This window comes from Bufo gargarizans, chromosome 9 (assembly GCF_014858855.1).
Source record: "Bufo gargarizans isolate SCDJY-AF-19 chromosome 9, ASM1485885v1, whole genome shotgun sequence".
In the NCBI taxonomy this organism is placed as follows: domain Eukaryota; kingdom Metazoa; phylum Chordata; class Amphibia; order Anura; family Bufonidae; genus Bufo; species Bufo gargarizans.
This window is the reverse complement of record NC_058088.1, coordinates 38,181,807-38,325,985: the sequence shown is the minus strand read 5'-3', so window position 1 is coordinate 38,325,985 and position 144,179 is coordinate 38,181,807.

Here is a 144,179-nt window from a genome sequence, read left to right as displayed (position 1 = left end):
CAGAGACATGGCCAAGGTAAGAAAGGCTGAAAGACGACCACCACTGAACAAGACACACAAGCTGAAACGTCAAGACTGGGCCAAGAAATATCTCAAGACTGATTTTTCTAAGGTTTTATGGACTGATGAAATGAGAGTGAGTCTTGATGGGCCAGATGGATGGGCCCGTGGCTGGATTGGTAAAGGGCAGAGAGCTCCAGTCCGACTCAGACGCCAGCAAGGTGGAGGTGGAGTACTGGTTTGGGCTGGTATCATCAAAAATGAGCTTGTGGGGCCTTTTCGGGTTGAAGATGGAGTCAAGCTCAACTCCCAGTCCTACTGCCAGTTTCTGGAAGACACCTTCTTCAAGCAGTGGTACAGGAAGAAGTCTGCATCCTTCAAGAAAAACATGATTTTCATGCAGGACAATGCTCCATCACACGCGTCCAAGTACTCCACAGCGTGGCTGGCAAGAAAGGGTATAAAAGAAGAAAATCTAATGACATGGCCTCCTTGTTCACCTGATCTGAACCCCATTGAGAACCTGTGGTCCATCATCAAATGTGAGATTTACAAGGAGGGAACACAGTACACCTCTCTGAACAGTGTCTGGGAGGCTGTGGTTGCTGCTGCACGCAATGTTGATGGTGAACAGATCAAAACACTGACAGAATCCATGGATGGCAGGCTTTTGAGTGTCATTGCAAAGAAAGGTGGCTATATCGGTCACTGATTTGTTTTTGTTTTGTTTTTGAATGTCAGAAATGTATATTTGTGAATGTTGAGATGTTATATTGGTTTCACTGGTAAAAATAAATAATTGAAATGGGTATATTTTTGTTTTTTGTTAAGTTGCCTAATAATTTTAGAACAGACACGGAGGCTTCGTATTGCTTTTCTCTTTCTTTACTAAAATTATAGCAGCAAAACACAGGAAGAGAAAAAAGTGCCCCTGTAACCTAGGCAACCAGCCACTCCCCCGGACTAGCCGGTATAAGAGTCAGCTCCAACCCACAGTCCTCCTCTTTCTTGCTGCTCACAGGAAGATGAGTATCTGCTATATGTGTGTTGTGTTGGATTGTTATATGTATATGTTTTTCACAGGTATTGCGTTTTAAACCTTGCCTTTTTTCTAGGTCTCGTCCCCTGTGCGTTGTTTCGCCAGGGGGGATCTTTTCTTTCATTACCTGTGGCCCCTGTCTTTATCGGCTCCCTCTGCGGCCGTCTCCCTGCCCATCTTGGTCTCGCCGACGCTCCGGCGCTTGCGCCTGAAGTATCGCGAGAATTCGCGCGGGCGCAAAAATTCGCGCGCGCGCAAATCTTTGCCCCGTCCTCTTGTGTGACTTCGGCGGCCATTTTAGCTAGTCGCCTGCGACCTGCGGTACCCTGAGAGCCTCGGATCCGGCTGCTAAAGGTTTTTTCTCACCGTATTAGAACCTTTCATTATGTTCTGCCGAGCGATTAACCCCCCCTCTCCTGGGGACTCTGCCCCTCCACCGGCTCCGATCATGCCCCCTCCTGTGCCTGCCGCATCTCCCCATCATGTGGATCCGGCCCCTGATGCCGCATCCTTGCTCCAAAAGGCAGTGGCAGAGGCCATTGCCTCTGCTATGGACTCCATGTCGGCCACCATTTCGCACACCTTGTCACAGGCGCTCCGGAATCAATCCGGTGACGCACCAGTCGCACAGCATGTGACAAACCCTGATCCCTCCCCATCCACCTCCATGGGCGAAGCCCATCTAGATACTCAGGCCTCCAGAACCCCTTTGACTGGTGACTCTGTTCACCCACAGGATAGCGTGCCATTGACACGCAAAAGAGCCTTACCATGCCAGGCGGAACGCCGACTCAGAAATCGGGTCTAGAGGGGAGGCTGAGGATGAGTACGTGTTTGAATCTGGGGACGCTACAGACACGGAGGGCCCGGGTCCGTCGGATCCCTCGCCCCTGGCTGCACGACCTTCTGGCGCATCATGCACCCTTCCGGTTGCTCAGGATGGTGCGCTTCTAGACCCTTATGGGGACCCACTTTTTGATCCTGACGCATTACACCATCCCAGGTCGGCGGAATGGCTCCCCGCTGAGCATGTTTCAAGTTACCTTGAAAATTGGGTCCGTCGCCCGCTTAGCAAAGCGGCGCGGAATAAACTTAAGGCTGAGTGTCCCAGGCCTATCATCCCTAATAAGGTGTGTGACACCCCCACAGTTGACCCCAAGATGACGCAATTTCTTGCAAAACTTGGTTGGAACCCGCGAAAAGGTCTGGAGTCGGCATTGAAAGCTTGCCAAGACAAGCTACTTGATATCTTTGGGCCCCTGGCTAAGTTGTTCGACTTGGCGGAGTCCGCTCGGGCCGAGAATAGGCAGGTGGACCCGGAAGATCTCCGAGGTTGGGTGCAGCGGGCGATATGTATTGCGGGTAGCGTCAATACCTCGCTCTCCATAGAAAGGCGCAAGGCCATACTCTTTAAAATTGAGCCTAAATTGGCGAACCTCGCACTTACTGAACCAGGCAAAGACGCCCAGGGCCTCTTGTTCGGGGACTCTTTTATTAAGGACCTGGGGCGTTACGTAGGTGCCTTCACGGCCTTGGACAAGGCGCAGTCCTCTATGAGGAAGGTGTTCCAGGGATGGGTCTCTTCCAGGGCAGTGTCAGGGGCCGCCTGTCCGGCCGTTCATCCTATCAGGCCCGTACTGGGGGCCGAGGCCCCTTCTCCCAGCCAACGGGTTACCAGGGTACCTCCTACCAGGATTCGCGCCAGCCAACCCCGTTCTTCCCTTCCCGTGGAAGACCTTTGCGCTCCAGAAGCTTCCGAGGCACTCCCGGATCAAGACGGCCGTATGGTAAGTTTGCCACTTCCTCTTGTTTCTTTCAACCCACCTGTAGGGGGCAGACTCCATCATTTTTTCCCTGCTTGGCAGGCCATTACATCGGACAGCTGGGTCCTGTCAACGGTTCTGGGTTTCCAGATAGAATTGGTCTCCTCACCGGACCGCATCCCGCGCCCCCACCCGCTAAGTCTAGTCGCGACGGACCGCGCCTTGGTCCAGGAGGAGCTCTCTACCCTTTATAGGAAAGGAGCCGTGGAACCTGCGCTCGCCTCCTCCCCGGGAGTGATAAGCAATATTTTTCTAGTCGAGAAAAAGGGAGGTCAGATGCGTCCGGTTATCAACCTCCGAGCCCTGAACACCCTGGTGCGCTACAGACATTTCAAAATGGAGGGTATCCACCTCCTGAGGGATCTTCTTCTGCCGGGGGATTGGATGGTCAAACTGGACCTCCAGGATGCGTACCTTACGGTCCCAGTCGCGCCTCTCTCCCGGGACCTGCTCAGGTTTCTCTGGAACGGGGAGACCTGGCGCTTTACTTGTCTGCCCTTTGGTCTCTCCTCCGCCCCTTGGGGTTTTACCAAACTCCTGCGGCCGGTTGTGGCCTGGCTTCGGGCCAGGGGTGTCCGTCTCATTGTCTATTTAGACGACATCCTGCTAATGGCCCGGGGCAGGGACCTGCTCCTGTCCCACCTTCGTTTGGCGACAGATCTCCTGTCTCTGTTGGGTTTCCTGATCAATTGGGAGAAGTCTTGCCTGTTACCGTCCAGACGCATGGAGTTCCTGGGTTTCCTGGTAGATTCGGAGGCCGAATCTCTCAGCCTCCCTTTACAGAAGGTGCGCGCCATTCGCAAGGAGTTGCAACGAACTCTGCGGCGCCCACAGGTTTCCCTGCGACAGTTGGCCCGCATAATTGGTCTCCTTGCGGCATCCATACAGGCGGTTTTTCCCGCACCCCTTCACTATCGGGCTCTTCAGCGCTTGAAAATCGCCCATCTTCGGGGGGGTGCCTCTTATGCGGATGTCATCTCGTTGGATGTCGAGACTCGGGACGAGCTCTCCTGGTGGATCCACAACCTGTCGGCCTGGAACGGCAGGGCCATTTTCGGTTCTCGTCCGGAGTTCACGGTGGATTCCGATGCCAGCCTTCTCGGTTGGGCCGCCCACTGCGAGGGGGTGTCCACGGGGGGTCTTTGGTCCCTGGAGGAATCCAGCCTCCATATCAATGCCCTGGAGTTGCTGGCAGGGTCCTTTGCGATCCGGAGTTTCACGTGCGACAAGGTGAATGTTTGCATTCGCCTCCGTATGGACAACGTGTCCGCCGTGCGGTACGTCAATCATCTGGGTGGCACTCGTTCCGCTCTGCTGGCGCGATTGGCGAAATATTTTTGGAACTATTGTTTCTCCAAGAATCTGGTGGTCCAGGCGGACTACCTTCCGGGCCTCCACAACACAGAGGCGGATTGGAGCTCGCGTCATTGGGCGGACTCCAGCGATTGGAAGCTCAACGTGGAGGTCTTCTGCGGTATCTGTTCTCTCTGGGGTTCCCCGTCAGTCGACCTTTTTGCGTCTCGGCTCAATGCCCAGCTCCCGCGTTTCTTCAGCTGGAGACCGGATCCCGCGGCGGAGGCCGTGGATGCGTTTCTCCAGGACTGGTCCAGCGAGTTCCTATACGCTTTTCCCCCCTTCGCTCTCATTCCCAGGGTGCTCCTTCAGGTCAGGCGCCAGTCGGCCGAACTGGTGTTGGTGACCCCGCTGTGGAGATCTCAGGCGTGGTTCCCTCAGCTCCTAGAGCTGACGGTGGATGTCCCCAGGTTGTTGCCAGCCCTTCCGGACCTGGTACTGGGGCCCCTCGATCAGCTTCACCCACTTCTGACTGAGGGCTCTCTGTCTCTAATGGCCTGGAGGATCTCGGGATCTCCGGTAAACTCCAGGGTCTTCCGGGCTCGACTAGACGCCTACTGGCCAACGCTTGGGCCCCTGGTACTAGACGTGCATACCGTTCCGCCTGGAAGTCTTGGGCTGGTTGGTGCGTGGGAAGGGACTTGGATCCCGTATCAGCACCTGTTTCAGCCGTCCTGAATTTCTTGACGTCCTTGTTTGGGCAGGGCCGGGCTTACCGGACCATCAATGTGTATCGGTCTGCCATTTCTTCTTCCCACCAGGGAGTTGGGGGTCGCCCGGTTGGGCAGCATCCTCTTGTGTGCCACCTGTTGAAGGGCGCGCGCCTGTCCCGTCCCCCTAAGCCGAGGTATTCTTCTACCTGGGACGTGTCGTTAGTTCTGTCACTTTTCTCGTCCTGGCCTTCGAATTCGGAGTTGTCCTTGCGCCACCTTTCGGCCAAGCTGGTCTCCCTGCTGTGTTTAGTTTTGTGCAGGCGGGTTTCTGACGTCCAGGCCCTGGACATTTCGGCTCGGTCGTTTACGCCCGAGGGGGTGTCCTTTTCGATTTCCAGGCGCACCAAATCCTCTTCTCACTCTATCTCTTACCCGGCGTTTGCGGCCCGACCGGATTTGTGTCCGGTCACTTGCCTTCGCAAATATGAGGTCAGAACTAGGGCTCACCGCTCTCCTGCCTGTCCGAATCTTTTTCTAGCCTGTCGCGCTCCCTTTGCCCCGGTTTCTTCCACCACGTTGGCTCGTTGGGTCATATGGGTGCTTTCGCTTGCGGGGGTAGACACCTCCACTTTCTCGGCTCATTCCACGAGCAGCGCTTCTGCCACCGCTATGTTGACCTCTGGGGCTAGGTTGCAAGATATCCTTAGGGCGGCTGATTGGTCGCGGGAGTCTACGTTCCGGGATTTCTATTTCCGCCCGTCTCCTCATGCGTTTTCTGCAGTAGTCATGCAGCTTTGAACTTGCAATACGAAGCCTCCGTGTCTGTTCTAAAATTGTGGGATTTTACTAGTCATACGACGTAAAGTCATGATTTTAGTAAGACACGGAGGCGAGTATTGCCCTCCCTATATGTTCTGTTCCCGCCCTTGTTGGGTCTTGGGTATGGTAAGTACTTCTCTGCATGAGATATATGATTATTGATGTCATTGTCTGTATACCAATTGCATGCGTGATGTTTTTTTCTTCCATAGTAGGACGTTGAGGTTGTTCTTTGTTTACCGGTTGCATGCCTCAGACATTCCTTCCTTGGTGGGATAGTGTCGAGTCACCGTGTTTCGTGTCTTTTGCCTTAGGTTGATTCACCAGGACTTTGCAGTTCCAGAGGTACCTCCAGGATTCGCAGCTCCAGTTGTTCCGTGTGGTTTCGCTGTCTGGCGGTCGGTTTTTCTTCATTGACATGAGGTTCCAGGACTGTTCGTGTTCCGGTTGATGCGGTTCCGTGACTGGCACGATGAGTGGCATTCCGAGGTTCCAGTTCGTTTGGTTCTTCCTGTTCGCTATGAGGAGTTACAAGAAAGAGGAGGACTGTGGGTTGGAGCTGACTCTTATACCGGCTAGTCCGGGGGAGTGGCTGGTTGCCTAGGTTACAGGGGCACTTTTTTCTCTTCCTGTGTTTTGCTGCTATAATTTTAGTAAAGAAAGAGAAAAGCAATACTCGCCTCCGTGTCTTACTAAAATCATTACTTTACGTCGTATTTCTAGTAAAATCCCACAATTATGCACAGTAATAGTCACCTGCACACACAGATATCCCCCTAAAATAGCTAAAACTAAAAACTACTTCCAAAAATATTCAGCTTTGATATTAATGAGTTTTTTGGGTTCATTGAGAACATGGTTGTTGTTCAATAATAAAATTAATCCTCAAAAATACAACTTGCCTAATAATTCTGCACTCCCTGTATATATATATATTTTTTTTATGTGTGTTTTTAATTGCAATCTAAAATGATAGGTTATATAATATATTCATAAACGCATAATTTATGTGGCAGGATATAGCTGAACATGTAAAGGCGTATAAAAAATGCAAATAGCAAAGTAAACAGCAAAAGCACATTGGGCTAGCCGCTAGTTCAAGACATTGGCGGGACCAGTGCAAAGATTTTACGAGCGCTCCTAACCTCTCCTGAATACAGTTAATTGTCTTATGATATTTACACAATTAAATGAGCTGTCTAGTTGTTTTATTATAGATCTAATCTACCAGAAGCTTGTTAAAATATTTTTTTTTTAAAAGTACCTTACCTTCTGATAAAGGACTACTGCTCCATCCTATTCCCAAGGCTGAGGCCAGTGACTGGCTGCAGCAGTATTCAAGACATCACAGAGTCTCGGCAGGTTATATTTATAATAAGACAGCCAATTTAATAAAATATAACAACTATGCTATTTGTGTTTCATCGCTGGGGTGTCTGACTGAATGGAGTGATGATGACACATGCATCCCACCACTTCATCCTCATGGGTCAGTTTTGCAGAACTTGCAGCACCCCCCCATATTTTCAGGATCACTGAGGGTAAAAGTGTCTGGACCCCAACGATCACACTGTGGGGTCACAGGTGTCATCTTCTCTGATTGAAGTGTTGGCTCTCTCTCCCTTTTCTTCTCTATCTAGCCCAGGCAGACATTATGGCTTTTTCCAGTCATGACTTGATATTGCCCCTGACAACAATGGTGCCGGATAGATAGTGACCCAAACAGTAATATTGGTCCAGACAGTAATAGTGCTGAACATACTAATAGTGCCCCGTTAGGTACTACAAAGGGTCCCCTTTTAGACCTCCATATTAATATTGCTGTCTTTTAAGCCAACACAGTAACACTTCTCCTTTTGTGTCCCACACAGAAATAATGTCCACCTTTGTGTTCCCCATGTTCCAGAGAGAGGACATTGTCCCTGATGCACTGATAATAATGTTACCTGCACAGTAATAATATCCTGATAGCATGACATGTTGGGAGGACTTGTGGACTGGAGTTGACTCTGCTGTAGGCCGTCAGACACCATCCCGTGTGAACGCGGGGCATTTTGTGCTGTGGTTGACAGTGTAGATACCTCAGGGGCAGACTGGCCATGGGGAAACTTCCCGGTGGGCCGATGCCCAGGGGCTGCCTGAGCCCTCCTCATGGCCGCCAGCTATTGTAAGTAATGATCTGTCACTCTCCTCATGAGTTCAAATGTATTGCCATCCTAAGGCAACTGGAGTAGGAGGGCAGAACGTGGCAGCGGGTGCTCTCCTCCACAAGGGACAGTTTTTGCAGAGTCAGTATTTTGTGATTCACTGTGGTATTTGGCAACCCTGAGGTGGTATATTGTGATAGCTCACATTCGTATTTATATTGCTCCCATTCACACCGCTGTATAAACCTGTATACAGTAAGCTCCCTTTAGTGGGAATGGGGTAACCAAAACATTTAACTCTATGTCCATATGAAGGGAAATAATGGGAATAATTCAGAATTTATTAACTAAAACGTGACCCGTGGCAATGGCATGGTCTGATTTTGTGGTACATATGTCACTGGATATACATGTAAATTTAACATATCTTTGTATGATATGCAATATATTCTTATATGATTTGCAAATGCTTTACATTCCTTGCCACAGTCAGTAAAAGTATGTCTTGCTGCATCTGCCACTAGGGGCGCTCACTACATTTGAATTTATATGGCTCCCATTGAGCTCATTGGAATCTTTGTAGATCTGTGCAATAAGCTCCATCTAGTGGAGGCTGTAGGTAACTAGATTTCTTAAATGTATGTGCATATGAAGAAAGATAACCAGAGGAGGCCAGCATTGGGTCCCCTGTCACCTTGTGCCCCATGCTAGCTGTGCCACTCCATAATACAAATATTTGATTAGGGCAGAAGTGTGATATATCTGGATTGTGCCAGTAATATAGGAAATCCACTTTGCGTCCAGGTAACTAGGGAGGTGCTTTGCTCAGCCCTGCCAGATCTGACAAACCCAGCTTCATTGACATGTTGGAGTTCATTTGCAGACATGCCCAGATCCTCATCAATTACCGGATCCATGAAATATCAAATGGCTCTTGACTGATGTGCATACTTTGGCAATAACTCATCAGAGTGTCTGCAGGACTGCACCCATTGAATACCATCTGTGCCGATCCCAGTGAAGTGAAGGAGAGAGGTGAGAAGTGTTCCAAGCACAATATGAACCTGAACCCGCTGAACATTCCCATCCACCCTCGCTTAACCCTCTACACTCCTCCTCCCCTCCATGATCACTGTCACGACTGTCATTCATTCTTAACATTCACTGTAAGTTCACTTTGGTTACTGCTATAGTTTGGGACACTTGTTACATAGTTAATACGGTTGTAAAAAGACAAACGTTCATCAAGTTCAACCAAGGGATAGGTGGGGACTCGATTCCTAGAAGGAAGTGAGACTCAGATTTCTACACGTTTTCATAAGCATTTGTTTTTTACTTTTAAAAATTCATCTTAAACCCTTTTTGAAACTGTCCACTGTTCCTGCTGTGACCACGTCCTGAGGAAGCCTATTCCACATATTCACAGTTCTTACAGTAAAGAAGCTTTGACGCTTCATAGTACATCTGTATACTTGCCCGATTGTATAGCAATATAGAACAGTTCATCTGTATATATCTATACATCAGCACATCTGCATATTTGTATGCATCACCACATCTGTATATTTGTCCATAGTACATCTGTATATGCATATCTGTACGCATCACCACATCTGTATATTTGTCCATAGAACATCTGTATATGCATATCTGTACGCATCACCACATCTGTATATTTGTCCATAGTACATCTGTATATGCATATCTGTACGCATCACCACATCTGTATATTTGTCCATAGTACATCTGTATATGCATATCTGTACGCATCACCACATCTGTATATTTGTCCATAGTAAATCTGTATATTTGCTCTTTGTATAGCAATATAAACACCTGTATATTTAACTTATTTGTACATAATCTGTACATAACTATTCCTACCTTCTACACTACCCTTCTCTGTATATAACATGTTTTTATTGCACTTGCTGCTCTTTGCTCTTCTTATTAGATGCAAACTGCATTTCGTTTACCCTGTATTTATACATGTGTAATGACAATAAATTTGAATCATAGGCATATTTTTCTGTCTGCATCCATCCTGCAATTTTGTGGATAGTATGTGGACCCATGCCGATTCTTGTCCACGAATATGGACACGAATATGACATGTTCTATTATGGAGAAGGATGTTCCGTTCTACAAAATGCCGGTATCTGTGATTTGCGGGCCCCCAATTTGTGTTACCACAAAAACAGATACGGTTGTGTGAATGCGGCCTAAGACAGATTAACCTACTGTTAACACTCCTACCACTCCAGTACCAATGCTTTTTTGGTCCTTTGCCTTTGTTTGTGTGCATGTCCACAGCAGCACATGGTCACTGTAGTCAATCATGGACCACAGCAGAAGTACAACTGGGATGTGGAAACTCCATTCACATGCAAGGAATGTGACTGTATAATGCAAAGCCAAAATTTACTTAAAAGTAGACACTTGAGCATACCCACTTGATAGCCATGAATGGGGAGGTCTGTTGCTTGCACCCTACTATTCACCAAATTAGTAGTTGGATGATAAGGGGCCCATATACTGTTATGAACAAGAGCCTCCTGATGTCAGTGTCCTCCCTTGAGGCTACTTTCTGTATTGGGTTGATGAGTTTCTATGGTATTTGATTTCCCTGCTGTAGCCTCAACAGATTTCGGTTGGAAAGAGTGACAAGGGCTGGGAACTTAGTGTGAGGAGCCATAAGGAAGCCATTGCAAATACCCTTACAGGAGATTAGAGAAATGCAGGTCTGGGAGCAGCAGGTTGTGACGAGGACAAAATGTAGACTGAGCAAGTGGTTGAGGGAGGGAGGAAAGTCCTGGAGACAATAGGTAATTTAGATTAGGAGATATGTGATCTGCATGCCAAATATCCAGATCCCAGGGTGCCGTGGAGGGCATTCGCCGAACCAGCATATAAAGTAATCAGCAGCACACCTGAAGTTTGTTCAATGCTTATTTACTTTTATAATTCAACATCAGTGAACATCATACATCAATTCATATCCAGAGTAAATTTCATATTGTTTAGAACCACAATTAATATCCGAATGTTTTGGTCATTACGTGACCTTTGTCATGGAATCTGTGGTATCCGCATGGGGATATAGCTGGATATAGTTACATAGTTATATAGTTAATACGGTTGAAAAAAGATATACAGTACATACCAAAAGTTTGGACACACCTTCTCATTCAAAGAGTTTTCTTTATTTTCATGACTATGAAAATTGTAGATTCACACTGAAGGCATCAAAACTATGAATTAACACATGTGGAATTATATACATAACAAAAAAGTGTGAAACAACTGAAAATATGTCATATTCTAGGTTCTTCAAAGTAGCCACCTTTTGCTTTAATTACTACTTTGCACACTCTTGGCATTCTCTTGATGAGCTTCAAGAGGTAGTCACCTGAAATGGTCTTCCAACAGTCTTGAAGGAGTTCCCAGAGATGCTTAGCACTTGTTGGCCCTTTTGCCTTCACTCTGCGGTCCAGCTCACCCCAAACTATCTCGATTGGGTTCAGGTCCGGTGACTGTAGAGGCCAGGTCATCTGGCGCATCACCCCATCACTCTCCTTCATGGTCAAATAACCCTTACACAGCCTGGAGGTGTGTTTGGGGTCATTGTCCTGTTGAAAAATAAATGATGGTCCAACTAAACGCAAACCGGATGGAATAGCATGCCACTGCAAGATGCTGTGGTAGCCATGCTGGTTCAGTATGCCTTCAATTTTGAATAAATTCCCAACAGTGTCACCAGCAAAGCACCCCCACACCATCACACCTCCTCCTCCATGCTTCACGGTGGGAACCAGGCATGTAGAGTCCATCCGTTCACCTTTTCTGCGTCGCACAAAGACACGGTGGTTGGAACCAAAGATCTCAAATTTAGACTCGTCAGACAAAAGCACAGATTTCCACTAGTCTAATGTCCATTCCTTGTGTTCTTTAGCCCAAACAAGTCTCTTCTGCTTGTTGACTGTCCTTAGCAGTGGTTTCCTAGTAGATATTCTACCATGAAGGCCTGATTCACACAGTCTCCTCTTAACAGTTGTTCTAGAGATGTGTCTGCTGCTAGACCTGTGTGGCATTGACCTGGTCTCTAATCTGAGCTGCTGTTAACCTGCAATTTCTGAGGCTGGTGACTCGGATGAACTTATCTGTCATGGTCTTACCTTCTTACTGTTCTCCTTCATTTGACATGTGCTGGCGGCCATCTTGGTTTCTGGGTTTCTTGTAGCCTCCCACCCTGCGGCTTCTCCTTCCCACTGGGAGGAGCTGGATGCCTAGCTCATATATATAGGAGGTCTGTGGCTTCAGTTCCTTGCTTGGTCCTCCTGTGTTCACATGCTTCTAAGACTGCTGCTGCTTCTGGTTCCTGATCCTGGCCTCGTCTGACTACCCCGTTGGTTCCTGATCCTGGCTTCGTCTGACTACCCTGTTGGTTCCTGATCCTGGCTTCGTCTGACTACCCTGCTGGTTCCTGATCCAGGCTTCGTCTGACTACCCTTCTGGTTCCTGACCTCTGTCTACGCAAGACCCTGCTTCGGTTTAGCCATCCGTTTGGACTTTTGCTTACAGCTTGATTTTCAATAAAGCCTTCTTATTTCCACTTATCTCTTGTTGTACGTCTGGTTCATGGTTCCATGACATTAGGACCAAGCCATGAATTCTGACGGTACAGGGCCATCCTCGCTACCTACGCTGGTTGCCAGACTTGATCAGCAGGATCACCTGTTGGGTCGGTTCGCTGTGGCGTTGCAAACCCTGCTTGAACGCACGGCTCATTTCGCTTCCGTTGCCGATGGGTCGGTTGTCGCTCCTGGGCCCGCTCCTACTGCCGCTCCGGTTGTTGCGCCAGAGTCTACCCCGACACCTGTTGCTGCGCCTGCGGTGTCTCGGGGTATGACCGGTTCTGCCCCCCTTCCACAGCGCTTTGGGGGAGAGCCAACTCAGTGCCGAGGTTTCCTTAACCAGGTGGGCATTTATTTCGAGTTGCTGCCACATGCTTTTCCTACTGAGAGATCAAAGGTGGGCTTCTTGATCTCGCTGCTCTCGGACAAGGCCTTGGCCTGGGCCAGCCCTTTATGGGAGAACAACAATCCGGTGGTTGCCGAGTTTTCCGGTTTTGTTGCTTCTCTTCGGAAGGTATTCGATGTGCCGGCTCGTGCTGCCTCTGCTGCGAAGCTCCTTATGTCCATCAGACAGGGTTCACGATCCGTAGCTGAATACGCCATTGAGTTTCGTACCCTGGCAGCAGAGGTGGGCTGGAATAATGAGGCTCTGGTCGCTGCTTTCTCTCATGGTCTCTCGGATGCCTTGAAGGATGAGGTTGCAGCTAAGGACCTACCAGTGGAGCTCGAGTCTCTTATTTCTTTCCTGATTTTGATTGACACCAGACTCAGGGAGAGACCTTCCTTTAAGGAGAGCCTGCGGAGGTCTTCTAACAGATTGGCGCCTACGTTTGCTGTCCCACCCGTGCCTCCCTCTCCTCCCACGCCTCCTGGGGATGACTTGTCTGGGGGTGAACCCATGCAGCTGGGGTTTGCTCGCCTGTCCGAGGGGGAGAGGGTACTCCGGAGACGCGAGGGCCGATGCATGTACTGTGGTCTCGGTGGGCATTTTCGGTTGGCATGTCTGAACCGTCCGGGAAACGCTCGCACCTGAGATCCTGTCGGGGGCAGATCTTGGGTGGAGTCTCCTCGTCCCCGGTTTCCCGTGTTGACAAACCACTGATCACTGTTGTCCTCTCCTGGGTCGGGGGCTCGGTGACGATGGACTCTGGGGCTGGTGGTTTGTTCATTGATAGTGTGTTCGCTGCCGCCAATTCCATTCCTCTGCAGCCTCGAGGTTCCCCACTGGCTCTTGAGGCGATAGACGGCAGACCCCTTCTGCCGCCACACGTGACTTATGAGACCCTTCCAGTGGGGATAGCCATTGGTGCCGTTCACAGAGAGTCGGTCTGTCTCCAGGTGATTTCGTCTCCACACTACTCGGTGGTCTTGGGGTACCCCTGGCTCCAGAAGCATAATCCGACTTTCGATTGGAGATCGGCCGAGATCCTCTCGTGGTCACCGCAGTGTGGGGCTAGTTGCATCCATGGGCCTGTCAAGTTGCTGTGTACTTCCTCGGACTCTCTGTTGCCTCCTGAATATGAAGAGTACCGGGATGTATTCGATAAGGTGCGCGCGGTTGCCCTACCTCCGCACCGCCCATACGATTGTGCCATAGAGTTACAATCTGGTGCCGTTCCTCCTCGTGGCAAAGTCTATCCACTGTCGGTAGCGGAGAATGAGGCCATGGAGGAGTACGTGAGGGAGGCGCTTTCACGCGGACACATTCGCAAATCCTCGTCCCCAGCAGGGGCTGGATTTTTCTTTGTGAAAAAGAAGGGCGGTGAGTTGAGGCCTTGCATCGATTACAGGGGTCTCAATCGCATCACGATCAAGAACGCTTACCCGATACCCTTGATTTCCGAGCTGTTCGATCGCCTCAAAGGGGCCACGGTCTTTACCAAACTCGACCTGAGGGCGGCATATAACCTGGTAAGGATCAAGGCGGGCGATGAGTGGAAGACCGCGCTTAACACCAGGACCGGTCATTATGAATCCTTGGTTATGCCCTTTGGGTTGTGCAATGCGCCCGCAGTCTTCCAGGAATTCATCAACGATGTTTTCCGTGACCTGTTGCAGCAGTGTGTGGTGGTCTATTTGGATGACATCTTGGTATATTCTGAATCCATGGAGGCCCACATTATGGATGTCAGACGAGTGTTGCAACGGTTACGAGAGAACAGGCTGTTCGGTAAGCTTGAGAAATGCAAATTTCACCGATCCCAGGTAACCTTCTTAGGTTACATCATTTCCGCTGAGGGGTTCTCCATGGATCCTGAGAAGGTTTCGGCTGTCTTACAGTGGCCCCAGCCCAGTGGTCTCCGTGCCCTGCAGCGCTTTTTGGGCTTCGCCAATTATTATCGGAAGTTCATCAGGGACTTTTCCATGCTAGCCAAGCCTCTCACGGATCTGACCAGGAAGGGCAGTAATTTCCAGGTCTGGCCGCTCGAGGCCATCCGAGCTTTTGAGGCTCTAAAGTCCGCCTTTGTGTCGGCTCCGATTCTGTCGCATCCCAACCCTGGGTTGCCCTTTGTCCTCGAGGTGGACGCGTCTGAGACGGGAGTAGGCGCCCTTCTGTCTCAGCGTAGAACACCAGAGGGTCCTCTGCTTCCTTGTGGGTTTTACTCCCGGAAACTGTCTTCCGCGGAGTGCAACTATCAGATTGGTGACAGGGAGTTATTGGCCATCGTGCAGGCCCTTAAAGAATGGAGGCACTTGCTCGAGGGTTCGGTGGTTCCGGTTCTCATCCTGACGGACCACAAGAATCTGACCTACCTTTCTGAGGCCAAGAGATTGACACCACGTCAGGCCAGATGGGCTCTGTTCTTGTCACGTTTTAATTACGTGGTCTCCTACCTACCCGGTTCCAAGAACATCAGAGCGGATGCCTTATCACGGCAGTACTCCGAGCTGTCCGGGGAGGAGTCGATTCCGACTTCGGTCATACCTCCGAATCAGATCCTGGCCGCCATTCGCACCAGCCTGACCTCTCCCCTGGGTGAGCAGATTTTGGCGGCTCAATCTGGTGCTCCCTCTGGGAGACCCAACGGCAGGTGTTTTGTGCCTGAGGAGTTGCGCACTCGGTTGTTGCGAACCTACCATAACTCCAAGGCCGCGGGGCATCCTGGAAAGAATCAGCTGTCCTGGGCTGTTTCACGTCTGTTCTGGTGGCCTTCTCTACGTTCCGACATCGCCGCATATGTAGCGGCATGCTCCGTTTGTGCCCAGAGTAAGTCCCCTCGGCACCTTCCGTTGGGCCTTTTGCAACCCATAGCCACCGGGGAGCGCCCATGGTCACACCTGGGGACTTATTTCATTGTGGACCTCCCTGCATCCCGAGGCCATACGGTCATTCTCATGATTGTGGATCGGTTTTCCAAAATGTGCCACTGTGTTCCTCTCAAGAAGTTACCCTCTGCACAAGAGTTGGCCACGATTTTCGCCAGGGAGGTCTTCCGGTTGCACGGTTTGCCCAAGGAGATTGTGTCGGATCGGGGGAGTCAGTTTGTGTCCAGGTTCTGGCGCGCCTTTTGCTCCCAGTTGGGGATTCATCTCTCTTTCTCCTCGGCCTACCACCCTCAGTCCAATGGGGCCGCAGAACGATCCAATCAGGCCTTGGAGCAATTCCTTCGTTGCTATGTCTCCGATCACCAAGACAATTGGGTTGACCTCCTGCCTTGGGCTGAGTTTGCCAGGAACACGGCGGTGAACTCTTCCTTTGGGACATCTCCCTTCATGGCCAATTATGGGTTCCAACCTGCCGTGTTACCGGAGGTATTCTCTCCCCAGGATATTCCGGCTGTGGAGGATCACCTTTCCGTCCTACGTGCTTCTTGGGTACAGATCCAGAGGTCCCTTGAGGTCTCTGCGCAGCGCCAGAGACTCCAGGCTGATCGCAGACGAGCGCCCGCTCCTTCCTACCAGGTCGGAGACCGTGTATGGTTGTCCACCCGCAACCTCAACCTTCGAGTGCCCACTCCCAAGCTGGCGCCTCGCTTTGTTGGTCCCTTCCGAGTGCTTCGCAGGGTAAACCCGGTAGCCTATGCCCTTGCGCTTCCTCCTGGCATGCGGATCTCCAACGTGTTTCATGTCTCCCTGTTGAAGCCATTGGTGTGTAATCGTTTCACTTCCTCGGTTCCTCGGCCCCGTCCGGTCCAAGTGGGCAATCGTGAGGAATATGAGGTGAGCAATATCCTGGACTCACGCCTGGTCCGTGGTCGGTTGCAGTTTTTGGTCCATTGGCGTGGTTATGGTCCAGAGGAGCGTTCCTGGGTTCCCTCCGCAGATGTCCATGCTCCTGCTTTGCTCCGAGCCTTCCACGCACGCTTCCCTCAGAAACCGTTCCTTACTCCGCGGAGGAGGGGCCCTTGAGGGGGAGGTACTGTCATGGTCTTACCTTCTTACTGTTCTCCTTCGTTTGACTGGCGGCCATCTTGGTTTCTGGGTTTCTTGTAGCCTCCCACCCTGCGGCTTCTCCTTCCCACTGGGAGGAGCTGGATGCCTAGCTCATATATATAGGAGGTCTGTGGCTTCAGTTCCTTGCTTGGTCCTCCTGTGTTCACATGCTTCTAAGACTGCTGCTGCTTCTGGTTCCTGATCCTGGCCTCGTCTGACTACCCCGTTGGTTCCTGATCCTGGCTTCGTCTGACTACCCTGTTGGTTCCTGATCCTGGCTTCGTCTGACTACCCTGCTGGTTCCTGATCCAGGCTTCGTCTGACTACCCTTCTGGTTCCTGACCTCTGTCTACGCAAGACCCTGCTTCGGTTTAGCCATCCATTTGGACTTTTGCTTACAGCTTGATTTTCAATAAAGCCTTCTTATTTCCACTTATCTCTTGTTGTACGTCTGGTTCATGGTTCCATGACATTATCCTCCGCAGCAGAGGTGACTCTTGGTCTTCCTTTCCTGGGGCGGTCCGCATGTGAGCCAGTTTCTTTGTAGCGCTTGATGGTTTTTGTGACTGCACTTGGGGACACTTTCAAAGTTTTCCCAATTTTTCAGACTGACTGACCTTCATTTCTTAAAGTAATGATGGCCACTAGTTTTTCTTTACTTAGCTGCTTTTTTCTTGCCATAATACAAATTCTAACAGTCTATTCAGTAAGACTATCAGCTGTGTATCCACCTGACTTCTCCACAATGCAAATGATGTTCCCAACCCCATTTATAAGACAAGAAATCCCACTTATTAAACCTGACAGGGCACACCTGTGAAGTAAAAACCATTTCAGGTGACTACCTCTTGAAGCTCATCAAGAGAATGCCAAGAGTGTGCAAAGCAGTAATCAAAGCAAAAGGTGGCTACTTTGAATAACCTAGAATATGACATATTTTCAGTTGTTTCACACTTTTTTGTTATGTATATAATTCCACATGTGTTAATTCATAGTTTTGATGCCTTCAGTGTGAATCTACAATTTTCATAGTCATGAAAATAAAGAAAACTCTTTGAATGAGAAGGTGTGTCCAAACTTTTGGTCTGTACTGTACGTCCATCAAGTTCAACCAAGGGATAGGTGGGGACGCGAATCCCAAAAGGAATTGAGACTCTTATTTCTACACGTTTTCATAATCATTGTTTTTTACTTTTAAGAATTTGTCTAAACCCTTTTTGAAACTGTCCACCGTTCCTGCTGTGACCATGTCTTGAGGAAGTCTATTCCACAGCTTCACAATTCTTACAGTAAAGAAGCTTTGACGCTTCCGGAGACTGAACTTTTTCCTCTCCAATCTGAGGCAGTGCCCCCTTGTCTTTTGAGCGCATTTTACATGGAACAGCTTTTCACTGTATTTTTTGTATGGCCCATTTATATATTTGTATAGGTTAATCATGTCCCCCCTTAGACGTCTCTTCTCAAGACTACCTTCTTCATCTTTCTTCATAACGAAGACCCTCCATTCCCCTTATCAGTTTAGTTGCTCTCCTCTGTACTTTTTCCAGCTGCAGTGCATCCTTTCTATGGACTGGTGCCCAGAACTGAACTGCATATTCCAGATGAGGCCGCACCAACGTTTTGTAAAGTGGTAATATTACATCCCTGCCCTGCGAATCCATGCCTTGTTTAATGCATGGCAATATCCTGGTGGCCTTAGAAGCAGCTGATTGACATTGTATGCTGTAATTTAATCTACCATCCACAAGGACACCCAAATCCTTTTCTATAAGTGACTCTCCCAGTGCTACATCACCTAGAACATATGAAGCACAGAGATTATTACTACCAAGATGCATAACTTTACATTTGTCCACATTGAACCTCATTTGCCAAGTTGATGGCCAATCACTCAGAGTGTTCAAGTCAGAGTGTAGTGTGCGGACATCTTCCATAGACTGTACAGTTCTACACAGCTTAGTGTCATTTGCAAAAATAGATATGGTGCGATTAATCCCCTCTTCAATATCATTAATAAATAAATTAAATAATGAAGGGCCCAGCACTGAACCTTAGGGTACACCACTTATAACCTGGGACCTTTCTGAATAGGAATCATTGACCACAACTCTCTGGACACGGTCCTTCAGCCAGTTTTCAATCCAATCACAAACTATACTTTCCAAGCCTATAGACCTTACTTTACCTATTAAGCATCTATGAGGGACAGTATCAAAAGCCTTTGCAAAATCCAGAAACACTACATCCACAGCCGCTCCTCTGTCCAGGCTACTACTCACCGCCTCATAAAAACAAATCAGGCTAGTTTGACAACTTCTGTCCTTTGTAAACCCATGTTGGTTATCACTTATAATATTTTTTACAGTCACATACTCCTGTATATAGTCCCTTAAGAGTCCTTCAAACATCTTTCCCACAACAGAAGTTAAACTAACTGGTCTATAATTACCTGTGGAGGACCTTGATACTTTTTTTTAATATGGGCACCATGTTTGCCTTGAGCCAATCACTTGGCACTGTACCAGTCCCTAGAGAATCCTTAAAAATTATAAACAGGGGCACAGCAATGACTTAACTGAGCTCTTTAAGCACTCTTGGGTGTAATCCATCTGGACCCGGAGCCTTGTCACGTTTACCCTATTTAACTTCTCTTGGACCATATCTACAGTTAGCCAATTGAGTATATCACTGGATGAACTAACAGCTCCGGCGCCACAGATATCAGCTCCTTTCTCTTCTTTGTATATAGAGAGCTAAAAAAAAAACATTTAGTAACTCTGCCTTTTCCTTATCTTCAGTGACTATTCCCCCCCCCCCTTTTACCATTATTTAGTGGACCTACCTGCTCAGACCTAGGTTTTTTAGCATTTATATATTTAAATAAGTTTTGGGGATATGTTTTGCTTTCTTTTGCTACCTGCTGTTTGTTTTGTATATTTGCAAATTTTATCTCCTTTTTACAGATTTTATTAAGCCCTTTGTAATATTCAAACACTACAGCTGACCCCTCAGATTTGTATTCTTTAAATGCTCTCTTTTTGCCTTTTATTGCCCTTTTTACAGTAGCTGTAAGCCATGGGGGTTTAATTTTAGCCGTTTATACTTGTTACCTAAAGGGATACATTTTTTAGTGCAATTACTCAATGTGGATTTGAAGTTCTCCCATTTATCTTCAGTATTATTTTGTGACAGTAGCTGCTCCCAGTCTATGCTTATAAATGCTGCCCTCAACCCAGGGAAATTAGCCTTTTTGAAATTCAGTGTCTTTGCTCTGCCTGACAGAGTTTGCTTTTTATAGTTTAGCGGGAATATAATTATATTGTGGTCACTATTACCTAGTGTTTCTCGAACAGTAACATTACCAACAAGCTCTGCATCATTAGAAATTACCAGATCCAACAGAGCATCGTCCCTAGTGAGAGCTTCTATAAACTACTGGCCCCTAAAGTAGTCCTGTAGCAAGGTGAGGAATTTTTTCTCCCCTTTGTGGTTGAGGCAGAACCATGACCCCAGTCAATATCTGGGAAGTAAAAATCTCCCATTATGACCACTGTACCAGCCCGTGTGCCGCCAGCTCTTTTTGGTTATACTGTTGCGTTTCTATCTCTTCTGTGGTGTTAGGGGGTCTATAGATTACACCAAGTATTTATTTTTCAGTGTTTATATCCCTTTGAACTTCCACCCATAAGGTTTCCACATCCTCACCATCTGCACCCACAATTGCCTCTTTCACACTTGTGTCCAGATCACTCCTCACATACAGGCACATACCACCACCTTTTCTATTGACCTAGTCTTTCCTAAATAGTGTAAAACCCTCAATATTAACAGCCCAGTCATGCGAAGAATCCAACCATGTCTCAGCCATACCAACTACATCTACAGTTGCAAGAAAAAGTATGTGAACCCTTTGGAATGATATGGATTTCTGCACAAATTGGTCATAAAATGTGATCTGATCTTCATCTAAGTCACAACAATAGACAATCACAGTCTGCTTAAACTAATAACACACAAAGCATTAAATGTTACCATGTTTTTATTGAACATACCATGTAAACATTCACAGTGCAGGTGGAAAAAGTATGTGAACCCTTGGATTTAATAATTGGTTGAACCTCCTTTGGCAGCAATAACTTCAACCAAATGTTTCCTGTAGTTGCAGATCAGACGTGCACAACGGTCAGGAGTAATTCTTGACCATTCCTCTTTACAGAACTATTTCAGTTCAGCAATATTCTTGGGATGTCTGGTGTGAATCGCTTTCTTGAGGTCATGCCACAGCATCTCAATCGGGTTGAGGTCAGGACTCTGACTGGGCCACTCCAGAAGGCGTATTTTCTTCTGTTTAAGCCATTCTGTTGTTGATTTACTTCTATGCTTTGGGTTGTTGTCCTGTTGCAACACCCATCTTCTGTTGAGCTTCAGCTGGTGGACAGATGGCCTTAAGTTCTCCTGAAAAATGTCTTGATAAACTTGGGAATTCATTTTTCTTTCGATGATAGCAATCCGTCCAGGCCCTGACTCAGCAATGCAGCCCCAAACCATGATGCCCCCACCACCATACTTCACAGTTGGGATGAGGTTTTGATGTGGGTGTGCTGTGACTCTTTTTCTCCACACATAGTGTTGTGTGTTTCTTCCAAACAACTCAACTTTAGTTTCATCTGTCCACAGAATATTTTGCCAGTACTGCTGTGGAACATCCAGCTGCTCTTGTGCAGACTGTAAACGTGCAACAATGTTGGACAGCACTGGCTTCCTCTGTGGTATCCTCCCATGAAATCCATTCTTGTTTAGTGTTTTACGTATCGTAGATTAGCTAACAGGGATGTTAGCATATGCCAGAGACTTTTGTAAGTCTTTAGCTGACACTCTAGGATTCTTCTTCACCTCATTGAGCAGTCTGCGCTGTGCTCTTGCAGTCATCTTTACAGGACGGCCACTCCTATGGAGAGTAGCAGCAGTGCTGAACTTTCTCTATTTATAGATAATTTGTCTTACCGTGGACTGATAAACAGCAAGGCTTTTGGAGATACTTTTATAACCCTTTCCAGCTTTATGCAAGTCAACAATTCTTAATCGTAGGTCTTCTGAGAGCTCTTTTGTGCAAGGCATCATTCACATCAGGCAATGCTTCTTGTGAAAAGCAAACCCAGAACTGGTGTGTGCTTTTTATAGGGCAGGGCAGCTGTAACCAACACATCTAATCTCATCTCATTGATTGGACTCCAGTTGGCTGACACCTCACTCCAATTAGCTCTTATAGATGTCATTAGTCTAGGGGTTCACATACTTTTTGCACCTGCACTGTGAATGTTTACATGGTGTGTTCAATAAAAACATGGTAACATTTAATTATTTGTGTGTTATTAGTTTAAGCAGACTGTGATTGTCTATTGTTGTGGGTCAGATCACATTTTATGACCAATTTGTGCAGAAATCCATATCATTCCAAAGGGTTCACATACTTTTTCTTGCAACTGTATGTGTTCTTCTAGTACCATAGCCTTCAGTTCCCCCATTTTTCTAGCTAGACCTCTGGCATTTGTGAAAATACATTTTAAATTACTATTACCTGTAAAGTGAATATCTGGAATTTTTTGTTACCTTGGTTGATTTTTGTATGTAACCGGTTCTTGTTACAAGCAGCTCTGTTTTTCATAAATGTATAGTTATGCCCAGTCTTTTCCCTATTTTCCTCGCTAGCCCCAGCCCCCACTGAATCCCCACTGTCCCCTTCTATAACCAACTCTCTATCTACACAATCTACCCCCTTATTAGTATGACCTCCCCCCCAGATCCTAGTTTAAAAGCTCCTCTAGCTGTCTAACCATTTTTTCCCCCAGAGCAGTTGCACCCTCCCCTACTGTAGAGCCTGTAACCGACCGAGAAGTCGGCCCAGTTCTCCATGAACCCCAACCCTTCCTTCCTGCACCAGCTTCTGAGACACTTATTTAATTCCCTAAGCTCCCGTTGTGTCTCTGGTGACGCTCGTGGCACTGGTAGTATTTCTGAAAATACTACCTTGGAGGTCCTGGACTTGAGCTTCTCACCTAGTTCACTAAAATCGGACCTTACATCTCCCACTGACTTTGTCATATAAGTAATTTAGGTCAGGGGAAGTAATAGCTGTTTGGCTAGAGGTAGTTTGAGAGGGGTCTAGAGTATGAAACAAGAGCTCTGTGGAGTATCTAACATTTTTTGTCCTGGCAAAACCCAGCGCTCAACCAGCCAAATCCCCGATGGATCTCATTATAGTCGATGGGCTCCAGCAGTGCATGGCTAGGCTGGATACAATGAACCAGAACAGCCTGGCGGATAGCTTTAGCACATATCTGAGAGTAACCTAAGGCTACTGGCATAGCCAGATTGCTATTGACTATATTGTGAGGGAGAAGTGAGAGCGCATATAGGGGGGTACCACACAGCGAGTGGATGGGGTGCCCAGAAGTCAGCTACTCACCGGCTAAATTGTGCTTGAGGCACAACTCTCAGCAGACGTGTAATAGGCTGTAAATGCCGCTCTGTGACGCAGCCAGGGACCTGGGCAGGCGAGAAATACAGACGTGGGAGCAAAGAGGAAAAGGAGTGCTTCTGTTGCCATGGAAGAAAGACATGGGTAAGTATAAGAATTCCTTTATTGTTACAATTACTTGTTTCAAGGCCAAAGCGTTCGGTTTTACCTCCGCCAACCCAGTAGTGATGTCGTATTCTGAGAATAGGGCCTTAAATTTTGGAAAGCATATAAAAACCATAAAAAAATTAATCTAACATTAAAGTCATATTAATAATTTTACTCAGTATAAAAAAAAAACTGAGCGAATTATAGATTCTTGTCGGAACAAAGCAAACTATAGTATTAAAGTAGTCAAATTACATCTCCCAAAATCTAATGGCATCAATGCACACAATGTTGGCTCCAATGACACATTTGGCTGGGACTATGAACGCCATTGAGTATCAATGTATCATTGTCTGTGACCAGCATGGCAGGTGGATCGTGTGAAACTATTATTGTGACGTAGTTAATTGTGCAACACACAGCACCTCATCACACCTTTGTGAATACTCTGGCAGTAAATTAATATTAATGCAAAAGAAAAATCCAAAATCTATTTGCTGTGATTCCAAAGGCATTTTCAACAACCTTTCAGGCACAAGAAATTCAATAGTTACGTTAAATAAGTTTCTTCTTCTTTTAAGAACTTTTTGAGGAAATGGAAACCATTTCCTGAAACAATAGATGTTCCTGAAGTGGAAATTCCTCATTGCCTATGAATACAAAATTTAGATGTCCTTTTGTGTCCTCATTTGTTGGTAAGTGCAGATGATTGCGTTGTAACAGCTGGAAAAATATACTTTGGTCAAGGACATCAGTGTCTAACACCCAGCCGTCTTTCCCAGCATCAACCATTTAGAATTTAACGATAGCCATCGGTATCATGTGAAAATATCCTTTATAGTTAAAATAATAAGAGCTAGAATTTGCTGGTTAACAAATCCAAACATTCCTCCCCTCAATGGCGCCAGTTTGGAAATTGCCATTGCTGTTAAAACTGCTCTGCTGGAGCAGACTGGCCATAGACCTTATAGGGAAAATTCCCAGCAGGCTGATGCCCAGTGGACTGCCCAAGTCCTCCTCATGACCATCGGTCGGGTCCATAGCCTTTTGGTGCTCTCAGCATTTATTAATGCTAGTAGTGTCTAAAAAAAAAAATATATAGGTTTGTGGTGAAAATAACCTCGCCACTGGGTTTTGGAGGGGCCTGTTTGCCAGCCTCTTGCCTCAGGATTATGGCCCATATACTAACTTTGAAGGAGAAGATAGACCGGCTGCACAGCCTAAATCTGTGGAGCTGTTTTGGGCAGGAAAGCCATGCTTGCGGTCGGTCAAATATGACTTCCATGGAATTCGGGAACCCCTGCTCGGATCTGGGTGATATTTGGATATGTTGTTCACCCAGATTAGAGCTATCCATGGATGTATAATTTATGGGGATATGTGGAGTTTTGAGGTGTTTTCTGTGTTTTGGGAAAATTTGTGTTTTCTGCCTGTGAGTGATTAAGTTAATTGTGTTTGGTAATTGTGTCACAGACAATGCCCATTGTATTTTGTTGATTGCGTCACTGACAATGCCTATTGTACTTTGTTAATGCAGTGCGCAGCCCTGCAGGGTGAGCAATGGTGAGGTCACAGGGATAGTTACTAACCAAGGGTATTTTTGGTACTCACAGTTTTTATATATACCCTGGGCAGGCGTACAGCAGTGATGGAGAGGCTGGCACAGGGATCCTCTGGGGCATTCTCTATGTATAGTGACCAGGCCGGGTGGTAGGGGAGGTGCCCTGGGTGTTGCAGGTTTAATGTGCCAGTGGCAAGATCCCTTTAAGTTCGTGACGCCAGTGCCGGTAACGGTGGCCCACCGATTTATTGTAGGAATAATTGAGGAACACAAGTTGCAGTGAACCAGAACTTCCTTTTACTGAAACAGTTTAACTATTTACAGTTCTTTAGTTAGTTCCACATGAAAAAGGTTGTAACAGGCAGGCTTTATATAAACGGCAGGCATAAACGACAGATCAGGCTGTATTTTTCTCAGTTCCTGTCTGGCTTTCTCCAAGGCCCGTATGCCCTATTGCTGGCTTTATCCTTGGGTAGGGAAACCTTCCTCTGGTATATGTCTCCTTGCTGTAGAATATCCTTCTGCCCTTCAGCTCTCTGTTTGGCTGGAATAAACTTGGCTCTGCACTGTACTTTTATAGGAACTTGGTTTCTCAGGAAGCAGCTTCTTCCCCTAGATGCAAACTAGGAGCCTGGGCTATCTAGCTGCATGTTGGAACTGAACTTCAGCTCCTCTCTAGCTAAAGTGCTAGCTTCACTCCCCTTGTGGACTGACTGACCCTTTCCTGTCCTGAACCTGACAATATATACTAAGGGGTTCCCTAGCTCCCTCTACGGTCTAGGAGGAGGAACTACCCCTAACAGGCCTGGTACAGGAGATAACAGGAAAAATACACACAAAAACATCATATAAAATACAATTACCCTGTTCCACAAAAGGTGAGGAACAACGTGGCCCAATTGACCCTTGTGTAGTGCCCACATTTACCTAGTGGGACACTACATAAATTGTATCACAGGCAGAGGGGGTTTTGTGTACATTAGCTGGTAGTGTCTAACTGTACAATACTGTGCTGATTGGCTGTTGTGACTGTGTCCTGTGCTCCACAAGGTCCACGTGGGTGGTAACCTTGTGGGGAAAACTGTATATAAAAAATGCCTTTGTGCTCATTAAACAGACCTGCTTTACCCCTTCAAGAAGTCTCGGCTCATGTTTGGGAGATAGGATAACTACACTCTTGGGGATTGCTATATCACAATACTCCCCTGAGTATAAACTCTTGTAAGAGCTGGTTACTGCTCTCTGGATTTAGGAGAGGTTCACCCACTGGAAGCTGAAGCCAGGTCTTGGGTGCAGCGTGGGTGGAGGACGGCAAGACCGCAACCAAGCTGCAGCAGTTTGTGGGGTGTGTGGTGGTTATGGTGTCAAGTGGAGTGCTTGGAGTCCTCGGGAAGCACTAGGAGCATCCATCAACGGAGGTACCCAGTCGGGGTGCCAGGAGATCCATTACAAGTTTGATATTTCTATTGTATAAAACCTCAAAACTACATAATGTGTCAACCTACCAACCCACAAAGATTCACACCTCACCCACCTACCTATTTCCTCTCCACTCCAGCCTACACGATCTGGAGCTGGTGGCCATGTGGCAAGCACCATCTTGGCCCTCCATTTTGTAGATACACGCTATGTTTTGTATGTTTGCTAACACCACAGCACATTCTTTAATGTTTGTACTACTTTTATCAATAATAAATGTCTCGTAACAGCATAAGATACTGCACACTGTAAAACATTTAATGATAGTACATTTTAAAAATTCAAAGATATAAAAAAAATATAACAATGCTAATGGGACATTTAGATATTCATAGATAGTCATCAACATCTGCGGCAAGAAATCTGAGTTTCTGCCAACCGTTGTTTTGCCATGTTGCAGCAGGTGTGACTGTTGTTTTTCCCCAATATATAGTCCAACAGCATCCAATATAACTATAAAATGATCGGACATCCTTAAATAGTTCCTAAAGTCGTCAGGGTTGTTTTCTTTGATCTCGCACAGTACAGTGATCCCTCAAGATACAATGGCCTCAGGATACAATATTTTCAACATACAACTTTTCTGACCTATCGTAAGTTGAAACCAGACTTAACATACAATGCCTCAGACTCAGATCCAATCAATCAAGGTCACTTCTCTGATAAAATAGCCGTATTAGTTGCTAGTTAGCAGCTATTCCTGACTCTGGTATGTAAGGACTTGTTTTATCTGTCTTAGTTATCTGCTTATATTTCTTAAATATTCATTTTCTCTTATCTTGGATGACATTTTGGGGCTTTGGAACCTATTACTCAACTTACAATGGTTTCAACATACAATGGTTGTCCTGGAACCAATTAATACTGTATCTTGAGGGAACACTGTACACCCACTCTCTCTTTGTCTCTGCTGGAGCCAGTGTTTTACGCAAATAAACCTTCTATGCTTTGGTGGCTGATATCCCTCTAGCTTAACAATGTGCACTAATATTTCCCTTGCTAATCTCCGTTTTACCATAGTGGGTGTCTTGGAAGATATATCAGAAACAAGTAGTGCCACCTGCACTCCTCTCTGTTTAAGCAGGGCTAGTAGGTGCCTGGGCATTAATGCACACTTTTTTGACACATTAGAACTTTTTGTCACAACTACTGTCCTTTGTACACAACCCACACGCTAAATTATCTTTGTGTGTAATTTCTGTGTGGGTGAATGAGAACCGATCGCACTAACAATGAAATAGCTAAACTCTATGGCTATCATTCTTATGTGTGTTTGCTAGCTGTTCGCACACATAGAGCCTGTGTAATCCCTTGCTGCTCGCTTAACGGGGTTATGCAGGCAACGCAGTGTAATGAAGAGGAACCAGTGCTTTGATGGAGTGCTGCCTCCTCTTCATACAGCTGATCACGGGGGTGCTTGGTGTTGGACCCGCACCAATCAGATATTGATGACCTAACCTGAGGATAGGTCATCAATATATATTGCCTGCACAACACCTTTAACCCCTTAAGGACACAGCCCTATTTCACCTTAAGGATCAGGCCATTTTTTGCTAATCTGACCAGTGTCACTTTAAGGCCTCATGCACACGACCGTTTTTTTTTAAGGTCCGCAAAAACGGGGTCCGTAGGTCCGTGATCCGTGACCGTTTTTTCGTCCGTGGGTCTTCCTTGATTTTTGGAGGATCCACGGACATGAAAAATGAAAAAAAAAATCTAAGTCAAGTTTGCCATTGAAATGATAGGAAAAAACGGACACGGATCATGGACACGGATCACGGACGCGGATGACAATCTTGTGTGCATCCGTGTTTTTTCACGGACCCATTGACTTGAATGGGTCCGTGAACTGTTGGCCGTGAAAAAAATAGGACAGGTCTTATTTTTTTCACGGCCAGGAAAAACGGATCACGGATGCGGCTGCCAAACGGTGCATTTTCCGATTTTTCCACGGACCCATTGAAAGTCAATGGGTCCGCGAAAGAAAACAGAAAACGGCACAACGGCCACGGATGCACACAACGGTCGTTTGCATGAGGCCTAAGTGCTGATAACTTTAAAACGCTTTGACTTACCCAGGCCGTTCTGAGATTGTTTTTTCGCCACATGTTGTACTTTATGACACTGCTAAATTTGGGTCAAAAAAGTTAATTTTTTTGCATAAAAAAATACCAAATTTACCCAAAATTTAGAAAAACTTGCTAATTTCAAAGTTTCAGTTTCCCCATATGTCTACTTCATGTTTGTATCATTTTGGGAATTATATTTAATTTTTGGGGGATGTTACATAGCTTAGAAGTTTAGAAGCAAATTTTGAAATTTTTCAGAATTTTTCCAAATCCCACTTTTTATGGACCAGTTTGTCTGGTCTGAAGTCACTTTGTGAGGCTTACGTAATAGAAACCATCCAAAAATGACCCCATTTTAGAAACTACACCCCTCAAGGTATTCAAAACTGATTTTATAAACTTTGTTAACCCTTTAGGTCTTCCACAAGACTTCCTGGCAAATGGACATAATATTTAAGAATTTTGATTTTTTGGAAAATTTTCCAAAATAATAAATTTTTTCCAGGAACAAAGCAAGGGTTAACTGCCAAACAAAACTCAATATGGGTTGCCCTGATTCTGTAGTTTTCAGAAACACCCCATATGTGGTTGTAAACTACTGTTTAGCCAAACAGGAGGACATAGAAGGAGGGGAACGCCATATGGTTTTTGCAAGGCAGATTTTGCAGGACTGGTTTTGTTTACGCCATGTCCAATTTCAAGCCCCCCGTTGCACCCCTAGAATAGAAATTTCAAAAAAGTGACTCCATCTAAGAAAGTACACCCCTCAAAACTGGGTTTACAAAGTTTGTTAACCCTTTAGGTGTTCCACAAGAGTTAATGGCAGATGGAGAAACAATTTAGGAATTTCTATTTTTTGGAAAATTTTCAATTTTAACCAATTTTTTCCAGTAATAAAGTAAGGGTTAACTGCCAAACAAAACTCAATATGGGTTGCCCTGATTCTGTAGTTTTCAGAAACACCCCATATGTGGTTGTAAACTACTGTTTAGCCAAACAGGAGGACATAGAAGGAGGGGAACGCCATATGGTTTTTGCAAGGCAGATTTTGCAGGACTGGTTTTGTTTACGCCATGTCCAATTTCAAGCCCCCCGTTGCACCCCTAGAATAGAAATTTCAAAAAAGTGACTCCATCTAAGAAAGTACACCCTTCAAAACTGGGTTTACAAAGTTTGTTAACCCTTTAGGTGTTCCACAAGAGTTAATGGCAGATGGAGAAACAATTTTGGAATTTCAATTTTTGGGAAAATTTTCCATTTTAACCAATTTTTTCCAGTAATAAAGTAAGGGTTAACTGCCAAACAAAACTCAATATAGGTTGCCCTGATTCTGTCATTTTCAGAAATACCCCATATGTGGTCGTAAACTACTATTTAGCTAAACTGCAGGACATGGAAGAAGGGGAACGCCATATGGTTTTTGGAAGGCAGGTTTTGCTGGACTGGTTTATTTACACCATGTACCCTTTCAAGCCCCCTGCTGCACCCCTAGAGTAGAAACTCTATAAAAGTGACCCCATCTAGGAAACTACGGGATAAGGTGGTTGTTGTTTTGGGACTATTTTAGGGTAAATATGATTTTTGGTTGCTCTATATTACACTTTTTTGAGGCAAGGTAACAAAAATGTAAATTCTAAAATTGTTTCTACATTTGCTATTTAGTTTTGTGGAACACCTAAAGGGTTAACAAAGTTTGTAAAGTAACTTTTGAATACCTTGAGGGGTGTAGTTTCTTAGATGGGGTCACTTTTTTGGAGTTTCTAGTCTAGGCTACATCAGGGGGGGCTTCTAATGGGACATGGTGTAAATAAACCAGTCCATCAAAATCTGCCGTCCAGAAACCATATGGAGTTCCCTTCGTTCTATGCCCTGCCGTGTGGCTATATAGCCATTTACGACCACATATGGGGTGTTTATGCAAACTACAGAATCAGGGAAATAAATATTTCGTTTTGTTTGGCTGTTAACCCTTGCTTTATTGACGGAAAAAAAGGATTCAAATGGAAATTTTGAAAAGAAATGGGTGTTTTGGCACCGTTTTTATTTTATATTTTTAACGCTGTTCATCCGAGGGGTTTGGTCAAATGTTATTTCTATAGGGCAGATTTTTACGGACGCAGCGATACCTAATATGTCTACATTTTAAAATGTATTTAGATTTTACACTATATTATCATTTTAGGAACCCCAAAAAATAATTTTAGTATCTCCATAGCCTGGGAGCTACAGTTTTTTTTTTTTTTGGGTGTCTATCTAATGTAGGGGCTCATTTTTGGCGGGATGAGATGGCGGTTTTATTGGCACTAATTAGGGGTGCATATGACATTTTGATCGCTCGCTATTACACTTTTTGTGGTGTTAGGTGACAAAAAATTGCGCTTTTTTTTCACTTTTTTTTTTTTTTAACGCTGTTCATCCGGGGAGGTTGGGTTGGCAAGGGGCAGGGGGGGGTCTAGGGTCTCAAAGCTGAAAAAAAAAAAAAAGTTTAGATAAAGGTGATTTTTTTTTTCGTAACTAACTTTTCCCTTCTATCCCTGCCTAACGGTGCCTCTCCCTCACTGACCCTAACCTACCTGGAGGGTGATGGGTGCAGGAGGGTGATGGGTGCCGATGGGGGGATCTCAGGAGCTTGGTGAGGACGCGATTTAAACCCATGATGTACCGGTACATCATGTGTCCTTAGGGACTCGGGAAACATGCCGTACCGGTACGTCATGTGTCCATAAGGGGTTAAGCCAAGAAAATCTTCACGTCTAAAAGTTTTGGGATTTGCCCACCTTCTGTTTGAGGTTCGGATGTAAATCTGTTATTTGTGAGGACATCCTGCTGCTGCTGTGGAGCGATGGTGGCTCAATAGTGGAGCGGGGAGCGAATAGTTCCCTGCTTCAGTGGCGCACAGTTGTTATGCCCACATTGTGCCTTCTAACAGTAGTTATGCCCTACCTGTGCCCCTTCGCAGTAATAATCCCCATTGTGCCCCTTCACAGTAATAATCCCCATTGTGCTCCCTTCATAGTAGAAATCCCCATTGTGCCCCCTTCACAGTAATAATGCCCACTGTGTCCCCTTCATTGTTGTAATGCCCTCTGGCTCTGTGCCCCTCCTTAGTAGAAATGCCCATTGTGCCCCCTTCACATTAGTAATGCCCTCTGTCCCCCGTCCAGAGTAGAAAAATCCCTCTGTGCCCCCTCCATAGTAATAAAGACCTCTGCACCCCCTCCATAGTAGTACAGTCCTCTGTTCCCCCTCCATAGTAATAAAGTCCTCTGTGATCCCTCTGTATTAAAAACACAGTAACTACTCACCTTGTCCCGTTCCTGAAGCTCACAATCCTCTCTTCCCTGCAGGCACAGAGCGCCCCGCATCACTGTATGGGCGGAACCTATGCACATGAATGGGTTGCAGGCTCCTCCCACACATGCCGACAGCGCAATCCCTGTCTGCAGGCTGAATGGTGGAGCAGGGAGAAATCTTCCTGCTTCACCATTCAGAGTGCAGCTGGCCTCAAGAAGGGGAGGAGCGCGGGGAGCTGAGCAGTGAGTGATAGCAATGATGTCACAACCAGACAGCTGAGAAGCTCTGACAGAAGCCTTTCAGAACCTCCTCCTTGAGTTCTCTTTGTTGTGGTATTCAGTTCCTCATCTCGTTAGCCTCTCTCAGCTGTCATGTAGTTGGACTAATTGCATACCTTTAAATTCCGCCCCATAATGCATTACTGGGCGGCTTATACTTCTTCCTGGAGTGTGTGTGCATGCTTATCCTGTTTTCCTGTCTGCTACAAAGTTAAGTGCTGTAAATTTATCTGTTATTTTCTGTTTGCTGGATCCCAGGTGACCCTGACTCCCTCCGTGTCTGGTGTAGGGAGCCGGTGGTTGTGTCCCCTCACTATTGTAGGGTGTTCAGGGGTTATATAGTCGAGGTACGTGGCTATGTAACCATCCACCTCTGGGATCTTTGCATAGGCTGAGCAGCCAGGGAAAGTGCTAGGTCTTGTGCAGGGGTCTCCCCTTGGTTCCTTAGCTTTGGATCCAGTGAGTCATATATGCATGTTGCATTGTCTTGTTTCCCGTACACCGTCCGTGACATTATAAGCCGCCAAAACCGTCTCAAGCATGGATCCGGCCGGTTTCACTTTTGGCTGAACGCCTTCAGGGTCTTTCATTGGAGGTAGCTGATCTCCGCAGGACTTTTTCTCAGCTTCAAGTGACCGGTTCAGCTGGCGTTCATGGAGTTTGTTCTGAGCCTAAGATCTCGCTCCCGGATACGTTTTCCGGGGGTAGTGAGAATTTTGTGCGTTTTAGAGAGGCTTGCAAACTCCATTTTCGCCTTCTTCCCCATTCCTCTGGTGATGAGGAACGGAGGGTGGGGATCATTATATCGCTGCTCAGGGGTAACACTCAGTCCTGGGCCTTTTCGCTGCCGGAGGGGGCACGGCCCCTCCGTTCAGTGGATTAATTATTTTTAGCCCTGGGTCAGATATATGATGATCCGGATCGTATTGCTCTGGCTGAGTCTAGACTTCGTCTTTTATGCCAGGGTAAACAATCCGCAGAGATATACTGCTCAGAATTTCGGAGATGGGCAGCTGATACTGGTTGGAATGATGCTGCACTCCGAAGTCAATTTTGCCATGGTCTTTCAGAGGGATTGAAAGATGCATTTGCCTTTCATGAAAGATCTATTTCCTTGGACTGTGCTATGTCTCAGGCCGTTCGTATTGACAGGCGTCTTAGAGAGAGAGGAGAGATCTCTCCTTCCTGTCATACTCAGTCCCAGGACAGTGCAGCGGTCCCATTCTGTGCGCAGGGGTCTCAGTCGCTGTCAGCCCCTTCTGAGCAAGAGCCCATGCAGCTGGGGATGATTGCTTCTGACAATAGAAGATTCAGCTCGCATGGGAGGGTTTGTTTTTGTTGTGGAGGTATAAATCATTTGGCAAATATTTGTCCCTCTAGGAGATTCAGGCAGTTCTCTAGGAGTAATAAAGAAACAAACAGGAAAAAATCTTTTAAAAATGTTCCGTCTGTTACTATTGGCAGGGTTGAGGCGGAAATTGAAGGTTTTCCGTTTGCTTGTAGTTCCCGTTTTGTCCTGCCTGCTAGGGTGGCGCTAGAGAGCAAGAGCATTTTTTGTGAGATTTTTGTGGATAGTGGAGCAGCTGTCAATCTCATTGATAATCAATTTGCGATAACTCATGGTTTCCAGGTGCGCACTTTGGGAAAGGATATACCTGTTTTTGCTATTGATTCCGCTCCACTTTCTCAGAAATCATTAAAGGGCATAGTTCACAATATCCGTTTAATTGTGAGTGATGCTCATGTTGAGGATGTGTCATGTTTCGTCCTTAGCGGTTTGCCTACTCCTCTAGTGTTGGGGCTACCCTGGCTCACTAAACATAACCCCACCATTGATTGGCAAGCGAGGCAAATAAATGGTTGGAGTGACTTTTGCAGAGAGAATTGCCTCACGACATCTGTTTCTGAGGTTGCTACTAAGACTGTACCATCTTTTCTCTCTGAATTTTCGGATGTCTTCTCTGAGAGTGGAGTTCAGGATTTGCCTCCGCACAGGGAGTATGATTGCCCTATTAATCTCATCCCTGGCGCCATGCTGCCTAAATCTCGTTTATACAATCTTTCCCAACCTGAAAGGATCGCTATGCGTGCTTATATCTCTGAGAGTCTGAGAAAAGGACACATACGACCCTCGAAGTCACCTGTTGCCGCTGTTTTTTTCTTTGTTAAGAAAAAAGATGGTTCTTTAAGACCTGGTCTGGATTTCAGGGAGCTGAACAGTATCACTATTCGTGACCCTTATCCGCTTCCTCTGATCCCGGACCTGTTTAACCAGGTTGTTGGGGCTAAAGTCTTTTCCAAATTAGATCTAAGAGGGGCATACAACCTGGTCAGGGTCAGAGAAGGAGACGAATGGAAGACGGCCTTCAATACCCCTGAGGGCCATTTTGAAAATTTGGTTATGCCTTTTGGTTTGATGAATGCCCCAGCCGTTTTTCAGCATTTCGTGAACAGCATTTTTTATCATTTGATGGGAAAATTTGTATTAGTGTATTTGGATGACATTTAGATTTTTTCTCCTGATTTCAAAACTCATAAGGAACATTTACGTCAGGACTTGCTCATCCTGCGGGAGAATAAATTATATGCGAAACTGGAAAAATGTGTCTTTGCGGTTCCAGAAATTCAATTTCTGGGGTTTCTTCTCTCCGCTTCTGGTTTTCGCATGGACCCCGAGAAGGTCCGCGCTGTGATTGAGTGGGAGCTTCCTGAGAATCAGAAGGCGCTGATGCGTTTTTGGGCTTTGCCAATTATTACAGGAAGTTTATTTTGAATTATTCCTCTATTGTTAAACCACTTACTGATATGACCAGAAAGGGGGTAGATTTTTCTTCTTGGTCAGTAGAGGCGCGTAAGGCTTTTTCTAATATCAAGGAGAGTTTTGCTTCCGCTCCCATCTTGGTGCAACCTGATATTTCTTTACCCTTCATAGTTGAGGTTGATGCTTCTAAGGTGGGTGTGGGTGCGGTCTTGTCTCAGGGTTCCTCTCCTGCCAAATGGCGACCGTGTGCCTTTTTCTCGAAAAATCTCTCCTCCGCAGAGAGAAATTACGATGTGGGAGATAGGGAATTGTTGGCCATCAAGTTGGCTTTTGAGGAATGGCGCCATTGGCTAGAGGGAGCCAGACACCCTATTACCGTGTTTACTGACCATAAAAATCTGGCCTACTTGGAGTCAGCCAAGCGTCTGAACCCGAGACAGGCCAGATGGTCTTTGTTCTTTTCAAGATTTAATTTTGTTATCACGTTCCGCCCTGGGGTTAAAAATGTGAAGGCAGATGCCCTGTCATGTTGTTTTCCGGGAGGCGGGAATTTTGAAGACCCGGGTCCCATTTTGGCCGAAGGGGTGGTGGTCTCTGCTCTTTTTTCTGAATTGGAGGCAGAGGTGCAGGCAGCCCAGTCAGAGGCTCCTGATCTTTGTCCTCCTGGGAGGTTGTTTGTGCCTCTCGCTTGTGCCTCTTTGCTGGGCACCCGGGGGCAAGAGCCACACTGGATCTCATCGCTCGGAGATTCTGGTGGCCTGCGCTTCGTAAGTCGGTTGAGGGTTTTCTGGCAGCCTGCGAGACTTGCGCTCGTGCCAAAGTCCCTCATTCACGGCCATCAGGTCCTCTCCTTCCCTTACCCATTCCTTCCCGTCCTTGGACACATCTGTCCATGGATTTCATAACGGACCTGCCTCGTTCCTCGGGGAAGACTGTGATTCTGGTGGTGGTGGACCGTTTTAGCAAAATGGTGCATTTCATCCCTTTTCCTGGTTTGCCCAATGCTAAGACGCTGGCGCAGGCATTTATTGATCACATTGTCAAATTGCACGGTATTCCTTCAGACATAGTCTCTGATAGGGGCACGCAGTTTGTTTCCAGATTCTGGAAGGCTTTCTGTTCTCGCTTGGGGGTTCAGTTGTCATTCTCTTCTGCTTTCCACCCGCAGTCGAATGGCCAGACAGAGCGCGTCAATCAGAATCTGGAGACATATCTGCGCTGTTTTGTGGCGGAGAATCAAGAGGATGGTGTTCTTTTTTGTCCCTTGTTGAGTTTGCTTTAAATAACCGTCGTCAGGAGTCTTCTGATAAGTCACCATTTTTTGGTGCATATGGGTTTCATCCGCAGTTTGGGACTTTCTCGGGAGAGGGGTCTTTTGGTTTACCTGATGAGGACAGATTCTCCTCGTCTTTGTCATCTATTTGGCAAAAGATTCAGGATAATCTAAAGAGCATGAGTGAGAGATATAAGCGTGTGGCAGATAAGAGACGTGTGCTTGGTCCGGACCTGAATGTTGGTGATCTGGTGTAGTTGTCTACTAAGAATATCAAATTGAAGGTTCCCTCCTGGAAGTTGGGTCCTAGGTTTATTGGGCCTTGCAAAATCCTGTCTGTCATCAATCCTGTTGCCTACCATCTTGATCTTCCTCAGACTTGGAAGATCCATAATGTTTTTCATAAGTCCTTATTGAAACCTTATGTTCAACCCATTGTACCCTCGCCTTTGCCTCCTCCTCCGATTATGGTTGATGGGAATCTTGAATTTCAGGTCTCTAGGATTGTGGATTCTCGTCTTGTCCGCGGTTCTCTCCAGTACCTTGTTCATTGGGAGGGTTATGGTCCTGAGGAGAGGATGGGGGTCCCAGTGACGGACATTAAGGCCTCTCGTCTCATCAGGGCTTTCCATAGGTCCCATCCTGAGAAGGTGGGCTCTGAGTGTCCGGAGTCCACTCGTAGAGGGAGGGGTACTGTCACAACCAGACAGCTGAGAAGCTCTGACAGAAGCCTTTCAGAACCTCCTCCTTGAGTTCTCTTTGTTGTGGTATTCAGTTCCTCATCTCGTTAGCCTCTCTCAGCTGTCATGTAGTTGGACTAATTGCATCCCTATAAATTCCGCCCCATAATGCATTACTGGGCGGCTTATACTTCTTCCTGGAGTGTGTGTGCATGCTTATCCTGTTTTCCTGTCTGCTACAAATTAAGTGCTGTACATTTATCTGTTTTTTTCTGTTTGCTGGATCCCAGGTGACCCTGACTCCCTCCGTGTCTGGTGTAGGGAGCCGGTGGTCGTGTCCCCTCACTATTGTAGGGTGTTCAGGGGTTATATAGTCGAGGTACGTGGCTATGCAACCATCCACCTCTGGGATCTTTGCATAGGCTGAGCAGCCAGGGAAAGTGCTAGGTCTTGTGCAGGGGTCTCCCCTTGGTTCCTTAGCTTTGGACCCAGTGAGTCATATATGCATGTTGCATTGTCTTGTTTCCCGTACACCGTCCGTGACAAATGATCACTTCCATCTGTATTGATGAAAGTGCTCGTTGCTTCTGGCCTCTAGCAGCTGTGCTGTGGGCCCCAGCAGGTGCTGTGGGCCCCGGCACTTGCCCGAGTATGCCGGGTGCTGACGCTGGCCTTGGACATAGCAGCAGGAAGAGAGAAGCGAGACGGCACGTGCACACTGTGCGCGCCTTCTCCTTATACAGCTGATTGGCGGGGAGGAAAGGTCATCAATATCAAAAGCTTGGAGAGTTTAAAGGGCTTCTGTCAGCAGATTCTTACCTATGACACAGACTGACCTGTTACATGTGCACTTGGCAGCTGAAGGCATCTGTGTTGGTCCCATGTTCATATGTGCCCGCACTGCTGAGAAAAATGGTTTTAATATATGCAAATGAGCCTCTAGGAGCAATGGGGGCTGTGATTTTTTTATTATGCGCTCCTGAACATAGAGGCCCAATGGCTTAAGTAGGTTTAGCGTAGGACCCACTTGACCTGAAACCACCTTGGCGCTGGGTAGGTGGGCACAGATGTGTTTTGATCAAAATATATTGGCTAAGAGTCTCAGATTTTATTACATCAGAGTAAAGGCTTGGTCCATATATAATGCTTCTTTTTTGTTAGTGCATTATTATAATTTTTTTTCTGTGATTACTCCTAGGGGCTCTGCTTCTTTTGCACTGTGATTGACAGGGCCAGGTGTTATATTTTTTACTACCTGGCCTTGTCAAAGTGGAAAGGGTGCGGCAGTTTCATAGAGAATAGAGCCTCTCGTTGCTCTTAGAGGCTCATTTCCATACAGTATATTAAAACATAATTTTTCTCAGCAATGCGGGCACATATGTACATGCAACCAACACAGATGCCTTCAGCTGCCAAGTGCACTTGCAGCTGGTCAGCCAGTGTCATAGGTACAAATCTGCTGAAAGAAGCCCTTTAAACCACATTTGGGCAGATCTGGAAAATACGATCTGTGTGACGGCCGCGGCTTGTCTGACTCGCAACATCATAGGGATTAACGTTGCTGTGAGTTCCTGCTCAACCACGGGTCTACAGCTCCCAATGCATCAGGTGGATCTCACATCATAATTCAGTGAGTTTGGGTCAGAAAAGGCGCAGTCTGTCCAATAAATGCAGTGGTCACTTTCTAACTTTTTATTTTTTTTTATGCTTTTTTTTTCTTGAATTTTTTTTTATGCAGCAAGAGGGTTGAGGGTTGATCATGGTGACTAAAATGAGTCCTTTCTCTCTGCAATTGGTACTACTGTTGCAGATAAATTCTTATTGTTAGTCATATGTAAATTAGGTGCTCCCTTTGGTGCTCTGCTTCACCTTCGCCTTTCCTTGTTGCCACTCCCCCATTAATTGAGATTGACAGGGCCTGGCATCCTCACTGCTCTGATGCCTGGCTCTGAAATCTCTTGCATGTGGATATTGCCGATATCTTGCGGTTGTCCCCACTCTGCCAATAAAAGTGCCGCCGGAACATGCGTGAGATTCAGGGCCAAGCATCCTCACTGCTCTGACAATCTCACTGGGAGAAGGAGTGGTTGTCCGAGGGCTAGGCCAGCCCCTCTGTGCCCTGATCACATAATTTGCATACCAATTTTTTTGGGGGGATGTTAGAAGGTTTTGAATTTTGGAAGCAAAACCGTGTTTTTAAGGGCCAATTCAGTTCTAAAGTGACTTTAAGAGGCTTACATAGTAGAAACTAGGGTTGCAGCGGGTATCGAAATATTGATACCCAATGGATACTTTTGTACCGGTATCAAACGATACAGGTATTTGCCTTTTAGTGCAGCCAAATATCAGAGAACATGGAGCGTGCTGCTCTCAGCGCCCTCCATGTTCCCTCAGCAGCACAGGGGAGAAGGAAGCAGTCCCTCCCCCTGTGCTGCTGCCACCGCCAATGAGAGAGGAGCGAAGGAGGGAAGGGGCTAATGATAATTAACGTTTAATACAGATACAAGAGGCGGGTGCCGGCAGCAGAAACACAAAGCCGGCAACCGACCTCTATGACAGGGAGCTGTGATCAGTGGTAGTTAATCTCTCAGGTGCGGCTCATAGAGGCCGGGTGCCGGCTATGTGATTCTGCCACCGGCACCCGCCTCCTGTATCTCTATTGTAGGTTACTTATCATTGGTGGCACAGTGCACCCCCCAAGATTAAAAACATTGGTGGCGCAGTGCGCCCTCCCCCCGCCCCAGTATTAAAGTCATTGGTGGCGCAGTGCTGCCCCCCAACCCCTCCAATATTAAAATCATTGGTGGCAGTGGCCACAGGGTCCCCTCCGTCCTCTTCATTGGTGGTGCAGTGGCAGTTGTGATCGGAGCCTCAGCAGTGTAATCCTGGGGCTCCGATCGATTACTATGGCAGCCAGGACGCTGCTGAAGCCCTGGCTGCCATGGTCATCTCCCTGCTGCTTTGTGCACAAAGCCCAGGACAGCAGGGAGAGTGTGAAGTCCTATTCACCCGAAAAAGCTATATTAGAGTGAATAGGACAAGAGCTTAAAAGATCCCAGGTTCTAGTCCCTAAGGGGGGGGAAATAGTTATTAAATAAAAAGTAAAAAACAACCAAAACATTATAATCAGAAGTATAAATCACACTCTTTTCCAATTTTACATATAAAATATATAAACAATAAATAAATAAACATATTACATATAAACATATTTAGTCACCTTGTCCCCACAAAAAATAGGATAGGACTGTTCGATTATGGGCTGGACGTTCCAAAAAAAGCAGAATGCCCGCTTTTTTGGGGGGTTTTATTTTTATCGCATGGTATCGAGTATCCCAATACTTTTTTATGGTACCGAATTCAAATCAAAATTTTGGTATTGTGGCAACCCTAGTAGAAACCACCCAAAAATGACTGCATTTTAGAAACGACACCCCTCAAACTCCACCATTTTAAAAACTTGATTAACCCTTTAGGTGTTCCACAGGAATTAAAGCAAAATGGAGGTGGTTTTCGAGAAGTCCGGATATATCTCTATATTATTATCATTGTATTTCACCGTTTGCGCTTCTCTCTTCCACCTAAGGATACTGTCCCGGTCCCTTGAAGAGGTCATTTTAATCACCTCCCGACCGCCGTACGCGTATATGCGTCCGGGAGGTGGTTGTTTTACTCCTCCTGGACGCATATACGCGTCCTCTCGCGAGACGCGAGATTTCCTGTGAACGCGCGCGCACAGGCGCGCGCGCTCACAGGAACAGAAGGTAAGCGAGTGGATCTCCAGCCTGCCAGCGGCTATCGCTCGCTGGCAGGCTGGAGATCCGAATTTTTTAACCCCTAACAGGTATATTAGACGCTGTTTTCATAACAGCGTCTAATATACCTCCTACCTGGTCCTCTGGTGGTCCCTTTTGTTAGGATCGACCACCAGAGGACTCAGGTAGGTCAGTACAGTCCCACCAAACACTACACTACACTACACCCCCCCCCCCCCCGGTCACTTATTAACCCCTTATAAACCCCTGATCACCCCATATAAACTCCCTGATCACCCCCCTGTCATTGATCACCGCCCTGTCATTGATCACCCCCCTGTCAGGCTCCGTTCAGACGTCCGCATGATTTTTACGGATCCGATCCATGTATCCATGGATCCGTAAAAATCATGCGGAAGTCTGAATGGAGCCTTACAGGGGGGTGATCAATGACAGGCGGGTGATCACCCATATACACTCCCTGATCACCCCCTGTCATTGATCACCGCCCTGTCAGGCTCCATTCAGACGTCCGCATGATTTTTACGGATCCGATCCATGTATCCATGGATCCGTAAAAATCATGCGGACGTCTGAATGGAGCCTTACAGGGGGGTGATCAATGACAGGCGGGTGATCACCCATATACACTCCCTGATCACCCCCTGTCATTGATCACCCCCCTGTCATTGATCACCCCCCTGTCATTGATCACCCCCCTGTCAGGCTCCATTCAGACGTCCGCATGATTTTTACGGATCCGATCCATGTATCCATGGATCCGTAAAAATCATGCGGACGTCTGAATGGAGCCTTACAGGGGGGTGATCAATGACAGGCGGGTGATCACCCATATACACTCCCTGATCACCCCCTGTCATTGATCACCCCCCTGTCATTGATCACCCCCCTGTCAGGCTCCATTCAGACGTCCGCATGATTTTTACGGATCCGATCCATGTATCCATGGATCCGTAAAAATCATGCGGACGTCTGAATGGAGCCTTACAGGGGGGGTGATCAGTGACAGGGGGGTGATCACCCTGATTACCCTGATCACCCCCTGTCATTGATAACCCCCCTGTAAGGCTCCATTCAGACGTCCGCATGTGTTCTGTGGATCCGATCCATGTATCCATGGATCCGTAAAAAATCATGCGGATGTCTGAATGGAGCCTTACAGGGGGGGTGATCAGTGACAGGGGGGTGATCACCCTGATTACCCTGATCACCCCCTGTCATTGATAACCCCCCTGTAAGGCTCCATTCAGACGTCCGCATGCGTTCTGTGGATCCGATCCATGTATCCATGGATCCGTAAAAAATCATGCGGATGTCTGAATGGAGCCTTACAGGGGGGGTGATCAGTGACAGGGGGGTGATCACCCTGATTACCCTGATCACCCCCTGTCATTGATAACCCCCCTGTAAGGCTCCATTCAGACGTCCGCATGCGTTCTGTGGATCCGATCCATGTATCCATGGATCCGTAAAAAATCATGCGGATGTCTGAATGGAGCCTTACAGGGGGGGTGATCAGTAACAGGGGGGTGATCACCCTGATTACCCTGATCACCCCCTGTCATTGATAACCCCCCTGTAAGGCTCCATTCAGACGTCCGCATGCGTTTTGTGGATCCGATCCATGTATCCATGGATCCGTAAAAAATCATGCGGATGTCTGAATGGAGCCTTACAGGGGGGGTGATCAGTGACAGGGGGGTGATCACCCTGATTACCCTGATCACCCCCTGTCATTGATAACCCCCCTGTAAGGCTCCATTCAGACGTCCGCATGCGTTTTGTGGATCCGATCCATGTATCCATGGATCCGTAAAAAATCATGCGGATGTCTGAATGGAGCCTTACAGGGTGGGGTGATCAGTGACAGGGGGGTGATCACCCTGATTACCCTGATCACCCCCTGTCATTGATAACCCCCCTGTAAGGCTCCATTCAGACGTCCGCATGCGTTCTGTGGATCCGATCCATGTATCCATGGATCCGTAAAAATCATGCGGACGTCTGAATGGAGCCTTACAGGGGGGGTGATCAGTGACAGGGGGGTGATCACCCTGATTACCCTGATCACCCCCTGTCATTGATAACCCCCCTGTAAGGCTCCATTCAGACGTCCGCATGCGTTCTGTGGATCCGATCCATGTATCCATGGATCCGTAAAAATCATGCGGACGTCTGAATGAAGCCTTACAGGGGGGGTGATCAATGACAGGGGGGTGATCAGGGAGTCTATATGGGTGATCACCCCCCTGTCATTGATCACCCCCCTGTCATTGATCACCCCCCTGTCATTGATCACCCCCCCCTGGTAAGGCTCCATTCAGCCATTTTTTTTGGCACAAGTTAGCGGACATTTTTTGTTTGTTTTTGTTTTTGTTTTTTCTTACAAAGTCTCATATTCCACTAACTTGTGTCAAAAAATAAAATCTCACATGAACTCGCCATACCCCTCACGGAATCCAAATGCGTAAACATTTTTAGACATTTATATTCCAGACTTCTTCTCACGCTTTCGGGCCCCTAAAAAGCCAGGGCAGTATAAATACCCCACATGTGACCCCATTTCGGAAAGAAGACACCCCAAGGTATTCCGTGAGGGGCATATTGAGTCCATGAAAGATTGAAATTTTTGTCCTAAGTTAGCGGAAAGTGAGACTTTGTGAGAAAAAAAAACAAAAAAAATCAATATCCGCTAACTTATGCAAAAAAAAAAAAAATTCTAGGAACTCGCCATGCCCCTCATTGAATACCTTGGGGTGTCTTCTTTCCAAAGTGGGGTCACATGTGGGGTATTTATACTGCCCTGGCTTTTTAGGGGCCCGAAAGTGTGAGAAGAAGTCTGGGATCCAAATGTCTAAAAATGCCCTCCTAAAAGGAATTTGGGCCCCTTTGCGCATCTAGGCTGCAAAAAAGTGTCACACATGTGGTATCGCCGTACTCAGGAGAAGTTGGGCAATGTGTTTTGGGGGGTCATTTTACATATACCCATGCTGGGTGAGAGAAATATCTTGGTCAAATGCCAACTTTGTATAAAAAAATGGGAAAAGTTGTCTTTTGCCAAGATATTTCTCTCACCCAGCATGGGTATATGTAAAATGACCCCCCAAAACACATTGCCCAACTTCTCCTGAGTACGGCGATACCAGATGTGTGACACTTTTTTGCAGCCAAGGTGGGCAAAGGGGCACCTTTCGGATTTCGCAGGCCATTTTTTACACATTTTGATTTCAAGGTACTTCTTACACATTTGGGCCCCTAAATTGCCAGGGCAGTATAACTACGCCACAAGTGACCCCATTTTGGAAAGAAGACACCCCAAGGTATTCCGTGGGGGGCACGGCGAGTTCCTAGAATTTTTTATTTTTTGTCACAATTTAGCGGAAAATGATGATTTTTCTTTTTTTTTCTTTTTTCCTTACAAAGTCTCATATTCCACTAACTTGCGACAAAAAATAAAAAATTCTAGGAACTCGCCATGCCCCTCACGGAATACCTTGGGGTGTCTTCTTTCCAAAATGGGGTCACTTGTGGGGTAGTTATACTGCCCTGGCAATTTAGGGGCCCAAATGTGTGAGAAGAACTTTGCAATCAAAATGTGTAAAAAATGCCCTGCAAAATCCGAAAGGTGCACTTTGGAATATGTGCCCCTTTGCCCACCTTGGCAGCAAAAAAGTGTGACACATCTGGTATCGCCGTACTCAGGAGAAGTTGGGCAATGTGTTTTGGGGTGTCATTTTACATATACCCATGCTGGGTGAGAAGAATATCTTGGTCAAATGCCAACTTTGTATAAAAAAATTGGAAAAGTTGTCTTTTGCCAAGATATTTCTCTCACCCAGCATGGGTATATGTAAAATGACACCCCAAAACACATTCCCCAACTTCTCCTGAGTACGGCAATACCAGATGTGTGACGCTTTTTTGATGCCAAGGTGGGCAAAGGGGCACATATTCCAAAGTGCACCTTTCGGATTTCACCGGTCATTTTTTACAGATTTTGATTGCAAAGTTCTTCTCACACATTTGGGCCCCTAAATTGCCAGGGCAGTATAACTACGCCACAAGTGGCCCCATTTTGGAAAGAAGACACCCCAAGGTATTCCGTGAGGGGCATGGCGAGTTCCTAGAATTTTTTATTTTTTGTCGCAAGTTAGTGGAATATGAGACTTTGTAAGGAAAAAAGAGAAAAAAAAAAAATCATCATTTTCCGCTAACTTGTGACAAAAAATAAAAAATTCTAGGAACTCGCCGTGCCCCCCACGGAATACCTTGGGGTGTCTTCTTTCCAAAATGGGGTCACTTGTGGCGTAGTTATACTGCCCTGGCAATTTAGGGGCCCAAATGTGTGAGAAGTACTTTGCAATCAAAATGTGTAAAAAATGCCCTGCAAAATCCGAAAGGTGCACTTTGGAATATGTGCCCCTTTGCCCACCTTGGCAGCAAAAAAGTGTGACACATCTGGTATCGCCGTACTCAGGAAAAGTTGGGGAATGTGTTTTGGGGTGTCATTTTACATATACCCATGCTGGGTGAGAAAAATATCTTGGTCAAATGCCAACTTTGTATAAAAAAATGGGAAAAGTTATCTTTTGCCAAGATATTTCTCTCACCCAGCATGGGTATATGTAAAATGACCCCCCAAAACACATTCCCCAACTTCTCCTGAGTACGGCGATACCACATGTGTGACACTTTTTTGCTGCCAAGGTGGGCAAAGGGGCACATATTCCAAAGTGCACCTTTCGTATTTCACCGGTCATTTCTTACACAAAGTTCTTCTCACACATTTGGGCCCCTAAATTGCCAGGGCAGTATAACTACCCCACAAGTGACCCCATTTTGGAAAGAAGACACCCCAAGGTATTCTGTGACGGGCATGGTGAGTTCCTAGAATTTTTTATTTTTTGTCGCAAGTTAGTGGAATATGAGACTTTGTAAGAAAAAAAAAAAAAAAAAAAAATCATCATCATTTTCCGCTAACTTGTGACAAAAAATAAAAAGTTCTATGAACTCACTATGCCCATCAGCGAATACCTTAGGGTGTCTACTTTCCGAAATGGGGTCATTTGTGGGGGTTTTCTACTGTCTGGGCATTGTAGAACCTCAGGAAACATGACAGGTGCTCAGAAAATCAGAGCCGTTTCAAAAAGCGGAAATTCACATTTTTGTACCATAGTTTGTAAATGCTATAACTTTTACCCAAACCATTTTTTTTTTGCCCAAACATTTTTTTTTATCAAAGACATGTAGAACTATAAATTTAGCGAAAAATTTATATATGGATGTCGTTTTTTTTGCAAAATTTCACAGCTGAAAGTGAAAAATGTCATTTTTTTGCAAAAAAATCGTTACATTTTGATTAATAACAAAAAAAGTAAAAAATGTCAGCAGCAATAAAATACCACCAAATGAAAGCTCTATTAGTGAGAAGAAAAGGAGGTAAAATTCATTTGGGTGGTAAGTTGCATGACCGAGCGATAAACGGTGAAAGGAGTGTAGTGCCGAAGTGTAAAAAGTGGCCTGGTCATGAAGGGGGTTTCACCTAGCGGGGCTGAAGTGGTTAATTAACAAAGGCCTTGGTGCTAGCCCTGGTAGGGGTTTTCTTGTTGGAATACGGTGCGCTCTCTCCACAGTGAGTCTTAAAGCTGCTCCTGAGGCTGCTATATTATCTAACAGCCATTTTTGTATAAAGCCTGTGGGATCGTCTTTTTCTGCTCCTTCTGGAAAGCCCACCAATTTAAGATTGTCTCTCCGTGATCTATCCTCTAAATCGGCCATTTTTTCTTTCAATGCCTTATTGTCATTCTCTACTATTGCCATCCTTTTTTTAATCTGGCTGGATTCCTTTTGCAACTCTGTAGTCAGAATTTCGTACTCTTTAACACGCTGCCTCATTTTATTTAAATCGTCCCGGATTACCGCGATGTCAGTCTGCACTGCGGCCACCGTTGTTGTCAGGGTATTTAATGAGTGGTTAGTCGTTTTGACTGCTTCCAATATACCTGCTAATTTATGATCAATATTGCTCATCTGGTTCTCTGCTTCTACTGCCCGATTATCTCCCACCCTATTTGGAGGGCTAGATAAAAAGAAGAGAATATAAGGATGTCAAAAAGAGACTGATACAAGCCCAACTAAAATATTCCATGATGTACCCTGCGAAACTACGGATTATTTATAAAGAAACCGTACAATTTTTCTCCAACCCAAGTGACGCAGTGGATTGGATGGACTCTCAGGGCATTAAATAACTCGCTCATGGTCGCGGTGGGGGAGAGCTGGGGGGGGGGTCGGTGGTGGGGGGGGGGGATAGTCTATAGTTAGAGACCTATGAGCCGCAATTTGCGTCTCGCGGGTCAGAATGGGATTAGGGTTTTGGGGGTTGGGGGGAGGGGGTTTCTTTCCGCGGGGGACTGTTGTGGTGCGGAGGGTATGTCGTTGGTGGTTCCCCTGTTCTCCCGCTCAGTGTTGCCATATTCTTTAAAATGTCCAGTATATTGACATGGAATATCCGCGGTTTTGCGGATAAAATTAAGAGGTGCGCAGTGTTCGATTTAGTTTCAAGACATTTACCAGCAATAGTGGCCCTGTTAGAAACACATCTTACAGGTGAAAAGGTGGCGGCACTGGGCGGGAGGAGATGGGCCTCTTACGAATACCACTCCTGCTATTCTATATATTCTAGGGGAATCAGTGTGTATATTTATAGACAGGTAGATTATGACCCAATAGAACAGCTAATTGATCAAGAAGGCCGGTACATCTTTTTGCACTGCTATTGGCAGGGACAAAGGAGAATCATAGCGTTTATATACATCCCGCCCCCCTTTGCCACTACCGTATTATGTAAATTGATGGATTATATTGCAGCACGAGAGGAGTGCCCGGTGCTGGTGATGGGCGATTTCAACTCGGTCATGGACATCAAAAAAGATAGGATTTCCACCATAACTAATTATGAATCAAATCCAGGATCAAGTACAGTGCTATCGAGAATTTGTACGGAGATGGCACTGGTGGATATCTGGCGAACTCTTTATGGAGATAAGCAGGTATTTTCTTGTTTCAGTAACACATATAGGTCCATGTCCCGAGTTGATCTTGCCCTCGCCAGCCCGGGGCTCATCAATAGGGTAAAAAAAATGAATTATGAATGTCATGGTATTTCTGACCATAGCCCGATTATGGTAATATTGGATAGCCCTAAGAAACCAAACCAAAATAGAATTTTTAAACTCAACCCTCACTGGATGATATTGATAAGGGATCTAGATAAGATTAATGCAGAAATAGAATTCTTTTGGAGGGATAATGTTAATTCAACACATATCCATATGGTCTGGGATTCGCTTAAGGCATACCTACGGGGTATATATTCATATGAAATTAGGAAACAGAAAAAAAAATTTGCCCAAACTGAAAAAGAAATAGAAGGGAGGCTCAACCAGATAACGAAGGAGATTATCCACGTAAACACCCCAGAAAAACAACTCCAACTCAAAAAGGCACAAGAGGAATATAAACAAAATCTACACAAAAAAGCACAGAACAAAATGTTTTTTTTGGGGCTGAGGAGTTTTAGCGAGTCCGGTAAGCCAAGCAGATTATTATCTATGATAGTAAAAAATCAAAGGGGAGGTTCCAATATCACTGGAATCAGGACAGAGGCAGGAAATATCCTACGAGACCCTGATGACATCTTAAGGGAATTCACTAGGTACTTTTCGACACTATATCAATCCGGGTCCCAGAATCAGGGAGGAAAAATAGATCAATATCTCGACCACATTGTTATCCCCGAATTTGATCAACAAGATATCGACTGGTTAAATAGACCTATACAACTGACCGAGCTGCAGACTACGTTGTACTCTATCAAGGGCAATACATCTCCAGGGGTGGACGGTTTCCCATTTGAAGTATACCGGAAACATGAGGGAACCATTCTTCCCCTAATGCTGGAGGTATTAAATCAATCTTGGATAATGGGTTCGCTACCCCCCTCTTGGATGGAAGCCAGCATCACATTGATCCCCAAAAAGGGGAAGGACCCGTTGTTAGTTACTTCGTATCGCCCCATCTCTCTGTTGAATACAGACTATAAAATTCTTGCCAAATTGTTAGCCAACAGATTAAAATCCGTCATACATAAAGTTGTCCACGCAGACCAAACCGGGTTTATCCCCAAAAGAAACATACAGGATAATATAAGGCGAGCCTTTCTGAATATTCAGACGGGGGATGGGGGGGACTGCTCCATCCTGTCTCTGGATGCCGCTAAGGCCTTCGACAGGGTGGAATGGCCCTTCCTTTGGAAAGTACTATCACGGGTGAAGATGGGCGAATATTTCTCTAGATGGGTCCGTATTCTGTACCAAAACCCTGTATCGAGGGTCCGAGTTAATGGTGAGTGCTCTGCCCCTTTTCCCCTGAATCGAGGAACACGTCAGGGTTGCCCCCTCTCCCCCTTGCTCTTCTCGCTGTTCCTGGAGCCAATCGCATGTAAAATCAGAACAGATGAGGAAATATCTGGCTTTGGGAGCGAGGGGGAAGCCGAAAAAATTAGTCTATATGCGGATGATATGTTGCTCTTTTTGGGGAAGGGGTATATAAACTTGCCCAGGGTTATGGAAAGTCTGGATGAGTTTGGATCTCTATCTGGATATGACATAAACTGGGAAAAATCCAAATTCCTTCCATTGAGACGCCCAGTCCCACAGGGTCATAATTTCCGGGTTAGCATATTGACCCCAGCAGACGCTCTACTGTATTTGGGTATCCAGATAGGGACTAAATTGGAACATTATACGAAATTGAATATACTCCCAATAATAGACAAAGTTAGGGAAAAAATTAGAACGTGGCTAAAGCTCCCTCTGTCACAAATCAACCGAATAGCGCTCATTAAAATGACATTATTGCCAATGTTACTATATGTTTTTAACGCCTGTCCAATCACGATAGAAGATAAGTTTTTCAATAAGTTAGAGGTTCTCTTTAACGAATTGATATGGGGCCGCAAACGAGTTAGAATTAAGCTTCAGTATCTGTATAAAGAAGAGGGTGGAATGTCCATCCCTTTTCTAAAAGGATATTATCTAGCCGCCCAATTGAGATGGTGTGTGAGGAATCGGAGGAATAAATGCATCTGTCTTCTTTTTGGGGAGAATTGTAGACCATGGTCGGATCTTTTTCATATTCTTGAAACCTTTATTCTTAAGAAGAAAACAATAATAAACCCGTTTTGTAGAATGCTTGGGTATATCTGGCAACAAATCAGAGATATGGTGGGCGTATCCGAAGCAGTTCAGTACACCCCATTGTGGGGGAATGCACATCTACCACAAGTTATGCAATTAGGTCACGCTGAATATTGGGGAAAAAAAGGGATATATTTAATTGCACAAGTTTTTCATCAAGGACTGATTAAGCCCTTGAATGAAATATTATCAGACACTACATTAGGATTTATTGATAATTTCCGTTATGAACAATTACGTCACGCTATACAACACACGGAGAATAAGAATTATTTGAAGATAGTAAGGAACACTTTCTTAGATCTCTGTCAAGACATGACATTTAATACCTCTATATCACATATATATGCTAAGTTAAAACATGAACACACCAAAATGATCACATTTAAGGGTGAGGTTAAATGGGAAAGAGACCTACATAAAGGGGAACCTATTATTTGGAACACTGTGTACAGAAATATTAAAAGATCGACCATTTCACCCGCACATGCATGGATACTTTTGAAAATCATACACCGCCTCTATTACACACCAGCATTTCTACACACCATCTATAAAGATAGGAATCAGAACTGCTATAAATGTAATAAAGATAGAGGAGATTATAAACATCTGATGTGGGAATGCCCAGGGATAAATGACTATTGGACAAAAATATTCCAGAAACTGCAAGATTACTCCTCTATGAAATACCAGGCATGCATAGATTATGCTATCCTGGGTATACTCCCAGAGACAAATGAAAATAAAACAGAGCAGATACTGTGGCTCCGAGGTATCGCACTAGCTAAAATAATAATTGTGAAACACTGGGGCACCATGAAATACCCCAGTTTCCAGGAGTGGCTGGAGTGGATGAACAGAGTTAGGCAGTATGAACATACGTTAGCCCAGACAGCAAGGAAAAAGGCAGTCTGGTTGCGGATTTGGGGCAATTGGAAATAGTGTCAGTCGATGTGGAAGTGGTGGCTTTGTGGGGGAGAAGGGGGTGTAACCGGCAACTGGAAATAATAATAATGATAAAGATGCAGACTTGGCAGCCCCGCGGAAAGAAAAAGGGGGGGGGGGTGGAGGGAGGGATAGGAGGGGTTTGTTAATGAATAAAATGGAAATTTAGTATAGGCTTTTTCGAAATTATTAATGTATTCTCACTCTACTGTTGTATGATATTGAAATAGAAGATTGTTATACATTACCTTTTAGAAAATAAAATAATTTTTTTTTTGGGGGGGGGGGGGGGCATTTCCGTCCAGCAAGGGTTAAAAAAAAATAAACCTCAATATTTATTATCCTGATTCTGCAGTTCACCCTATGTGATCATAAATCTCTTCATGGGCACACAGCAGGGCTCAGAAGGAAAGGAGCACAATATTGTATTTGGAGAGCAGCTTTTGCTGGAATAGTTTTCAGGTGCCATGTCACATTTGAAGAGACCCTAAAGTACCCCTAGAAAGAAAACCCCCCAAAAGTGACCCCCCAAAAGTGAACCCATTTTGGAACCTACATCACTGAAGTGAATGCTTTAACCCAACAAGTGTTTCATAGAAATTACTTGGCTGTGAAAATGAGAAAATCACATTTTAGTTCTAATAAAATGTTGCTTTAGCCCCAAACTTTTCATCTTCATAAGGCGCCACAGGAGATATTGTACCCCACAATTTGTTAAACATTTATTTCCTGAATACCCCGTATGTTGTTGTACACTGCTGGTTTGGGGGCATGGGAGCGTTCAGAAGGGAAAGAGTGGCATTGGGATTTTCTAAAATGGAATTTGCTGAAATTATTTTATGGGCCATAACAAAGCATTATAAACAAGCTGTAGGTTTTTTTGTACCATTTTGGAGTACAAATGACTTTTTGATAGTTTTTTTATACTTAATGGGGCGAGATGGGCAAAAATTCAGTGATTTTTATGTTTTATGTGGTTTCTCTTGCGGTATAGATGATATAATCTTATTCTGTGGGTTGACATAGTTGTGGTGGTACCATATATATACACTCACCTAAAGAATTATTAGGAACACCATACTAATACGGTGTTGGACCCCCTTTTGCCTTCAGAACTGCCTTAATTCTACGTGGCATTGATTCAACAAGGTGCTGATAGCATTCTTTAGAAATGTTGGCCCATATTGATAGGATAGCATCTTGCAGTTGATGGAGATTTGAGGGATGCACATCCAGGGCACGAAGCTCCCGTTCCACCACATCCCAAAGATGCTCTATTGGGTTGAGATCTGATGACTGTGGGGGCCATTTTAGTACAGTGAACTCATTGTCATGTTCAAGAAACCATTTTTCCAGTCTTCAACAGTCCAATTTTGGTGAGCTCGTGCAAATTGTAGCCTCTTTTTCCTATTTGTAGTGGAGATGAGTGGTACCCGGTGGGGTCTTCTGCTGTTGTAGCCCATCCGCCTCAAGGTTGTGCGTGTTGTGGCTTCACAAATGCTTTGCTGAATACCTCGGTTGTAACGAGTGGTTATTCCAGTCAACGTTGCTCTTCTATCAGCTTGAATCAGTCAGCCCATTCTCCTCTGACCTCTAGTATCAACAAGGCATTTTCGCCCACAGGACTGCCGCATACTGGATGTTTTTCCCTTTTCACACCATTCTTTGTAAACCCTAGAAAGGGTTGTGCGTGAAAATCCCAGTAACTGAACAGATTGTGAAATACTCAGACCGGCCCGTCTGGCACCAATAACCATGCCACGCTCAAAATTGCTTAAATCACCTTTCTTTCCCATTCTGACATTCAGTTTGGAGTTCAGGAGATTGTCTTGACCAGGACCACAACCCTACATGCATTGAAGAAACTGCCATGTGATTGGTTGACTAGATAATCGCATTAATGGGAAATAGAACAGGTGTTCCTAATAATTCTTTAGGTGAATGTATATATATATATATATATATATATATTTGTGGTCAGGGCGACGGTCCCTGGACGAAGGAGCTAGCGCCGACCTCTGGCTGGTTAATGCCGGAAGCCTGTAACGAGGATAGGCCTAAAAGGGGGCCTATCCTTAAGGAAGAGCTAAGAAAAGGGGAGGGAGGGAGGGGTACCTGGCTGCACGTCCCGTCCCTTGCACTCCGTGGGATTTATAGCCAAGGGGCGGGACCTATGCCCCTCCCACAAATACAGGCTGCACGGCAGCCTTATCTACTTGTGGTCAGGGCGACGGTCCCTGGACGAAGGAGCTAGCGCCGACCTCTGGCTGGTTAATGCCGGAAGCCTGTAACGAGGATAGGCCTAAAAGGGGCCAAAAAGGAGACACAATCATACGGACAGATACTTATGGTACCGTTACAGGGCAAGAGAACAGAAAGCATTATGGATCTCTGATTGAGGATTTGGAACGTATCTAGCAACACATGACCACCTCCAACGCCCCATTCACCTGATGACATGAGGAGGTATCTGGTGCCTAGATGCCGCAGAGGCCGCCTCACTACGAAAGAAGTGTCCCGAGATGCCCTTCGGGTCCTGACCTAACCCCGCCACTAATGAGCGCACATGTGATATGAACTGGGGCGTGGACAACGGCCCTCCTTTGAAGGGGAGTAGGGGACTAACTGCTGCCGCCGCCTGCCGGGCCACAGACAACTGTCGCAGCCCATTGACCGGGCACCAGTCGTTGTGCGAGGGGTAGAAAGAAACCAGGGTTGGAGGCCCTGTCTGAGCGGTCTTGGTAGACGAATGCTCAGTACAAACAGGTCGTGATGCCAGGTCAAGTGCTGCTTCTGGAGATGACGGACGTTCCGGACGGAGGCGGTGAATTCCCCCGGACGAAGGAACCCGTAACACCCTAGGTAAAGGGCGGCTTTAATGATGGTGCTAACCAAGGGCCCAAAAAGATCACCATCCAGAGCCAAGGACAACTGCCTGAACAAGGAGCCGGACATGGGTTGCCGGACCACCCGCCTACTTGCTTTCTCAATGCCCCGGAGGGTGGCCTTGATGGCCTGCGATGTAAAGAAAGAGATCCGGGCCGGTTTGTCCAACGTGAACTGATGTTGCACCCCCGCCAAATACAGGCGGATGGTATTGTGAGCGAGTCCGAGGTTGGCATGGCAATGCGCGATGAAGGCCATAATAAATGACACGTCATCCACGCTGCCCTGTGGATGCCTCTCGTCAAATTTTCTATACAGATTCCAGCCCGTACGATAGTTCCTAACTGTATTTTCAGACAGGCTCTGGTGCGACAGGTCCTTTGCCCTGCTGATCAATGATGTTAGTCCCACACCAGGTCGCTGTATGCCGGAACGCCTGCCCCCGCTGCGTCTGCGAGTGGCATATTCAGAAAGAAGATATCGACGTTAAACCGGGACAGCGCATCAGCAGCAGTATTCTTGGAACCCTGAATGTGGGAGGAACACCACACCTGAGCAAAACAGGAACACAACACCTGAGCGACTCAGGGAACATACCACCCGAGCGACTCAGGGAACACACCAGACCCGAGCGATTCGGGGAACACACCAGACCCGAGCGATTCGGGGAACACACCAGACCCGAGCGATTCGGGGAACACACCAGACCTGAGCGATTCAGGGAACACACCAGACCTGAGCGATTCAGGGAACACACCAGACCTGAGCGATTCAGGGAACACACCAGACCTGAGCGATTCAGGGAACACACCAGACCTGAGCGATTCAGGGAACACACCAGACCTGAGCGATTCAGGGAACACACCAGACCTGAGCGATTCAGGGAACACACCAGACCTGAGCGATTCAGGGAACCCACCAGACCTGAGCGATTCAGGGAACCCACCAGACCTGAGCGATTCAGGGAACCCACCAGACCTGAGCGATTCAGGGAACCCACCAGACCTGAGCGATTCAGGGAACCCACCAGACCTGAGCGATTCAGGGAACCCACCAGACCTGAGCGACTCAGGAAACATACCAGACCTGAGCGACCCAGGGAACACACCAGACCTGAGCGATCCAGGGAACACACAAGACCTGAGCGATTCAGGGAACCCACCAGACCTGAGCGATTCAGGGAATACACCAGACCTGAGCGATTCAGGGAATACACCAGACCTGAGCGATTCAGGGAATACACCAGACCTGAGCGATTCAGGGAACACACCAGACCTGGAACGTTACCCCTAAGTGACCAAGGGGAGGCAGACGCCAGAGTGATTCAGGGAACCTGAACCCTGAGCCACTGAGGGAAGACATGACACATGCGATTTTTGGAACATGACACCTGTGAATTGGAGAAAACATAACCCTGAGTGATTCAGGGAAGACATGACACCTGTGACTCTTGGGAACATGACACCTGTGAATTGGAGAAAACATAATCCTGAGCGATTCAGGGGAAACATGACACCTGCGATTTGGAGATAAACGTTACCCTGAGCGATTCAGGGGAGACATGACACATGCGATTTTGGGAACATGACACCTGTGAATGGAGAAACATAACCCTGAGCGATTCAGGGAATACTTGACATCTGCGATTCTTGGGGACATGACACCTGCGATTTGGAGAAAACATAACCTGAGCGATTCAGGGAAGACACGACACATGCGATTCTTGGGGACATGACACCTGCAATTAGGAGAAAACATAACCTGAGCGATTCAGGGAAGACATGACACATGCGATTTTGGGAACATGACACCTGTGAATGGAGAAACATAACCCTGAGCGATTCAGGGAATACTTGACATCTGCGATTCTTGGGGACATGACACCTGTGATTTGGAGAAAAACATAACCTGAGCGATTCAGGGAAGACATGACACATGCGATTCTTGGGGACGTGAAACCTGTGATTCGGAGAAACATGACACCTGAGCGAAACAGGGAACAAAAACCTGAGTGATACAGGGAAGCCAGACCACCGGCGTGCTTCCAGAAATACCACAAAACAAAAACACAAGTGCCTGAGCGGTTCAGGGGACGTATGGCCCCTGACTGATTCCAGGAATGCGCATACTGAAAGAACCCTGGAATAAAACACAAAACGTACCCTTGCGCAATCTGGCGACCCCAGTGCCTTGGGGACACCGGGCACTTCCCTTTTTTTTTTTTTTTTTGCTAGCCACCCCAAGCTCCCCAGGAACAGCCTGCCCCCCCCCCCCTCATGCTGACCCTTGGTGACAGGGACAGCTGGGATGCTCGTTGGAGGACCAGGCATGGCCAGCAGGAGCGGCGCAAGCCCAGGAAGACAGGGGGTGACCGGGACCTTGCCGCCTGACTGGATAGTCAGGAGGCCATATCCACAGAGAACCTGTCCCTCACCTGAGGACCGCGGCGTCGACTAGTGCCCCCGTGCTGCCGTACCGGGGGGAATGCAGGAGACGCCGTGTGGGTCCCACGACCGGACTTGCTCTAGTCTGCATGGAGAGAAGCGGGGGTGCGTCAGCACTGCCAATAGGGCTCGGCTACCCAGCCGGGACCACTTACCGGAGGCGCCGCGGTCTGGATTCCACGAGGACGCGAAACCGGAAGTGGCATCACGGACGGGCAGGTAAGACCGACCCTAGACTATGGCCGGGCCTGACGGACCAGAATTGATACTCACCTGGTTATGGAATTTGATGAAAAATGGAATAGATACCGTACTGGAGGCCCGCACCACCGACCGAGGTGGAGGCCTTGTTTATGGAAGGCCGAAGGCACTGCGACCCCCCAACGTGCTGCCATACAAACAAAGAACAATGTATGAAAATCTAAATGCACTGGGAATATTACCAACCTGGTTGTGTCAGGCCGTGCAGTCTGCCCCTAAGGGTAAAAGAAAACATGGCCTAAATGCCTCAGGCAACAATGATGAGGACTGAAGAGCCAACAAACCAGGATGACATGCCCCCCGGGTGTGCTGCTAGGTCATGCATGCTGCTATGGGCGGATGTGTGCCAAGATTGGTGAAAAAGACCCTTTGGACGTACTAAGACAGGACACCATGCCGCCGGGGCGGCTGACGCGACATTGCCTGAATGCTTCAGACAGACGTGCAACAACAGACGAGTAAGACAACCTGGACGTACCAGGCAGGACCACGTGCCACCGGGGTGGCGGACGTAACATTTGCCTGAACGCTTCAAGCAGACGTGCAACAGGAGATGAGTATGACAACCTGGACGTTCCAGGCAGGACCACGTGCCACCGGCGTGGCAGACATACTTTGCCTGAACGCTTCAAGCAGACGTGCAACAGGAGACGAGTATGACAACCTGGACGTTCCAGGCAGGACCACATGTCACCGGAGTGACCAACATAATAACGCCTGAACGCTTCAAGCGGACGTACCACATGAGACGAAAAAGACACCCTGGATGATCCAGGCAGGACAATGTGCCACTGGAGTGGCGGACGTAACATTGCTTGAACGCTTCAAGCAGACGTACCACAATAAACAAAGCGACAACCTGGAGTTCCAGGCAGGACCACATGCCATAGGAGTGGCGGACGCAACATTGCCTGAACGCTTCAAGCAGACGTACCACAATAACAAAGCGACAACCTGGAGTTCCAGGCAGGACCAAATGCCACAGGAGTGGCGGACGTAACATTGCCTGAACGCTTCAAGCAGACGTACCACAATAGACAAAGTGACAACCTGGACGTTCCAGGCAGAATCATGTGTCACCGGGGTGGCTGACAGAATGGCGCCTGAACGTTTCAAGCAGACGAGCAACGAGAGAGAGACGAGTATGACAACACGGACGTGCTAAGAGGGACAACATGCCACTGGTGCGGCGGACATAACATATGGGAGACGTGTGAACGTGCCTGCGGCTTTTTTTTTTTTTTTTTTTTAAGGCCCAACCCAGCTTTCCCGCCGGAGCCACAGGACGCAGGCACTGCTGCTCCAGCACGGAGAGCCCCACACGTTAACAATACCGGACCATATGGAGCGGTCGTAACTATAAAGTAATGCAAATGGTGGAATGGTAGTCATACCAGACTAAAAACAGAAAAACACCTGGCCATGAGAATATATATATGAAGTTGTCCCGCCACGTATAATCTCCCCACCAGTGTGAAGTGCTCATGTGTAGTGGTCAGTAAAAGCGCTCGTGTATATGGCGGTCATGCGACGTGCTCGTCTGTACAGGGTGTTCTGCGCACATGTATGCAGCGGTCAGTATAACGCAGTTCTGTATATGGTGGTCAGCAAGCATGCAGCAATCAGCGGGAAGCGCTTGTGTATATGGTGGTCAGTGGAAAGTGCTCGTCTATATGGCAGTATGTAATGTGCCGTGTATACTGGTGTGGGGAAGGCCGCAGGTTTAATGTACCGCCGATGCTCATGAGGAAATAGGGAACAGGTGACAAGAGGCGGCAGCTCCCATGCGGTTATGACCTGACACAAGGGGGCACATGCGGCGATGATTGTGACATACAGGACGCCTCTGGCTGCAGGAGGGATCCCTGTAACCCGGAGCGAGCGTGGCAGGGGGCGGAGCCGCCGGGCGTGCCTAGCAACCGGCCCCCGCAGCCGCCTCTTGCACACGTGACCGGAACGAGAGCGGCCCTGCGCCACCCGGCCTGCCCCGGGGTGAGTACATACGTTTCTGCGTGCCCGCTGCTGCCGCCGCCGATGCCCGGCACCGGACTCCCTGCTTACCTCTGGCCGCATGACCTGCCGAACCGCCGACCTGCGATACTTACCTGGCTGCACGTCCCGTCCCTTGCACTCCGTGGGATTTATAGCCAAGGGGCAGGACCTATGCCCCTCCCACAAATACAGGCTGCACGGCAGCCTTATCTACATATATATATATATATACAATACAAAAAAGTGCAGCAGCACTACTTTTGGATGAAGTGGGTGCAGTATCCTCTGGCCTTAGGCTATTCGGTCAGTAGTTGTAGATATCTCAAAAAAGAGGCAGCACTCCAGGATAAAATGAAACAGTGGCCCACTTTATTTCCCCTGTGCAACCTTTCAACTACTCATTGCAGTCTTTCTCAAGCATGAGAAAGACTGCAATGAGCAGTTGAAACGTTGCACAGGGGAAATAAAGTGGGCCACTGTTTCATTTTATCCTGGAGTGCTGCCTCTTTTTTGAGATATCTATATATATATTATGTGGGAGGTCACTCTGGTAGACACTTGGTAGCTATGCAGGAAGCAGGCACACAGACAGGATAAAGTCCAATTTAAGTGTTTTTATTTCACACTTAGATATTCCAACAAAAGCATTGCCTAAACAAATAGGCTTAACCCCTAAAGGACCGGGCTCATTTTCACCTTCAGGACCAGGCCATTTTTTGCAAATCTGACCAGTGTCACTTTATGTGGTGATAACGTTAAAACGCTTCGACTTATCCAGGCTATTCTGAGATTATACCTACAAAAATAGTTATTACTTTACATTTCCCATATGTCTTCTTCATGTTAGGATCATTTTGGGAATTACATTTTATTTTTGAGGTACGTTACAAGGCTTTGAAATTTAGAAGTAAATCTTCTTAGAAGTAAATCTTGAAATTTCTCAGAAATTTTAAAAAAACAGTTCAGGTCTGAAGTCACCTTGTGAAGCTTACATGATAGAAACAACCCAAAAATGACCCCATTCTAGAAACTACACCCCTCAAGGTATTCAAAACTGATTTTACCATTCGGCAATGGGAAAGAGATCTAGGTCAGGACTTCCCAGTACCAACCCTGCCAGATATACTATTATCTCCCCATAAGTCATCTCGTTGCGTCCGTATACAAGAGAACGGATATAAACTATTAACTAGATGGTAGACATAACCACTCTTTATTCAGAAACAGCCTCAGACAGATGCTGGAGATGCCTTGAGAATAGAGGAACATTCCTCCATATATGGTGGGACTGTCCTATTATCAATAAATGGTGGAAGGAAATCTTTCATATAAGCAACCAAATTTGCCACACTAAGGTGCAGATGTCCCCCTCAAAAGCTTTACTCAACTTAGATGACCATACAGAGTCATTCTCTCTTCCTTTCCTCTTTAAACAACTGTTGATAGCAGCCTGCCTACTAGTGCCAAAATATTGGCTATCAACCCCCCCCCCCCCCCAGAACAATGGAAGCTGAAAATTGATCAAATATATTACTTCATCACAAATTCCTAAAACAGTGGCGTTTATGGCACGAATTCAGACACCCCAAATAATCTATGGGGAGTACCACCGTACCCTCAATAGCTAGGATGGTATGCATACAAATTGTATTCTTACCCAAACGTACAAATCATGAAGTTTACTACTCCACTTTGAGGGATGCCTTAAACTTACCCTATTGCAACATGTGGTATATTAATAATAACGTGTGATTGTGAACACATCTGTGCATTATCGCTATATAAGTCATTATGGAATGTACCATACCCTGTACAACTTCCAACGTCTTGCTAGACGTATAAGATGCTTTATATATGTACCTTGTTATGTTACTTTAAAAAAAAAAATTTTAAAAAATGATTTTATAAACGTTGTTAACCCTTTAGGTGTTCCACAAGAATTAATAGAATATAGAGATACAATTTAAAAATTTCCCTTTTTTGGAAGATTTTCCATTTTAATATTTTTTTTCCAGTTACAAAGCAAGGGTTAACTATCTTTCTGTGTGTAAATTAGGCTGTTTCTACATGAAGACAGCAAGTCACGAGACCAAAAAAAATGAAATAAAATTTGACTGTCCCTGCAGGAGTTAAAGGGTTGTCCAAGTTATTTTATTTTTTGGTCTTTGTATGTTTCTAACTTACCAAATGTAAGGGATTTTCAGTTCACCTACTTCTACAGTGGCCTGTTCTCCCAGTTAGCTGATGTCACATGACCAGTGATGTCTGCTTCTTTCCCTGCTCTGATCATGTTCTGTGCACAGGCCTGAGGAGCAGGAGGAGCAGGTCTGCCTTTGTGCACATAACATCACTGTGGGCTGTGCGGTTGGACAGATAAGCCATGCCCCCTGCTCTGCCGGATCTGCTGGCTTAGCTGTCTGCCCTGTGTCTCCCCTCCCTCTGTATTCTTCAGCACAGTTTAACCCCTTCTACTACAAGCAGCACAGACTTAGGGTTGAATCTCTGCCTCAGGTACTTAGCAGCTGCAGGGTTTTCTCTTCTTCAGGCAGTGAAGAGATTAATGCTATGCACAGGATTTTCCCTCCTTTCCTTACCCTGAAAACACTGAGCTGACAAAGACTGGAGGATTTCTCTCTTCTGTACTCTGCTGCTGGCTGTGAAGAAGTGCCTGCAGACAATTACACAAGACCAGGTAGAAGGGAAGATCCTGTGTGTATCACCATTGTCATTGTCCTGTACAGATGGGACTTATAGTCCTACAACTACAACATGAGTATCCCAGCAGCCAGACTACAGGCAGGGCAGCAATTTTATTTACTCCCTTTGCCGAGCAGGGGGAGGGGAAATGCAGTCTTTGTTGACACCCACAAATATTCAGAGACTGCTACAAGCCCCCACAGCTCTCAAACTGCATGTCAACAAAAGGGCAGAACAGAACTGGGGAAATGAGTAAATATATATATTGTTTTGCCTAAAACTTACTTAGTGTATGTAAATATTGCTGATCACATTTGCAATGATTATTATTATTTTTTTACATAACTCGGACAACCCTTTTAATGTCCATTCTGATTCTCTTCTCAGCTGCTTGACTAATGAGTTAATCAACTCACCTACACTGACGAGCAAAAGGGTAACAATGTTTGGAACTTTTGACTTTCAGGCTCCATATCTAACCATCCCCTACAGCTTCCAACATGAGACTACCATCATTTTATAGACAATCATCTTGGTTATCTCATACATAAATTGGACTTGAAACTATTTAGTATATGATTAGTTATGCAGATTCTTGTCATGTAACTGCATTGTTATTGTTTTGCTCCAGGTGGAACCATTTTTTTCTTCTTGTACACTACAAATTACAACTTGTTCTCACATTGCCTAATAACTCAGTGTGTTTGGTCACTGGTTTGAACACAGGAGCAGCAATGAAGAAATTTCCCAAGAAAAGAGAAACAGCATCATCCAGGTCATCGATTGCGGTATCTCTGCGAAGAAAATCGACAAACTCCAGCATGTGATTGCCATGACAGTTGAAAGAATACAAAATTAAGTCCCTCCATCCATTTCAGCCAAGAGATGGAGGTCCATGCAAAATATGGGAGTCAACAATTAGGTTAACCAGGTCTATGAGTTCAGGTGTAACAAAACACCACTGGAGGTGGTTTGTGTGCTTCTGTCATGGTCTTACCTCCTTGCTGTTCCCTTCGTTTGACATGTGCTGGCGGCCATCTTGGTTTCTGGGTTTTCTTGTAGCCTCCCACCCTGCGGCTCCTCCTTCCCACTGGGAGGAGCTGGATGCCCAGCTCATATATATAGGAGGTCTGTGGCTTCAGTTCCTTGCTTGGTCCTCCTGTGTTCACATGCTTCCAAGACTGCTGCTGCTTCTGGTTCCTGATCCTGGCCTCGTCTGACTACCCCGTTGGTTCCTGATTCCGGCTTCGTCTGACTACCCCGTTGGTTCCTGATTCCGGCTTCGTCTGACTACCCCGTTGGTTCCTGTTCCTGGCTTCGTCTGACTACCCTTCTGGTTCCTGACCTCTGTCTCCGCAAGACCCTGCTTCGGTTTAGCCATCCGTTCGGACTTTGCTTACGGCTTGCTCTTCAATAAAACCTTCTTATTTTCCACTTATCTCTTGTTGTACGTCTGGTTCATGGTTCCATGACATTAGGACCAAGCCATGAATTCTGACGGTACAGGGCCACCCTCGCTACCTACGCTGGTTGCCAGACTTGATCAGCAGGATCACCTGTTGGGTCGGTTCGCTGTGGCGTTGCAAACCCTGCTTGAACGCACGGCTCATTTAGCTTCCGTTGCCGATGGGTCGGTTGTCGCTCCTGGGCCCGCTCCTACTGCCGCTCCGGTTGTTGCGCCAGAGTCTACCCTGACACCTGTTGCTGCGCCTGTGGTGTTTCAGGGTATGACCGGTTCTGCCCCCCTTCCACAGCGCTTTGGGGGAGAGCCAACTCAGTGCCGAGGTTTCCTTAACCAGGTGGGCATTTACTTCGAGTTGCTGCCACATGCCTTTCCTACTGAGAGATCAAGGGTGGGCTTCTTGATCTCGCTGCTCTCGGACAAGGCCTTGGCCTGGGCCAGCCCTTTATGGGAGAACAACAATCCGGTGGTTGCCGAGTTTTCCGGTTTTGTTGCTTCTCTTCGGAAGGTATTCGATGTGCCGGCTCGTGCTGCCTCTGCTGCGAAGCTCCTTATGTCCATCAGACAGGGTTCACGATCCGTAGCTGAATACGCCATTGAGTTTCGTACCCTGGCAGCAGAGGTGGGCTGGAATAATGAGGCTCTGGTCGCTGCTTTCTCTCATGGTCTCTCGGATGCCTTGAAGGATGAGGTTGCAGCTAAGGACCTACCAGTGGAGCTCGAGTCTCTTATTTCTTTCCTGATTTTGATTGACACCAGACTCAGGGAGAGACCTTCCTTTAAGGAGAGCCTGCGGAGGTCTCCTAACAGATTGGCGCCTACGTTTGCTGTCCCACCCGTGCCTCCCTCTCCTCCCACGCCTCCTGGGGATGACTTGTCTGGGGGTGAACCCATGCAGCGGGGGTTTGCTCGCCTGTCTGAGGGGGAGAGGGTACTCCGGAGACGCGAGGGCCGATGCATGTACTGTGGTCTCGGTGGGCATTTTCGGTTGGCATGTCCGAACCGTCCGGGAGAACGCTCGCACCTGAGGTCCTGTCGGGGGCAGATCTTGGGTGGAGTCTCCTCGTCCCCGGTTTCCCGTGTTGACAAACCACTGATCACGGTTGTCCTCTCCTGGGTCGGGGGCTCGGTGACGACCCAGGCGTTGGTGGACTCTGGTGCTGGTGGTTTGTTCATTGATAGAGTGTTCGTTGCCGCCAATTCCATTCCTCTGCAGCCTCGAGGTTCCCCACTGGCTCTTGAGGCGATAGACGGCAGACCCCTTCTGCCGCCACACGTGACTCATGAGACCCTTCCAGTGGGGATAGCCATTGGTGCCGTTCACAGAGAGTCGGTCTGTCTCCAGGTTATTTCGTCTCCACACTACTCGGTGGTCTTGGGGTACCCCTGGCTCCAGAAGCATAATCCGACTTTCGATTGGAGATCGGTCGAGATCCTCTCGTGGTCACCGCAGTGTGGGGCTAGTTGCATCCATGGGCCTGTCAAGTTGCTGTGTACTTCCTCGGACTCTCTGTTGCCTCCTGAATACGAAGAGTACCGGGATGTATTCGATAAGGTGCGCGCGGTTGCCCTACCTCCGCACCGCCCATACGATTGTGCCATAGAGTTACAATCCGGTGCCGTTCCTCCTCGTGGCAAAGTCTATCCACTGTCGGTAGCGGAGAATGAGGCCATGGAGGAGTACGTGAGGGAGGCGCTTTCACGCGGACACATTCGCAAATCCTCGTCCCCGGCAGGGGCTGGATTTTTCTTTGTGAAAAAGAAGGGCGGCGAGTTGAGGCCTTGCATCGATTACAGGGGTCTCAATCGCATCACGATCAAGAACGCTTACCCGATACCCTTGATTTCCGAGCTGTTCGATCGCCTCAAAGGGGCCACGGTCTTTACCAAACTCGACCTGAGGGCGGCATATAACCTGGTAAGGATCAAGGCGGGCGATGAGTGGAAGACCGCGTTTAACACCAGGACCGGTCATTATGAATCCTTGGTTATGCCCTTTGGGTTGTGCAATGCGCCCGCAGTCTTCCAGGAATTCATCAACGATGTTTTCCGTGACCTGTTGCAGCAGTGTGTGGTGGTCTATTTGGATGACATCTTGGTATATTCTGCATCCATGGAGGCCCACATTCTGGATGTCAGACGAGTGTTGCAACGCTTACGAGAGAACAAGCTGTTCGGTAAGCTTGAGAAATGCGAATTTCACCGATCCCAGGTAACCTTCTTAGGTTACATCATTTCCGCTGAGGGGTTCTCCATGGATCCTGAGAAGGTTTCGGCTGTCTTACAGTGGCCCCAGCCCAGTGGGCTTCGTGCCCTGCAGCGCTTTTTGGGCTTCGCCAATTATTATCGGAAGTTCATCAGGGACTTTTCCATGCTAGCCAAGCCTCTCACGGATCTGACCAGGAAGGGCAGTAATCCTCAGGTCTGGCCGCTCGAGGCCATCCGAGCTTTTGAGGCTCTAAAGTCCGCCTTTGTGTCGGCTCCGATTCTGTCGCATCCCAACCCTGGGTTGCCTTTTGTCCTCGAGGTGGACGCGTCTGAGACGGGAGTAGGCGCCCTCCTGTCTCAGCGTAGAACACCAGAGGGTCCTCTGCTTCCTTGTGGGTTTTACTCCCGGAAACTGTCTTCCGCGGAGTGCAACTATCAGATTGGTGACAGGGAGTTATTGGCCATCGTGCAGGCCCTTAAAGAATGGAGGCACTTGCTCGAGGGCTCGGTGGTTCCGGTTCTCATCCTGACGGACCACAAGAATCTGACCTACCTCTCTGAGGCCAAGAGATTGACACCACGTCAGGCCAGATGGGCTCTGTTCTTGTCACGTTTTAATTACGTGGTCTCCTACCTACCCGGCTCCAAGAACATCAGAGCGGATGCCTTATCACGGCAGTACTCCGAGCTGTCCGGGGAGGAGTCGATTCCGACTACGGTCATACCCCCGAATCAGATCCTGGCCGCTATTCGCACCAGCCTGACTTCTCCTCTGGGTGAGCAGATTTTGGCGGCTCAATCTGGTGCTCCCTCTGGGAGACCCAACGGCAGATGTTTTGTGCCTGAGGAGTTGCGCACTCGGTTGTTGCGAACCTACCATAACTCCAAGGCCGCGGGGCACCCTGGAAAGAATCAGCTGTCCTGGGCGGTTTCACGTCTGTTCTGGTGGCCTTCTCTACGTTCCGACATCGCCGCATATGTAGCGGCATGCTCCGTTTGTGCCCAGAGTAAGTCCCCTCGGCACCTTCCGTTGGGCCTTTTGCAACCCATAGCCACCGGGGAGCGTCCATGGTCACACCTGGGGATGGATTTCATTGTGGACCTCCCTGCATCCCGAGGCCATACGGTCATTCTCATGATTGTGGATCGGTTTTCCAAAATGTGCCACTGTGTTCCTCTCAAGAAGTTACCCTCTGCACAAGAGTTGGCCTCGATTTTTGCCAGGGAGGTCTTCCGGTTGCACGGTTTGCCCAAGGAGATTGTGTCGGATCGGGGGAGTCAGTTTGTGTCCAGGTTCTGGCGCGCCTTTTGCTCCCAGTTGGGGATTCATCTCTCTTTCTCCTCGGCCTACCACCCTCAGTCCAATGGGGCCGCAGAACGATCCAATCAGGCCTTGGAGCAATTCCTTCGTTGCTATGTCTCCGATCACCAAGACAATTGGGTTGACCTCCTGCCTTGGGCTGAGTTTGCCAGGAACACGGCGGTGAACTCTTCCTCTGGGACGTCTCCCTTCATGGCCAATTATGGGTTCCAACCTGCCGTGTTACCGGAGGTATTCTCTCCCCAGGATATTCCGGCTGTGGAGGATCACCTTTCCGTCCTACGTGCTTCTTGGGTACAGATCCAGAGGTCCCTTGAGGTCTCTGCGCAGCGCCAGAAACTCCAGGCTGATCGCAGACGAGCGCCCGCTCCTTCCTACCAGGTCGGAGACCGCGTATGGTTGTCCACCCGCAACCTCAACCTTCGAGTGCCCACTCCCAAGCTGGCGCCTCGCTTTGTTGGTCCCTTCCGAGTGCTTCGCAGGGTAAACCCGGTAGCCTATGCCCTTGCGCTTCCTCCTGGCATGCGGATCTCCAACGTGTTTCATGTCTCCCTGTTGAAGCCACTGGTGTGTAATCGTTTCACTTCCTCGATTCCTCGGCCTCGTCCGGTCCAAGTGGGCAATCGTGAGGAGTATGAGGTGAGCAATATCCTGGACTCACGCCTGGTCCGCGGCCGGGTGCAGTTTTTGGTCCATTGGCGTGGTTATGGTCCAGAGGAGCGTTCCTGGGTTCCCTCCGCAGATGTCCATGCTCCTGCTTTGCTCCGAGCCTTCCACGCACGCTTCCCTCAGAAACCGTTCCTTACTCCGCGGAGGAGGGGCCCTTGAGGGGGAGGTACTGTCATGGTCTTACCTCCTTGCTGTTCCCTTCGTTTGACATGTGCTGGCGGCCATCTTGGTTTCTGGGTTTTCTTGTAGCCTCCCACCCTGCGGCTCCTCCTTCCCACTGGGAGGAGCTGGATGCCCAGCTCATATATATAGGAGGTCTGTGGCTTCAGTTCCTTGCTTGGTCCTCCTGTGTTCACATGCTTCCAAGACTGCTGCTGCTTCTGGTTCCTGATCCTGGCCTCGTCTGACTACCCCGTTGGTTCCTGATTCCGGCTTCGTCTGACTACCCCGTTGGTTCCTGATTCCGGCTTCGTCTGACTACCCCGTTGGTTCCTGTTCCTGGCTTCGTCTGACTACCCTTCTGGTTCCTGACCTCTGTCTCCGCAAGACCCTGCTTCGGTTTAGCCATCCGTTCGGACTTTGCTTACGGCTTGCTCTTCAATAAAACCTTCTTATTTTCCACTTATCTCTTGTTGTACGTCTGGTTCATGGTTCCATGACAGCTTCGTAATAGTGAGATTACAGACATCCATGCAAGCACTGTACGCTGCTCAGGTGAAGAAGCCTCAACTTCAATATCGTCATAAGAAGTGTTGGCTCAAGTTTTCAACAGTGGACAGTAGAAGATTGGAAACTGGTGATTTCGAACAATGAGACAAACGTCAATAGACTGGGCTATGATGGGTGCAAATGGGTCTGGAGTTAAAAGGAAAGGGGGGCTAACGGATCAAGAAATTGAAGGAACTGTCAAGTTCGGTGGAGGAAGCCTGACGATATGGGGTTGTTTTACAGGCAAAGGCATTGGATACTTGACCAGAATCAATAGTCATCTCAATACTGAGCTATATGTGAGTATCATACAAGATGAATTACTTCATACACTCGAGTACTATGGGTATGAAAAGGACGACATAGTGTTCCAGCAGAACAACGACCCAAAGCATAAGTTGCGATTGGCAAAAAAATGGGTCTCTGACAATGAAGTAGAGGTGCTGGATTGGACACCTCAGCCCAATCAAACACTTGTGAGTAGAGTTAAAGAAAAAGCTGCATTCATACCCAAGTGAGTCGACCAGAATGCACCAACATTGGGAACATGAAGAAAAGACCTGGGAACAGATTTCGGTCGAGGCATGCTTGAATCTGATCGAGAGCATGCCCAGAAGGATTCAGGCAGTGCTGAAAGCCAAAAGAAGGATTTACAAAATACTAACAAAATAATAAAAATGTAAATTTAAAATTTAAGGAGCAAAACAGTAACAATGCAGTTACATTACAAGAATCTGCATAACTAATAATATTGAGAAAAAGCTTAGAGAAGGCTCACCTCCTAGGCAAAAAATGGAATGGGTGCACCTGCGGGAAGATTACACCCAATCTTCAAAAGGATTTAGTGAATATAAAGTGTAGCAGGGCACACCTGCACTTGAGGTCACACAGGAGAGTAGGGTGGATAGTTATATATTTTTATTTATGTCAATTCAATACAAGAAAAATATAAGAAAAATATACCTATAAAATTATTAAACAGTATGCTATATAGACTTAAATTCCTCTAAAAATGGGTATCGCTAAAATGTAACAACGTATGTGTGATCCTATAGGAAGGATATCTTGATGGCCAAGTTCCTTACTAATGATAGTGTCCAATACACTTGGTATAATCAGGTTTGTATTGTCAAGAGTCATAGATTGAATGCCGTATAGTCAGAGTGCCAATCACTCCGGTTTCTTTTGCCGTTAGTTGACAATGCAACAGATCGCTCTGCCTGTGTATACGCTCGTTCGGCACTTTTATTACTTACAGTTCTGTAGGTTTGTGCCGACTGTGCTGAAATTTCACGTGGCGTCCCACGTGTGATGCGTTATTCAGGCTGCGGTATATCCTCCAGGAGATAAAATCAGGGATCCACGGTAATCCACGATGATCAGTTGTAGAAGTGCAGTCTCAGTAATTTGGTAGACTTCAGTTCCTGCACGGGTACTCAATCACGCAGACAGGTCAGATGTTGCTGCGGCTGATGAGTTTTAAAAGATTTTTCAATTTTTTCTACCAAGTTGTGATTACCAATCCCGTTACTCCTGGTCGACTTGAAGCGCTTCAATACGTCCTTAGTCTCATGGAATTGTCCTACCAGACGCGTTTCGGAGTTAACTTTACTCCTTCCTCAGTGGTCTCAGTGACTCTTGACAATACAAACCTGATTATACCAAGTGTATTGGACACTATCATTAGTAAGGAACTTGGCCATCAAGATATCCTTCCTATAGGATCACACATGCGTTGTTACATTTTAGCGATACCCATTTTTAGAGGAATTTAAGTCTATATAGCATACTGTTTAATAATTTTATAGGTATATTTTTCTTATATTTTTCTTGTATTGAATTGACATAAATAAAAATATATAACTATCCACCCTACTCTCCTGTGTGACCTCAAGTGCAGGTGTGCCCTGCTACACTTTATATAACTAATAATATACTAAATAGAGATGGCCTTGCGGTTTGCCCAGCGGTCGGTTCGCGGCGAACTTCGCGTGTTCGCTGTTCGCCGAACATTCGAAGATATGGCGATATTCGCGCCCGCCATATTATTTTACATTGTGAAGAACTTTGACCCAAGATACATCCATCAGGTGGTACAGGACAGCCAATTAAAAAATTTCAGCACATGGACATACCCCCTACCTTATAAATAGACCTGATCTGGCTGCCATTTTACATTCAGTGTTTTGCCAGTTCAGGGAGAGGTTGCTGTGTGGAGCAGGGACAGGCTGTTAGGGACACAAATCGCTGGCTAATAGGGCCACAAAAGTCCTTTTAAGAACTGGTATAGGTGTACTATTGATAGGTGTGCAGTACATAGGGGTGTAATACACTAATACACTTATAATATACTTTCTAACATAGAAAGCATATTATAGTGGATTGGTATTGTGCAGCATTGTGACTGGTGAGCGGTTCTGCAGTGATACTACAACTACAAAGAGTGACAAACGCAATTAGAAAAAATTATTATAACTGGTGTGATATACCAGTCGCCCCCCAAAACGACAGATTGAAGCGGGGTGTTATATACCAATCTACTTTATTTATAGTATATTTGGGTACTACAGCATTTTCTTTTTCTGCTACACACAGTGACAAACGGTATTGGAAAAAATTATTATAACTGGTGTGATATACCAAACGATGAGTGGAAGGTATACCACGGCACTCTCAAAACATCAGCATTTCAATATTTATTCACCAATTCTTAGCGATGTTTCGACCAGTGTGGTCTTTTTCAAGCAGTGTACAATGTGAATAAGGTGCAATACTTATACCCCTGAAACCCAATCACATGATGCAGCTGGGCTCCTCCCCCTTCATTGTTAATAAATCTCATCATCCTAACAAAAGTGTGCTCTCATAAAATCACATACATATAACAACATTGTATGCAAGTTCTTACATTAGCCGAGCAATCCGGCAGGCATAAATACCTCCATGTGGTCCCGATCTTCTCTGCATTCCCACGATGTACGCGCTCTCAGTTCGGTGTCCCTCATGATCCAATGCGCAGGCGTACCGGACATGTGTGTATCCTGCGTCTCTATGGTAGCCATGTGCCTGCGCAATCATTTCTTCTCAAGGAGAGGAGGACGCCTGCGCACAAGGAGAGGAGCAGGAAGCACTATAGGAGCAGGAAGCGACAAGGGAAGGATTACACAGTCCAAGAAACCACCATTGGACAGCAGGGGTCCACAGTCGATTTCCGAAGCAACAAAAGATGGACGGACTTTGGTGGTAAATATATCTTCCACTGACTTGACTAGGTATGAATTGCAGCTTTTGGAAAAGGAGTTGTCTTTTTGTCCCACTGTTGGGGTTGACTGGTTTAACTGCGAAATTGATTTGCATAAGTTATTTAGGTGTATCAAATTACGGGTGTTTTTTGATAATACAGCCGGCAAAGATCAAAGTGGGTTGGACTCTGTGAATGCGGACAAATGTGTAGTGACCCAATCTACTGGAGATATCAGTACTATCAAACTCAAGGACATGGGCCTGCATTTACAGAGTGATTTCCAACCACCAATATTTAAAGATGCAGTGAATACTTTTGTGGATTTGGTGAAAAGGGGTGTAGAACAAATTAGATATGGTACCAACCGGGGTGTTATAAAAAATAACATGAGCCAGGGAGACATCAGAGCATTGAAGAGATCAAGTCAGAGAACGGAAATTACAATTAGAAAGGCTGACAAAGGTGGAGCCACAGTGGTGATGGATACCACAAAATATGTAGCAGAGATCAAAAGACAGCTGAGTGATACTGACGTATATCGACCATTAGATGGGGACCCTAAATTCGCCATCATGCGGAGACTTAAGTTGCTCATAGATGATGCCTTTGCTACAGACCTCATAGATCATAAACTACATAGGTATTTATTGGTTGAACATCCGGTGACACCCATATTGTACAGTATATCTTACCAAAGATACATAAAGATCTCAAAAAGCACCCAGGGCACCCCATAGTATCGGGCATTGACTCCATTCAGACACTTTTCTTGACAAAATTCTTTAGAAGTTATGTCATGTCAGCCAAATCATTTATAAAAGACACCACCGACTTTCTTAATAAGCTACAGACTTTGGAGTATCATGAGGGAGACTACATTGCATCTTTTGACGTAGTAAGCCTCTACACGAGCATAGAACACGAGAAAGGCCTACAAGCCATAAAATGGACCCTATTTAATAATGGGGTGGAAAATAGACAGGCCCAATTTATCCTTTCCTTGTTGGAGATAGTACTAACAAGTAACTACTTCCTTTTTGAAGAAACGTTTTATGTCCAGCAGCGGGGGACCACAATGGGGTCAAATGTGGCCCTGACATAAGGTAATTTGTATATGAACAGGTTTGAAGAGTCCTTTATATACGCATCCAACCGCTACAAATTTGTGAGGGGTTGGATGCGTTATATAGACGACATCTTCTTTGTGTGGACGGGAACACTGGATAAGCTTTTTGAGTTCAAACAATATGTCAATTCCATCTATAGTGAACTGCAATTTACCTTAGTGTACTCACAGACACAACTGAAGTTTCTAGACATGACAGTGTACAGTGTGGGGGGTACTTCCTGCACGGATCTATTTGTTAAACCCACAGATCGAAATAACATGCTGACTTTCAATAGTGATCATCCAAAATATATGAAAGAGTCACTCCCATATAGTCAACTTGTGAGAGTAAAATAGATAGTTTCAGAGGAGGGGAGGCTGGATGATAGATTGGAGGAGATGTGCAATAGATTTTACCAGAGAGGCTATCCTAGAAACATGGTACAGAGGCATAGACATAGGGTAGCTGAACTAAAACGCATTGATTTTTTTTATGAGAGTAGGAAACAACAAAAGATTAAGAGGATTGCCTTTATTGCAAGTTTTTCGGCCCAAAGTAGACAGATATCACAGGTTATAAAAAGCAATCGGCACATACTCGCGCAGTTTTTTCGCGACATTGAGGAATTTAGGGTTCCCCCTCTAATGTCTTATAGACAATCATGTAACTTGGGTGACAGACTGGTACATGCTGACGTGGGGGGGACAGGGGAAGCCAGAGGTGAAAAGGAAAGGTTGCTTCCCGTGCCTAGGGTGCTGCAATTGCAGCAGCATGTTGAAAGGCGGTTCCTTTTCACACCCCAGGATGGGCAAAAGGTATCAGATTAAAGGTTTTTACACATGTAAGTCAGATTATGTCATCTATGTGCTACAGTGCCCGTGTGGATCACTGTATGTGGGCGAAACGACACAGGAGTTTCGCAATAGGTTTAACCAACATCGTTATCAGATCCGGAAATTACTCTCAGGGGAAAAAAGGGAAAGTGTTCTAAAAACGGATTTACCAGTACCAGAACACTTTGCGAAACATAGACATAATGTCTCCCAACTTAGATTTCGTATCATAGATGGCGTCCCCCGACAAAGAAGGAGAGGAGATAGAGAAAAGTTACTTAAACGACTAGAGTTGAGATGGATCTTTGAGTTGCAGACACTTGAACCAAAGGGCCTTAACAGGGATTTCAGGATAGGATCACTCCACTGAGTCAGACAGTGTAATGTTTACTTCCTTACTAGTTGTGTAAATTTTACCTGGAATGTTTTTATTTCAGTATGATGCCCAGCCTAATAGGTTGTGATTGTTTTTATCTCTTTATAGGTGGAAATCCATTGGGTGAGGAATCTGGTGGCATGTTCCCCGTTGTGGTCCCTCTCTGAATTGCCGAGTATAGTAGCAGTAATATGGTGTCGGCCCATTTTTCTCAGGGCACATGGGATCCATAGGACGACTGGGGATAAAGTGCTAGGTGGTTAGATTTGGCTGTTTTAAGCCACTAGTTCGCCCTTTGTTGTCTTTAACTGGTGGAAAATGATTTATATTTTTCTTTATTTATATCTGCACCATTTCTAATAGTTGAGCAAGGTTAAAATATATGAGATGGCTGGAGGTAGCAAATGCACCTTGTTATAACCATCCAGGATGTCTGACTATAATGGGTTGGGGACACTCTCCCACCACTAGTGTGAATGGTACCCTCTTGGGAGGAGAGTACGGTTCTCTCTATATAGGTAAAAGACGCACCACCACCTGAAGGGTTGTTCTGAATGGTTGGGGGTGTTCTCCTTTAAATTTGAGGAGAGAAAATGTATACCTCCCCTTCATTGTGATTGGGTTTTAGAGCCCCAACCAGGATTAGTCATTTATGGTCTGGATTGGTGCAGATTTATGTAGGAATTATCTTCCATATGACGCCGACAGGTAGAGAATAACAAATGGAGGCACTATCTTATGAATAGTCTTTTCAAAAGTTTATTATGGCCGTATCACTTTGATCCGACCTGACTATGGAACCCAGCACCCTGACAGAAATGGTATTATGGGGACAGAATACGACTATTTACAAAGCCGCAGAGTAAGTGGCAAGCGGAAAGAGCGCTGTTAGGATAATAATGTTTCCCTTAGTACTAGTGGCTTCGAAAGGAGCGATTGCGCATGCGCACGGTTGCCACGGAGACGTTGTATACACATACATCTGACGGCTTGAGAAGAAACGATTGCACAGGTGCATGGCTACCATAGAGACGCAGGATACACACATGTCCGGTACGACTTCGCATTGGATCATGAGGGACGCCGAAGTGAGAGCGCGTACATCGTGGGAATGCAGAGGAGATCGGGACCACATGGAGGGATTTATGCCTGCCGGATTGCTCGGCTAATGTAAGAACTTGCATACAATGTTGTTATATGTATGTGATTTTATGAGTAAAGAAGAAAATCCACAGCACTCCTTAGTTCTGGTGAATAAGCTGGTTACTTTATTGGTAACAGCAGCATTGGAAACCTATCCAGGTTTCTATTGGCAACCGTCCCTATATTGGGACCTGGAGTGCTGCTTAACCCTCTTTTTTTACTTGTGTGATTTTATGAGAGCACACTTTTGTTAGGATGATGAGATTTATTAACAATGAAGGGGGAGGAGCCCAGCTGCATCATGTGATTGGGTTTCAGGGGTATAAGTATTGCACCTTATTCACATTGTACACTGCTTGAAAAAGACCACACTGGTCGAAACATCGCTAAGAATTGGTGAATAAATATTGAAATGCTGAAGTTTTGAGAGTGCCATTGTTTGCTGAGACGAGGTGCATACAGACTGGCACCGCGGTCACCACCACTACGAAATCCGCCTGTTGTGCTGCTGCATCCTTCCTTTTTCTGGTGTGATATACCAGTTGCCCCACAAAATGACAGATTGAAGCGGGGTGTTATATACCAATATACTTTCAAAATAGTGTATTTGGGTACTGCAGCATTTGTTTGCTGTTTTGCTGGGTTCCCTCTGCTACACACAGTGACAAACGGTACTGGAAAAAAATTATTATAACTGGTGTGATATACCAGTGCCAATCACTAATATCTAGTGAGACACCTGCATGTCTGAACAATCGCACTGGCGATTTTTTTTATAACACCATTCATATAAAGCGATTGTTCAGACATGCAGGTGAGATGCAATCAATACACTACTTTAATGTAAGATTACTTACAGTCACCAGGAGTTCTTCCTCTTTGTCGCTGAACTTGGTTCCAACCATCGCATCCATGTAATTTCTAATCGGTGCAAACCAGTTGCTGTAGGCCACGCCTTGCTAGCGCATGTGCTCTTGCGATTAATACTTTGGCGAAATTTCGCATATAAAAAAATATTGCTTGTAGATCGCAGATTCGCTTAATACCTCTGGTATGTCAGTGTCCATGTTGTGGGACTATGTGTGCACATCTAGTAAGTATTTTGTGGCTGCAAATATGACCTGGAGGTTTTTAAGGTTCGCCTGCCATTAAAATGAATGGGACCCGCCGCGAACCTGTGGTTCGCGTTTGCGCGATTGTGTTTGCGAACCGTCCCAGCAGATGTTTGTCCATCACTAATACTAAATAGTTACAAGTCCAATTTATGTATGAGATAGCCAAGATGATTGTCTATATCAAAGCTATAGTGGATGGTGAGATATGGAGCCTGAAAGTCAAAAGTTCAAAACATTGTTACCCTTTTGGTCGTCAGTGTATATAACTGATCCCGACTTCACTTCCTTGCCTGTGCAATTAGCTCTCAGTAGATCTAGCATTAGGTCCTCCCTTGACTAGTTAGAACCTATAGAAGTGCCATGTGTTCTGACCACAGTCTGTCTTCTGGATCCTGAACCTGTGCCACCTGTCCTGATCTGTGCCTGTTCACCGTACTGACCCAGTGCCAGCTGCCCTGATCTTTGGCTTTTTTCACAGATTCTGACGAACTTTGCCAGCCCAGACCTCTGCCTGTTTCCTTACTATGTATGTTGCCTGTTCCCTCAGTGCCACACACCCGTGTCTATGATCCCCCTGGGTCAGCAGCCAACCACACTGGGGCTATTCCAAGAAGTAGCGGCCAAGAGGCTCCCCTGCAGCATAAGCCAGATGCCTGTTTAGGGGTTAAAGGGTGATAACGAGGGGATCTACAGGATAATGCCTTCAGGACTAGCCCAAGGTCAGACCGGTTAGTTGATACAGCGGATCTGTATCCATTGGCCATACCAGTGACATAACAAGTAGCCATGGGGCCTATAGATAAATTTGGTATGGGCCCCCACTTTACCATGACCATTTTCATCACCAAGTTCAGAAAAGCTCATGATTGACCTACCTATAGTACAGAGATGATGTACACAGTGATGTCACACTATAGGGATAATGCACACAGTGACATCACAGTACAGAGATATCCTACTCATTTATGATACAGTGCAGGAATTAAACAGTGATGTCATGGTACAGGCATAAGTCTCACCATGTTGTATAGCAAACATAAAATGCAAAAATTGATGTTGTAGAAAAGGGATAATGCAAGCTGCGGGGCTAACTATATGGAACTATGGTAAATTTAGAATAGGGTCACATTTAATTATTCGTGCCACCTTACATACACTTAATTACTAACTGTACCATATGTTTGGATGTAGGTCCCTCTAGTTGTTGGGCCTATTAGCTGCTGTTTTACCTGCTACCCTGGTAGTTACTCCCATGCTCGTAACACTATGGTTTCTGTTGAATTCCATTTTTATTACTGATTATTTATTTCTTTTTTTTATCTGTTGCGACTGCATGATTCTTGCCCCAATTAAGACTGATACCATATGCCTGTTACCTCTTGTGCAGTGGCGTACACACAATCCATGGGGCCCCGGTGCGAAATTGATCCATGGGCCCCCCCCCCAAACCCGCCGCCGCACCTACCCCCACTACCGCCCCTCAGATGATCAGATCAGCCCAGGCCCCAATCTGGCAATCCCATCAAAGCAAGGCAGATGGCCCCTGGCAGTTGACCCTATGGGTAGGGTTTACAGTCACTGGCACTCGTCTCTGGCAGGAAAAGCCCACAGCAACAGGGCACACTGAGGCCCTCAGCCCCGCAGGCATCCCCCCTGGCAGATGACTGGGGGAGGGGGGGTTTACAGACTACAGTCACTGGCACTCATTTCTGGCAGGAAAAGCCTGCAACAGGGCACACTGAGGCCCCCAGGCATCCCCCCTGGCAGATGACCGGGGGCAGGGGGAGGGTAATTACAGACTACAGTCACTGCCACTCGTCTCTGGCAGGAAAAGCCCGCAACAGGGCACACTGAGGCCCCCAGCCCCCCAGGCATCCCCCCTGGCAGATGACCCGGGGAGGGTTTACAGTCAGACTCAGTGTGCCCTGTTGCGGGCTTTTCCTGCCAGAGACGAGTGCCAGTGACTGTAAACCCTCCCCCGGTCATCTGCCAGGGGGGATGCCTGGGGGGCTGGGGGCCTCAATGTGCCCTGTTGCGGGCTTTTCCTGCCAGAGACTAGTGGCAGTGACTGTAGTCTGTAATTACCCTCCCCCTGCCCCCGGTCATCTGCCAGGGGTAATGCCTGGGGGGCTGGGGGCCTCAGTGTGCGGGCTTTTCCTGCTGCCAGAGACGAGTTGTGGCCCCCCACCCCCCGGTCATCTGCCAGGGGGGCTGGGGGCCTCAGTGTGCGGGCTTTTCCTGCTGCCAGAGATGAGTTGTGCCCCCCCCCGGTCATCTGCCAGGGGCTAATGCCTGGGGGGGCTGGGGGCCTCAGTGTGCACTGTTGCGGGCTGCCAGGGTCCGCTCCTCCTCCTCCCTCCCCCCCTCTTTTCTTACTTACCGTCTGCAGTTCTTCTCATCCTCTTTCAGTCCTTCCGGATCCCGGTCTGACTTCAGGCGCGCGCCGCGCGCGCATGTTCTCGCGAGACCTGCACGGGAGTTCGCACAGGTCTCGCGGGAGTTCACGGGCCCGGCGCCGGCCGCAAGGAGGAGGGAGGGGGGCGGAGGCAACTTAACTGGTATTGGGATGGGAAGATTATCAGATGCCAGACGCAGCTGCAGCAGGGGCCAGGGGTCTGCAGGCGGCCGGGCCCCCTGAGGTGCCGGGCCCGGTCGCAACTGCGACCCCTGCGACCCCTATATGTACGCCACTGCTCTTGTGGTAATTCTGTAACCCTCAAGTCTGTTGCCCCATATGTAAACAGTAAAGCCATTGTTCATGTTGCTTTAGTGTGTCCAACTCATTATTTCTACCATCCTTTAGTGGGAAGCCACATATAGCACTCACTGGTCAAAAAGATTGTTTTGTAAGGTCTGGCATAAGGACGAGTGAACCAGTCTGGACCGAAACAGGTCCGAACTTTGCGGACTGCAGATGGACCCGAATATTTTCAGGTTAGTTTCGGATGAATCCAATCAAATGGCTCTTGGCACCATTTTAGTGCACATGTCGGCTGGAAAAAAAACACTAGGGCGGAAGAAAGGTTCTCTCATGACCCTGAGAGGAGGTGGGTGAAGGGCTTGTCCTGATTGGCTCCCAGGCTGAGAGACAGCCCAGATGAGCCAATCAGTGCTGCAGCAGGCAGGAAAGTGCACTAGCATAACGCCATTCTGAGCTGGGCTGTGAATAATGGTGGTTGGGTGTTGCAGTGTCTGCCAGGAAAACTATCTTAGGGAGTCAGGAAGAGTCAATCAAGCTTATTGCCAGGGAGCGTGAAGGGAAAGTCTTTAAGGAAGGATTCCAAAGAAGAATTGCGTATGTTGTGTAGAATAGGGACAGCAGGGCAGCTGACAAGACAGGGAGAGAGAAGACAGGACCTGTGCAGACCTCATAGGCAGCTACCTGCAAGCAAATACTTTCATTTTTCTTCCCCCGTTATCACAGATATCCTTTTTTAGTGGGGTTCAATTTATTTAAGCAGCATATATACGTGATTACTGCAGCAATACCCAAGGTATGGTAGGTATCTACCAGTGTGTATTAAGGTGAAATTGAGCGTCAAGCCTCAATCGTCCATTTACGTATATAGAATTTCCACCCAGAGGCAATTACATATTTATTTATTTTTGGGGGAGGGGGGTGTTGAGGGTAAATTTACACAGAGTAATACACTAACAGGTTGCCTACTAGGCCTGAGGCTGGATCTCCTCGGCACCCGTAGAAGGCAGGTCCCGATGCCGTGCAAGGCAATGGGAAGCCTCTGCACGGCATCGGGCTGCCTTGTCACCCATCGCGGGGACTTGATGGGCTCCCCTATGTCGCGGTCAGCACTGACCGTGGCATAGAATGGGTTAATCCACCGGCATCGGCTTGTACAGCAATGCCGGCGGATACAGCAGGGGCCCGGCTATCAGGGACTGCCGGACCCCTGTAGTGATCGGGTGCGCACCGCTCCAGTGCTCGCCCGATCACCATGATGTACTGTTACGTCAAAATGCGGGAACTCACTGACTTCCATGACATAATAGTACGTCACAGTACGTCACATTTGGGAAGGGGTTAACTTCAAGTGGCTATGGCAGCACCAGGAACTCAGCCGAGATCCACACACCAGCTATCCACAACTTAAAATGAAGCTGTAAACTGCATATTTCTTATGGATAGCCACACAAAATCACCTACACTTAGGTCCGGACCATTCATCCGTTTTCTGTCAGCCACACGTTTATACTTGTTGCCCATATTCATCAAGTTATTTAGAATTTTCCGCCATATAGAAGACAATGATGATGAAAAACGTTCCTCCTCATGGAGAATGAGCCAGATTGTGGGTGAAACCCATATGCCCCCCAAAATGGCGACTTATCAGTGGACTTATGAAAGACAAAACATCTTAAGTAAGTCTCCAGACTTGGTGCGCTCTGTCTGTCCATTCGTCTGAGGATGAAAAGCAGAAGAAAAAGACAGTTGTACTGTAACAGCGGCTGCTGTACGCTGCTGTTCCCCCACTTATCGCCGCGGTCCCGGGCACCGTGCTCAGCGGTGACCTGTGGCCGGTGCTTCCCATTTCACCACTGCAGTCCTGGGCTCTGTTTCTGTAGGTGTTATTGCTTTTGAAGATTCCGCTCCACAGCTTCCACTCAGCCCTGGACACAGCATGAGTTTGGCTGGTTTCGTATTATACTGCTCTAAGGGTGGAGCGCATCACTCCCTGGGCTGTGCGGGTTAGGTCAGGTAACCTTGCTGACCAACTCTGGCTCTCCTGCAGGTATATAAGTGGCTCAACCCCCTTTCCAGATGCCTCAGTGTCAAGGTACTTGAGTTTGCTGGTTCCCTATACTCTTGTGTGCTCCTGATCTATACTTTGTCCCTGGACTCTGCTTTTCGTCTGATCCCTGCCTGCTTGATTAGTCTCTCCTGTTGCCGACCTGGATTGCCTGACCTGTACCTGTGCCACCTGCCCTGACCTATTACCTTTCTTATAACGTCTCTGCCTTATCCTTTGGTCCTGCACCATTGCTCCTGGTAATGTCTTTGCCTGCCTGACTACGCTTGTACTTCCGGTACCTACTCAGGTACCTCCTGGTCCGCCTGGACCAGCTGCCACTGACTCAGGGATTGCTCTGGAGTAGCCCCTGGCAACTACCCTAACGGCTCAAGTCTATCCTCACCATCTGAGGCTCTAGTGAAAACCAGGTAGTTGCTTAATCACGCCCCTCCCGAGTATAGCCAGTCAGTGGCACAGTGGGCTCACACCTGCTGATCCGTGGCATGTACCCCCAGGCAAGTACAGAACGCCTTCCAGAATCTGGAAACAAACTGAGTCCCACGATCCGAGACCACGTCAGAGGGAATGCCATGAAGTTTCACAATGTTGTCAAAAAACACTTGCACAAGTGTTTTAGCATTAGGTAGGCCAGGCAATGCTATAAAGTGCACCATTTTAATAAAATGATCAACTACCACCAGAATAACTGTCTTTCCAGATGACTTAGGAAGATCAGTAATAAAATCCATAGACAAGTGAGTCCATGGTCTGGTCGGTATGGGCAACGGAAGTAGAGATCCAGAAGGTTGAGTATGTGTCACCTTAGCGAGTGCACAGACACTACAGGCCGACACATAGTCTCCAACACACTTACGCAATCCCGGCCACCAGAGCTGTACAGTGATGTTCCTCAAACACCTTCCGACACAAATCTAATGGAACAAACAATTTTCCAGAAGGGCAAGACTCCGATGCATCTCCCTGAGCCTCTATCACCTTCACCTCTAGGTCAGGGTATAGAGCGGCTATCACCACCCCCGCCAGTATCAGACTCAAATTTTCAAAATTACCACCTCCAGGAAAACTACGTCACAAGGCATCTGCCTTGACGTTCTTAACCCGAGGACGATAAGTAACAATAAAATTGAATCTGGTGAAAAACAAAGACCATCTGGCCTGCCTCGGTTTCAGTCATTTAGCCGACTCCAGGTAAGCCAGATTTTTGTCATCTGTGAACAAATGCCAACTTAATGGCCAGCAACTCTGTTACCCACATCGTAATTTCTCTCTCCGGCAGAGAGTTTTTTTTAGAGAAAAATGCACATGGACGTCATTTACCAGGTGACGGGTCATGCGATAAAACTTCTCCTACCCCCACGCGTCAACTTCCACAATGAAAGGTTGTGATACATCCGTCCCTTTCTTAGTCATGTCAGATAAGGGTTTCACCACTGTCGAATAGTTCTGAATACATTTTCGGTAATAGTTGACGAACCCTAAAAACCGCAGAGCCTTCAGATTTTCAGGTCGATCCCAGTTCAATACAGCATGGACTTTCTCTGGATCCATTCGAAAACCTGAAGATGACCACAGGTAGCCCAAGAATTGCACCTCATGTACAGCAAAAACAAACTTATCTAATTTTGCGTACAATATATTATCCCTTAGGATCTGTAACACCTGTCTAACGTGATCCTGATGAGTGTCCACGTCTGGAGAATAAATTAGTATATCATCCAGATACATGACAACAAACCTCCCCACCAGGTGATGAAAAATGTAATTCACAAAATGCTGGAAAACCGCAGGAGCATTGGTCAACCCAAAAGGCATGACCAGGTTCTCAAAGTGACCCTCTAGGGCATTAAAAGCCGTCTTCCATTCATCCCCTTCCTTGATCCTGACCAGATTTTATGCCCCCCCCCCCCCTCCTTAAGTCCAACTTGGAGAACACCTTGGCATCAACAATCTGGTTAAACAAATCAGGAATCAAAGGAAGGAGGTAAGGATCACAGACAGTAATCCGATTGAGCTCACGGAAATCCAGACATGGTCTAAGAGGTCCGTCCTTTTTTTAACAGTGCTTCCACTGGAGATTTGGAAAGTCTTATGTGTCCTTTGTATTTCTTGTATAGGACCGCACTGCAGATTTTCTGGGATCCCTCTTTACACCATAAGGCTCCTTCTTGTTAACCCGGGCATGGAAAAAAGATAGATTCCACAGAAACTCCTTCCCTAATCCACACAACCTGTAGAATGCCAAGGGGTTGCAAAAACATCCACTTGAAAAAGGCATATCACAAAGATAAAGTCACCATGTTGCCTGACTCGGGTTTCGCAATTATGCTTCCTCAGACGCCCCTGACGAAGCATAATTGCGAAACCCGGGTCGGGCAGGGTGGTGATTTTCTCTTTGTGATATGCCTTTTGCAAGTGGATGCTTGTGAGTATAATAAATTAATTTTATTTGAAACGGACGAGGAAGTTCTTCACTATTTTGCAACCCCTTGGCATTCTACAGGTTGTGTGAATTAAGGGAGAAGTTTCTGTGGAATCTATCTTTTTTCCATGTCCAGGTTAACTAGAAGGAGCTTTATGGTGTAAAGAGGGATCACAAAAAATCTGCAGCACGGTCCTATACAAGAAATACAGTAAATTACATGGTGACTTTGACCCACATCACTCTCTAGGATCAGCAGCACCAAGAGTCTAGGCAACGTATCTGAGACTTTTATATTTTTGGTTTTTATGTGTCCTTTAGCCAAACTCTCGGTAATATACTCTCTCATGGCCGTTCTTTCGAGTCTAGAAAGGTTATACAACCTAGATTTGGGCAACTTAGCTTCGGGAATAAGGTTGATAGGACAATCATATTCCAGATGCAGAGGAAAATCCTGGCATCCACTTTCAGAAAATACATCAGCAAAATCAGATATAAAAGAGGGTAATGTTTTAGTGGTTAAAGCAGAAAAAGATGTATTCAGACAATTGTCAACACAATAATCACCCCAATCCAGAATCTATCTAGATTGCCAATCGATGGTTGGATTGTGCTTGCTTAACCACGGTAAACCGAGAACCAACAGAGCAGGGAGACCTTCCAACACAAAACACAAGATAAATTCCTGATGAAAGCCACCCACTCTTAATCGGATGTCATGCACCATCTGAGATAAACACCTCTGAATTTGAAGTGCAGAATCAATAGCAAAAATGGAAATATTTTTTTCTAATGCACTTGGAGACAACCTGTGCATACGGACGAACTGAGCATCAATCTGGTTCACCCCTGCTCCACTGTCGATAAACACCTCAATCCCCACAGTCTTGGACTTTAGTGCCACCTCGGCAGTCAGGAGAAATTGAGTACTACCAGTCAAAGACAAATGCACGTTCTCTGACTCCCCTCTCACCCGTCCAAGAGTCAGATGGGAATTAGACGTCCCCTTTTTTTTTTCTTTTTGATGCTGAATGCATGGACATACATCGATAAAATGTCCATTTTGTCCGCAGAAAAAACACACTCCTTTCCTACGACTAACATGCTTAAAAGCAAATCCAGGAGTAGCTCCCCCTAATTGCATGGGTTCGGGTCCAGACCTAAACCCAGGATTATCTTCACCCAAAGTGTCAGAGGAAGACGATACGTTATGTGATAGTACGTCCTGAGAGTGGGGGCCCCTAGATCTCTCTCTCAGGCGTCTATCAATGCATACTGCAAGAGACATAGCGGCATCCAGAGACTCAGGATTCTCATGAAAGGCCAAAGTGTCCTGCAGCCTCTCTGATAATCCCTGACAGAACTGACTACGGAGAGCCGGATTGTTCCACTCAGTATCTGTAGCCCAGCTCCTAAACTCAGAGCAAAAGATCTCTGCAGAACTCTCTCCCTGACGAAGGCCATGTAGCTTGGTCTCGGCCAGGGAGGTCCGATCCGGGTCATCATAAATGAGACCCAGAGCTTTGAAAAATTCATCCACCGACTGGAGAGTCTGCGATCCGGTCGGCAGAGAAAACGCCCATGACTGAGTGTCCCCTTTAGGCAACGAAATAACCACACCAACTCTCTGAATATCATCCCCAGATAAGTGTGGACGTAGCCTAAAATTAATTTTGTTTAGGGAGGCGTGCAAATTGTAATTATCACTTCCCCCAGAGAATCTGTCCAGGAGGGCAACTTTAGGTTCGAGACAGGCCTGGTAACCACCAGTAGGACCCGCAGTCTGCGGTCTCTGGATCTGTGAGATGGTCGTGCTGAGGTCAGGTACTTCCAAATACAGTCCCTGCAGCTGTCCAGCCAGTGCAGAAATAGGATCCATGGCTGTACTGAAACAAGCAAAAAAAATTATGGTTTTGGCGGTTTATAATGTCACGTTTGGGTGTGGGAGGGCAACACTACACCAAACATAGGAGGGAATGGGGTGGGGGAATAAGGCCTGTAAACTAGGAAAAGGAGATGGACACCTCCTAGTAAAACCCTAATCAAAGTACTGACTAACTACCAGTATAAAAAGACCCCAGAGGTGAGTTCATACATAGGAATACCTAATGTCCTAACTCACCCTATAGGACCCTGGCACTAATGTTAGGACTGAAACAACCTGTTTCTCCAAAAGGAAGGACGAACAGGACTGAAACAACCTGTTTTTCCAAAAGGAAGGACGAACAGGAGTCTCCCACAGGCCCTAATAGGGAAATGCAACACACAAAATAACCCAAACAAAATACAAAAGGTAAAGAAAACACTTAACTTCAAGTGGCTATGGCAGCATCAGGAACTCAGCCGAGATCCACACACCAGCTATCCACAACTCAAACTGAAGCTATAAACTGCATAGCATAGAGAAGGTTAAATGACCATAATAGCCACACCTGGTGAAATAAGGTGTAGCAAGCACCAGAAACAACACAGACATCATTTGATCCAAACAGAAAATATGTCAGATTAAACCAAGTGTTGCCAGTCTTACTGATCTTCTGCCACCCATCGCGAGAACATCCATGACAACTACTCAGGCTGATTCTGATGAATACATATCGCCTTGATGACGATGCCCCATCTTGCCACTGTTGCTGACTGCCTGCCATCATGTTCTGCATGGCTGCATGCGGCCTGCATCATGCCACTACTACCTCAATCGTATGATAAAGTCCATTCAGTTTCCACACGTTTTTTTTTGGGGGGGGGGGGGGGGTGTTCAATTTCATTAAGCAGCATATGTACGTGATTACTGCATCAATACCCACATTTTGTCACTCCTCAGGCTGATTTGCATGAATAGACCTCGCCTTGCTGGCGGTTTTCCATCTTGCTACTGTTGCTTAGTCGTGAATATCAGCACTTCGAGAATTCACGAATATTTAGAATCTAGGGCTATATATTCGTAAAATCGAATATTAGTTTTTTGTTTTTTTTTAACACAGTACACAATAGGTGATCATCCCTTCCTTCTTCTAGCTTGTGGGTCAATAACAAGGCTTTGTCACAGCTTAGCAACATCCCTAGCAACCAATAGAAAAGTTGCCTACCCCTTACTATATAAGAACCTCCCAAGCAGCTATTTTCTATAGTGTATTGCAGTTATGGAAGAGACAGCAGTGTCATTGTTGTGCTCTGTGCTTTGTCTTATTACATTAGACAGTTAACTTATATATACTGTAATTAAGATAGTTAGGGGGAGATAGTCAGTGTAGGTTAGATTGATCGATAGTGTAGCTGATAGGTTCTGCTGTCCGTACATATATGCTACAGACATAGTGCTGTGAAGTCACAAGTTGCACGTATTATGAAAAAATATGCGCATCATTAATTGCCAAAAATTCGCAAGAGCAAATATATTGGAGCACTCTATCTGCATATAAAGCTATTCTAATGTTCTGCCGTGCCAACCATTTTCTCAAATCTCAGGAAACTTATACCAGCTTGAAAAATGTAGCACAAGTGACCCACGCCTGTATTTCGCGCGCATTATCCGAATATTACATTGCCGATTTTCGCAATCGAGAATATAATCTCAAATTCGCGAATATATGACGAATATTCTACAAAATATTCACGAAATATCGCGAATTCGAATATCACCCCTGCCGCTCATCACTACTGTTGCTGTCTGTCTGCCTACCATCATGTTCTGTGCAGCAAGCTTATTTTCAAAAATCCTGGCTGGACCAAAGTCTGTTGCATTCAACTGTTTTATTCTGGTCAAAACCCAGCATTTACGCTAGAAAGTGGTCAGAAAACCTCCAGACTTCATTACAGTCAGTGGGGAGCAAGCAGTGAATGACAGAATCCGGCAATGCTGGATCTGGTGAAATCCGTCAGGCTGCTCTCTGCGGGAACAGCCTACAGATCTGCTGCCATAGATGTGAACACGGCCTAAACTAGACCTCCCAAGTATCACAATTTTTTAACCAAGTCCCTCTGTCCATCTTCTCTCCTTAAATGTCCCTCTTTTTGATATGCAGTAAACATTTGCATTGTTACATTTACAATATTGATCCAGAATGGGTTTGTCTGTATATAAGACCCCATCTATATTATTTCACTAGCTGAAGGACCCGGCTTTGCACGGGTATATTTAATCTATTTCATTTAATGTTTATGTGGGTCGTTAAAAGATATTGACAGTATTCACTATAACAGTGTCATCTACAGCCCCCCACCCCTTAACACTAATTGCCCCCCCCCCCCACAGTGTCCCATCCCTTAAAATGGGATTTCCACAGCAGACCACCCCCTTAACTTTGACCTTTACAGCAGCCTGCCCCTTTAACAGTGAGTTCCACAGCACCCACCCCCTTGACAATGACCTCCACAGGGGCCAGCCCCCTTAACAGTGACCTCTACAGCATCTGTCCCTTAACATTGACCATAGGTTACAGTCCCCTTAACTGACCTCCACCATTCCCAGACCCCTTAACAGAGACCTCCACAGTGACTGCCCCTTTAACAGCAACTGCCACAGTACCCCACTCCCTTAACAGTGACCTCCACAGTCCCCTCCTCCCTTAACATTGACCTCCACAGTGCCCACCCCTTCAACAGTGACCTCCACATCGGCCTGCCCCCTTAACAGTAACATCCACAGAGTTCTCCCCTTTAACAGTGACCTCCACAGTGGTCACCCTTTTATTAGTGACCTCCACAGTACCCCATCTCCTCAACAGTGATTTCCACAACCCCCCCCCCCCCCCCCGCTTAACAGTGGCCTCTACGGCAATCTGCCCCTTAACACTGACCTCCTTAGCAGACCATCCCCTTAACTGTGACCTCCACAGCAGTCTGCCCCTAGGGTGGCCAGAGGTCCGGTTTTAGACTTCCTGTCCTCCGTCCGGTGCAGGGCCTGGACGGACACAGGGATGTCCTTTTGAACAGCTCACTCTCAGACAGCAGCACTGTGCTGTCTGAGTGTGAGCTGCAGGGAGAAAGTCACCCTCCCTGCTACCACAGCAGCTGACAGAAGTTGATTTTTACCTTAATTTTTTTCAATCCGTGTCAGCTGCAGAGTGGGAGGGTGTGTGGCCTAACTGGGTCGGCGGCGTAGCTTAGCGGGACCTGGGGGAGGGGTTGTTAAGTCCATCTTTTGAGGGTGGCCTGAATGGCCATTAACTGTGACCTCCTTCGCTCCCTTAACAGTGTCATCCACAGCGCCCTGCCCCTTTAAAGCTGACCTACAGCAGTGAAGAAAAATAGCTGGGTTGTTATGGAAACCTGGTGTAAAACTGTGTGTATGTGGAGACTAAGGCTACTTTCACACATGCGGCAGTGTGATCTGGCGGGCAGTTCCGTCGTCGGAACTGTCCGCCGGATCCGCCGATCTGCCGCTGACTGAAAGCATTTGTGAGACGGATCCGGATGCGTTCAGGCAAGTCTTCAGTTTTTTTCGCCGGAGAGAAAACCGCAGCATGCTACGGTTTTCTCTTTTGCCTGATCAGTCAAAACGACTGAACTGAAGACATCCTAATGCAAACTGAACGGATTACTCTCCATTCAGAATGCATGGGGATATGCCTGATCAGTTCTTTTCCGCTATAGAGCCCCTGTGACGGAACTCAACGCCGGAAAAGAAAAACGCAAGTGTGAAAGTACCCTTAGGGCCTGCGAGCTTCTATTGGCTGATAAGGGACATGTGACCGTGTGTATGGCAGTTGGGATATGAAGAGAAAGAAATGCAGGCTTCTATTGGCTAATGTAGGTCATGTGATGTTCCATATTTGTATTTTTTGGGAATATCTCAGAAACGGTATGTGCTAGAGAGCTAAGACCCGGTCTGAAACCTTCCCAGACACCTGATGTACCTGTGCACCAAATTTCGCGATTCTGAATGCGACAGTGCGGATTCCTTTAGCGGACATACATACATACATACACAGCTTTATATATTAGATTATTTTATGCAATTTGGATTTTAGAAATTTCTATATTCAGATAATTGAGCTATTGTGTGCTAAATAAACTACTCAATTATATAAATATGAAGGAAAAATCGACTTTCATACAATGAACTATAAGGGTCCCTCTTTGACCATCCAAAAAGTTGGAAGGTATGCTAAACTAACATTTCATATAAAGTTACATACAAATACTCAGAGAACTGGATACTGAAGAGTTATTACGAAACATACATCTTAAGAAACCAAATCCACACCTGATTGCCACAAGGTCCCACTGACAAAATATGTAAACCACATCTTCCTGCCAGTACTATCATTTCCTCACTCTCTACACAGTTTGCTCTATTGCTAGCATAGATAGAAACATAGAAACATAGAATGTGTCGGCAGATAAGAACCATTTGGCCCATCTAGTCTGCCCAATATATCTGAATCCTATGAATAGCCCCGGCCCTATCTTATATGAAGGATGGCCTTATTGCAATCGCCTGGTGGTTTGAGGTAGTAAACTGAAATTATCAGGGTCCTCGTTTGTATTGTAAGCCATGCACTTAGTTTTTGTTTGGTTGTATACTCTGTGCAATATGTTAATGCTATATGATTTAAAAACTATTTTTATTTTTATTTACTATGTGCTCAATTCTTTTTCAGGCTGGGAGCCTGTATGAAGGATTTTTTACCCTTTTCAGTGATCTGTTGCTGTAACTTACCTCTTATACTGTTGTGGCGGCAGTGGAGTTATGGTTCAGAAAAAACTGAGAATCCAGAAGAGACACATTTATAGCCGCTAAGCAGTAGTGGTGCTGTGCAATGCTGAGCGGGGCTCGCAGTGATGAAGCAGATGTTGAAACACCCCTGAAGTTGCTGAGCTATAGTGGTCTTAAGCAATTCTGAGATGGAGTAGCGTAGATGTGGCTTGGCAATCCAAATTTGGCTTCGGTACCGAGGGACCAGTAGGTACAGAAGCCGATTTCGGATTGCTGTTTTAAAATGGTTTTCAAGTTGTACAATCGAAGTCTGAAATTCTTCACCGCAGTCCTGTGAGATTGAGACTTCAGACTTAAAGGGGTTATCCAGTATCTACAACAGCCCCCCATGTGCCAGGCCCCTCCGTGGGAATATACTTAGCCCGCTCCCTGCAGCACTCCTGGTACCCACACCGCTGCTCAGGGCCGGTGCTACCATAAGGCAGACCAAGCGGCCGCCTTAGGGCGCACCCTGGGGGAGGGAGGAAAAATGTGACATGGAGGGGGAGAAATGTGACATGGGGGTCTGATGGATGACATTGAAGGCTGATGGCTGGGGGATGATGTCTGACATGGGGTTCTGATCTGAGGTCTGATTAACATTGGGGGTCTGATTGGGGCTGTGAGCTGAGGTCTGATTAACATTGGGGGTCTGATTGCTGGTCTGACTTGAGTGGTATTGGAAAATATTTTTTTCTTATTATCCTCCTCTAAAACCTAGGTGTGTCTTAGAGGTCGAAAAATATGGTCCTTAAACCAGCCATTGTCTAAAGCAGAGAGAAGAAACCAGGACCACAGAGAGGAGAAGCGTGGTGGGGGGGGCCCAAATGGGAGCTTCGCTTGTGTTGGCAAAAATCCCTGCACCGGCCCTGCCGCTGCTGCTGCTGCTTCTCCCTGTAAACGGATGAAAACATCCGGCATTTTCCGATGTTTTCATCCGTGTACAGGGAGAAGCAGCAGCTGCTGTGCAGGGACCAGGAGCGCCTCAGGGAGCGGGGTAAGTACAGTTGTGTTCAAAATAATAGCAGTGTGTTTAAAAAGTGAATAAAGCTCAAAATCCTTCTAATAGCTTTTATTTCCATACACACAAATGCATTGGGAAAACAACACATTTTATTCCAAATCTAAACATGAAGAAAAATATATACAATTTGTGTTGTCCCTCAAAAAAATTTAAGAAAAGTGAATATTAGACTGCTCAAAAATATAGCAGTGTTTGTATTCTTCTTTACAAACTCAGACATTCACTATATAAACTGAAAAAATGTTTGAAGATTTTGCTTTCCTTTGAATCACTAATATTTAGTTGTATAACCACTGTTTCTGAGAACTGCTGTACATCTGTGTTGCATGGAGTCAACCAACTTCTGCCACCTGTGAACAGGTATTCCAGGATGATTGGACTACATTCCACAGTTTTGTCACAAGTTAGCAGAAAATGATGTTTTTTTTGTTTTTGTTTTTGTTTTTTTGTTTTTTTTTTCTTACAAAGTCTCATATTCCACTAACTTGTGACAAAAAATAAAAACTTCCATGAACTCACTATGCACATCACGAAATATCTTGGGGTGTCTTCTTTCCAAAATGGGGTCACTTGTGGGGTAGTTATACTGCCCTGGCATTTTAGGGGCCCTAATGCGTGAGAAGTAGTTTGGAATCCAAATTCGTAAAAATGCCCTGCGAAATCCTGAAAGTATTCATTGGAAATTGGGCCCCTTTGCGCATCTTGGCTGCAAAAAAAGTGTCACACATGTGGTATCGCCATACTAAGGAGAAGTTGGGCAATGTGTTTTGGGGTGTCTTTTTACATATACCCATGCTGGGTGAGAGAAATATCTCTCTAAAAGTCAACTTTTCAAAAAAAATTATACAAAGTTGTCATTTTAGAGAGATATTTATCTCACCCAGCATGGGCAAATGTAAAAAGACACCCCAAAACACATTGCCCAACTTCTCCTGAGTACGGCGATACCACATGTGTGACACTTTTTTGCAGCCTAGGGGCGCAAAGGGGCACAAATTCCTTTTAGGAGGGCATTTTTAGACATTTGGATTCCAGACTTGTTTTCACACTTTAGGGCCCCTAAAATGCCAGGGCAGTATAAATACCCCACATGTGACCCCATTTTGGTAAGAAGACACCCCAAGGTATTTCGTTATGGGCATAGTGAGTTCATGGAAGTTTTTATTTTTTGTCACAAGTTAGTGGAATATGAGACTTTGTAAGAAAAAAAAACATAATTTTCCGCTAACTTGTGACAAAAAATAAAAACTTCTATGAACTCACTACGCCCATCAGCGAAGACCTTAGGGTGTCTTCTTTCCAAAATGGGGTCATTTGTGCGGTGTTTGTACTGCCTTGGCATTTGAGGGTCTCCGCAATCATTACATGTATGGCCAGCATTAGGAGTTTCTGCTATTCTCCTTATATTAAGCATACAGGTAATGAGATTTTTTTTTCCGTTCAGCCTCTGGGCTGAAAGAAAAAATGAACGGCACAGATTTCTTCATTAGCATAGATCAATGTGGATGAAAAAATCTCTGCCAAAAAAAAAAAAGAAGGGGAAAGGCATCTGCCAGGACATAGGAGCTCCGCCCAACATCCATACCCACTTAGCTCGTATGCCCTGGCAAACCCGATTTCTCCTTTCACATCAATCGATGTGGATGAATAAATCATTGCCTGTTTTTTTTTATATACAAAGTGTATTTGCGAAAAAACTGCAGAATAAATTTGAGGATAAAGGATATGAAATGAACAAACTAATAGTGCAGAAGGGGGAGGTTAGGGTATTAGAAAGAGCACAGCTATTGGGGGATAGTAATAGGGACAAAAAAGGAATGGAGGAAGATAAGTATGGGAATAAATAAATACCACCTATCATTGTCCCCTTTAATTCCCAGACACATATGTTCAGGAAAATAGTAGGCAGACATTGGGACGTACTGAGGGAAGACAAATGGATTGGGGAATTGATACCAGAAGCGCCGACTTTTGTATATAGGAAAGCAGCCAACATTGGAAATATAATTGCACCAACAAAAAAATGTGCAGAAATAATTAATAACAAATCACTAAAGAACCCATTGACAGGTTTTTACCCTTGCAAAAAATTTGCTGGATGCAGGCAAACACAAAACAAAAAAAGGACAGATATCGAAAGTAAAAATGGCACATATAAATTCCATATAAAGGATCACATATCCTGCAATACAAAAGGGGTTATCTATGCCATAGAATGTCCATGCCAGAAGATCTACATAGGGCGCACTAAAAGGTTATTGAAAAAAAGAATAAGTGAGCACCTATATAATATAAAAAAGAAAACAGATGACCATCCTCTATCCAGGCACTATAAAGAACGACATAAAGGTAGATTTGAAGGTTCATCCTTTTATGGGGGTCGAAATAGTAAAGGCGGACATACGTGGAGGAGACCATATTAAAATTATGTCAAAGAAAGAGACTCAGTGGATCTTTAACATGGATTCAATGGAACCAAGGGGGTTAAATAGAGAAATTGAGTTGCTTGGATTTGACTAAATATATTACAGCAGCTTAAGGGTTAAACATACAAGGATCGCAGCTGATAAAAGACAGACAAATATGGCACCCAGAAGAATCCCTGATGAAGAGCACCGCAGTGCTAGAAACGCGTTGGATGAAATCCCCTTCTTGGTGTCTGAGAGGAACCGTAGCTCTGGTGACGTCATCTGCTCCACACTGTGAGCACGAGCGAGATTCAAAAAGTAAGGGCTGCGCCTTTGAATAAGACTGTTAAAAGAACTCTGTCTGCATTCAGTGGAGACCGTTGGAGCCCCTTGAATGAGAGAAATAAGAAAATCAATAAATCCTGAACCAAACCCTCAGCGGATTTAGCAATCATCGCAAGGAGGATCTGCAAAGAAAATAAGGTAAAACAGCCCATTAGGCTTGACCCCTAAACAGTACCCCCATATCATAACATAGTAGGTAAATTAGAGGTGCGCGGCATCCCTATATTCTATTTTGAAGGTCTGGGAATGGATGGAAAAATAATTCCTCTGACTCGAGTGGAGGGGCTATGGTGGTGGTGGTGTCTTTGGGGGTGCACACAGCAGAGAGTAAGGAGGGTGCAGATACAGAGGATGAGGAGGGTGCAAAAGTGGAAGGCTGAGTGAGCCACTCAACCAAGTCTGGTGCGCTCTTTGAAGTTTTCGCACGCACCTTCTCCAACTACCCACTTAGACTCCGGCCTGGTGCACCTGCCCGACCCCTACCATCCCTGCAGAACGGTCTGCCTCTTCCTCTGCCTGTCATTTTCTAAATTACCCTCTGCCCAAGTACGTAGAGAAGAGCAGTATTTGTGGAAGAATGTATATCGCATCCCTCAATCCGTATTTGGTGGAAAAATGTATATAAAAATAGCACCCCTCAAATCAGTATTTTGTGGAAGAAGGTATATGGCATCCCTCAATCAGTATTTTGTGAAAGCAGGTGTATCGCAGCCCTCAATCAGTATTTGGTGGAAGAAGGTATATAGCGATAGCACCCCTCAATCAGTATTTAGTGGAAGAAGGTATATGGCACCCCTCAATCAGTATTTGGCGGAAACAGGTATATAGCACCCCTCAATCTGTATTTGGCGGAAAACAGGTATATAGCACCCCTCAATCAGTATTTGGTGGAAAAAGGTATATAGCACCCCTCAATCAGTATTTTGTGGAAGAAGGTATATAGCACCACTCAATCAGTATTTGGCAGAAACAGCTATATTGCACCCCTCAATCAGGATTTTGTGGAAGAAGGCATATAGCATCCCTCAATCAGTATTTGGCGGAAACAGGTATATGGCCCGGCATACCATTTATGCGGAAACAGGTATAACGGCATACCATTTATTTATTGTATATTTTAATTATGTCACAATAAAAATGATATTTTTATATATGGTACTATGAGCTCCGTTCTCAGTTTTTTGCTTGTTTCAATCGGGAGCTGGTACCGAGTTATTTGCATAGGTGACCTTTGGTTCCTTTGAGTGGACACAGTTTCCACTCTCACCATTTGGCCATATCTGGTCTCTTTTTTCTAATCTGCTCTATAACATGCTACCTAGGAGCCAGAACTGGCATACAGCAGCAACAGATGTAACCAGGTCATCTGCTCACTGGCTGCCTGTGCTACTGAACTGCATTGCTGATGTACAGCAGTCCTAGCTTCCAAACGGGCCTCTACTGGCTCACGTCTGACAGGTTGGGGACAAGTGCAGCAGACAGAAGTAGAAAGGCAAATATCAACATCCTCCCACACAAGGTCCTCTTGCATCATCAGCCGGAGCACATAGAGCAATTCTGTGAGATCAGTAGCTAGAGTCAGATTGCCTCAGCTAGTGTTGTTCCGATCTCAGGGGCTCAGGCTGGATGATAAATCTGGTGCAGGGACAGACACTTTTCTCTGATTCTATACCAACTGTTGGTTGGCTTACTTTGAGACAGATGTTTTTGCCAGAATTGCACTGACATTTAGGTGCAAAATGCTGCTATTTAGAGCCCATCATCTTCCTGTGAAGCTCTTCCCACTTTCTACTAAGACCTACCCCCTTGACGAGCATGTTGGAAATGCTGCAGAAACCCTAGGTGAGGCATTTCTGCGACACTTTTTGCCAGATATTTTTGACACAGACATTAGTAAATTTAGGCCACTGTGTGCAAAAAAAAAAAAAGCCTGAAAAAGTCCCAAAAAACGATTCTTTCTTTCTGACTAGGGATGAGCAAACTTGTTTCAAGTTTGGGTTATCTAAGAATTCTATGCATTAAATAATGGGAGAAAAGAAGAAATGAATCGCACATCCACTGCTAATGCTATGATCTCATCCCTGCATTCCTGCAGGAGACAGCACTGAATAGCGCATGTGTACCACCTCCATGCTACATGCTAAATGAGGCATTTGTGTACATTTTGATCAAAAGGCAATAAGCCCACTCACCACGCCAAGGTTGCCTCTATGAGTGGGTCCTAATCTAAAATTGGCGCGGCGCTGCACAGCGACCACCAGCGCTGTGGCGCCATCCTGGCCGGCGGCGGGACCCAGTGGCCAAACAGCGCCCCTGCTGCCTGACCATGCCATACCTAGCTCTGGGCCCCACCAACCAGCCAGGAAAACAGCACAGTGGCCCCCGTGCAGCACCGCACCATGTGAACAGTTGTCAAAGCTCACCTGCTCTGAAGCTCACAGGAACTCCAACTGAGAGCATGATAGGCTAATTTAACCCCTACTACAGAATACTAGGCTAATTAAAATCACCTGGCTAGTGGAAGGAGTGCAGATCCAAGGACAGAATTCTATGCATTAAATAATGGGAGAAAAGAAGAAATGAATCGCACATCCACTGCTAATGCTATGATCTCATCCCTGCATTCCTGGAGATAGCACTGAATAGTGCATGTGTACCACCTCCATGCTACATCTAAGAATTCTGTTTTGGATTCCGCTGCCACTGATCATAACGGAATTCTTAGATAAGGGTACTTTCACACTAGCGTTATTCTTTACCGGCATTGAGTTCCGTCCTAGGGGCTCAATACCAGAAAAGAACTGATCAGTTTTATCCTAATACATTCTGAATGGAGAGCAATCTGTTTAGTATGCATCAGGATGTCTTCTGTTCAGTCTTTTAGCCATCTCAGGACGAAGAAAGTACCGCAGCATGCTGCAGTTTTATCTCCTTCCAACAAGACTGAACACTTGCCAGTATGCCGGATCCGGCATTAAGTGTTCTGGCAAAGCAGATCTGGCTAAAAAAATTTATACCAGATCCGTTTTTACGGATGACACCGGAGAGACGGATCGGGCATTTCAATGCATCTGTCAGACGGATCCGCATCTGGATCCATCTGACAAATGCTATCAGTTTGCATACGTTTTGCCGGAATCCTCTGCCACAAGTGTGAAAGTACCCTAACCTGAACCTTGCACGCTGAACTTGAAACACAAGTTCACTCATCCCTAATTCTGACCTTTTCTTAATGGTAAAAATTAAAAATGCCAGAGCAGGGACCCTTAAAATGCATATATGTGTATCTTTTAATGTGAGAAAATAAGACTGTGTGGAGGAGCCCTTTATGGGTATCAGATAAGACTGTGTGGATGAGCCCTTTATGGGTATCAGGGCTGCTACAGGGTGGGTAATAATCCAAGATGGGAAGACTTATATCACAGAAGCCATCCTTTCTTTAACCAGATTTATCTCTGAACTGACATTCTGAAATATCCGTTCCGAGATCGCATCTGCACTTTAATTGTGTATCAGCTGAGCTGGGGGCCCACTGTCAGGAACAGCAGGGCACCCCATAAAGAGGGCAGGGATGGTCAGGCACTTCGGACATGGTCCCTTGTCAGGTCTATCCCTGCAGAGCTGACACACTCTGAGCTACGAGACCCTGGTGTATTTAAATCTCATTTAGCATGTCTTTCAGAAAAGTGTCTCCTGGGATTCAAACTTGCGACCCACACAGCTATGACAGCTGTATTACCAGTTACTTAAAAATAAATAACAAATATAAGACTTCTACTGTAGGTAACTTTGATACCTAGTGTACATACACATGACAGCTATCCCAGCACACTGTGTATGGATGTAGCAGAGCTGGGTGTGTTGGGGCAACTGCCATGTGTATGGTTGTACACTATCAAAGTTATCTACAGTAGAAGTCTTACATATTTTTATTAAGTAACTGGCTGTACAGTTCTTATGGCCGTGTGGTTAGGTGCTTTGCCTCTGATACAGAAAATCATGGGTTTGAATCCCTGTGACAACCACCCGCCAATCCCGTCGTACTAAGCCACAGTTGCCATACAGGTCTCCACTAGAGACTTCTGGAGGCGAATCCACTGTGAGCACAGAAGACGTTTAAGATTGGTTGGTGTGCCCAGACAGGATGCAATCACGATTGTATGTACAATCGGTAAAAATAAAATTACTGATTTCACGCTGGAAATCAAATTAATTTGCTGCCACCACTCTTCGTATTGAATCGGGGCGAAGAGACCCCGGCTAGCTAATCCTAAAGGGACGAAACGGTTATTTGCAACCTAGCTAGTACATTAACAATTTATAAAAATAACACAATTTGGTAGTATGTCTTCTGAGGACAGAGTTCTTAGCATAGATCAGGTCATCAAGTAACAAGGGCAAAACTGGAACGATGAAATCCTTAGTTTTTATTCTAAAACTACACACAAAAATATATATATTAAAGCTGACAGATAAATATACCGGCCAGTTGAACAGATTGGTTTGGATAGAAATAGGTAGAGGTGGTAGGGAATAGAATGTCTGTAAGTTCAGAATTACCGTGGTAGTGTCCGGTAATAGGCAAAGTCTTTGTAGAATAATCCAAGATGGTGGGGTGTGCCCGTGTCCCGCGGGCGGTCGTGATGTTAGTTGACGTCAGATGGTAGAATAAGGACCCAGGACCTGAGTGTGTCACTGTTTTTACCTACTCTGAATCGGGGAGTGATTATGACACGTACAGGTCCAGCCTTGTGTAATTTTTTTTTTTTTTTTTTTTTTTAATTTAATTAATTGAGGACATCAATCGGTGGTGGTGGAGACAATACAGGAGGGTCAGGAAGGACCCAGCAGCATTTTTACTAGACGGCAATACTGTGATCAGGCTGATTTAAAGGGGCAGTGTATGGTATAATGTGGTATAAGTAATCCACAACCAATAATTACACTATCACACCCCTGGTATCTCCTAGCCCCCTCAATTGCCTAGGTGATCTAATGACATAGAGTCATTAGTAGTCCATGCCGCTGAGACACACGGATCGTGGGCAGTATGTCATCACCCCTAATGTTCCCCCGTTGCACCTCAGCTCCAGGGATCTAGAGAAAACACACAAAGGAATTATACTCATTTAGTCCCTGGGGCTGGAGCGCACATAGGCGGTAAATCCACTGTGTCTCTTTTTGCAATAACCGCCTATCAAAGTCGCCTCCTCTTGGCGCTCTTCTGACCACCTCCACAGCCTGAAATTTGATGACATCCACATCACCGTTGTGCATGGTCGATATGTGTCTAGCAATCGGGGTATCCGCCCCTTTGCGGATGTCATTTAGATGTTCTGCTATTCTTCTACGGAATTCTCTTGTGGTTTTACCCACATATTGCTTTCCGCAAACACAAGTGGCCAAATATACCAGGCCTCTTGTTTTGCAATTGACAAATGATCTGATAGTAAATCTCTGTTCAGTGACGCTACAGATAAATGTAGCGCCAGTCTGGATTGCAGGGCAAGCCACGCAGCTGCCACAGCGGAAGGTCCCTTTGAGGTTGGTACTCAGCCATGTGGATGTAGTCGGGCCCTGAAAAAAGCTGTGCACCAGGCGATCTCTCAAACTACGTCCACGTCTGTACGTGATTAGAGGTACATCGCCTATCATATCCCCAATATCTGGGTCTGATTTAAGAATACCCCAGTAGGTCGTCAGCAAGTCACGCACTGTGTTGTGTGCTTCATCATATGTGGCTATGATGCGCAACTGGTCCATTCCAGCCGATCCCGACCTAGGGGTAAGGAGGGCATCCCGGTTTTGTGCCAGTGAATGCTGGTACGCTTTAGTTAGTACATGTTGTGGGTACCCCCTACTCCTAAATCTGGTTCGTAGATCACTGGATGCCGTTCTGAAATCCGACATACTGGAGCAGTTACGCCTTACCCGAAGGTATTGCCCTTTTGGAATTCCCCTCTTATGGGGCAGGGGGTGGCAACTGTCCCAACTAAGGAGGCTGTTTGTTGCAGTCTCCTTGCGGAACAGCCGTGTGCCAATATTGCCCATCCTGTCCCTGAAGATGGTTAAATCCAGAAAGTTGATTTGAGATTCCTGGATCTCTGATGTAAAAAATAATCCCATAGTGTTTATGTTCAGGTCTGAAACAAACCGATTGAAGTCCTCAACACTCCCAGACCATAAAATCAATACATCATCGATGAAGCGTAACCACAAATTAATGTGGTCAGCCCATCTCTGATTATCCGCGAACACAACTTCACGTTCCCACCAGCCCAGGTAGAGATTGGCGAAGGTCGGGGCACAGGGGCTCCCCATCGCCACTCCCCTGAGCTGGTGGTACATGCGATGATCAAAGATAAAACAGTTGTGCTCAAGGATAAATTTCATTAGTTCAAGAATAAATTCGTTATGCTGCCAGCAATGGGTGCCACGTTGACTAAGGAACGAGGCCACAACTCCACACCCCCTATCATGGGGTATGGAGCTGTACAAGGCCTCAACATCCAGGCTGGCCAGCATAACGTTCTCACCAAGATGTATTCCTTCCAATTTTTTGATTACATCCATAGAATCACGTACATACGAGGATAGGGACACCGCAAATGGTCGTAAAATCCTATCCACGTATGTACTGATTGGATGTGTCAAACTCCCAGTCCCTGACACAATAGGACGTCCCTTTAAGGGGGTAAGTCCCTTGTGCACCTTGGGTAACCCATAGAAACAAGGGATCTGGGGATGTTTGGGAAACAAAAACTCAAATTCAGATCTACTGATAAGGGCATGATCGTGTGCTGTGTCCAAGAGGTCCTTCAATTGCCTCCTGAACATCTCAGTAGGATTTGATTCCAGCACACGATAACATGATTTATCACTGAGAATGTTCAGACACATGATCTTATATTGGTCACAGTTCATTACGACAATATTCCCTCCCTTGTCCGATGGTTTAATGACAAGGGAGTTGTCGCGTTCCAGTGAAATTAGGGCCTCAATCTCCCTTTTCCGGAGATTGGACTCAGTCCCCTTCAATGTGTCGAGCTTTCTCAGTTGGTCTGTGACGACCTTGAGAAAAATGTCAGGTGGTGTGCCATCACTAAGGGGCGGGTTTTTAGTAGAGGACAATTTGAGGTCCGTAAATGGACCCTCACCAATCTCCCTACTCCCTTCCTCCATAAGGGATGCCAGTAGTTGGATATCCGGCAGGTCATTTATGTCCACACCCAATTCATTGCACTGTTGTTGATTATGTGTAGCAAAGAATTTTTTCCATTTAAGTTTCCTCACGAATAAGGTCAAATCCTTGACCCATTCGAAGGAGCTAAAGGAACAGGTGGGAACAAATGATAGGCCCTTGCTAAGTAGTTCCAGTTCTACCTCCGTAAGTGACCTATCAGACAAGTTAATAATTTGTAACTTGTCCCTGGACCTGTTTTTTCCTAGAGGGTTTACAGTCTCGTAATCAGCTGCACCCATTCTATGATGGTGTACTATTGGTTCTTGCTGTTTCTGAGACTGTAGGACCTCGTAGTTTGGTTCCCTAAAAAACCTCCCCGTGATCTGGGGTTCCTACCTCTGCCTCCCCTTCCTCTAGATCCCTTATTAGAGGGTTGGAAGATGGGGTATTGGCTATTCTGGTAGGAGGTACCTTCCAATTCAGTTTCCCCCTCAGAGGATGAGGGTTCTGTCTCAACCTCAAGGGTCAATTAATTAAATTAAAAAAAAAAAAAAAAAAAAAAAAAAAAAAAAAAATACAATGTAGTTCATACCACTTCATGATCCCTGTCCCGATCGGAGCTATACAAACGTTGCCAGGGTAGTAAGTCGCCGTATATATTTACTCTAACTTTAATGTAGAATGTTATTACATTCATCTGGGCCGGTCTCATCGAGGGGGCGGCACAATGGGGGCGGGATGGATGATGCGGCGATGCCGTGCCTCCTGCGTCCTCATTGGCCGTTCTGCAGGCGGGGCTCAGTTGAGGGGAGGAGGACTCTCCTCATATTCTGTGCACCTGAGCGGCCGCGTTCGGCCACCTCGTACTTACAGCTGCAGCCTCTGTAATGGAGGCTCAGCAGCTTTGAATATTTATCCTGCGAACCACAGATACACGCTCCTGACGAGCCTTATGGCGAAACGCGTTGAGTGTGGTGTGGGGATGAATCAATGTTCATTTGTATCTGCTTTGCGCTCACACTGCAGTTGAGGTCTGCGGTTCTCAGCCCTCTGCAGTTAGATGAGCAACAGCAATCCAGATCTGCCTGTTTCACCCAGCTTAGCTTAGATCCAGTGATTCGTGTCTGCAGGGCCGATTCTTAGACATCCGTTTCACATGAACGGATGGATTCAATTGAGATCGGCTTCTGCAGGCAGATGTTTATCACTGGATTAGTCTATCCATAACTTTAGTCGAGGGATCCATGAGCTGGTAGTGATTCAGAGCACACTGACCGCACCTTAGTGCTTACTTCTGTGGAATCAATTAGCATGGCCCCATGGCCCTCTGCTTTCACTTGCAGTATAGCACTAGCCTGCGGCATTTCTAGTGACCCCATCCGCAGCTGCAATTACCGTGTATGCGGCTTATAGGTCCTCATATCGACCCTATACTGAATGGATGGTGTCCTAGAATTTTAATATAGGTTAGTCCCCCTTCCCTTTTGTTTTTCTGATTAATAAAGTAACAGTTTTAACAGAAATGTAGCGTTCCAAACGACAGTGATTTGAAATAAGATAGGGCCAGGGGCTATCCATAGTATTCAGTATATTGTGCAGACTAGATAGGCCAAATGGTTCTTATCTGCCGACACATTCTATGTTTCTATATTTCTATGTTATTATGGCGCATTTGCGATTTCCTAGTATCGCAAAGCGTCACAATCCCATCTTAAACTTTTCTGAAAGACAGGCTAAGCAGGAACACTAGAGGCTGCTGGGAACACAGGAAGAGTAAGAGGCTGACATAGAGGTAAGTAGAAAAGTTTTTATTTTTTTTAAATACCGGACTGTTACTTTACTGCCACGGGGGCTATTGGCGCCATGATACTGGCACATGGAGGGGGGAGGAGAGAGGCACTTGATACTGGCCCATTAGGGAGCAGGGGGAGAGGATGGCACTATGATATTGGCACATGGGGGGGGAGAGGAGAGAGGCACTTGATACTGGCACATTAGGGGGCAGGGGGAGAGGATGGCACTATGATACTGGCACATGGAGGGGGGAGGAGAGAGGCACTTGATACTGGCACATAAGGTGGCAGGGGGAGAGGATGGCACTATGATACTGGCACATGGAGGGGGGAGGAGAGAGGCACTTGATACTGGCCCATTAGGGAGCAGGGGGAGAGGATGGCACTATGATATTGGCACATGGGGGGGAGAGGAGAGAGGCACTTGATACTGGCACATTAGGGGGCAGGGGGAGAGGATGGCACTATGATACTGGCACATGGAGGGGGGAGGAGAGAGGCACTTGATACTGGCACATTAGGTGGCAGGAGGAGAGGATGGCACTATGATACTGGCACATGGAGGGGGGAGGCGAGAGGCACTTGATACTGTCACATTAGGGTGCAGGGAGAGAGGATGGCACTATTATACTGGCACATGGGGGGGGGGCAAGAAATGGACATGAATCATGAGGGGCAGAAATGTGAAATTGTGGGGGGGGGGGGGGCGCCAAAATGTAGATTCGCTACCGGCCCTGGATAGGTGTATAGTGTGAATCCAGCATAGTAGTGTGTGTAGTGTATGTAGCAGAGCTGTATGCGACAGAGGCATGTATAATGTGCACAGCACAGCTGTGTATGCCAAATGTGTAACACAGTGATATATAATGTGCCACTCAGAGCTGTGTGTGTAGCAGAGCTGTGTATGTAAAATGTGTAACACAGTGATATATAATGTGCCACTCAGAGCTGTGTGTGTAGCAGAGCTGTGTATGTAAAATGTGCAACACAGTGATATATAATGTGCCACTCAGAGCTGTGTGTGTAGCAGAGCTGTGTATGTAAAATGTGCAACACAGTGATATATAATGTGCCACTCAGAGCTGTGTGTGTAGCAGAGCTGTGTATGTAAAATGTGTAACACAGTGATATATAATGTGCCACTCAGAGCTGTGTGTGTAGCAGAGCTGTGTATGTAAAATGTGCAACACAGTGATATATAATGTGCCACTCAGAGCTGTGTGTGTAGCAGAGCTGTGTATGTATAATGTGCAAAAACCCTGATGCTTTCAAAAAGAGCAAGCCATATAAAACATTGTAGTTTGATACCTTAATGACCGGGCCCATTTTCATTTTTACATTGGCCATAATCTTTTTATTTTTCCATTCACATAGTCATATGAGGGCTTTTTTTGTGTGGGACAAGATGCATTTTATAAATGTCGCCACTTAATTTACCATGTCTTGTATCAGAAAGCAGGAAAAAAATAAATTCTTTGTGGGTTAAAACAATAAAATAAAACACACACAATTCCGCCAAGGTTTTTGAGGTTTTGACATCACGGCGTTCACTAAAAATGACGTCTTTATTCTGCGGCTCAATACGATACAAAACTTGTATAGTTTTTATTTGGTTTAATTACTTTTCTATATTTCGGTCTATGTGAGGGCTTGTTTTTGTGTAACGATCAGTAGTTTTCTTGGGGGGGAGGGAGCCCCATACAAAAATTTGCTTATTAAAGATTGTGTAGGGTGTGGCTGGAGGTGGGGCATGGAGGCGGGACAAGTGCGGGGCTTGCAGCAGAACATGGGTGGGGCCTGTAAGGGGGCCCTTGATTTATTTTGCCTGGGGGCCCTGAGGGTTCTCAGTCTGCCCCTGGGGATGGTTCCCCAGTGTACTTGACTTCTGGATCACTGTATACACAGTGCTGAACGAGTGCTGTGTATACATGTGAAACATGGCCTGGGCTAGAAGTGGTTAACTTTCATATTTACATTTTAAAAACAAAAAGATACTGCAAAGCAGGAATGCAACTATATCTGTGGAAAACCTTATACAGTTGTCATCCGTTTCATGTAAGCATCTGTTTTTCTTAAAGGGGAAGTGAACTTTTTCCTTTTTTTTTGCATTTCAGATGGATCATTATATAAGGAAGATACCTAGGTTATACCAGCATGGCCCACATCGCTAAATACACAAAGATGTATAACTTATATGAGCAGTACATATATAATTATACACAAGAGATGCCCAGGTTATACCAGCATGGTTCATATCACTATATACAAGAAGATGTGCAACCTATATCAGCTGTACATATATACAGAGGATACTGCTACGGACATTCCCGTGACAGGTGGCAGGAGATCAGTGAGACTGGTGACATGTGGTTTGATCTGACATGTTTTCCGTTTGGATCAAATGACGTCGGTGTTGTTTCTGGTGCTTGCCACACGTTCTTTCCCCAGGTGTGGCCATTAGGGTCATTTAACCTTCTCTATTTATAGTTGCTTCTCCCACAATGCTGTGCGGTTTATAGCTTCTATTTGGACCTTTGGATAAATTGTGGTTGGCTCTTGGCTGAGTTCCAGGTGCTTCCATTGCTCCTTTGAAGTTAAGTCTTTCCTTTCCCTTTTGTATTTTGTTTTGGTTCTGTGTGTTGCATTTCCCTATTGTTTGTATTAGGCCTGAAGGAGACTCCTGTTCGTCCTTCCTTTTGGAAGAACAGGTATTCTTGTCCCTGCCATTAATAACAGGGTCCTATAGGGCTTGATAGGACTCTAGGTATTCCTGCGTATGAACTCACCTACCTTTGGGGTCTGTTCATACTGGTATTCAGTCAGGATTTTGGTTAGCGTTTTCACTAGGAGGTGTCCATTTTCCTTCCCTAGTTCTCAGGTCTGATTCCCTGTTCCCCCCTTCCCGCCTATGCTCGGTATGGTGTTTCCCTCCCACAGCGAAGCGTGACATTATAAACCGCCAAAACAATCATTTTTTGTTTGTTTGTGTGCAGCCATGGATCCTATTGCTGCACTGGCAGGTCAACTGCAAGGCTATCTTTGGAGGTAGCTGACCTCCGCACGAACGTCTCGCAGATGCAGAGATCACAGGCTGTTGGTCCTGGTGGTAGTGGTGGAGACCAGGCCTATCTGGAGCCTAAAATTCCCCACCGGAACAAATTTTCTGGTGGATGTAATAATTTCATTGTGTTTAGGGAGGCGTGCAAACTATATTTTAGGCTATGTCCACACTCATCTGGGGATGAGAAACAGTGAGTCGGTGTGGTTATTTCCTAGCTTAAGGGGTATGCACAGTCATGGGCTTTTTCTCTGCCGACAGGATCACAGTCTCTCCAGTCAGATGTATTTTTTTAAAGCTTTGGTCTTATCTATGATGATCTGAATCAGACCTCTCTAGCCGAAACCAAGCTGCGCGGCCTTCGTCAGGGTGATCGTTCCACTGAGATTTATTGCTCTGAGTTTAGGAGGTTGGCTACGGATACGGAGGGGAACAATCCGGCTCTCCGTAGCCAGTTTTGCCAAGGGTTATCAGAGAGGCCGAAGGACGCTTTGGCCTTTCATGAAACCCCAGTGTCTCTGGAGGCTGCTATGTCTCTTGCTATACGCATTGATAGACGCCTGAGAGAGAGATCTAGGGGCCCCCACTCTCAGGATGTACTATCACATATCGTCCTCTTCTGACACTTTGGGTGAAGCTACTCCTGGGTTTATGTCTGGGACGAACCCATGCAATTAGGGGGAGCTACTCCTGGATCCGCTTTTAAGCACACTGGTAATAGGAACGGAATGTGATTTTTCTGCAGACAGACATTTTATCAGAGTATGTCCATACATTCAATGGCAAAAAGAAAAAAGAGGAACATTTAGTTTCCATCTGACTCTTGGAGGGGTGAGAGGAGAGTCAGGAAATGTGCATTTGTCTTTGACTGGTAGTACCCAAATTCTTCTGACTGCTGAGGTGGTGCTAGAGTCAAAAACTGTGGGGATTTAGGTGTTTATTGACAGCGGGGCTGGGGTGAACCTGATTGATGCTCAATTCATCCATATGCACGGGTTGTCACCGAGTGCATTAGAGAAAAACATTTCCATTTTTGCTATTGATCCTGCACCTCTAAGTCAGAAGTGTTTATCCCAAGTGGTGCATGATATCAGATTAAGAATGGGTGACTTTCATCAGGAATTTATCTTCTGTTTTGTGTTCGAGTGTCTCCCTGATCCGGTGGTTCTGGGTTTACTGTGGTTAAGCAAGCACAATCCAACCAACTAGACAGATTTTGGATTGGGGTGATTATTGCATTGAAAATTGTCTGAATACATCTTTCTCTGTTTTAACTACTAAAACATTACCCTCATTTATATCTGATTTCACCAATGTATTTTCTGAGAATGGATGCCAGGATTTACCTCCGCATCAGGATTATGATTGTTCTATCAACCTTATTCCCAGAGCTAAATTGCCAAAATCTAGATTGTATAACCTTTCTGGACCTGAAATACTGGCCATGAGAGTATATTGCCGAGAGTTTGGCTAAAGGACACATAAAACCTTCCAAATCTCCAGTGGCAGCAAGGTTCTTTTTTGTTAAAAAAAAGGACGGAGGTCTTCGGCCATGTCTGGATTTCCGTGAACTCAATCGGATTACTGTCCGTAAAACTTACCCTCTTCCTTTGATTCCTGATTTGTTTAACCAGATTGTTGGTGCCAAGGTCTTCTCCAAGTTGGACTTAAGGGGGCATATAATCTGGTCAGGATCAAGGAAGGGGATGAATGGAAGACGGCTTGTAATACTCCTGAGGGGCACTTTGAGAACCTAGTCATGCCTTTTGGGTTAACCAATGCTCCTGCGGTTTTCCAGCATTTTATGAATGACATTTTTCATCACCTTGTGGGGAGGTTTGTAGTTGTGTATTTAGATGACATTCTAATTTATTCTCAAGACGTGGAGATACATCAGAATCACGTTAGACAGGTGTTACAGATCCTAAGAGATAATAAATTGTATGCAAAATTAGAGAAGTATGTTTTTGCTGCACACGAGGTGCAGTTTTTGGACTACCTGCTGTCATCTTCAGGTTTTTGAATGGATCCAGAGAAGTAGTCGTGTATTTGGATGACATTATAATTTATTCTCAAGACGTGGAGATACATTAGGATCACGTTAGACAGGTGTTACAGATCCTAAGAGATAATAAATTGTATGCAAAATTATAGAAGTATGCTTTTGCTGTACACGAGGTGCAGTTTTTGGACTACCTGCTGTCATCCTTAGGTTTTTGAATGGATCCAGAGAAAGTCCGTGCTGTATTAGACTCGGATCGACCCAAAAATCTGAAGGCTCTTATGCGGTTTTTGGGGTTCACCAACTATTACCGAATATTTATTCAGAACTATTCGACAATAGTAAAACCCTTAACTGACATGACTAAGAAAGAGACGGATGTTTCAGTGTGGTCCAATTCAGCGTTGCAAGCCTTTTCTGCAATTAAGAAATGCTTCTCTTCTGACCCTATATTGGTGCAGCCTGATGTTTTACAACCTTTTATTATGGAAGTGGACTGGTAATTGGTGTCCACGTGCCTTACAAAAAAAAAAAAAAAAACTCTCTTCCTCAGAGAGAAATTACGATGTGGGTAACAGAGAGTTACTAGCTATTAAGTTGGCCTTTGAGGAATGGCATCATTGGTAGGATGGAGCGATTCATCCGATCACGGTGTTCACAGATCACAAAAACCTGGCTTAGCTGGAGTCGGCAAAATGACTGAACCCGAGGCAGGCCAGATGGTCTTTGTTTTTCACCAGATTCAATTTCACTGTCACCTTTCGTCCTGGGGTTAAGAACGTCAAGGCAGATGCCTTGTCAAGTAGTTTTCCTGGAGGTGATGATTTTGAAAATCCGAGTCTTAAACTGTCAGAAGGGGTGGTGATATCCGCTCTTTACCCTGACCTAGAGGTTAAGGTGTTAGAGGCCCACGGAGATGCACCAGATTCTTGCCCCTCTAGGAAACTGTTTGTGCCATCGGAATTGCGTCACAACTTAGGTGTTTGACAAATGTAAACAATTTCCAGCCACCGGTGTTGGTAAAATCCATTCAGTTTTATTTCTTTTCCATTAAAAAGGAGTTACAAAATGGTGAGTACAAACCAGGCCTTACAGCTCTTTGACGCTATTCAGGTGCATGTTTTTAGAACCCTTAATCATAGAACTCTATGATTAAGGGTGCTAAAAACATGCACCCGAAACGCGTCAGAGAGATGTAAGGCCTGGTTTGTACTCACCATTTTGTAACTCCTTTTTAATGGAAAAGAAATAAAACTGAATGGATTTTACCAACACCGGTGGCTGGAAATTGTTTACATTTGTCAAACACCTAAGTTGTGACGCAATTCCGATGCACAAACAGTTTCCTAGAGGGGCAAGAATCTGGTGCATCTCCCTGGGCCTCTAACACCTTAACCTCTAGGTCAGGGTAAAGAGCGGATATCACCACCCCTTCTGACAGTTTAAGACTCGGATTTTCAAAATCATCACCTCCAGGAAAACTACTTGACAAGGCATCTGGTTTTCTCAGGGCTCTCACAAGCGGTCCAAAACGGATCGGTTTTGCCCTAATGCATTCTGAATGGTGGCTGACAGGAAACGTATGAATGGTCCGGACCTAAGAGTGGGTTATTGTTTGTAGCTGTCCACAAGAAACATTAAGTTAAAGGTACCTTCTTGGAAGTTGCGCTTTGGGATGTGCTGACTGACCCCCTTTTTCTCTGCAGTTTGTGCTGGAGGTGTGGCTGCCTCCTCACTCGTGCACTCCTGACCAGCTCGTTTGTCCCACAGGTTGATTTTAATTAGTGTTAGTATATAGCCTGGCCTGCTCCCCATCACTCACTGAAGCCATATGGCACCAGGAGAGAGATAGTGTGTGGACTCTCATTGCAGTCCTTGGTGACCATGTGGCGCCAGGGGTGATGTGGAGTGGGCCCGGCGTGCATGCTGCTAACTGCTTTCCCTGGATATAATGGAGGCAATTTTGGCACCGAAAATGACAGAAATTCAGGCGGATCCAGCATGTAAGTGGAACCTGCACTTTCTGAATTATATGATAGCCGCTATGGCACATAACAGGTATATTTAGTGTTAGGAACCCGTCTAACTAGAGATCGCCTTGACGTTCGGCAGATGGGCTTAAATAATTTTGTACAAAACGATTTGCCAAGTATCTCTAACTTATTAGTTCAGCATTTGATATTATGATGCAATTTTGTACTTTATTTGGTTTGGAGTGAGCTGTTGCATTGCATGTTTTGTTTAACAGTCTTTTTCTCAGCCATAGCAACGTGCCCCTGTGCATTGGGATGGGCTGACTGACCCCCTTTTTCTCTCCAAGATTTATTGGTCCATATAAGATCACTGCCATTATTAATCCTGTAGCTTTTCGTCTTGAACTTCCTCAGGGCCTGAAAATCCATAATGTGTTTCATAAATATTTGTTGAAGAGATATGTTGAACCTTTGGAGCCGTCTTCCTTGCCCCCTGCTCCTGTCATGGTGGACGGTAGTTTGGAATTTCAGATCGCCAAGATAATTAACTCTCGAGTTCTCTGTAGATCTCTTCAGTATCTTGTTCACTGGAAGGGTTATGGACCAGAGGAGAGGATGTGGGTACCGGCATCTGACGGGAATGCCAGTCGTTTGGTGAAAGATTTTCACAGGTCTCACCCAGGATAAGGTCAGTCCTGGGTGTCCAGAGGTCACCCGTATAAGGGGGGATACTGTCACGGACGTTCCCGCGACAGGTGGCAGGAAATTGGTGAGACTGGCAACACATGGTTTGATCTGACATGTTTTCCATTTGGATCAAATGACGTCTGTGTTGTTTCTGGTACTTGCCACACATTCTTTCCCCAGGTGTGGCTATTAGGGTCATTTAACCTTCTCTAAAATTTGCTTCTCCCAAAATGCTGTGCGGTTTATAGCTTCTGTTTGGACCTTTGGATAGATTGTGGTTGGATCTCGGCTGAGTTCCTGATGCTTCCTTTGCTCTTTTGAAGTTAAGTCTTTCCTTTCCCTTTTGTATTTTGTTTGGGTTCTGTGTGTTGCATTTCCCTATTGTTTGTATTAGACCTGAATGAGACTCCTGTTCAGTCCTTCCTTTTGGAGGAACAGGTAGTCTCGTCCCTGCCATTAGTACCAGGATCCAATAGGGCTTGATAGGACTCTAGGTATTCCCACGTATGAACTCACCTATCCAGGGCCGTCTTTACCAAGGGGTAAAAGGGGCAGCTGCCCCGGGCCCAGTTGCTCCTGGGGGGCCCAAGGCAGCTGCCTCTTGATCCCTGCTAGCCACTGCCCCGGGTGTCAGGCTGTCAGCTCTACCAGGAGTCCAGGCATCATGATCGTACTGTGTTAAAGTTGTGATTTAGGACCTTAATGACATCATCACCATGTGACCAGTAACCTAGCAATTACTGGTCACATGGCTATGAAGTCATCACAGGTCCTATCAGGAGTGTTGCAGAAGTTAACTGTGGAGATTTTTTGCGTGAAGATTACATCAGAAAAAGGTGACAGGGGCTGTTATGTTAATATACTGTAAACTACTGTATAGTGGGGTGTTGTATACTGTGGTGGGCTGTATACTGTGTGGGACTGTATACTGTGGGGGCTGTATACTGTGTGGGACTGTATACTGTGGGGGCTGTATACTGTGTGGGACTGTATACTGTGTGGAGGCTGTATACTGTGGTGGGCTGTATACTGTGTGGGACTGTATGCTGTGTGGGGGCTGTATACTGTGTGGGGGCTGTATACTGTGTGGGGGCTGTATACTGTGTGGGGTCTGTATACTGTGTGGGGGCTGTATACTGGGGGGGCTGTATACTGTGTGGGGCCTGTATACTGTGTGGGGCCTGTATACTGTGTGGGACTGTATACTGTGTGGTGGGCTGTATACTGTGTGGTGGGCTGTGTACTGTGTGGTGGGCTGTATACTGTGTGGGGGCTGTATACTGTGGGGGGGGGGGGTGGCTGTATACTGTGTGGTGGGCTGTATACTGTGTGGGAAGGCCTGTGTACTGTGTGGGGGGCCTGTATACTGTGTGGGGGGCCTGTATACTGTGTGGGGGCCTGTATACTATGTGGGGGCCTGTATACTGTGGGGGGGGGGCTGTATACTGTGGGGGGGGGCTGTATAGTGTGGGCGCCTGTATACTGTGGGGGGCTGTATAGTGTGGGGGGCCTGTATAGTGGGGGGGCTGTATAGTGGGGGGGCTATACTGCTGTACTGTATACTGTGGGGGGTCTGTATAATGTATACTGAGGGTGCGGTATAGTGTGGAGGGCTATACTGCTGTACTGTATAGTGTGGGGGGCTGTATCGTGTATTGTTTGGGGTGCTGTATACTGTGAGGTGTTGTATACTGTGGGGTGCTGTATACTGTGGGCTGCTATACTGCTCTACTATATACTGTGGGGTACTGTATAGTGTGGGGTGCTATACTGCATACTGTGTGGTGCTGTATACTATAGGGTGCTATACTGCATACTGTGGGGTGCTGGGGTGCACTGTAACACTAGGGTGAGCCGAGCCATGGTCTCCTTCCTGCAGAGCGGTGCCCACTTCCAGCCTGAGCCCAGCTGCCCAGAGCACTGATCCTGAGCCGCTGGAGTCTTCAGTACTGTAAGTATTTCTAGTCATTCACTGTACTCTACCAGATGTGTGGATTTTTTGTGTGTGTGTTGTGGTGGAGGGCTTGATTGCCTGCTAAGGTGTGGGAAGGCTGGGATCCAGGGGGCCCAAGTAAATTTTTGCCCAGGGTTCAATCAATATTAAAGACGGCCCTGCACCTATCTTTGGGGTCTGTTCATACTGGTGATCAGCCAGGATTTTGGATAGCGTTTTCACTAGGAGGTGTCTATTTTCCTTCCCTAGTTCTCAGGTCTGATTCCCTGTTCCCCCCTTTCCTCCTATACTCGGTGTGGTGTTTCCATCCCACACCGACGCGTGACAGATACTCAGGTTATACCAGCATGGTCCATGTCACTATATCCAGGATGTATAACGTGTACTAGCTGTACATATATTATTATATACAGGAGATGCCCATGTTATGCCGGCATGATCCATATCACTATATACAAGAAGATGTATAACTTATACCAGCTGTACATATATAATTATATACAGGATATACCCAGGTTATACCAGCATGCTCCATATCACTGTATACAAGAAGATGCATAACTTATACCAGCTGTACATATATAATTATATAGAGAAGATACCTAGGTTATACCAGCATGCTCCATATCACTATATACAACAAGATGTATAACTTATACCAGTTACCATATAGCAGCCAGTCCCCCAGACCTGCTGTGCTGTTCACATGACACGTCAGTGACGTTGTGATGTCATATACTGCGGCAGCGCAGCGGTCCAGGCTGATTGGTAAAGGGACTCCTGCTGGGAATAGCAATTCCCCGTCTGCACACAATAGTATCGGCTTAAAGGGAACACCATTAGCGTGCCCCAGTTAATTGCCACGTGTTTGAGACCCCTGCAGTGTACAGAACCTTACTAAACAGAGCTGCAATAAAATGCAGTTTTACTGACGGTCTGAGAATCGCACTATTCCAGCATTCTTCTGCGTTTCTCTTATTCATTTTACATTTACTTATATTTTTCACTAATAATCGATAAGCAAAACTAGATCAGATCAGTTTTTTTTTCTCTCTATCCCACTTTTCAGGTTAAACTGGATCTTTCACACAGGCAGTGCAGCCATTGACAACTGTCCAGAAATGCAGTGATGTCCTTCTAGGATTAGGATTCTCTGATCTCCAGTAGAAGCAGTATTTCTGCAGGAGGAAACCATCATGAATTTGTAGGAGGAGAAAGGGCTGTCATGGGGTGGCTACTTCTGTACATAAAAAAAAAAGCCAGGAAATCATATTTCTGGGAACACACGAGTTTGCCGTCACTTCTCCCCTAATGACTCACTGTGAGCAGAGATTTGTACGACTACAAAAAAGCAGCTACATCTCTGATATTTGCATTAAAAAGTAAAAAACTGCAGAAAAATGAGGGGAAAAAGTTCTTTTACTGCACTTTTCTGGTCTCTCCTGCCACTGAGTTTGGCCATACTGTCTACAGCACCTAAAATGAGTGAGTACCATTTAATTCCACTTGGAATCTTTTGTTTCTACCTTGTCTCTCTTCAATCCTCCGGGTCATGTTCTGCTCCTAAGGACGACTTCACACATTAAGGAATTTTCCGTAACTGAAAATCCGTTCCATTCACCTTAACGGGGCTTGCAGAAATCCATGTGTTTGCCGTTCTATTCAAATGTATAGAACTGATTTTTGCAACAGAATCCAAAGCATGTGAAGGCATCCTTAGATAAAACAACTTCAGCTACTTCTAGTTAATCGCAGAAATAAACTGAAGGATTAACCCCTTAGAGGCGGCAGAATGTAATTTGGCATGGTTTCCTTTGCAGACCTGTTCATTTGTAGGTTTACTTCAGTCCTATGTCAAATCTGCTTATTTTGTGTGCTGGTTATGATATCCGAATAGTGAAGCAAAACATTTCCGCTCTGCCGAATTTAGATATTATTGGTGTTTGTGCTTCACTAAATAGAGGAAGCTTTGATAACGAAACATAGTGACATACAGGTGCCATACAACGATACAAATACAGTGCAAGAACATAAAAAGCTTACAATCTATAAGACATGAGGGGAACATACGAGATTTAGGGGAATGAATTAGGCAAGGTTCACATCACCTTCAGGGCTCATGCACGTGGCCGTGTTTTGCGGTCTGCAAATTGCGGATCCACAAAACGCGGATCCCAGCTAAGTGCATGCCACCATTTATTTATCTTCTGTAGAAATTTTTTTATTTTTGGGGGGGGGGGGGGGGGGGGGGCAAAACGGACATGCTGTCTGCATCTTTTTCAGCCCCATTAAAACTAATCGGTCCGCATGAAATCTGCAAAAAATGCAGATCGGATGTGGTCAGAAACACGGCCGTGTACATGAGCCCTTAGAGATATGCCACAGACACATGTAACCGTATATCTATTCTCTTGCCGCTTCGGTCATTGACTACTATTTAGAACTTTAGTTTATTGTTTGGTGCATCTTTTACTAAAAATAATGACTTTTTCTTTCTCTGTAAATAAAAAAACAAGAAACTGGTGACGCTCGGCACTTTACCCAAAGACAATCTAGAGTAGGTAGGGTAAGGGGTAACTCGAAATGAGTAACAGATTGTGCAAAGGCAGACACGACTCTGGTTTGCTGTCTGACCAGTGGCGTACATACCAGGGTCGCAGGGGTTGCAGTTGCGACCGGGCCCGGCACTCCAGGGGGCCCGGCCGCCTGTGGACCCCCCCAGGCCGCTGGCAGGGCTCCCGCTGTACTCACATGTAATGGAGCGCTCTGGTGGGGCCCGGCATGAAGTACAGTGGCAATTTCGGGCCCCATCAGAGCGCTCCATGCCACCATTACATGTATAATATGGAGGGTGGGGGGGCCGGAGGGTCAAGTAAGGGAGGGGGGGGGGGGGGGCACGCACTCACACACACACGGCCGGCAGTTCCGTTTCTATAGTGAAGCAGGGAAACCTCTCTGCTCCCTGCTTCACTGATCTTCAGAGCTCAGGAGCTCCCCCTGCTGGCCCCAGATCGCGCTGCTGCCTGTCACTGTGGGAGGAGACCTAAAAACCCGGCAAGCTGCCTACTCTCATCAGGGAAGAAGGTAAGTATGTAAGAATTTTTTTTTCTAATGCTGCAGACTGGGGGCAGGGGGGCAAAGGGGCAGAGAGGCAGAGGGGCAGGGGGCAGAGGGGCAGAGGGGGGGGGGGGGGTTGATGGGAACAACTAGAGTGAGGGGGCACAAAAGTTGGCATCTCTACTGAGGGGCACCTAATCTGCCATAACTAATTTGAGGGGGCACCTAATGTGGCATAACTACTGTGAGGGGGCACATATAAAGGCATAACTATGAGGGGGCACATATAAAGGCATAACTATGAGGGGGCACATATGAAGGCATAACTACTGTGATGGGGCATGTAAGGCTACTTTCACACTAGCGTTCGATCGGATCCGTTCTGAACGGATCCGATCATATTAATGCAGACGGAGGCTCCGTTCAGTACGGATCCATCTGCATTAATAACTTAGAAAAAATTCTAAGTGTGAAAGCAGCCTGAGCGGATCCGTTCAGACTTTCAATGTGGGCTCATCTTCAAGCGGATCCGTTCCCATTGACTTACATTGTAAGTCTGAACGGATCCGCTCGCCTCCGCACGGCCAGGCGGACAGCTGAACGCTGCAAGCAGCGTTCAGCTGTCCGCCTGTCCGTGCGGGGCGAGCGGAGCGGAGGCTGAACGCCGCCAGACTGATGCAGTCTGAGCGGATCCGCTCCATTCAGACTGCATCAGGGCTGGACGGAGGCGTTCGGGTCCGCTCGTGAGCTCCTTCAAACGGAGCTCACGAGCGGACCGACGAACGCTAGTGTGAAAGGAGCCTAATCTGGCATAACCAATGTGAGGGGCACATATGTGAGCATATCTAATGTGAGGGGCACATAATCTGGCATAACCACTCTGAGGGGACACATATCTGGGCAAATTTACTTTGAGGGGGCACATAACCGGGCATAAATACTGTGAAGGGGCACATAATCTGGCATTATTACTGTGAGAGGACACGTAATCTGGCATAACCACTCTGAGGGGGCACATATGTGGGCATATTTACTTTGAGGGGGCACATAACTGGGCATAAATACTGTGAGGGGCACATAATCTGGCATTACTACTGTAAGGGGCATATAATCTGGCGTTACTAGGTGAGGGGCACATAGTCTGGCATTAATACTGTGAGGGGGCACATAATCTGGCATTACTACTGTAAGGGGACACATATTTGGCATAACTACTATGAGGGGGCACATATCTGGGCATAATTACTGTGACGGGAACAAAGGTGGGCATAACTACTGTGAGGGGCCACAAGGTGGGCATTAGTACCGTGTGGTTGCACTTAGGGGAAATGTCCTAGATTACCCTGCTACACATTGGCATGGCTCAGTCTTACAGGCCAGCTGGTGATTTCACAGGGGCAGTCACCATCCCTTCCTTATGTGATTATTCTTTTTTTCTCACCACAGGGACCTTGTTCTGGATCCAGCGGACATCACGCCGATACCAGCGACACCCTGGATGAGGTAGGACCAGATTTTATTAGGACTAGGTGAGTGTAGCCATGCATTGGGCTTAGGGCTCTTTAACACAAGCGGATCCCGTGCGAGGAATCCGCTGCGTAAATGAGAGCCAAGCCCCGTTCCGGACAGCAGAGACACAGAGCATTAACATGACTGATAATGCTCCGTGCCTCTCTGTGATCTCTTTACTACAAAATCACAGAGACATAAAGTTGTCACCGTGATTTTGTAGTAAAAAGATCACAGTCAATCATGTCACTGCTAAAAAAAATCTGCCGGTTCTTTGAAAAAATGTTTGCACTGTGGCCCATAACACTATAGTTACACCACTGGTAGGGGAGGTAGTGGGGGGGGGGGGGCTAGGAGGCAGGTTGGGGGGGGCGACGGGGAGGGGGCCCCATAGATCAGTTTCGCACCGGGGCCCCATGGATTGTGTGTACGCCACTGTGTCTGACCCCATGATGTTCTCAGCTGTAGATCAGGAATTATGTGATGGTCACAATGGTGCAGTAAGTGGAATAGATAATTAAAGCCAGCGGAGCAGGGGCAACTACAATGTATTAAAAACAATAAAAAGGACATAAGGACAATATGTGCAAAGCATTTTGACTGGATGCTGAGGGAGACAACGGCATGCCTTGGAAACATGTTGCATGTATTGTCCTCTTAACTTTTCCTATTTTTAATAAATTGTTCTTTGGTAGCGTCCCTGTTCCACCGGCTTTAATTATTTTCTCTATTCACCTTACTGTTTCATTCCTTGTTTAATTTGTATCCATAAAAAATTCTAGATCTCTCACTAGATAAACGAGTGTTTCGTTTTGTAGTCTTGATAGATAGTATATGATAACCCATTCTAGACGGTGAATAAAGAGTCCAGTTTTCAGATAAACTTCAGGCAATAAATACCGGTCAAAGTCTATAAAAATAAAAATTTAAGATGTATTTAAAGGGGGTTTCCGGTAATAAATCGCTTTTTATTTATGTCCTGTAGCCGTTATCACCTATGGAAAAGTCATACTTATCTGCTCTCCTCCTCTCCTTTCCTGTGCGCTATCTTCCTTTCATCCAGCCCCGGCTTGTTTTCTCCTGGTCGTGTATGGACATGGTCGGCTGTGCCGCATGAGGATATGTGTAACGCCCCAGAGTGCCGTTACCACCTTTGTACCTTGCTACTGTCTCCTATGGTTAACCTCATGTCATCACATGTATGTATTTTCAGGTCCTGCATAATGTGCATATCTATTTCCATGTAACTGTACTGTTCAAGTGTAATGTGCCTGGTTCACCAGCAGATGGCGGCAACAATGGCAGAGCTATTTTACCTAGAGTTGAACCTTCTTTCCATTCTAGCTCCCTCTAGGGAGGAGTTTAGTCTAGTTAGGAGTCAGTCTAGCTTGCCCCCTGCCAAGGGAGAGTGTGCAGCAGGAGCCCGTCCCTCCTGGACGAGTCTTGCCTAGGAGAGCTAGAGCACCTTCAGCTCAAATGTATCTGAAGGTCACAGTATAAAGCCTCAGAAACCAGGAGTAAAAGTTTTACCTGGACAAAGATAGAGACAGACCAGATTACCAAGCAAAATGCAGCCTACAGCTATAGCTAAATTCTACAGTTATCCTGTTAGCACAGCAGAGCTAGAGAGCAACAGACATAGTAGAGAGGAGTTTGCCTGCCACAGTTAATGCCAACACCTGCTGTAAAACAAGACAAAGCCTGTAAACTGTTTATAGAAGCGTTTATTCAAGTAAAGCTGTTATCAACTTCATCCCAAGGTCTGGACCCAATTTATTATTCATCCCTTCATCAGCAACCACCTAGGGTCCAACGTCTCCAAGTAGGAGCACCGTGACAAGTGCAACACCATTAAGAGACATTTAGGCCACCCACCATCACTCTGGCATTCCTACCCTGGGTACCATCCATATCACTAAAAGGGGCCCTATGCCCTTGTTGCTTTACTGAAACTGGCGTCATGACAAAACAAGGGCCCTGGGGGGAGGCGCCCGCTGCACATGTCACTGATGAAGCCAGTCACTGACTGCAGTGGTGCACATGACCATGTTCATGCCCTGGCTGAAAGAGAGGAAGCATGTGACTGGAACCTGGACGAGCGGGAGCCAGAGCACAGGACAGGAGCAGCGAGGGGCAGGGGAGTATATACAAACCGGATTCCAAAAAAGTTGGGACACTATACAAATCGTGAATAAAAACTGAATGCAATGATGTGGAGGTGCCAACTTCTAATATTTTATTCAGAATAGAACATAAATCACGGAACAAAAGTTTAAACTGAGAAAATGTACCATTTTGAGGGAAAAATATGTTGAATAAAAAAAGTTGGGACAAGGCCATTTTCACCACTGTGTGGCATCTCCCCTTCTTCTTACAACACTCAACAGACGTCTGGGGACCGAGGAGACCAGTTTCTCAAGTTTAGAAATAGGAATGCTCTCCCATTCTTGTCTAATACAGGCCTCTAACTGTTCAATCGTCTTGGGCCTTCTTTGTTGCACCTTCCTCTTTATGATGCGCCAAATGTTCTCTATAGGTGAATGATCTGGACTGCAGACTGGCCATTTCAGTACCCGGATCCTTCTCCTACGCAGCCATGATGTTGTGATTGATGCAGAATGTGGTCTGGCATTATCTTGTTGAAAAATGCAGGGTCTTCCCTGAAAGAGATGACGTCTGGATGGGAGCATATGTTGTTCTAGAACCTGAATATATTTTTCTGCATTGATGGTGCCTTTCCAGACATGCAAGCTGCCCATGCCACTTGCACTCATGCAACCCCATACCATCAGAGATGCAGGCTTCTGAACTGAGCGCTGATAACAACTTGGGTTGTCCTTGTCCTCTTTGGTCTGGATGACATGGCGTCCCAGATTTCCAAAAAGAACTTCGAATCGTGACTCGTCTGACCACAGAACAGTCTTCCATTTTGCCACACTCCATTTTAAATGATCCCTGGCCCAGTGAAAATGCCTGAGCTTGTGGAATGGCTTCTTCTTTGCACTGTAGAGTTTCAGCTGGCAACGGCGGATGGCACGGTGGATTGTGTTCACTGACAATGGTTTCTGGAAGTATTCCTGAGCCCATTCTGTGATTTCCTTTACAGTAGCATTCCTGCTTGTGGTGCAGTGTCGTTTAAGGGCCCGGAGATCACGGGCATCCAGTATGGTTTTACGGCCTTGACCCTTACGCACAGAGATTGTTCCAGATTCTCTGAATCTTCGGATGATGTTATGCACAGTTGATGATGATAGATGCAAAGTCTTTGCAATTTTTCGCTGGGTAACACCTTTCTGATATTGCTCCACTATCTTCCTGCGCAACATTGTGGTAATTGGTGATCCTCTACCCATCTTGGCTTCTGAGAGACACTGCCACTCTGAGAAGCTCTTTTTATACCCAATCATGTTGCCAATTGACCTAATTAGTGTTAATTGGTCTTCCAGCTCTTCGTTATGCTCAAATTTACTTTTTCCAGCCTCTTATTGCTACTTGTCCCAACTTTTTGGGGATTTGTTGACACGTATTTTTCCTTTAAAATGATACGTTTACTCGGATTAAACGTTTGATCTGTCATCTACGTTCTATTACAAATAAAATATTGACATTTGCCATCTCCTCATCATTGCATTCAGTTTTTATTCACAATTTTTTTAGTGTCCCAACTTTTTGGGAATCCGGTTTGTAAGTAAAAAGTGATTTATTACCGAAAAACACCTTTAAGGTGCTTTCCAATTTTACTAAGTGATTGCGTGTCCCTCTGATAGCAAGATTGGTGGGGTAACTCGAAGTCTGCAAATAAAGGCACTGCAGAATTGGTTTAGCAGTGATTTCCTAAGTTTTCCCTGCAGGGAAGTACCCCAACCAGTGACTTTGGAGGGAACTTCAGCTGGCAGTATTCACTTAAATGGGGCTTTGCCGCAGTTTTTTTTATAGCCAGTGACAGGGGTGCTGCTGCACAGGGAAAAACTGTGAGGGTGACTTGGCACCACAGCTGTGGTCTATTCAATTTTAGAATTCATTGGGGTACCAGAGGTCACCCCACTCCCCCTATCTAGTCCTTCTCTTAGCTAAGAGATGTATTCAGTCTAGGCAATCTTCTATGAGCTAAACGCATCAGCTGCGCAAATCTTTCTGGCAGTTTGCTACAATGCATCAGGCTACCTCTGATGCCAAACAAGAATGTTCTTATTCAGTGACAGCAAGCAAATATCTCTAAAGTGTGGCAAATTTTAACTCAAAGTATATTACATATCCGTAGAACTTTTCATATATACGGTGATTAAAGGGGTTCTCCTGGAATTATATAAAAATAGCTTCCAGCAAATTATACTAGGACAGGTTGCCTCTACTCAGGGCCGGCGCCACCGGTAAGGCGACCTAGGCAATCGCCTAGGGCGCCATTTAGCAGGGGGCACCCGTTGCGGTTTAAAAAAATAAATAAAAAAAAAACGTTGGTAATATAAGTTAACTTAAGTGGTGGCCGGCCGGCGGCGCCCCTCATGATGCGCCGCCTGAGCGGCTGAGACTGAGCGCTCTAAAGAATCTCCGGCCGCCGACTCAGTGCTGCACAGCCTGGCTGCCTGCGCCTGCTGTCTGTGTCTGCTCTGTGCTGTCTGACATGTTGGAGGAGAATCGGATTCGGGGCAGAGGCTGAGCCGCTGCCGCCTGCCTCAGTGAAGCCGTGGGGGTGGGGCGGGGGCGCACCGGCGGACCAGAGAGACAGTCTGTCAGACTGTCACTGACAGTGACAATGACAGTCTGACACCGCTGTGCTGTCTGTCTCTCTGGTGGTCTGAGTGACTAACTGCTGCTAGCTTACCTGGCTGCTGGCTTCAGGCGGCTGAGGGTGGAGCGGAGGCGGAGCTCTGCCGCCCTGGCCTGAATGATCTTGATCTGACCCCTCCTACCCTTGATCACGTGACGCAGAGAGATGGGTGGAGCGAAGGAGGAAGAGAAGGCCGCATACTGAGCAGCAGCCGAGCAGCCAGCCACGGCCACGGTCCACCACCAGCAAAAATCCACCACCAGCCTAGGGCGGCAAAAATCCTTGCACCAGCCCTGCTTCTACTTGTAGAGCTACTTAGGGCAGTAAGTCAGGGTGTGACCTCGCTGCACTGTGCTAAGATGCCTGCCTTCAATTTACTCTGCTGCTCAGCTGTGATGACATATCACATACTCTGTTGCTCCATTACTATCTGTTGTAGAGCAAAAACTCTGAGCAACAGTAGATAGTAATTGTGCAATATGCTGTCATGGCTGAGCAGCCTCACAGGAATGCGGAAGAGGGAGGCGATCCTGCTCCCTGTTCCGGTCAGGCTGCTCAGCCATGACTGCATACAGTGGACAGTAAACACATTTGTATGCAGATGTTCTGATTGTAAACTAAACCACATGTTAGAGAGACTTTTAGGGTATTTTCCCACCTGCGGCAGAAGATTCCGGCAATCTGGTTGCAAACGGATGCATTTGTCAAACGGATCCGGATGCAGATCCGTCTGACAAATGCTTTGCAATACCGGATCCGTCTTTCCGTATGTCATCCAGAAAAACGGATCCGGTATTTATCTTTTTCACATTTTTAAAGGTCTGCACAATGGATCCGGCATTCTGGCAAGTGTTCAGGGTTTTTGACAGGAAAGCTGCATGCTGCAGTATTTTCTCTGGCCAAAAAACATAAGAGGGACTGAACTGATCCATCCTGAACAGAATGCTCCCCATTCAGAATGCATTAGGATAAAACTAGTTTTTTTCCAGTATTGAGCCCCTAGGACGGAACTCAATACCGGAAAACAAAACCGCTAGTGTGAAAGTACCCTGATTACCAAGTAAATCACATAGTCCGCCACATACCATGCTAATGATCTACCAATAATGTAGTTAAAGAGGGTTTTTATTGTTACATAAATAAGGCTTAAAGGGTTTCTGTCAGCTGAAAAATGGGTATTAACTCCTTCCCGACAGCCATCTGTATATATACGTGATAGCTGCACATACCCCGTGCAGCTACCACGTGTATAGACGCCAAGCCACCTCTTTAATCCAAGTGTACATATTAGGTATTGGCACGTCCGTAACATCATGCTCGATAAATATATCACATGACCTAACCCCTCAGGTGAACACCGTAAAAAAGAAAAACAGTGCCAAAAAGCTATTTATTTCACCTTACATCACAAAAAGTGCAACACCAAGCGATCAAAAAGGCATATGCTCCCAAAAATAGTACCAATAAATCTGGCACCTTAACCCCCAGTTTCCAAAATAGGGTCACTTTTTGGGAGTTTCTACTGGATGGGTGCATCAGGGGGGCTTTAAATGGGACAGGGCATCTAAAAACCAGTCCAGCAAAATCTGCCTTCCAAAAACCATACAGCGTTCCTTTTCTTCTGTGCCCTGCCGTATGCCCGTACAGCAGTTTACGATCACATGTGGGGTGTTTCTGTAAACCGCAGAATCAGGGTAATAAATATTGAGTTTTGTCTGGCTGTTAGCCCTCAATGTGTTAAAGAAAAAAATGTAATAAAATGGAAAATCTGCCAAAAAAGTGAAATTTATTCTCCATTTTCCTTTAATTCTTGTGGAACACCTAAAGGGTTAACAGAGTTTGTAAAAATCAGTTTTGAATACCTTGAGGGGTGTAGTTTCTACAATGGGGTCGTTTATGGGGGTATCCACTATGTAATCTCCACAAAGTGACTTCAGACCTGAACTGGTCCTTAAAAAGTGGGTTTTAGAAATTTTCTTAAAAATTTTAAGAATTGCTTCTAAACTTTCTAAGCCTTGTAACATCCCCAAAAAATAAAATGACATTTCCAAAATTATTCCAACATAAAGTAGACATATGGGAAATGTTAAGTAATAAATATTTTATAAGGTATCACTTTCTGTTTTAAAAGCAGAGAAATTGAAATTTAGAAAATTGCTAATTTTTTAAACTTTTTGGTAAATTTGGGATTTTTTCATAAATAAAGGTGAAATATATTGACTCAAATTTATGACTATCATGAAGTACAATGTGTCACGAGAAAACAATCTCAGAATGGCTTGGATAAATAAAAGTGTTCCAAAGTTATTACCACATAAAGTGACACATGTCAGTTTTATAAAATTTGACCTGGACACTGGGGCATCAATGACCCTTGGTCATGAAAGGGTTAAGCTGGGTGACAATAGCGGTGTGCTAATGTCAGCTGAACATAACTATATTAGTGCCATCTCACTGCCTGAAGTCTTTATTTAAAAAAACTAACTTTTATAATATGCTAATTATCCTCTGGGAGCAGGGGGGAGGGCATTGCACCTGCTCCTAGAGGCAGGGCCGGATTAACGTAGGGGCTGATGGAGCTGCAGCTCCAGGCCCCTACCATAAAATAGGCCCATCCGCCAGCCAAAAAGCCGTCGGGAGCGGCCAGCGCTAAAAGTCCTCTGTTGTACACAGCGCAGCGTGCAGAAGGGATAACTGAGGTCATATCCGGCGGGCCGCGGCATTACAGGAACAGCACCAGCTGCTCTGACGTCCTGCCGCCGGATATACGTCACAGGATATCCGGCGGCAGGACGTCAGAGCAGCTGTGTACAACCTGCTCAACAGTTTCGACCAGCACACGGCCCACAGCGCTCAGCCACACCAGCCCGCGAGACAGCAGGAGCTTCTGGAGCAGGTATCAGATAAACTCATCCAGTTGGAAGGGAGGGCAATCATAGTGCTGTTATGATTTATGGACACAGCTCTCCGCATGCTTAGCCAGCCTTCTATCTGGCTTTGCATCTTGAGAGTCACAGTCCACAGGCTGTTTCTGAGCCTGTGGACTGTGACTCTCAAGAAGCACAGCCAGATAGAAGGCTGGCTAAGCATGCTGAGAGCTGTGTCCATAAATCATAACAGCACTATGAAAATTACTGACTGGCTAAGCATGCTGAGAGCTCAGTCTAAATAACATAACACATTAAAGAGATTACTGTTTCTAGCTGCTAGTCCACAGCAGCTAGAAACAGTAATTTCTTTAAAGGGATTCTGTCACCAGGTTTTACCCCTGTCAGCTAAAAATATGCTGATGTTCAGGGCGTCTTCACGATTCCTAATGTGGGCTTATAAATGTCATCTGTGGGCTTATTTAGCTAAAAGACAGCTTTTACTAACCTGTCAGTCAAACAAATAAGGTGCCCAAGGGGATGTTAATGGATGCAAGGTGCCGGCCGCACCCGCCGCTGTTCGTGTCCAGCGCCGCCTTTCCAGACTTCTGCGACGCCTCCTAATCCTCTGTGCCGCCTCTCGCTCTCCCTCCCTCCCCCCTCCTTCTGCTGTAAGATCTCGCGCTTGCGCACAGGGCTCTGCCTGATGCGCCCGTGCGGACTTCTCCATTTGGTCTCTCACAGCGAAGTGAGCATGCGCCGGCACTTCGCTCAACCCCTGTATGCGCAAGATCTTACAGCAGGAGGAGGGGGAGGGAGGGAGAGTGAGAGGCGGCACAGAGGATTAGGAGGCGGCGCTGGGCATGAACGGCGGCGGGTGCGGCCGGCACCTTGCATCCATTAACATCCCCTTGGGCACCTTATTTGTTTGACTGACAGGTTAGTAAAAACTGTTTTTTAGCTAAATAAGCCCTCAGATGACATTTATAAGCCCACATTAGGAATCGTGAAGACGCCCTGAACATCAGCATATTTTTAGCTGACAGGGGTGAGACCTGGTGACAGAATCCCTTTAATGTGTTATGTTATTTAGACACAGCTCTCAGCCTACTATCTGAATGGCTAAGCATGCTGAGTGCTGTGTCCATAAATCATAACAGAGCTGTATGAAAATTACTGTTTCTAGCTGCTGTGGTCCACAGCCCACAGCAGCTAGAAAACAGTAATCTTCATAGTCATGTTAAATGATCACTATAGTGTCAGGAAAACAAAGCGATTTTCCTGACACTATAGTGCCCTGAGGGTGCCCCCATCCTCAGGGTTCCCCTCCCGTGGTCCCCCTCCATGTTGCCAAGATAGACGCCAAATGAAGGGGTAGTTGCAGGAACAAAATACTTTAATGGTATCGATAAAATATATATGTAATTAAGACACTGAGTGCAGTTCCATAAAAAGGCCCAGCAAAATCCTCAGCACCAGGCCCATGATGCTCTTAATCCGGCCCTGCCTAGAGGCTCCGTTTCCCCAATCTTTTCACGCCCTTCTTCTCTTCATTGACAGGGCCAGGGCAGGGCTGTCCTCCTCCCGCCGGCCGTGTCTACTAAGAAAATCTTGCGCCTGCGTCGTCTTGTTCAATATTCGGTGCAGGCACAGAGAGGAAAGGACGCTTGGCGGCTGCTGGCCTCCTCACTGCGCCTGCACTGAATACATCACAGTGAGGAAGCCAGCTGTTGGAGAACGTCTTTCCTTCACTGCGCCTGCACTGAATACTGAACAAGACGGCGCAGGCGTGAGATTTTCTTAGTAGACATGGCTGGCGGGAGAGCAGCGCTGCCCTAGCCCTGTCAATCAAGAGAAGAAGGGCGTGAAAAGAGTGGGGAAACTGAGCCTCTAGAAGCAGGTGCAACGCCCCCCCCCCCCCCCCCTTCCCTGCTCCCAGAGGCTAATTAGCATATTATAAAAGTTAATTTTTCTCAATAAAGGCTTCAGGCAGTAAGATGGCTCTAATATAGTTAGGTTCAGCTGACATTAGCACATCGCTCATGTCAGCCAGCTTAATACCCATTTTTCAGGTGACAGAAACCCTTTAATCGCTGTAGGAAAGTCCAGGTATAATAATATAACTTGTTACAATTTCTTACCATTTTCAGGGTATTTGTTGACATAAATAAGAATTGACGTTCAGAGGCAGCAAATGCAAACTAGTACAGTCCTAGCCCTGCTCTCATTGAGGAGTGGATACTGTTATATACGGTCTGGACAATGCTCCGTCAGCCAACCAAAGAGATTTGTGCAGCGGATGATGATTTATTTAGCAGACAGAGCCTTGTCTAGACTGGATTCAGTTATATCCACCTGTCAGTTGGGAGGGGCACGGTGCAGGTTTGTAGCCCCAGGGAAGCGGGGTTCAGGATGTAAACAGAATGTATGCCCCTGGTGAAAGGTATAAGCTGTGACTCTATATGTTAACACTAGACTTTATAAATGAAGATATATAAATAATGTAATAATTCATTAATGAGCAGTCCCATAATACTACCGTGCTGGAAGGAGTCATCAGTGATCCAGCACTGTATTATAACGGCAATCTGCTCATGTGGGAACTGTCAGTGTGTCTGCAGCATCAGAAGCAGCCGGGTACCTGCTGTAATGGTTGAGATATGGCCTTTTAACCCCTTAGATGTTGTGTTCAATAGCGACCGAGGCACCTTAGTGGTTAGACAAAGGGTGGGTCTCTTCTGTTGCTCCTCCTCCTTATAATTGTGGGGTACCGATGGTTGCTAAGGCAGCAAGGGGCCTAAAACAGCCCCCAGGTCTGTCATGTACACGGAAATATTGCAGTTTATTGTATGAGCAGTAAAGCTCATTGAATCTCAACTTCCCAAGTGGGACTAAAGTAAATAGGAAAAGAAATGCAAACTTTTTAAGTATTAGGGGAAAAGTGGGGAGCGCACCACACAAGTGGGGTCACCCTCTATGTAACCCCCCCCCATTACTTCCTGAAGTCCCATGTGACGTCTGCACACAGCCTTAAAGGGATGTCCAGGTGTTGTGATGACCTATTCCTTGGCTGATTGCCAGGGGTCTCTGCCGGAACTCTGCCCCCACCCCCATTATAGTCAATGGGGACGGAGCGGCAGTCCGGGGGCACACGTTCACTAGCGGCAGGACAGATCCAACAGGCTGTTCACCCGACAGAACAGCCTGCCGTAGGCCCATGCCGCTAGTGTGAAAGTAGCCTAATTGCCTTATTTTCACATCTGCCTCTAATTGTTATTGCCAAGATGTTACTTTTAATACATTATGTGTAAAATGTACTTTTTAAAAGATCTATTAAATCTCTTTAAAACTATCAGTTGTGCTGCATTCCTTTTCTTCAATGATTAAATGTATGGCACTGTTGCCTTTACAGCACTCCTATTGTAGCAATGGGCTGTGGCAGGTTGGTTGCTGCGTGCTGCTATCAGCCTCCTTAATATCTCTGTCCCTTGCTACTAATAGATTACAGTCTCCTTTTGCAGCGTCCCACATATGTGTGTAGATGGGACACTTTAAACAGCTGCCTATGTATTTGCATTGTATGGTATTTCCTATTATCAGGCTGGCAATGTCATTTCACCCATTCGCCCCTAGGTGGTCCTGGCACCACATAATATACACTGCCTGTCCCAAAAAAAATTGCCATCTGGATTTAACTAAGCCAATAGGTATGAGCCTCCTATTGGATAATTACTACATGGGCGATTATCTTTCCGCTGGCAACAAGTTATTTAACCCCAACTGGTGCAATGAGTTGCTTCTCATTTCTTAAACAACCATGTCGAAAGACACATCTCGTGGTCGTGGAAAAGATGTTAGTCTGTTTGAGAAGGGTCAAATCATTGGCATGTATCAAGCAGAGAAACCATCTAAGAAGACTGCAGAAACTACTAAAATTGGGTTAAGAAATGTCTAACACATTATTAAAAACTGGAAGGATAGTGGGGACCCATCGTATTCAAGGAAGAAATGTGGCCGGACAAAAATCCTGAATGATCGTGATTGGCGATCACTTAAACGTTTGGTGAAATCAAATCGTAAAAAAACAACAGTAGAACTCAGGGCTATGTTTAATAGTGAAAGTAAGAGCATTTCCACACGCACAATGCAAAGGGAACTCAAGGGATTGGGACTGAACAGCTGTGTAGCCGTAAGAAAACCACTAATCAGTGAGGCAAACCAGAAAAAAAAGGCTTCAATTTGCTAGGGAGCATAAGGATTGGACTCTGGAGCAATGGAAGAAGGTCCTGTGGTCTGATGAGTCCAGATTTACCCTGTTCCAGAGTAATGGGCGCATCAGAGTAAGAAGAGAGGCAGATGATGTGATGCACCCATCATGCCTAGTGCCTACTGTACAAGCCTGTGGGGGCAGTGCTATGATCTGGGGTTGCTGCAGTTGGTCAGGTCTAGGTTCAGCAATAGTATGTGCTCCAAGAATGAGGTCAGCGACTACCTGAACATATTGAATGACCAGGTTATTCCATCAATAGATTTTTTTTTTCCCTGATGGCACGGGCATATTCCAAGATGACAATGCCAGGATTCATCGGGCTCAAATTGTGAAAGAGTGGTTCAGGGAGCATGAGACATCATTGTCACACATGGATTGGCCACCACAGAGTCCAGACCTTAACCCCATTGAGAATCTTTGGGATGTGCTGGAGAAGGCTTTGCGTAGCAGTCAGACTCTACCATCATCAATGCAAGATCTTGGTTAAAAATTAATGCAACACTGGATGGAAATAAATCTTGTGACATTGCAGAAGCTTATGCGTGCCGCAATCAAAGCTAAAGGCGGTCCAACAAAATATTAGAGTGTGTGACTTTTTTTGGACAGGCAGTGTATATAGCTTGGGTGTGTCTAGCTGAGGATGAGAAAGAAGGAGAAAGCAGAATGAAGAATGTAGTCAAGGAGGGTAGAGAGGAAATTAAGTAGTTAGTGAGAGGAGGAAAGCAAGTGTATGGAGGATAGAAACAGGCATCGTCCACCATGTAGTCTGCTATTTCTACCCTTAGGTCATGGCAAGGCTAAAGGGAGTACAGCTAACATTTATCTACAGCAGCCAAGGACAAGATCACAAGTCTATGTCTAAATATGAAGCAAGCCTAGTGAGGGTTACAGCTGAATCTAGCTTATGGACCTCATCAGCACCAATGCCTGAGAGCAACTTTCCAAGTGCTGGGACACGAATGGATAATTAGTGCGCACAATTGTCCTTATTCACTAGAAGCCTTCCGGGATATAATGAAGACCTAAAAACCTGAATCCTTCAGCTGAGCATTCTGCAAATAATGAGGCAGAGAGTTTGCCTGCCGCAAGGGGAACACCCTTATGGGATAGCTCAAGATAAGTAGAAAACAGCATATTTAGGACCAGTGTGCTATAGTTTGGACTTAGAATTATTACAGAAGTCTTGCCTGTAAAGTGTCAACCCTAAAGAAAATCTCTCCATTGACAATTGCCTAAACCTGACATACTGTAAGGATTACCATTACCTTGACATCTGAATCATTACTGGTGCCATATGAATGCACTTTATTGATGAACTGCAACATCTACCTGAAGACAAGTGACTTACTCAAACACCCATTACCATCAAGGGCACCTCAACTTCCATCTGGCTGGTGTCCTGAATGATTTAGTGCTGTCTTCCCATCCACTGCACTGCTGACCCAGGAAGGCTCTGCTAACCGTGAGTACAAACAAACTACTACCCCCATCTGCCCACCGTCACCTTACGTGTTTCCCCTGTGGTCCGGCTTGTCGCACTTTTATAATCCTAGACTTTTACACCTCTGTTCTTAAAATCCCTCAAACTCTGGGACAGAGATATGACCCTGGGTTCAGACCTGAGCGTTCGCGATGGAGCGCTCTGTATGCGTGATTGTACGGGCGTTTACAATCGCGCATACAGAGACAAGTGAACACCCATTGTCGCGCGTTCCCGAAAGTCTATGTACGGGAACGCGCGACAAAACGCCCCAAAGAAGCTCAAGAACTTTTTTGAGCGTCTGGCGTTTTACAGCGCGATCGTACGCGCTGTAAAACGCCCAGGTGAGTACCATTCCCATAGGGAGGCATTGGTTTCTCCTTGTTGAGCGTTTTACAGCGCGTAGGAACGCGCTGTAAAACGCTCAGGTGTGAACCCAGGGTTAAGGAGGCTGATAGCATCACGCAGCAACCATCCTGCCACAGCCCACTTTACACAAAATTAATTAAAAGTTACATTTTGGCAATAACAATTAGAGGCATATGTGAAAATAAGGCAATTATTAGTCCAAAAGACTATTTGCAAATAATGGTATAAAGTGCCTGCACGTATGTCTTGGGTCTATGCTTGTAGCAGCACCAGAAGTTGGCACAAGAACATACACAGCTCTGTCACTGTGTAGTAGATGGAACCTATCACTGCAGCACTGCCAACATTGACATTGAATGAATGTGACAGTTGGCACAATACTTAAAGGGAATGTGTCATTAGAATGACCTGCTGTTTAAATAATTTATTTTGTGTTTAATATATTTTGAATAATTTTTGATGTTTTTAATTTTCCGTGTCACTTTTAATATTTTAACTAAAACCAAAAATCCTGCAGTTTTTGCACTGGCCGCTATGTCTAATAATTGGTGCCACTTCTTGGTTTGTACAGATTACTTTACTGCAGTTAACTCATTCTAATCCCGCCTATAATGGTATCACCTCTGTGTATAGAGAAGACAGGATCCACCATTCACAATAGGTGACTGTCAGAGCTCATCTATTCTTTCCTTGAACAATGACCTCTGCACGGGTCACATAGCATGTCAAAAAAACTCTCCTATAGAAGTCAATGATGTCCCCTCCTGACCATTGTGCCTATGGACCATGGGGTAGCCGTAAAGCAATTTTCTAAATGCTGTTAAGAAAAGCTGAGGCAAGAAGGACGCCCTCATAATGATCAGAAAAGAGAACGAATAAATAAAGTCATCATAAAATAAAAACAGATTAGAAAATAAGGAGATGTGCTACTATCTGGTTTTAACTGGCAGATAACATTTTTGGTGACACATTTCCTTTGGGGCCCCATTTTTAATTTTGTCCAGGGCAACATTTTGTCTAACATTGGCCCATCAAGGCATTAAGATCAACGGGGCAGATTTACTGATCTAAACTCTAGACAGTGTAAACATAGACTTGACAGTCTAAAGATTTATCACAGGGGCTCAGACTGGATGATAAATCTGGTGCAGGGATGGACCATTTTCTCAGATTCTATACCAACTATTGGTTGGCTTACTTTTTGACAGAATTTTGTGCCAAAATTGAAGTACAGTTTTGGCTCAGGGAGTTGCATCATTGATCATGCCCTTTACTTGCTAAGCCAAGCACCCTTGGGGAGCTAGGTGCAGTGGGGTTTTATTTTTTACCAATTTATGAAGCCCGATGCCGCAAACTGATTGTGCCAAGGTTTGCCAAACTAGGGTGGAATTTACCAAGCCAGAAAATCACACATTTTTACGAAAGCCACCATTTGCACAAAAATATTATTGCCGTGTACACCGTGCTCACTATTTTTCTAAAAAGTGGATGAGCCAAAATAATCAAACCAGCAAAAACTAGACCAAGACTGGCATGCATCCAATAATCCCAATGAAGACCCAGCCTATCACTAGCAGGCCCGCTAAAACACAATAGTTTTGTTATTTCTTAGGCTCCATTTACACGTCCGCAACGTGTTTTGCGGATCCACAGAGCCACGGATCTGCAAAACACGGAAAGCGACAATGTGCGTTCCACATTTTGTGGACCGCACATTGCCGGCATTAATAGAATATGCCTGTTCTTGTCCGCATTTGTTCTATTTTTTTTGCGGAACGGAAGTGTGGATCTGCAATTCCGTGTCCGGGCAGCACATCATGCTGCCCCATAGGAATGAATGGGTCCGCAATTCCGTTCCGCAAAATGCGGAACGAAATTGCGGACGTGTGAATGGAGCCTTAATCAGCGTATTTCTGTTATGAATTGGTCAACTGAAAAGTGATTAAAAATAACAGTGTCAGATGTATTTTGCAATAGTAATTAATGTGTGAGCATTGTGCAACATCACTTATTACTTCAGTTATGTTGACAGTTCCGTTTAGAAATCTGGCAGGTTCTTCCAGTAGCGGCATAAATGTTGGCTGTCGGACAGACAAAAACTGCTGAATGCAACAGTGTCTGCCTGGCTGAAAGCTGGCATTTATGCCTGAAACCAGCAGGATCAGTTGGATCCCATTACAGTCAATGCGGATGCAGCGGAGTCCTGCTGAGTCTGACTCTGCCAGGTATTGTAAACTCCGGCAGGCACTTCTCTGCCTGGAACAGACTGCCAGATAAGGTTACCACATATGTGAACATAGCCATAGCAGTAACAACACCATCAACGGTCTCTAGTTCAAGAGGTACACTCCTCAAAAATATGAATTTACACACACAGAAAGGAGTGCAACCACATCAATTTTCAGGGATTAAAACAACAATATTTTATTTATAACATGGTAAAAGAAACATGTATTCAAAGTACATAAATATGTGTACACGGGGACAAATCACAGATATAAATCACCTATTCCACAGACCCATAGCACTAATTATGCCGAGACCAGCCCCCTTGCTCCTCCTCCTGAGGAAGCAAACGATACGCGAAACGCGCGTTGAGGAGTAACTTCACCTTGCCCGCAGCCCCTGCATTTGGTATGTAACATCGCTATGTAGTGCACCTTTTCGGCTTTTTTTTTAATCTGTAGATTAGAGCCGAATAAGTAAGGCATAGTTCTACATAGATAGCATGCGTGCAATTAAACTGTTTGCCTTGATCCAGATCCCCCCAGCATGATCCAATTTGCCGGGAGTTTTCCGGAGAGTACAAAGCAAGGGGGCTGGTCTCGGCATAATTAGTGCTATGGGTCTGTGGAATAGGTGATTTATATCTGTGATTTGTCCCGTGTACACATATTTATGTACTTTGAATACATGTTTCTTTTACCATGTTATAAATAAAATATTGTTGTTTTAATCCCTGAAAATTGATGTGGTTGCACTCCTTTCTGTGTGTGTAAATAGCCATAGCAGTGATGCTTAAATAAACAGCTTTATGTCTGTTACGGCAGACTATTGGAACAGACTATCAGAGTTTAACATATCTGGCATATCCGAAACATTTGCATAATGGTTGTGCTTCTTTGTGCAATCATAAATGTGAAGCACTGGTCTTTTTTTGGGCTTCCCTAATGTCTCTTACAGCCATAGTACTCCCTGTTTCAGTTGCGTAGCTAGATGCATTTCACTCAGAAGCAGGGGGTGTAGTCCTTCTGGGAAATCTTCCAGCACTGTACTACTGTGATGTTGTTTCCCTTACTTTCCACTATGTTTGTTTTCAGCTCTGGACCTCACAGAACAGATAAAGGGGGAAAACACACAGACACCCTACAATGCTCCTATAATATTCAAAAGCTGTGTAGAAATATTTCTTTTATCAGGCTCACAATCTTAGCGCTATCTCTGACACGCCCCCACTTCCTGTCTGCCATCTTCTGTGTCTCTGTCTCTAGAGGTGGATCTTGCCTGGCAGCAGGCAGTGGACTGCAACTCAGGTGGAAGCGAGACCCCTAGTGGCCATCAATTTACAGCTTTTTTTCATGTGGATGCAGACATATTATTTCTTTTATATAAATGAAGTGATTTAGACGTGTGCTAGTTACACCATTCTCTATTGAATACATTGTAATTATCTGAAAGAATTTTTAGCTGGATTGCAGCTGAAAGTGCTGTCTGCATCAGTTTCTTTGCTTTATGGAAAAGCACAAATATCTGTACTTTGGGCTTATTCACATATGTGTTCTTATGATCCATCATAAGAATAGAAAATTTAAAACTATCATACATTTTTATCAGATTTGTTAGAGAGAAAAAAGGTCCATTTTATTTTGAGCATCCGTTGTTCTCAGTTTGTATTCGGGTTCACATCTGCGTTTTGAATTCCGGCACTCGGATCTGGTCACTGTATCCGGCATGGCTGGACATAAACTGCTACATGCAGCATTTCTTTGTCAGGCTGAATGTCAGCATATATGCCGGAAAGTGGCTGGATGCCCAACGGATCCAATTATAGTGAATGGGGATCTGGCAGTGTACGGTGGTATCTGGCTATGCCGAATGTGAACACAGCTATTATTTTTGATGGTGGAAAAAAGTCCTGCTTGCTGTATTTGTAACAAGGGATTGCAGTTTGACCTCTTGTCCAGTAGATGGTGCTAGAATACAAGGGAAGCAGGCAGTGTGGGTAGTGGAAGCAGGAAGTGTGGGTAGTGGAAGCAGGAAGTGTGGGTATTGGAAGCAGGAAGTGTAGGTAGTGGAAGCAGGCAGCACTGGGAGGAAGGAGAGTTAGGGCAGTAAGAGGCTTGAGCTAGAGAGGAGTGTGTTGTGGTGGGAAGCTCCTCACACAGAATAGAGTCTGAGAACTCCAGAGTAAGGTGTACATAGGAATCGCTTAGTGCCCCAGTACAGAGGACTGGGATGGAGAGAGAGCCAGGAGGTGAAGTCTTAAAACACGCATGGACGGAGAGGGAGGCACGCAGCTGAAGAGAGACCATCACTGCATGGTAGGCCTTATGCAGCCTCACTGACTGAAAAGCTATTCTTTACAACTGTTATTACTTTCATACGTTAGCTTGTGTGATCCAAAGTTAAGACTTCAGTAAAGTCCAGTTAAGGCTACTTTCACACTAGCGGCAGTCTTCTCCCGCAGGCTGTTCCGGCGGGGGAACAGCCTGCCGGATCCGTGCTGCCGCTAGTGCACCGTGCCGCCGGAGGTCTGCCCTGGGCCCCTTGAATATAATGGGTGCAGGCTGGAGGTCCAGCTGCAGCACAGCAAACATGCCGAGAGGCGGCCGGAATAAAACTACGTCATGTCCCGGAACAGCCTGCCGGAGTAGGGTGCCGCTAGTGTGAAAGTAGCCCTAGGCCAGTGGAGGCGTGCTTGTCGCGGGCGCACAGTATTTACTTTTTCTCCTGTCAAAAATAACTGATGCCTGATGGAACTGACACAAACTGAGAACAACTAATGCTCAAAATAAGACAGATACGTTTTTTTTTTTACGCTTCTGTTTACGGATCAGACGGACGGAAAGCTCAGTGCAGATATGAACTCAGCCGCCCACCCAGTGGGGAAAAAAACTGACAGAAATGCAAAACAGGCGAATCCTTTTTTTTTTTCTGCTGAAACCTATGGGGCAGATTAATGAACTCCCTTGCGCCAGAAAAGTGGATTTAAAAAGTGGCAATCTGTGTGTTTGTGACTTATTAATAGCTGCCGTAGATTTCTGTTTAGGCGTGCGGACTGCTGGAGGATGCCCCTAATCTATGACAAGGTGTGCAGCTCGTTAGAAATTAGAGGCATCCTCCAGGGGATATCAAGACCGGTGCAGAATGCATCTTGATGGATCTCCCCCATCATGTTTTGCTGCCCCGCAGTAATAGGCTGGGTCTTTATTGGGGCTTGATGTCATTTTAAGATTAATGGCTTAACATGAACTTTCTTTCCTAGGCCAGTTTACTCCCCAGCATAATTACCAAATATGTAAGGGTGCATTCACAAGACCATATGTATTTTTCAGTCCGCAAAACGCAGATCTGCAGAAAATACGGATGACATCCTTGTGACATCTGTGTTTAATCATTTTTTTTTGTGGGCCCATTGTACCAACGCCTAATGTCTGCAAAACGGACAAGAATAGGACATGATTTACATTTTTTGGTGGGACTGCGGAAAGGACATACGGATATTTTTTCCGGACCCATAGAAATTATGGGTCCGCGTGCAATCCGCATAAAAAGCGGATCACATGCAGACCAAAAATGACATCCTAGATTGCATTCCTTTTGGATATACGTATCCTTTGCTGACATCACATTAGCAATCAGATTGCACAATTGGCAGTGTTTTGCCAGAAGTTTCTGTTTTTCAGGAAAAAGTCCTGCCTGATTTTTACTTTTGTCAGGTGTCTGCAAATTCCATTTCCCGATGGGAAGTGCTGTTTGTAATAGGAATCCCTTTTATACTTGATTCAAGATCTTAGGAAAGCAAATAACCACAACATGCAGCAGCACACTGTTTTATGTGCATTGTATATTTGCATCTTTAGGAATTGCATGAATGCTATCCTTAGTGCACATAAAAAATGTGGTTCTTTGTGCACAGGCGGGTCAGAATAATTCATATATACAATGTATGTACATGTCATAGTGAAGAAGGGAGTGTGCAGCTGCATGTAGTGCATACCTCCCAACCGTCCCGGTTCCGGCGGGACAGTTCCGGGTTGCAGTGGCTGTCCCGGTACGGGGAGGGTATGTCCCGCTTTTGGGCAGCTGTCCCTGCATCCATGGGAAGCAGAGACACTTGCCATAATGAAGCAGAGAGCCGTCACAGGCATTGGCTCCCTGCTTCACCATTCCTTCCCCTTGTCGCTTTTCCGCACCTCTGGTCTGTGCGGGGGGCGGGGCCGGTCGGCAGTCAGCCTCAGCTCCGCCTCCTTCACAGACTAATACAAAAATGTTATGTCTAAAAAGTGTGAACAAAAGGTTAAAACAAAACCCCTCTTACAAGCCAACTCTACACCAATATAAATACCTACAAAAAGACACTATAGTCTGAATAGCTTAAATATAAAAACGTCTTTATTACATGATTAAATGTGACATAACATTGTGAGATGGGGTACCAGCTCTCCTTGTCTGAACACTGTTTGTGTGATTAAGGCCTCATGCACACGGCCGTGCTGTTTTTTGCGGTCCGAAAACCGCGGATCCGCAAAAAAACGGAAGCCGCCTGTGTTGCCTTCCGCAATTTGCAGAACGGAACGGGCGCCGGCAATATAAATGCCTATTCTTGTACGCAAAGCGCGGACAAGAATAGGACATGTTAAATTTTTTTGTGGTGCCGCGGAACGGAGCCACGGGTGCGGACAGCACATGGAGTGCTGTCCGCATCTTTTGCGGCCCCATTGAAGTGAATGGGTCCGCATCGTGTGCATGAGGCCTAAGGCTACATGCACACAAACATATTTACTTTCCGCGTCCGTTCCTATTTTTGCGGAAAGGATGCGGACCCATTCATTTCTATGGAGCTGTTAAAAAATTGTCAACAGTTTGTTCTCCGCGTCCGTTGTCTGCGGACAAGAAAAGGGATATACAATGGATCCGCAAACAAAAATTGATGCCATATGGACGTCATTCGTATTATTATTTTGTTTGCGGATCGCAAAACACATACCGGTGTGTGCATGTAGCCTAAATTAAATGTTCTGGTCTGACATTCTGCTGTGTGGCCACAAGATGCCGCTGTTTCCTAAACACAGCTACAGACTGCACATATATTTCTCTATATTTATGAGAGAGGTGGGGTTTACACAGAGTCTGGAGAGAAGAGAAGGAGAAAGCAGCCATCTTAGAGGGAGGTGAAAACTAAGGAACTGTGTGAGCAGAGAATCTGATGGAATTCAGGTGTGAGAGCATCCCACAATGACCAGAGCTGCAGCTAAGTAAAGCTGATTGTGTCCAAGATCCTGATTCTGTCCAGAGGAAGGAGGACTGCGAACGCTGATGAGAGCAGAGGAGCAAAGCAACATACACTGCGGTACTGCATGTTTGTTGGAGACATTTGTTCTGTTCACAGTTACCAGCGGATGCAAAGCAGACCCAGGTCGGTAAAATCGTGCATGCACCTCATCACTGTGTTGGAGCCTAGAGACTGAGACCAGGCCTGTAGTTAGGGTTTCTGTTTGTGTCAGGCCACAAGTGTTACTCCTGTTCATTTCAAGGACTCCATAACTTAAAGTGACATTTCACATTGGAGAACTGATAAAATTCTCAGATTCAAGCCAGGCTGGCGTTTTCTTGCTCAGGGGGAATACTCAGGCACGTGCTACAGGACCAGTTATGGGCGGGGGAATACTGTAGAATTTGGTAAGTTTGTAAGTTGTTGTGTTGCACCGCAGGATAGCCCGTAATACACACCCATAGAATGGTTCTTGTCTTTAGGGTAATAACAGGTAAGGTGTGGCAGTTTAGTACCAGCTAGTAGGTAAATTACTGCACTTTCCTCCTTCATCCTTCGGAGGGCGCCGTGCTGTGCAGCACAAGGGTCTCAGCCTTCGGGTTGGGTGTACTGTATGTAAATTGATTGGATGTTCTCAGCATTTGTGGTTGTGTTTATTGCCACATTTAAGTCAAATTCTGTCTTGGCAAAAGCTGGTGTTGGGGTTGCTTTCCTCATTCGTTACTTCACTGTATCCTGGGGAGCCCACCCCGGTACACGGCTTACAACGTGATTATCAGAGATAAAAACCACAGTATAAAAAGGTATGGTTCCCCTGAGGGGCGGTATGGCACTACAATGGTATTCTATATATATTGTAACAAGGGGAGTCCATAATATAAAGTCAACAATAGATAAATCCCGTATATTATAAATAGATATTCACTACCTATTAGTAAAGTGCAAGTGCCGGGACAAAAAGGTCAAACAGGTATCTACCGTAATTCGAAAGAAGAGGGGCTCCCACCCAGAAAACACAATACAACTAATAAAGAACAAATAACATAGGCTACATACCCATCATATAATGAAGACCCTCAGGAGAACCGCACACCCCAACACACGTTTCGGCAAAGCCTTCCTCTTTAACAGACTAGAGCCGCCGACGTCCTGCTGCTGCTTGGAAGAAGGTAAGTATGTAGTGTTTATTTCTTTTACATTCTGTGAGGGTCACAATGTGGGCATATTACTGTGTGGTACAATGTAGGCATATTACTGTGTGGTACAATGTGGGCATAATACTGGGGGGCACAATGTGGGAATATTATTTATTTATTTAATGCACTTATATTACTGGGGGCACAGCTGGGCATAATTCTGTGAAGGAGGCGCAATGTCGGCATAAATACAGTGCGGTGGCATGTGGGGGATTAAGGGGACTGGGTGGGATTAGGTGTATAGTTATGCTTTGGGCCGAGTTAGAGGCGTGGCCTAGTGTGTCCCTCTTTGTTCGTTTACAAAGTTGGGAGGTATGATGTAGTGTTTGTCTTCTTTTTTTTTTTTTGCATATCAGCCATGGCAGCGTGTGGCCGTACATTTGTTTCATGTTTGCAGGTGCTGGTCTAATTTTTATTTTTGTACATTATAATCTTAAAAGGGTTTTCCGGGAGTTAAATATTGATGACCTATTGTCAGGATAGGTGGGAGTCCAATTCCCAGCACCCATGATCTTGTTGTGCGGAGAGGGGAGAGAAAGCAGTCACCGGTGGGAAACCCCCCTCCCTCTGTATGACCACTAAGGTGCTGTGGACGCAATTGATCCTGGCATCTGAGGAGTTAAATGTCCGTGATTGGAGTTGTCTCTGACTACAGACACTGCCTCCCGGTGCCTGCTGTGTAAAATGTCAGGAACCTTCTGGCTATAGTGCCTGCTTGGCCCCTAACCTGGCACCATCTTTCAAGACCCCACATCCACTGAGCAGCCCCCAGAAAGCCGGATGGAAAAAGAGAGAGAGAGGGTAATGTAGCATTCCCCTTACAACTCTTTTTGGTGTAGAAAAATTGGAAATCTACCACATTTGCGACTTTTCAATGCATTTGTGACTCAGCATTTTATACCACCCTCCGGAAGTCTACATGAAGGGGGGTCGTGTCATCGGCACTGGCTAATTCATCATTATTCACACCTGAAACTAGCGTAAATAATGACTTTATTCTACGGCAGCTCCGGGGTATTACAGATCAACAATCACTATTAGTAAGAGATGACGTGTGTTGTTTCCTGTCAATGGATGCTGAAAACTGCTAAACCGTTATACCCCTCCAGATTCAACATGGCCTGTGAATTGCCTGGATACAGGGGTGCACCACCAATGAGGCAACGTGAGGCGATTGCCTCGGGCAGCACCAGGTAGAGGCAAGAGGAGGGCAGCGGAAGGGGGGTTATCTGTTACTGCAGTATAGTATTGGGAAGCACCGTATGTGGCACTGTATTACTCTGTGTGTTTTGTAGCTTTGTATGTTGTGTTTTGCAAGTTTGTATTTAACAGTAGGGCTGGGGAGAAGGGGGAAGGTTAAGAAATTGACATCGGGGGGTTGGGGACACGTGTTTCAGTTTTCGCCTCAGGCAGCAGAAAGTCTAGGTGCACCCCGGCCTGGATATCACAAGTATAGGATTCTGTAAGGCAGGCTAACCATGGAAAGTGAAGCGATGGGTTTGCGTTCCGTTCAGTGTAGAGAGGGAAGAACTGGAGATGCAGAATGAATTAATGAGACAGGAAATTAGTGACACTTTTCATGTTTTTGATTATACTGTGTAGTGGTGCCCATGTATGTATGTATTGCTAAAGTGCACTTTTAAAAGCCTATATAGGAATATTCAATGCAATTTTTAATTATTATTTTTTTTATAAAAAAAAAAAAATGGTGGATAGTTTTTGACATCTCCCCATGCATTCTTCTTCCTGTCTTGGTTCTTAAAGGGAATGTGTAATCAGAAAATGACCTACTGTTTAAATCACTTTTTATGTTTACATTTTTTTTTTACTTTCTTTAAACTAAAACTATGTCTAATAATTGCCACCACTTCTTGGTTTTTCTTTTTTATAATTAACAATTTTTATTGTTTTGTCAGAGGAAGCAGATTGTACATATTATCATATCTCAAAGTATCCGTCGTAGGCATATATTCAGTAGTCATATAAGCAAGTTGTAGATACATTTCTTGAGTGATGACAATCCCCACTTCTTGGTTTGTACAGATCACTTTACTGCAGTTAACTCGTTCTAATTCTGCCTGTGATGATATCACCTCTGTGTATAGATAAGACAGTCACAATAGGTAATTGTCAGAGCTTATCTATTCTAGAAAACTCTCCTATAGAAGTCACTGAGGTCCCTTCCTGACTATTGTGTCTATGGACCATGGAGCAGCCATAAAGCAATTGTTTTAATGCTGTGTAAATGCTGTTAAGAACAGCTCAGGCAAGATGGCCGCACCCATAATAATGTTCAGGACATATAATAAAAGAAAAATCTACAATCAGAAAATTTAAAACAGATTGGAAAAAAAGGAGATGTGTTACAATGGTTTTAACTGGTAGATGAAATTTTCGGTGACACATTTCCTTTAACTTCCTTTTTTGCTTTCTACTTTGAGCACAGCACACAGCCTGGCATGACTATTTTACTTATTCCATTCACTGTGGTCATAGAGGGAAGGGGGTGAGAGACTCATCACACATTACACCAATCAATGCAATTCTCTTCTGTAGTTATCTTTATCAAGGTAGAACAAGAGAGCAGTAAGCTAGCAATGGATTACGTATCTAGGTAGCAGGTCTTATCATTTGTGTTGATTGATACAGAAGAACAAGATTTTGTATTGAATGTTCAGTGGCATACAGTAGTACTACCGAAATGAAAAATAAAAACAGCCAAAAATTCTAAAAATAAATAAATTTTGCATTCTCTGAATATTTAGTTAAGGCTACGTTCACATCTCTATCAAGGAGATCAGCAGGCTGTTCTGGCACAGATAGTTCTCTATTTCACCACTGGATCCCCATTAACTGTAATAAGGCCTGGCGTTGAGCCAGCCGCTTTCTGGCATAAATGCCGGGATTCAGCCCAAAAAAAAACTGCTGTGTTCATTGTTTTTTATTTGTCTAGCCAACAGCCGCCATTTGTGCCAGATCATTTTGATGGAGACGTGAACGAGGTCTTAAAATCTCTTTCTGATGGAAGTTTCCCTTTAAAGACTGACCATGACCAACCTTTTTCTAGATCCTATTCATTACTATAAGTTTTATCATAGTTAATGCACACATACTGTTTGATACATTAGACCATTATGAGGACCATATGTCTCGAATGCTATTCATGCCCATGTTCTGTAAGGCTTCAGACCAAAGTAGTGCATGCCCTGAGGATCTTTGCGGACAAACTGATGTGGATAGCACTATTTACTTCAATGTGTCCTCATGCTGCCGATATGTGGACCAGCATTTCTAGAGGCAATAAATTCTGTGGAAACTAAGCTGATGTGGTTTTTAAGTAACTATATCCATTGCTTATTGTTGTAACACACAAGTTTCAAAATGAAATTTCATAATTTTACCAAGACAGGCCCCCATACAAATTAGTGTATTGTTGGGCCAAACCCACTGAGAAAGGTTGATTTGTCTGACACTCTGTGTATGGGGAGCTCTAGACTCTCTTCCCCACAGATGATGTTGGAGAGAGAATTATCTGGAGAAATTCATATCTTTGCTCAATTCTTATGTTCTCCCAGGAGACACGTGTATAGAGATGTTAGGGAGTCAGGAGAGATAGCTGTTGGCCAAACACAGCTATTGAATGTGTATGCTCAACTTTAGCCTAATGACATTCCAGTGCTTTTTCAGTTTTGAATTGGATTATATATGTTTAACTGAGTTTATTAGCAAGTGTAATGTAACGTGAATTCAAAAGATTTGAGAATGATTAAGCTTACACAGGCTAAGTGAATAAATATATTTATTAAGTGTAATTAAATATAAGATAACACAAACAAATCACATACAGAATAATGAAATATCAATACATCACTAGTAGGGATGAGCGAACCCGAACTGTATAGTTCGGGTTCGTATCGAATTTTGGGGTGTCCGCGACACAGACCCGAACCCGGACATTTTCGTAAAAGTCCGGGTTCGGTGTTCGTTGCTTTCTTGGCGCTTTTTGAAAGGCTGCAAAGCAGCCAATCAACAAGCGTCATACTACTTGCCCCAAGAGGCCGTCACAGCCATGCCTACTATTGGCATGGCTGTGATTGGCCAGTGCAGCATGTGACCCAGCCTCTATTTAAACTGGAGTCACATAGCGCCGCCCGTCAATCTGCTCTGATCAGTATAGGGAGAGGTTGCAGCTGCGACGTTAGGGCGAGATTAGGCAGTGATTAACTCCTCCAAAAGACTTCATTCAGAGATCGATCTGCAGCTGTGGATGATTGAACTGCTGCTATTGAATTGCTCACTGTTTTTAGGCTGCCCAGAGCGTTTTTCAGTCACTTTTTTCTGGGGTGATCGGCGGCCATTTCGTGTCTTGTGGTGCGCCAGCACAAGCTGCCAACAAGTGCATTTAACCCTCAGTAGTGTGGTTGTTTTTTGGCTAAATCCTACATCAGGGTCAAGCTGTCACACCAAGTGCATTTAACCATCAATAGTCTGGTTATTTTTTGGCCATATACTACATCAGGGGCAAGCTGAGCCTGTCACCAAGTGCATTTAACCCTCAATAGTGCGGTTGGTCAAGCTGTCACACCAAGTGCATTTAACCATCAATAGTGTGGTTATTTTTTGGCCATATCCCAGTCTAATTCTGTCCGTAAACATATACCTGTCACCCAGCGCCTAAATAATAGGCCTCAAATTTGTAGTCTGCTAAATCTGTGGTTATTGCTATGGCTGGGCGAGTTATTTAGTGTCCGTCAAAGCACAGTTTTTGTTCTGGGTTGAAATACAATTCCCAATTTAGCAATTCTCTAAATTAGTGGTTTCTGCTGTATCAGGCCTACTTTAAATTTATCCCTAAAAGGGAATCTTAGATTCAAGGTGCTGATAGGGTCATTCTCAATAACTTCACACACGCGCTACTGTGCATATCCCAGTCTAATTCTGTCCGTAAACGTATACCTGTCACCCAGCGCCTAAATAATAGGCCTCAAATTTATAGTCATCCAAATCTGTCGTTATTGCTGTAGCTGGTCAAGTTATTTAGTGTCCGTCAAAGCACAGTTGCTATGACATGCAGACTGATTCTCTGCTGACATGAAGCCAGATTCTCTGTTAAGGGACCTCTCTCCTCTGCCTGGGTGCCTGGGCCTAAATATATGACAATGGACTGTTCCAATGTTGGGTGACGTGAAGCCTGATTCTCTGCTATGACATGCAGACTGATTCTCTGCTGACATGAAGCCAGATTCTCTGTTACGGGACCTCTCTCCTCTACCTGGGTGCCTGGGCCTAAATATCTGACAATGGACTGTTACAGTGGTGGGTGACGGGAAGCCAGATTCTCTGCTATGGGACCTCTCTCCAATTGATATTGGTTAATTTTTATTTATTTTATTTTTATTTTTATTCATTTCCCTATCTACATTTGTTTGCAGGGGATTTACCTACATGTTGCTGCCTTTTGCAGCCCTCTAGCTCTTTCCTGGGCTGTTTTACAGCCTTTTTAGTGCCGAAAAGTTCGGGTCCCCATTGACTTCAATGG